Genomic DNA, 130,103 nt, shown 5'->3' with positions numbered 1-130,103 from the left:
AAATGCGTAAAGAATTTTTATTTTCGCTGGCAGAGTTAAGGCCATAAGGCCTTCTCTTCCACTCAACTAGCCTTAATCAATACAATAGTTACATACATATTTAAATTATGAATATTTACAAAACACTTAAAAGATTCTCCAGCACTATTCTTCAGTTAAGTTTTAAAGACTAGTACATGTTTATTTAAATTTGAGATAAAATCTATAAGAAAAAGTAATAACTTAATTTATGAGCTAATATAATTCAATTCAGTCTATATGCAATATGTAAAAAATTACAGTTAAGTTGAGATAGCTAGTTGGTTAAAAATGATGAGAATTCATTTAATATAAGTTTACAAGAACTATGTTATACGGAGAAAAATATAAATCTAAAGTAAGTTATATTGATATAATGAGAATATTAATGTAATGAGATTTTGCCATTAGAGGTTTTGTATTATATTTAGAGAAATTAATGGTAATATTAAGAATGGACAGATGTTAGTTTCATTATAAGTAACAAATATTAATCAGTAATTAATATGTTAAGTAAGAATTTATGTAATTTTGGCCTAAATGAAGTTATTGTCCAACAATCCCTTTCATTACTCGGAAGCGAGTTCCAATTCCTAGCCACTGAAACTGTATAGGATGAAGAATATAAAGATGTCTTGTGGTAAGGTATGAGTAAATTGTTATGATGAGACCTGGTACTTAGCTGATGATATGAGGATAAATTTTGAAAACGAGAAGCCATATAGATTGGGGTAGCGGTGCGCAGAATTTGAAATAAGAGAATCCAGGGCTCGTCGATCGCCTAGCCTTAGCCAAGACAGATTTTGGAAAAACGGGGAAACATGATCATACTTACGAATATTGCAAAAGTAACGGACGCACGCATTATGCACACGTTGTAACCTGCTGCTCAAATTTTCATTTAGGTTAGGTACTTAATACAATATCGCAGTAGTCGAAGTGTGGCATCACGGGTGTTTGTACAAGGATTAATTTTAGTTTATTAGGAAGAAAAGTGTTGGTTGGGAAACCTGAGGGGGAAAAAAAAACTTTTGGAGAGGCAGAGACGTAGATGAGAGGACAATATTGAAATGAATTTGAAGGAGGTGGGATATGATGCTAGGGACAGGATTAATCTTGCTCAAGATAGGAAACGATGGTGGCTTATGTAAGGGCAGCAATGAATCTCCGAGTTCTCTAAAAGCCTTTTGTAACTAAATGTTAAAAAAAATAACTAAGTGAATGGCCGCAACCCTACCACGAGAAAACCTATTCAATACTGAAATTCTTAACTAAATTCTAGTTGAACTCACAGAAACTTGAACCCGAGTTTTCGGCGATACTGTACGGCCCAATTGTATAAACCTCCCTGTCTAAAGATCGGAAAGTGAACTGAGTTCAGACACTTCTTATATTGTATAAAACTTTTCTGCGATCAAATTACCCTGGTTCAAATGCAATCTAAGTTCACGTGAAAAGGATATTTCAACATCGCATAAACAGGTGAAGTAAGTGATGCGCGCCATGTTGTACAAGTTTGTTCAGTGTTGCCAATTGAGTGACTTTAACTCTTTTTCAACGACAATTTCTTATAACTTTTATATTGCTTAAATAGGGATTTAGCGACCGTTTTAGCACCCCATAGTGATAAAACGTAATCTTTCTTTGTTGATAATGAGAAATCTAGCGACTTTCCATACATTCGGTTGGAGACACTGGTTTGTTTCGTGCATTGTAAATAATGGCGTACAATAACAAGAAGGTTTATTGTTCTCCAAATTGTTATCATGTTATGGTGTTTGATACTGCTAAACATAATAAAGCTTTATAAAACGACAATATTGGTTTAGTAATACGGTTAATTGAAAATTTATGAATGTACCTATCATATCCATTAATAATTAATGGTTGTTATAAACATAATATAATTATAGGTTATGTTATTTGATACTGCTGAACACGGTAAAGCCTTATAAAATATGTCTGTTTGTGTATGAAGGCAGGAAATCGAAAAAAAAATATATATATAAATGTAACTACCATATGTATTAATATTAATAAAATAACTGAACTTGGATCGTCTAACTTAATCGGAGAAATTTCTTCAGTCAAAGTTGACTTTAGTTTAAGACAAATTAATCTCAGATTAGACTTTATACAACACAAAATTCCAAGTTCAGCTAGAACGAGGATCAATTTAATCTCTGATCTAAGATTAAATGGTTTATACAATCGGCCCTACGTGAGTCAAAACAACAAAATTATAAGATAGCGTATTATTGTCCCAATAATGTCGCAATCTTTGCTTTGTTCTTTCTTTCACACAGGAGAAGAGCGTCATAATCTTGGAGCATTTCTTGAAACTTTCAACTCATGTGGAATTTAATTGGAAGTCTGAACAAACAAGCTGTACTCCCACGTACTGCGAGGGACATCTGGCGACCACACGCACAAGCCAGTGTTTTATTGGTGAAAAATTTATCAATGCTCTTAACTATGCTCAAAGAAGTTCTGGCATTCAGGAACGTATTAACACACACTCAAGAGGAACTGTGTGTTTATTTGCTACACAAGGTGAATGAAACTGCACTCACAGGCATGGTACTAAGAGAGCGGAATTAAACATTAAGAATTTTTATAATAATTTTAAAACATGTCTAGACTTTTTGTCGAGATACTAATCAGTGGCAGAATAAGATAAATTTGTCACTGTGACAGTTTGATAATAATGGCACAGTCACGAAGCTTGAGTTTAAGAGGGTACTAGGAAAAATAAACTGTGCAGGTACTATTTCACATTGTCTGTAATGAGGCGATAGTAGCGATCCTAGTGGTTAGCAACTATCTATGGATGCACATTTACTACGTATTGAGCTTCGTGATTGTATATACTATACTCTGTACGGTAATCGTAACAATAGAGCTGGATTATATGGAGGAAGAAGAGCAGGCGTACGTAATAATGAAAGAGAAAGGCAGAGTGAATATAAGATTCGTCTAGATTCAAAACCTTCTAAACGCAATTTTTGCACATTTTCATGTTTTTATACCATGGTATATATATTGAAGTTGAAAGCCAACCCAATCCGGCAGAAATAGAGTGATGAAAATTGGGTTTAGTTTCAAAATCCCCTGAAGAGCGTAAAATTTACAAAATTGTTAGATTCAAAATTCTCTATCAACAAAAGAGCCAATCGGTGATGAGGATCGGTCATGTGCCAGTATGGGGTCATGCATTCTGTTGTAGCTTAAATGAAGGGTTCAGAGCCATAGTGGGCCAAGCGCCATATATTAAAAACGAAGAAAACAAGGGCTAAAATTAAGTGATTACCATAATTTAATAAAAACATATAGCAAGTAATATAAAGTATGAACATTAAAACTAAATGGCATGTCAGTCTTCATTAAACTATTATATTCAGTTAACTTTAAACCTTGCTTTCTCCGTTTTAATAAATGACGCTTGGCCCACTATGGCTTTGAACCCTTCAAATACGGTCCTGTTGTGAAAACATAGTTGTGTTTTTCGTTGCAAATCACAATAAAACACGAGCGAATTTAGTGCACATGCTTCTCTTGTCCACCGTATAGATCCAGAAAGCAAACAAGACAAACAGGATGCTGGAAGAGAAACTGAATGGGCCAAGAAAGGTAATTAAATTTAGCCTTTTAACACAGCTTCCAAGTTTGTTTACGTATTATTTTTGCAGTCAACATCGATAGGGTAATTATTGGCATTTTAATTGTTACACACACATTTTCTAAATTAAGCACAAGACGAAAATATTCCGAAGTACAACATCACGAATGACTGATATGAGCCGTTCAGAGCAGAAGTGGTGTAAGTCAAAAATAGGTAATAAGGGTTAAAGTAAACATTCTGTAAAATACAGCCCAAAGTAGCAATTAATATTCAATTTATTTAAACTATTACTAGTCAGTGGATAGCAAGAAGGCTATATTAATTGCTAGTTTGCGCTGTATTTTACAGAATTTTTACTTTAAACCTCATTATCCAATTTTGACTTACACCACTTTTGCTCTGAACGGCTCATATAATGAAGTTCCGTAAGGTATTTTAGCAGTCTAAAGACAAAATACATCAGAATAATTTTATTCTACAACATTGCAAGTATTCTACAGTAAAGCAGTGGCGGCTCGCAACTCAAAAGTTGGTGAAGCTCTTTTATTAAGGGACATGATGTACGACTTACCTATTTTTTTGTAGATTAAGTTGATTCGTCTGTGTCTACGAATGGAGAATTTGTCACTGATGTCGTCATGAAATGGCTGCTTCTCATTCAGATCATGTAGCAAGTCCTTGTGAATGGAGATGCATGCCAATGATGTTAATCTCGCTTGTGTCATTGAATTGCGAAGATTTGTCTTTATGCGGTTGAGTGCACAAAAAAAAAAGCACAAAAACTTCGCTCCACTGCAACGCTTGTTGACTGTAATGTCACAATAAGGGAAAAGAGCCTATAGGTTTCTTCAATACGAATTTGTTTTCTCTTACAAGTTTTATTGCTTGTATCAGGGGAAATGTTCTGGTACTCATGATCTGCATAGAGAAGCTCTAGTTCTGTTTTCAAACGACTTACATTGAACAAATTTGGGAAAGTCTTTTGTAGAGCGGCAAGAGCATTAGAAGGAAAAATATTAGAATACTGAAGAAATTTTAAAGTACTGGCAAAAGAGCAAAACTGAAGCTGTCCAATATCTTGATATCTAGTGTTAACTTGCATAAATATGACGTCAAATATTTCAAAAATAATTGTTTGTACTTCTGAAAAAGTTCACCTTCTGATAGCTTAACATATTTCCGCCCAGAAAATTCACTCCTTCCTTTAGCCTCTTCAAAAAACTGACGAAAACGTAATCTGTTTTCACAAAATCCATCCGAGTTCCATGCCAAATTTTTTATTCCAGCTAACAAACAGGACCAAGAAAACAATTTTTCCAAATAAGAACTACCGCACAGCCACTGATATCACTGTACCACGCACTTTTAAAATGTTTGGTGTAAGATCTTGCACCTTTCCTTTTCAACTTTTTTGCCGATATATTAATAACAAGTGTTGGTTTCCCCGCCAACAATTTTTTTTATTTTAGTCGGTTATTTAACGACGCTGTATCAACTATGAGGTTATTTAGCGTCGATGAGATTGGTGAAAGCGAGGTGGTATTTGGCGAGATGATGCTGAGGATTCGCCACAGATTACCTGACTTTCACCTTACAGTTGGGGAAACCCTCGAAAAAACCTAACCAGGTAATCAGCCCAAGCGGGGATCGAACCCGTGCCCGAGCGCAACTTCAGACCGGCAGGCAAGCGCCTTAATCGACTGAGCCACGCCGGTGGTTTCCCCGCTAACAATACATCTCTTTCATGACCTTCAGTCCATCGCAAAAATGGTGTCTGTAACACGCTACACATTATATCCTTTATATGATACATTCCTTGTTGTTAAAAAAAATTATTTGAGTCACAACTTTTAAAAATAATTATAAAACTATCACTAAAAATAAATAACTGCTTAGTTAACTTAATCTTCTAATATATCGTTTTAGCAACAAGACATAACACAGTCACTCTATTCACACGTCTCACAAACTGAAATTAACAGGTACAAAGAAGTGTGAACACTGTGAAAGACAAGGAATTTTATCTCATTGTATTCGCGTGCCGTTATTTTCTTTTCAAAAGAGCCAAGCCAGGAAGCTATAAGGTGTTTGCAGCTACAAGAGAAATGTTTTGTCAGCGATTCAAGTACCTTCGCAGACAGGTTCTATAGAAATCTTACAAGGGTTCGTTGCCATGGTTACCCTTAAACAAATCCACAAATTGAGAAGCTCTACCTCTGAAAGAGGGATGTAGCTGCAATTGTCACCCTTCCCCACTCTGCGGCAAGACTATGGGACTGGTGTTCCATAATGCAGAATACCTAAGTGCAGAACATATCACAACGCAGAACGTAAAAGACAAAATTGATGTGAAATAAAATAGAAATATTAAAATACTTGTAAATAAGTGAAGTTACGCTTAGTAAACAGGTGAAGTGCCGCTTCACGAGCTTCACCCGAAAAACCGCCCCTGCAGTAAAGACTACTGCTGTACAAAATTCAAAGAGAGGATTAACATTTAAACGCAACATTCGTTGTTCGTATACACTATACAGGTTCCCTAATTCCTGTGTGTCGAAATTCTTTTCTTGGTGGTTTAGGTTTGAAAACAGAGTTCAAGATGTTTAAAATCATGTACCTTTAGGCCTATTTGATTAGAAGAATGCAACCCAGACACGTTTCAAAATTACAGCCAATTGACATTTCAAATTTCAACTCTAAAATTTTTTTTTTATAAATGCTGAACTAACACTCATGTTAATATCATACCGGTATGTACTGTATCATATGTATGATTCAGATTCTTTATCGAAAACTCATCCTGACACCTAATAATGTTCATAAACCGTTATTCTAGAAACAACTCGATTCTTTCATGGAACTATAAAACATTGAAATTCCTATAACATCATGTATGAGGATTATGGAGGGTTTTGAATCTAGACGACATCAACATCAATGCCTCTTTAATCTCTTTGGCTTAGGATTCCAGCAAGAACATGTCGAATTCGTGGTAGTTCAGATAGGCCTACATTATTCTGGAAGTGTTCCGCATTTCTCCTTAATTTACTATCATTTTTACAACCGGTATAGAAAGCAATAGGAAACAACAACTGCATCGTATCCTTTGTATTATATTTCCAAGAGAGCAACACTGCAAGATTCCCACAGAGAAATTCTTCCAGAAAATACAAACTCAGATAAACTGTAGCTTACGATGACGTTTTAATCATCAAATTTGATATTCATCAATCACTCAATTCGTCATCCACACAAGATATAAGATATGATATGATTTATTGTCACCCAAGTGTTTGGTCCTGCTGTCCCTTCACATTACTATATTCGGGCCAGCGTTCCCAATCTTACATTACTTACATCAATTTTAAACTTAGAAGCAAACGTTCTGATGGGGGCAGATAAAAAAGTTATTTTTTTTTCTTTCATCTTGTTAGAAAAGTGCTTATACAAATTTTGGCCACTCGACCGCAATTACGAGGGCCGTAAAAATAAGTCCGCCAGGGGCCGTTAACAGAAAGAAAACATAATTCCTATTGGAAAACTATCTTGAAACAGATACAGCAATGTTGAGCTATTTTTCAACATACGGGGCGTTCAGAGCACAAGGGAATCAAGTCCACTTTTGGTCAATTGGGATGTATTTCGTCTGTACATATCTTAGCTTAGATGGGAATACTTTCAGAGCATAAAAGAATCATGTCCTTACAATCTTTGCAATGGTGCAGATGTTTAAAATCACACTCACCTTTAATGGGTTATTAACTATACATAAAGACTTTGTCTAATTTTCTGAAAAGTTTATTTTTGTGACTTGATTCCCTTGTGCTCTGAACGCCCCATATTCCCCACCGGAATTGAGATATTTGTGATATCATGGGAGCGACAGAGAGTTGCAGACGGCTGTGAAACTCTGGTTCCGATCTCAGTAGTTAACTTCTACGACAAAAGGTTACAGAAATTGATCCCATGGTATGGCAAATGTCTCAGTTCCAGTGGGGGATATGTTGACAAATAGCGCAACAATTGCTGTATCTGTTTCAATAAATCTTTGCATGCAATTGTGCTTTTTTTTCTGTGAACGGCCAGAGAGAAAATCTCTTCTGGACGATCTTGTAATTCCGGTTGAGTGACCAGAATTTGTATACGCACTTCTTTTCACATTATTAACATGGTGGAAGGAAAAAAAAATTAACTTTTTTATCTGCCCCCATGAGAACGTTTGCTTGATAGTGGACGACTCATGCACTTATCTTTCTTTATTCAATACTGTGTCCTTCCGTGTTCATTCTCTTACTTATCACTTTATCTATTTCGCACTTTATTCATCAGTCGAAATGTAAGTGACGATACCTTGGTCAGTTCTCGAATGTGACAGAATTGAAGTTAATGTATCGAATTGCCACTCCTTTGTCAAGTTTGGTATAAATAAAATACCCATACGACAAAAGGTGAAGTTGAAGCAACTAAACTACAGGTAAATCATTACCAAAGGGACAAGGCTTCTAAATTCAACACGGACCATGAGACTTGTAAACAAATTAGTTGTGAATCAGATTTCCCTACGAGTACGTCACTAAAAATTTCTCACTCCACCATTAGGTCTACTTCATTGATGCAACACTGTCTCGTCTCTAATTGGTATCAGTAATTTAAGGGGGACGTCAAATATTGAATCGGTTACTTCGAAAAGGCCACTTCTCCATAAAATCAAATTTTATAGGAGAACAAAAAAACTGTATTTTTCAGAATTCACATTACCATACACAAATTGAGGTTACCAATATAAAGAGCGACTAATATGAATTATTTTTATGTGCCTAAATTATTTTTAAGTGTATAATCCAGGGTTACAGAACTGACAAGAGAGGAGTGGAAATGGTTCGTTCCCCGCCCACAGAACACTGGGGTTGAATGACGTCACTGCGCCCCTACGCAATCACATAACACAGACACTGAATACAAATCCCCTCCCCTACCAAGGCAATGACGCGGGGGTAGAAGGAAGGGATGCGTGACGTTTCCGATGAGTGATGACGCAACGCCACAATTGTCGCCCTATTCTGCAAACCTGGTATAACCTCTTAAATATATAAATATATGTATCTTGGAGATGTTGCCTTTTGGAACAAAATTGACATTGAGGACTACAAACAATGTTATCTGCTGGGACATAATGAGACAGAAATAATATTTTCATAAATAGATATTCAAATACATATATTATATTATACTAAAACCATAATAAATGTGACAATTAATACTTATAAGAAATAATAACATTTTTTTAACAAGTTATGATACTAGCCTAGGGAGCTCGTACTGAAGGGGAAACTCAATGGCAACCTCACTCCACTTTCTGTTCGTGTACACAACACTGAGTCGATGAACGGCCGCTCCACTTCAGCACAGTCACAGTCTGCATCAGTGGCGTAGCATTATTATCTGAAAAGTCAATGACATTAAATATGACTAATTGAGCAATATCTTTATTAACTGTACTTTCATTTAGTGCCACGGAGTACCACTTCATAGTTTGTATTTTATTCATTAATTGTACCCCTACATCAGAACTAAGTACCGCTGTTCTGCCCCAACTGTGTGAGGAGACAGACTGATGCACTTGAATTGTTAGGGCAAACATCTTCTGCAGCTAACACTAAAGTCTTTAACATTCTCCCCCATTGCGAATGGTTTCATTCTATCCTAAATATATTTTGAAATGCGGTAGCTGGCACGATTTTTTTCAGTAGTTTGCCTTTTCAGATTTGCTAACAACTACTTTCTCTCGTCCCCTATAATAGATAACAAATTCTAACGTTGATACAAAGTCGTGTAGAATTACACTAGTCTAATCGTTAAATTTATTAGTAAACAGTCATTTGACGCAGCTAAATATTAACTGATAAGTCAATTCAGTAATTTATTACTTGTTTATTTTATTAAATTTATAATAATTCTACAGAAATGTCATTCCGTAAATAATATCCTAAATTATACTTTTTCCATACTTCTTGGTATGCTTCGTATTGAACTGTCGTTTGATGTTAAAATGTGCAATAAAGCAAATTGGTACACAACATATCAAACAAAACACTTTTTCATTTTGTTCACCACAAAAATAATCTAATTCCTATTCCTTACGGAAAGAATATTTTCTCTTTGGTTGTGCCATATTCCTTAGGTAACGTAGTACATTCACAGTCACGAAGCTCAATATGTAGTAAATATGCATCCATAGAGAGTTGCTAACCACTAGGATCTCTACTATCACTTCATTACAGACAATGCGAAATAGTACCTGCACAGTCTTTTGTTCCTAGTACCCTCATAAACTCAAGCTTCGTGACTGTATATACCAGACTGTGGTACATAACTGACTGCTTCAAAACTATGTAATGTTGCGTAAACCGTGCGCGTAGCGGGGCGAGTGGTAGAAGGGGTAATGGAGGGGAAATACCTTATGCACTCATTGAGAGCCAGCTCGCAGTCGCTGTACTAGCCTATACGAATAATACTTACAAATACATTACTATTCATAAAGTATTTGTAAACGAATTATTCACTAACATTAATATAATGATCATATTAACACTACAGACAAATGAGTATGACAATATAAAGAGAGCTACAAACGGGATGTCGAATTTCTTACAGTTCCTTCTTATATTTTGTGAAGCCAGCAGTCAGTCAGTATTTTTTAACTTTCTAGTTTTTCACATCTAAAAGTCTTCTTCCGGTGATTCAACGTTAACAGTTGTTGGCCAAGATAAGGTATCTTCATAGAAATGCATTTGTTTCGCTGGGGATGTAACAAACCAATTTCATGCCGTTCATTTTTTGTAATAATTAATGGGGAGCTTTCCTGAGTATGCTATATGTTTGTCAATATTTTTTTTTTGTACTTTCAATTAGGCCTTTCACGTTTCCCTATTAATTTAGTTCAACGTAACTCCTAACTCTTGAAGTAGGTTTGCTGTTATTTCATAATTTCTCAAACATGATAGAACTTTCTCATTGAACATTCATCATATTAGTCTATTACATCTCAGTTTATCATGGTAGGCCTATTTAACAGACGTTTTGTGATAAGTAACATAACATCAGCTCTAACATTTCTCTTATCATATGTAACGAAGTCTTGCTTGTGGATTTACAACAATTCGTTTCATAAATTGAAATCGCACAATGTGTTACAATAAGATTTTTTTATATACAGATCTACAAAAGACCTTTCCGGTTTCGAACACATGTAATTTACGTTCTATGAATCTGAGATGCGTGAAATAGCACCAATGGAAAGAGAAACTCAGAAATATTATTTGTGTCAACATTGTTTTCCTAGTTGGTAACACTGTCTTATAATAGCTCATATAAACAAATTTATTCATTGTTGAGGCGAAATGGCTGCTACCACAGTTGCCAGATGTGGCTACTGTCGCCATTCTGGCGCCTTTTATGTTCCTTGTGGCGACGAAAATTTCCACTTGGCGACCTGGCTACTTTTCTGGAGTCTTTAATGTTAAAATTATAAAAATAATTTAATTAGAACATTTTTTTCACAAGAGTGACTGTGATCCCTTGTACGTAATATTCTTCAGAACGTAAATATTCGTCAGTTATTGCATTCCCCTTAATTTTCAAAAGATGGCAGACTAACGTTCAAGGTTGCATAGAAAGCTTCCCAGGCAATGACACGGGGATCTATGATTTACAACGATGTCTTTAATAACGGAATTAATGCTTATAAATGTATTACATTAATGGATTAAATAAGTGGATTTTATTACCGATTAAACTTTTAGTGTAAAATGCATGTAATCCATTTCTATGCTTAATTTCTAAACTTTGATAATTAATAAGATACGATGTTGAGCAGTAAGCCGTTAATTAATAATAGCGGGAAATCAGCAATTTACCTTGGACATATTAGCTGATTCTTTCACTTGGTTACTTTCTCTAACTGTGATAACGTTTATGTAGAAGATGCCGAAATATGAGAGGTGCAGAAAGTACAATGAGTGGGAGAAGCGGCCCTGGGCACCATTAGACTACAGACACACCTAATGCAGGAAATTAATATTTTCAGGCTGGCTTCAAGAAGCTACAGATTTTAAGAAAAATTCGAATGAAGCAATTTGTAAAGTATGTAATACCTGTAATCAAACAACAAAATGCAAGTAACAAGTATCATAGCTGAATAATGCCACTTAATGATCGTGAATCTTTGTATTAAATAATATTGACAATAAAATTATTACAAATTTATTAATGAATATGAATGGTTACCGTATGTTCATAATAATCCCTACCGACTACAGTTGCTGCTAGCAGAGACAGGCAAAATCTCATTCAGACCTCCCACAACTGTTTACCTTCGTGACTGGTGTCCGTGTGCACCATTCTCGATTAAAATTTGACCATGGTTAAGTCGGCACTTGACCATCTTCAACGCCAATTTGCGGAGTATCAATCTCGATCAAAGTTAAACAAGCGAGTTGATGATGATCAAATTTGATCACGGGTGTGGGACCGATTATCTTGAATTGAACATGGTCAAGTCGAGAAAACCAAAATGGCGGCACGATTTGACGTACTTGATGGAATTGAAGATGAAATGATGTATCTTGAACACGCAAATCACTGCGGAAATAACAGAATTGGTGTTATTGTAGAAAGAGTAAGTTTTTAGATGAATAATAAAAATGTTATTTTTTCTCAAACTAGACTAATGTTTTATATATGTTTCTGCTTTGGAAGATCGGGACTTTACTTGAGGACAAAATATTATTTAGGTCTAATTGTCCAATTTTGTTAACATAATAATAAAGTAGTTATTCTATGCCGGTAATGTTATAGCAAAACTAAATGACCATTTTGTAGAATGCGAGATTATCACTTATTAGCTATAGATTTGCCGTTTGAAACTATTAAGACCTACATGACGTTTTGGACAATTAGGCTATTTACGCTTGAATCAGTGGCGGTTCCTCGGGGGAGTGAAGGGAGGAACGTCCTCCTCACATTTTCTTCTTTTGAAAGCAAATACCAAAAAAAAAAAAATACGTGCCTTGAAATTCGAGGAAGATTCGATAATTTTTAAGTTCACAGCTATAAGAAAAACTCGGTTGATCGAGTTTTAAACGACGCGCGCTCATGTGCTGTAAAAAACTGCGAGAAAGATGCGAGATTGTCTGTGTAGAGGAAAGGCACTCCATTCCTCCTCTACTGCAGTTAACACACTGTGTAGAGGAAAGGCACTCCATTCCTCCTCTACTGCAGTTAACACACATAGACAACAGCGCACTAGCGGCCAGAGAAAGAAGCAGAGTTTTAAACCAAGTAAATGAACGGAGAGGGAGGAGATCGTTCTCTGAATCAGTCATGGACGGGAAATAGAAACCGACTGGTCGTGCAGCAAGTTCGCTACCGCTGCCACCTAACGATGTTGCATTCAACCGGACTATAACACGTCATCTAGGAGACACAACAGAAACAGTTTTAACGCAAAGTTATGAAAGACACCATGTAAACTTTTTTTTTTAAATTATAAATAAAAAATATTATTCATTGCACTTTATATAGGCTACTATTCATGGTTTGAAACTTTCGTGGATATTTGAAAGTTAAAATCGGGTTTATGTAAAACAAAGAGGAAGTAGTTTAGTAGTTGGCCCCTGAAATTCACTTCTATTCATTGTTTACTAGACAGGGCAACAGAAAAGTTGTCAGTTTTGTACAAATATATTTGAAACTGAAAGTAGGTACTCCAAACTACATCATTTTTAACATAAAAAATTAATCGGCCACCGGCAGCTTTGAACAATAATGATAGTATGACTTTACAAGAACTGACATTCTTCAAAAGTATGTGATACTGAACTTGTAAAATGTACATGTGGCAACACAGACCACGTGGGTGGGTGCAGTGTTCTCGCTTTCCTCAGATTATTTCCCATTCCCATTTCCGTAAAACGGTTCCGGTTACGAGTTAGTAGCTAGTCTCTTCCAACACGTGTGATGCTGTAGTGTGCTCGAAAAATGCTACGAGGTTGTGAATTTCCTTGTAATTGTTAATTTGTGCAATTATTCAATAATGAATGGAAGTGAAATCATAATATATTTTGGACAATTTAGGAAACTCAGTTTACAAGAACAGATTATTGCTATACAGAAGGGAAGACCAACCCCAACACTACCTGGTCTTACATGTATGCATGTAGGCTAATTTGTAGCATGTTTCATTCAAGAATGTGTCATTTAGTACTGTTAATTTCTTTCCTCCTCTTAAGAAATATGCAGGAGCCGCCACTGGCTTGAATTAAGAGAAATTACACGGATACCTTCCCTCCCCTCTTACTCCAAAATTCCAACCTTGTGAACACAAAATAAATGGATAAATTTCAGAACAAGGATACTTTCCTTTCCCTTTTACTCCAAAATTCCAACCTTGTGCACATAAAATAAATTGGCACTAAAAACTTCCTTTTCGTATGCATGATGATGCGTATTCGACATACACAAACGAATTTTTTTTTTTTTTTTTGTAATTTTAAAATAATTGTTAGCGAGGTATCCGTATACTGAAATTTTCCCAAATAAATTATTGGCACTGAAATGTGTCTTTTCGTAAGCAAGATGATGAGCATTCGACAAACACATAGCCTACATATCTGCTCTTTTTAGTAGCCTATTTCAAGATAATTGTCAGTGAGGTATCCGTATAATGAAATTTCCCATTATTGACACTGAAATGTGTCTTTTCGTAAGCAAGATGATGAGCATTCGACAAACACATACAAATCTGCTCTTTTTAGTAGCCTATTTCAAGATAATTGTCAGTGAGGTATCCGTATACTGAAATTTTCCCAATTATTATCAATAATATGAAATAACCACTGTATAAATTACGTTACAAATTATGTGGAATTATGTAAACATGTATAACTCATGTGAATTGTGAGGTTAAATCCAACCAGGTAGCCTGCTTTTCTCTTAGAGAACTTCCGTCAGTACTTTTATTCTGTAATATGGATGCATAATTGTTGACGAGTTCTAAAGGAATTCCCACTGCGAACTGTGAGAAGTTAGGTGCCCTTTTCTTTTTTTCTTCCATGATTATTGAAACTTGTTATTTGAAAACAGCGAGGATGTTTGAAAGCAGTCCGACAAACAAAAACGAAGCGATAATTGACAGGCTGCGTTCGTTCGCTGTTTTATACGCGGTAACCTAGCGCTCAGATGATTCTTCTCAAGCGAGCGTACCGTCAGCTGACGGTACTGAGTTGATCGAGGGAAAATGTCGGTGCACCGCATCTGTAACTTGATCACTGTCAAGAATTAACCATGTTTCCGTGATTGCTAATAAACGGGATAGATGATCGAGAATGGTGCACACGGCCATGGGTATCGCTCGCCTGCCGTCAACCTTTTCTCACAAGCAGGCAGGCTTGTGGTTGCACGTGACTCCCAAACAGTCCTAATAGCGACCAGAAAGGACGGTTTTGTTCCGCAGACCTGCGCCAGACTGTGTTGCTTTCAGGTGCAGGATAAATATCAACCAAGTCTCATCCAAACCCGACAGGAAGAATACAGATATAGACAAACTATTGAAAACTTAATTTATCGTCTTCTGAAACGTAATTAATATAAAGAAAACTATTTCTCGTCAGCATAATATACATTAAATGCCAACAGTTAGGCCTATTATAAATTACTTACACTTTCCTTTTCATCATAGTAATATAAATTTAATGCAAACTCTTCAAATTTTAAGTTTTATAAATAAAAAGAAATCTAATCCATAGAAGTTAAATAGCAAATGAATATTCCGAAGAACGAAAAACATTTTTACATTTTACAGGTCTTTATAAGGCTTATAATTGTTGATAAGGAAAAAGTTAAAATTGAATTTTTTTCCTGTAATAGATGTTGATATTCACAATAATTGTTACAATGTATTTTCAACTTCTTTTTTCCCTTCCCTTCCCTTCCCTTCCCTTCCCTTCCCTTCCCTTCCCTTTCCTCTCCTCTCCTTTCCTTTCCTTTCCTCTCCTTTTTTTAACTAGTCACAAGTTAAGAAATGTTACTATTTAGTTGAGTCAGATACACTTTGCAGGAAAATAAAATGTATAATATTTATCTTATTTTTTATTAAATTCTGTAATGAAACAAATTGTAAAACTATGTTACTTTAATAAAGAATTTTCTGCCGTATTTTACCAGAAAATACAGATTTCCGAAATGACTAAATAGCCAACGAACTTACATTTCAAACTAGTACTGTTTCATGGATATCTGAATGCAAGTCATCCTACAATACGACTACACAGGCAGGCTTTCACGGGTCCCGCCTGGACTTGGCTTTTAAACCCAGGGCTGAATAAGCCAGTCTAAATTCTAACCTGTTCTGCAGCTGCGCCGGAAGCCAAGCCTGACGCAGGCAGTTACGGGCGTGTGTTGTCTGGCTGCTAGCCCTAAAACCAGAGGACAAACTGCTACTGCATAAGTATGCAGACTTTAATTGAAAACGATGGAGAATTGATTCGTTCCGTGGTGATTTGGGACTAAGCCACTTTTCATCTTTCTGGTAAGGTGAACAGACATAACCTCAGGATCTGGGGATCGGAAAATCCGCGTACCTACGTAGAACACTTGACTAGAGACTGATGTGTGTCGTGTTATCAAGGGGGGACACATTTAACATCTTTAAGGTAAGAAAGTAAAGTTTTTGAGTTTCTCTTTCCATTGGCACTATTTTCAAGCACCTCAGATTTATAGAACATAAATTACATGTGTTCGAAAACGGAAAGATCTTTTGTAGGAGCCCTATATAATACAGTCCGATTATCCGGACTATACGGGCCGAGGGCAGGGTTGCCAGATGTCCCGATTTGGCGGGACATGTCCCGATTTTCGTTTAAAAATCTCGAGTCTTAAAGGGACGAAGGTAGGACCCAGTAATGTAGAAAGATGTTACTCACATGTAGGCCCACATAATAAAAGCGTTTTTATTCATAATAATACATTTATTACATAACACAGTAATACATTCCATTTTGATATATTCTTCCTTACGTTTTTTCATATTAACCATTTGTACTAAATGAGTTGCTTTCATTATATTCCAATGTATTTTACTTTCTTTTTTTTCTATTATGGTATTATTTTCATGTTGTTTAGTGTCGATTTTATTATGCTATTGTTTTTTTTTTTTGTAATATGTTAGTATTCTTTTCTTTAACCTTTTTTTTTAATTTTAACTGCTTGTATACTTTGTGACCTGTAAGAGAAGGCCCTATGGCCTTAACTCTGCCAGTATAAATAAAGAATTATTATTATTATTATTATTATTATTATTATTATTATTATTATTATTATTATTATTATTATTAAAAATACAGCATGTAATTAACTTAAAAAACTGTGTTTTTTTTTAGTGATGTATATAATGTACACTACTACAATTAAAAAAAAGTAATCCGGGTAAAAGGGAAGGCCGGATAATCGAAGTCCGAATAATTGGGACTCTAACGTAATCTCAAAATGATTCCTGAAACTATATTTTTATTCATGTTTAGCTTTTCGAAAAACAGCTTCAAATAAATAGACCAATATGGGGCAGAAACATGGATATTACGACGGAGAGGAGAGGAGAGGAGAGGAGAGGAGAGGAGAGGAGAGGAGAGGAGAGGAGAGGAGAGGAGAGGAGAGGAAGAGGAAGAGGAAGAGGAAGAGGAAGAGGAAGAGGAAGAGGAAGAGGAAGAGGGAGAGGGAGAGGGAGAGGGAGAGGGAGAGGGAGAGGGAGAGGGAGAGGGAGAGGGAGAGGGAGAGGGAGAAGCATTTGAATTGTGGATATAAAGAAGAATGGAGCGTGTGAAACAGACAGAATAAGAAATGAAGCTGTGTTGGAAGGAGTGGGTGAAGAAAGAATGATGCTGAAACTGATCAGGAAGAGAAAAATAAATTGTTTGGGTCACTGACTGAAAAGAAACTGCCTACTTAAGGATGAAATGGAAGGAATGGTGAAGTGGAGCAGATTTCCGGGCAGAAGAAGATATCAGATGATAGACGACATTAAGATAATATAAAAATAAAATGATGTCGCTGTATAAGAATATGCAAAACCGCAAAAAAGGTGAACGGAAGTAGCGTTTCGATCAATTAATTCATCGATATGTATAGTTTTTATTATGTTGTCAGCCAACCAATATTATTTGAAAATTAATTTGATCATAATCATGGCGGCAATTTCGAATGCTATAGGCCTAGTTAAATATAAAAAGGAGTGGCTCAAATTCTTCCTGATGGTTTAAAATGTAAGACTAGAAATGGAATTATAAATAGAACCTTTTTACTTACTTTATCCATAAATACAGATATGTTCTATGTTTTTTATGTAATTGTGTTTTACTTAGGAGTGAAATGTTCTGCGAAACATGTAATTCTGGGATGAGTTTGAAGAAATGTAAAAGTAAACGAGATGGACTCATGTGGTGATGTCATAGGAAAATACAAGGTATTAAATGATACACACAGGAACGCCGTATCGTAACACGTTGTGAAATCACTTGGATAACGGAGAAAATTAAACGAAACATCTCCAGTGAGGTCCAGTTAAATGCTAATTTTTACACCAATTTTTTGACCCAAGGAAAATACCAGTAAAAAAGTTTTTTTATGGAAGACTAGTATTTTCCCTGGACCAAAAATGCAGTATAAATAGAGTAAAATTAGTATTTTGTAATATTTTATAAAGATGACTAATATCAACTAAATTTCATTGTTGTATTAATACCAGCGTTGTATTATTTCAAAGTTTAATGTCACTGGTTTTTCAAGTTTAGTTTCGGTTTGTTTCTTTAACTTTATTTTGAATATAATATAATATATAACAAAGGTGACTAATATGAGCTTATTTCATAGTTGTTGGTTTTATTAAATCATACTTGTAGTATGTTTTTAGTTTTGTTAAGATGGCATACTTAATACAATAATCGAAAATATATAATATATTATAATCGATACTCGAGGTGGGGTCCTATAATGCATCTCTTCCAGTATCTCAATAAAGGAACCGTAACTTGATTCCTGTATTTTCTATGCAAGAGTTTTATTTGAGCATTTTTATTCCTTGAAATCCCATTTCCATCATACTGATGCCCAATAAGACGGATAGTTAATATCATCGTTAAATATAAATACAGAATATGTAATATAACATATTTAACTATTGCTTTTAATTATTGATGTAGGCACATGAAGTGCAGAGATACATTAAGATTACGATAGCGAAAACTAAGACCTATTTTCTGTGTATGAAATGTATGATTTTCAAACCAATAACTAGTCCAGGATGTCTCTATGCCAACATAGGAACCTCTTTACTTCAAAGGCGTCGTTAAATAAAATAAGCATCTCTAATGAGCCTAAATTTGGACTTTTTTGTCTGAAATTAAGCGGATAAATATTCAGGTTTCTTCGATAGGCCTATAGAGTAAGCATGACACTTGTCTAAAGTGCAGTACTTTTTTTTAGCTATTTTGTAGTAATGGTAATAAAAGTGGTTTTGTAGCGGTAATAGGCTAGCAGTAGTAGTAGCAGTGCTGATATAGGCATCCAACAAGGAAAACTCAGTGCGCAGAAACCAGTGGGCGTGACTGTCCCGCGCAGATGACGTATGCTCCCGTTCCCAGCATGCTCTCAAGCCTACTGAAGGGGCATGCGCGCCGCGAGGAGTTCGAGCTGAGTTTTGCTTGTAGGATTCCTGTAGCATTTGTGGTAACAGTAGGAATAGTAGTGCTAGTAGTAGTACAGGTATACACCTGGCAGCAAAAGAAATGCCGTTACGAAATTATATCGTTTCTCCGAGGACTTTAGCAAACATGGCGAGGTGGAAAGCTATTTTTCCTGAGATTAGTTTTATAAAAACATATAAATACGACTTCTGTAATATGTTCACGTTATTATTTAATATGGATTGATTTTAAATTATTCACATACAATAAAACCTCGTTAATCCGGACCATGATAAGCCGGACTTCGCTTAATCCGGTCAGGCAATAGTACATTATGCAACGAGCCTATAATGGTAGTAATTAAGACGCGAGGATGTTTATGAAACGAGCGCAAGCGAGTTTCATAATTTTTATACGAACGTTTTAATTACCATTATAGGCAAGTCTCATACGACTTTTATGCTCGACTATATTTCTAACTGGTTCTTCTGTATGGTTGTGAAACTTGGACTCTTACTCTGAGAGAGGAACATAGGTTCAGGGTGTTTGAGAATAAGGTGCTTAGGAAAATATTTGGGGCTAAGCGGGATGAAGTTACAGAAGAATGGAGAAAGTTACACAACACAGAACTGCACGCATTGTATTCTTCACCTGACATAATTAGGAACATTAAATCCAGACGTTTGAGATGGGCAGGGCATGTAGCACGTATGGGCGAATCCAGAAATGCATATAGAATGTTAGTTGGGAGACCGGAGGGAAAAAGACCTTTAGGGAGGCCGAGACGTAGATGGGAGGATAATATTAAAATGGATTTGAGGGAGGTTGGGTATGATGATAGAGACTGGATTAATCTTGCACAGGATAGGGACCGCTGGCGGGCTTATGTGAGGGCGGCAATGAACCTTCGGGTTCCTTAAAAGCCATTTGTAAGTAAGTAAGTATATTTCTAACTTGAAATTATTCATAAGTATTCATGTTATTGTCATGTGAGTGAGTGCAATAGCCTACCTCATGAATTGTGAGATGTGCGCAGACGCGAAAGTATTGATTTTTTCTGGGAAACGAATGTCGACAACCTTGATATAATCTAGAGAGTAAGATAAACGTTAAACTTGATATAACCTTGAATTCGACATTGAAAAACGAGATGACAAATTGAATTTATTTGAATATTATTTACAATTAACGCTAATTATTATAGTAACAGAACATAACCTTCTGCGACAGTATTGGATTTCCAGCCTTCGTGACGTTTCCCTAGTTGTCTTTCGATTGCATATCCGAGAATAATCGAAAACCTGAACTTTAATGAATAGGTGTACTTTAATGACATGTATTAAAGGACTGCTACCAGGTGTATAATTAGTACATTTCGGCATGGTCGAGCATAAAAAATTATGAGTTTGGAAGAATTAAAGAACCTTGTTTTAAGACTTTTATACATTAGAACTATGGACTTATAATCATTGCAATATTACTCCGATAGTATTAGAAATAAAGAAAATTCATCAAGTTTGCATTAACGTAATTAAACTATACAAATTAATATTATTATAGTTTACACAAACAAAGATTAAAAGTATAAGTAAGAGGCAAACGAGAAAACAATGTTTTAAATGTGGTTAAAAGTCAACAATCGCATTCGTCATATAGCTCCGTAACGGTCAAGAATATTTTCCTATTGCTGTGGACACTCAATGCAGTCAGTTTCTATTAGAGTCCGTAACAGGGTAGTACAAATTGCTTCTACTCTTGTAAGTATGGAGAAATAAAGTACAAATTTACAAGAAACCTTTGTGGAACACAATTCTATTAACACTATTATAGGTATCCTACAAACAAAATTCAGCTCAGACTCCTCGCGCCGCGCATGCTACACCCCTCTTACCCCCCTGCAGTAGGCGGGTTCTTTAATAAGCGGCTACTGGTATAGCTATAACGGCAACGGTTGCGGACATGTGCACTCAAAGATCAGCTGTTCCCACATCTTCCACCTCAACATCACAGCCGTCAACAATACAACCAGACTCCGCAGAAGAGAGTGACGAGAAAATTATATTTTTCTTCGCAAATGTATGTTTTTCTTATTTTTATTTAGTAATACTTATTATTAATTTTTAGCGATGTTTCTGGGGATTTTTTAACAAACTTTGGACAGATTTAGCTACTTTTTGTTGAAAAGTTAGCGAGATTGTAGGGCGATATGTTGGCAACAGTGGCCTATAGTTACAGCTCAATATTAGACCATACTTTTGTGAAATAGGGCCCTAGTGGCAGAGTTCTTGATACTGGTAATCATGACGGTAGTGATTGTATTATTATTATTATTATTATTATTATTATTATTATTATTATTGTTATTATTATTATTGCCACTGTTATTATTACTATTATTATTGCCACTATTATTATTACTATTATTATTGCCACTATTATTATTATTACTATTATTATTGTGATTATTACTGCTACTATTATTATTATTATTATTATTATTATTATTATTATTATTATTCAAATGTTCTACCCAAGAGAAGGTCTTTCAGTGCAAACCCAGCATTCTCCAGTATTTCATACGTTCCGCCTTCCTCTTAGTCTCCATATATTAATGAGCCACATATCTGAATGTTATCTACCATCTCATATCATCTATTGCCCCGAATTTTTATTCCGTTCACCATTCCTTCCAGTGCAGCCTTCAGTAAGCAATTTCTTCTTAGCCAGTGGCCTTTTTCTCTTCAGTTTCAGCACTACTCTTTCTTCGCTCACTCTTTTTAGCATAGTTTCAATTCTAATTCTGTCTGTCCATTTCACACGCTCTATTCTCCTCCAAATGCTTCTAGTCGCTTCTATTCACTTCGTCGTAATGTCCATGTTTCTGTCCCATACAATGCTACACTCCACACAAAGAACTTCACTAGTCTCTTCCTTAGATTTTTTCCAGAGAATAGCAGAAGACGCTCGTTTTTTCTTTTAAAAGCTTACTTTGCCAATGTTAACCTCCTTTTGACTTTCTGGCAGCTCATGTTACTACTTATAGCACACCCCAAGTATTTGAAGCTATTCATATCGTCCGCTACTTCGTTTCGAGTTCTTTAATTTTTCTATAACCATGATCTTCGTCTTGTTTGCATTTATGTTCATCCCACAGGCTACTGCTCATAGCTTCATGTACGTCCAGTAGCATGTAAGTATTTTTTACTAAACGACATATCATCAGAAAATCTAATGCACTTGTTTCTTCTTTCTACTATCACCCTTCTCATGTTCTGAAAACAGTTCTTCACTAAATCCTCCAAGTAGATGTTGAACAGAGTAGGTGATAAAGGGCATCCTTGTTTTACTCCTCTCCCTATTCCACTTCCCTTTGATATTTATTCTCCCATCCTGTTTCAGAAAGAGGTTACAGAATAGCTTTCTCTCTTTCCAATTAACATCTATTTTCAACTTTATTATTATTATTATTATTATTATTATTATTATTATTATTATTATTATTATTATTGTTATTATTATCCTATTTCTGTTACATGAAAGCCTCGATCTACACTAAAATGACTTTAAAATGTTCTACTGATATTAAAATTTCATATCGCAGAGCGCAGAAATACAGAAATAATCCAATTTACACCGGGGACAGAACAACTAGAGGCGTCAATGACGTCACTACAGAAGAGCCCACACAGCAGAATTGTTCGTTGCACTACAAACTGAAAACGTTAACCACCTACTTTCACTGATCCAGCTGCGATCTCTCAATACAAGCTTCCAAGCTTCTAGATGTTCTGTCCCCAGTGTAGAAACTAACCGTAGTTGAACACCTAATTTGCATAAGCGTTTTGACTGTTCCATGCAAGTAGGTAAATCTCTGTAGGAAAACCTCAAAGGTTTAGAATTAAATGGAAGGATGTCTCCTACTCTTAATACGCTACAGAAATATTTTTAAAGCACACTAGCTTACAACATTATTGGTCCCGTGCCATAGCGTAGTAGTGCAAGGCATCATTCCCAAGATTCGCCTTACGGAATGCGCGCTGGTTTCAGTCCTCGTGGGGAGAAATTTTCTCACGAAATTTCGGCCAGTGAATAAGACCGGTGCCCACCCAGTATCGTGATGAATTTGGGAAGATAGTATAAGTAGCGAAACGAGGTTTTGAAAACCACCTATAACTGCTGTAACACGTTACTCCCGTACTGGATGGATGATAGTTTACCTCTACTGAGACATGCAGACGTGGAGCCAGCAGCCGGCTGGTAGGCCACGAATGAAAAGAAATAAAATAGCAGAAATAATGGCTACAGCAGTGGTCGGCAAAGAGTGCAGTCCGTGATACACAGCAAAGGGGAAGTAGGAGGGGAGATACCCAGACTGCTTAACTGTGAATGAAGAAGTGATGGCTAAGGGAGGGGGATCATGTCTTACTCCTCCATCCTACTTGAGTATTAAGGGATTAACTGGCGAGTCAAGAAATACCGACCACTGGGCTCGGGTATTTGCTTTCCACCGGCTCAGATCAATGTAGACCTATGTGAATATTTAAAAAAAAAAATTTTTTTTTGAAAATTGCGTAGTTTTTTCTGATATATAGTTTATTTATTTATTTATTTATTTATTTATTTATTTATTTATTTATTTATTTATTTATTTAATTTAGGATTACAAATGCCTTTCATAGATTATGAAAAACTTTTGTCAAATTAAACAGAAAAATTATTAATTATGCTAAAAGAAAACGAGATCCCAAAGCAAATATTACAATCTATTTATAATATGTACACGAACAAAAAGATTGTTGTTAGAGTAAATAATCAACCAACAGATTTTAAAAATATTAACACAGCTGTACGACAGGGACGTCCTCTCTCGCCTCTGCTTTTTATAATCTACATGAACTCCATGATATGTAAATGGTGTTTCAAAACCATAGGCGGAGAGAGAACAGTTTCCTGGGGGGGGGGGCAAAGCAAAACCATAGAATCCCGATATAACGAGATTATGGGGGACATCATTTATCTCCTCCCTCCATTATAGCTTGGCCTTATTACAGTATATCGGAATATGATCATAATAAAGGTATTGTAAAATAAAGTAAAATTGTAACAAAATATACAGAGAATTTTACTTTTTTTCCCCTCTTGTACGGAGGAGGGACCCGAAGGCTTGCACTACAGCCTGATATTATTGTGCTTACCACTCCTATTCTGTGAATGATTGGATAGCCGAACGGCTGTGCTCTTGTACAAGTACAGCATGCCGCACCGTGAACTTAACACTGGCTATTGTATGGATGATGATGATGATGATGATGATGATGATGATGATGATGATGATGATATGTGAATTAATGATGGCGAAATGAGTCCGAGCTCCAACACCGAAAATTACTCAGCAATTCTGCTTCAATTGGTTGAGGGAAAATCCCAACCAAGTAACTTGTTCCAACCAGAATTTGAACCTGGGCCGCTCGTTTCATGGCCAGACGTGCTAGCCATGAGTCCACAGTGGAGGACCAATTTTACATTTAATATATATGTTCATTTAAAAAGCAATATATCGTAAGAAGTGTAAACTCTATTTTATTTAATTTCGTCTTTATGTTTACACATTATACCGGGATCACTTTTCTTTTTTCTGCATTGTTGTGCAGTACGTTATTCATATTTCTCTAAGTGACTGCTTGAACACCTGCAGAGTTCTAACACATCAGTACAGGCTGTTTGTTACAAAAAACATTGCAGTGCTTCCATCCCTCAAGTGAGGTATAGAAATTCTTATACATTCAGAAATGTAAAATAAATATTATAGACGAGCCACATGGTCTGAAGACATTAATTCGTCAATTTGAGCACAGAAACTTAATCATAAACAAAAGCAAGAAAAATGTTTTGAATTCAATATTTGCTAAAGTTAATAGAAAAATAGTTCGGCCAAGTTTGGGGCGCAGTCCCCCCCCCCCGTAACTCCGCCTAGGTCCGAAACCCAAACAGAGGCTATGTTTCTATAAATAGATACAATTTTCTTCGCAGACGATCAGGTTCTGTTGGCCACTTCAGAAGTCCATTTATTCATTGAACACAGTTGCAAAGGACTGCAATGTGACGACTTCTGTAGAAAAGTCAGAAGCAGTGGCGTTTAAAGGTAAATATCCAATAAGAAGTAAAAACAGAATTCTACAACAAGTGAACACATTTAAATATTTAGGGTACCGTCTTTCATATGAAATAGAAAAGGATATCGATTCTAAAATAACTAATTTTGTAAAAGTTACCGGCATTATCAATTCAATTTTTAAACCTAATTTAGTACAGAAACATACAAGATTAAAGATGTACAACATTTTAGCACGACCTATTTTAATCTAAGGATCAGGAGCCTGGACTTTGACAAAAAAATATGTACAACGTATAACTCCAACGGAATGAAATTCATGAGGAAAACGGCGCGATACACAATTTGGGATAGAAAACGAAATACAGAAATTTTGGAAGAATTGATCGTCCAACCTATATTAATTTTTTTTTAAATCTATAGAGTTAATTGGAAACAGCATGACGAGAAAATGCCAGCAGAAAGCTGGCCAAAGGCAGTGCTACATTACCGCCCTTCTGGACAACGATATATTGGAAGACTATTAAAAAGATGGCAAGAGACCATTGAGACCGCAACAGACCACTAGGCCTAGTGCTTGAAGTGGATGATGATTTATTTATTTATTTATTTATTTATTTATTTATCTATTTATTCATTCATTCATTCATTCATTCATTCATTCATTTATATGTACATGTTCTATCACAATACAAGTAAGGTAAGATATTCACTTTTAACTTTAAATTAAATTTCCCAAAAGTTGCAATTTTTCCACACATATTATTCCATAACTCCACAACCATTATTGATAGAATACTGAAATTTTGTACACTAATTTCACATCTATTTATGCAAAAAGCAGACTACAATAATGCTCACGCCTTTGAAAATAAAAAAAATGGGTCACAAAAAATTATGTAAACTTTAATATATCTCACATAGGGCACATAAAAATCCAATTGTATTAAAATTAACAACTCTACATGTCTGAGAGTAGTCCACTTTTTAGAAATAAGTGTTTATTACATAAAGTAAAAAATTAAATGTGTCAGAGAAACTCTAACATTGTTATGGTTAGCAAATGATATACGTAACTTCATCATTTTTTTTCATACTCTGATAAAACTGGCTTTTAAAAAATATTAGTAACTTTTTATTATACTTCTATCAGCTATTTAAGTTCTAATAAGTCTTTTTATGGTACCGGTACATTGTAATTTTTGTCCACTTGTGAGTTCATTTTCTTGTAAAATTTTAGAAATTTAGAGTTTGCACATTGTGATATTATTTGCGGTCGTTCACGTACATATACCCTTAAATAAAAGAAGATGCTTTCTATAACGATATGAAGTTCGATTATAGATGATATATTACCTAAATTTCCATCAGTTCTTTCCGCTTTTAGATGCTAAACATGTTTCAAAGTGCCGCATATTATAAAAGATCCTATACTTTACACATTTACGTGATGCACTCCTAATAAAACGACATAAGACAGCTTTATGTATCTTCCTATGTAGTTCCAATAATAGAGAAAGTGTATTACAATTTTTAACTAGATTTTCTCGAAGTACAGTACTTCCATTACTGCCAACAATTTCCAGCACGTCTGTATTATTCGTAATCATTCTTGCCACCATTACAGAAAGCCAAGCTACAACCCCTAATCATGTTTCAAATTGAACCGAATGAGAATCAGGTATATGACAAACGTTCACGAGATTTCTCCTATTGGTGCAGATGTCTGAGTTAACTGTTAAGGTTCGATGATTATGATGGCTATTATTATTATTATTATTATTATTATTATTATTATTATTATTATTATTATTATTATTATTACTATTATTATTATTATTATTATTATTATTATTATTATTATTATTGTAAGTACGTGTATACAGCAGGAAGGGCGGATGTTAATATAAATGGGAGAGTTATAGTTTAATACAATTTCTTTTTTACTTGAAGGCAAAATCTTCATATAAACCTTTGTCTTTTCGTGCCAAGTTAGAAGAATTATCATTGCGATTGAAAGTAAAAAAAAAAAATACACAAAATGTTGTCTTTCAACGAAGTAATTAAATGAATCAGGAAGAGAAGAAAATGATGGAGAAACCATGTATGCAGAATGGCCGAAATGGCTGAAGACGGGTTACCTAAATCGCCATCAAACACACCAAATACATCACGACCATTGCGGCGGCATCAAGGCGGTGGCAAGGAATATGGTCACCAGACACATAGTGAAGCAAAATGGAAAAATATAGGACACAGTCCTAATATATGAAGAAGAAGAAGAAGAAGAAGAAGAAGAAGAAGAAGAAGAAGAAGAAGTCTTTCAACGGCGACTTTGTTATTGTTCATTGGAACTCACTATCCTACCCCATTATCTCCTGGCCTAGTTGCTTCACGAGTGATGCCTTATTGGTGTTACTTATGAGGTTCAAACCTGTTTTCGGACAGTTGACTAAACAACAAACAATTGGTCTCGAACGTCCCCTTCTAGAAATAATACATCGAAACTATACCGCACTCTGCAGTCATAATAATGATCATAGTGTACAACAGAAAATGTATCTATATTGATGATGACTATGAATTATGATGATGATGATGATGATGATGATGATGATTATGTCGTAATGATAGATAAGGTAAGATAGAGAGATAAATAGAGAAATAATAAAAAGCTCGAAAGCTAGAAAGACAGACTAGACAGACAGAACAGACGAACCAGACAGACAGACCAGAACGCACAGACCAGACAGACAGACAGACCAAAAGAAACAAACCAGACAGACGAGAACAGACAGACCAGAACAGACAGATCAGACAAACCAGACAGACAGATCAGAACAGATAGACAGACAGACAGGCAGAGAGATAGATATTTTTGTTCACCAAACACTTTTATTCCACTCGGACTCTTTGCGATTTGAACCGGGTCTCCAACGTAGAAAGCCGCTAATCTAGCCGTTCGGCAAATACGATTCCATGCCATATCCAATATATGGTTAAAGATGTGCTCATTCCTTAATGTATGTTGACCAGCAAGTATTTTATGAAACATAAATGGTCTTGCTGGATCCCACGTCGATGTTTCCCTTTCACAGCAACGCGTTGGTGTGAACGCCGCTTCACCTAGACCTCGCAGCTTTCAAACACATGCGCCGCAGCAACTGCATTCGTTTTTTCTTTTCTTCCTAATAATATTATTTCCCGGAAACTCCTTTCAAGTCGGAGCAAAATAAAAGACGCTATTTGATGTACACAATAGAATAGATATAGCAGCATCAAAGAAAAAATATATAAATCACTGCAAAAAGAAAATAATTGTGAAGTGAATGTAAATACCCATTAGCAGTTTTACATTCTTCTATGGTGGACACAGTGAAGATGTGAACTCGTATCTCATTCAACTGCTTATAGGCATGCGGGAAGTTGTGCTCTGACTTCAGTCAACAGAGGGAAAAACCAGCTTCATATGCTTTGCACCGGGTGGGCGTTAAGTCCCAAAAATATGCAATGGCAATTAGAATTCAAACAGGAAAATACGTCATGATATTTCACACCCAAAATGGAGAACTGTCAATTCGATGCCAACATTGAACTCCGTAATGTACAGTACAACGAAACACAGACACGAGATCCATTTCGTAAAGTCAAAAATGTAGTGTCCACTTTCTTATGGCCATTAAATTATGACTAGAGCCCGAATTTTATGTAATTACATATTCTGGTCCTATAAGAAAAGCTAAAATGTCGGCGAATCACACCAAAGGAATCATTATTCCGAAGTTTTAAGTTACATATTTTGGTGCATAATAAATATTTTGGCATACATTACACATTTTATATATTTTGAAAGGATACACTTCTTTTTCACAAATTTTCCCTCGACTTAGCTCATAAGTTATACGTTTTAAAATTGTTTATAAAGCTTTTTCCTTCGTCTCTAGTGCATAAAAATAATTTAATAATTAAAAATGCATTCTGTCAAAAAATGGACATCCCTTTGCCATGTTAACATTTTATGTATCCCTTAGGAAGTAACGGTAAAGTAGGAACAAGTAAAAATGCGAGGGATGGGCCATTGTACTGCTACCGTTTGCCACAAACACCCCCAATCAGTTGCTCTGAAAGAAAACAGTACCCTTGAGAAGCTTATTCTGACATCAGGTGATAACAGCTAGCTAGTCTACTGCTATGGCGCCAGTCGCATCCAAGTTAAAAGATCGCAATTAAATTGACGATGCCTTTACTATAGTTCGGGTCAGCTTACTTCATACCCTAATGGTGAAACCTAACCACTTTTCCCCCTTTACTACATATGCTAGTGGATTGTGGTGACTTTCTAGTTTGCAGGTTGAATTTTCTTTTGCCAACTACGTTTCGAATTTCGATACTGACAAATACTACAAATGGCAGTGATTTTGTACCTAGTATATTGGAGTTCCATGAAATTGAAATTGTACTAGATTTCTGAGTCTGTTACTAGAAAGTAGTGAAATTTGAACATACTAATAATTAATTAATATCAGTATTAATATTAATGCATAATAGTTATTTTATGTGTTGCGTTGTGGTTATAATTCAAGACTATAGTCAGGTAAGTTTTCGGAGTTAATACTAATAATTTCATGTGGTCAAACAAAACACATTTTTAGGTTAGGTCTCGTAAGTGAATTGTTTAGTCAAACCAATGAATTTCGTATTGCCAACAAAATACTTGACATGTTGATCCCTTTCTCGCATAGTTTGCCTACGAAAATATGTTACAAATTATTGAATTATTTAGAATAACCTTCCAACGGTAAGTAAGCAAGTCATTTAGTACGAAGGATCGTCTGATATCTGGTAACAGTTGGCAACACTGACAAGACGGCAATATTTGCTGTTTAGGAAGTGTTCTTATGTGACCCTCACTATAGTGACGGCAAAATCGCGCCGTACAAAATCTTCATGTTACAAATAAGAAACGTGCTCCGTCGAAAAAACAAGTTCTTCTTACACAAGTAGTGCTGCAACCTTCTACCAGTGAATTTAATAAAGATTTGTGCATGGCAAAGGGGTATAAACTTGGAGTGCCAAAGTTTCAAGCACTCCTAAGCAAATACTGCAACTTCAATATTCCGGATGAAGCAACACTCCTTTGAACTCCTGCTACATTGACGCAATGGAAAAGATTAGAGCTTCACGCAATGAGTTACCGCAGAAATATTCAATTGTTAATTGCGTCTCTAAATGAGCTTCAATCACATGTGCGCCTGTAATTTTGCAAAATACGTGTATATCTAATAGAGCTTACATTTTAAGTTACATATTTTTTTTATTTATTACATATTTATCTAGATCTACATATTTTGCCATTTTTGGCTACAGATGTTGTATTTTCATATTATATAAAATCCAGGCTCTAATTATGACCATAAATATGTGTCCAACTAAGTACATGTTCACTTTATTTTTGTCTAAAACACAAATGTTGTGTCCACACTTGTACGTCCACTGCATGAATGTTCAATTAATTAAGTCCATCTACAAATTTTATGTCCACTTAATCAGTTACCCAGACGTCGTTTTCTGTTTTTTCATTTTGATATTACCTTCAAGATAACTAATAGCTTTAAGTTCGGATGTTCCTGTACAAATTGCAAAAGTACCTCTCTTTTCACATTTCCATTCTCCTGCCCATTCCTGCCGTATGAATTTGTACAATAACAAAGGTTTTCCTTTCTACGACTGGATAAATTTAGCGAGATAGGTATAACCTAATCGTTCTCACAGTCACAGTAAACAATGAAACAGAACATTGAGCATAATAAAATTGCAACGATGATGAAAACACTGTATTAATTTGTACAAATTTGCCTGGTGGTGTGTCTTACGGCCTTAATTGTAAATAATACGTATATGCATTTCTTATTCTGCACTACCATGACTACAGTAACCAAGGGCCGGATTTAGGTGTAGTGCCGCTCCTAGACAGTGCTAAAATTTACCGCCCCCAACTCCCACAAACAGTTTATGAGCAGCTATTATACAGGGACATCATTTTACTTTTACTAACATTTCTAATATTAATCTGGCTATACCTCTGGATTAACGGTTGAGAACCGAAAACACTATTTGCTACCCCTTTCCACGGAGTTCGATGATACTGGCGTAAAATACAAACAAATCATTTTACTAGGCACAGGAGGGAAGAAAAGTAGTTCATCCATTTACGTAAAGTAGGAAATATCGCGATTTTGAGTTTGATAATATTCATGAGGTTTTTCTTTAATCAAAATTCAGTACAGTATTAACAACAAGTGTTTTCACTCATGAACTGAGCTATCCATTCCGACGTATTCATTATGCAGTGTACATTATACTGTCTATTGTACATTCGCGTACAATATGGAGAATGAAGATAAATTCAAAAATAATCATAATATGGACATTTAAACATATTTTTGAAAATGGTGGCCGTTCATTTCGATACAGGCTTCAGTTCTTTTGTACATGTTATCGCACTATAGAATAGTGTACCTAATTTCAATTACCAGTTTCGTCCTTCGTACTAGTAACTGATGTTGGAATAATTCTGTACCTACTCTATAAAAGAGTACCTTACGTACTGTAAATACAATCTTCACTTCTACCGTTCACACCTGTGGAGTAACGGCTAGCGCGTTTAGCCACGAAACCAGGTGGCCCGGGTTCGATTCCCTGTCGGGGCAAGTTACCTGGTTGAGGTTTATTCCGGGGTTTTCCCTTAACCCAATATGAGCAAAGGCTGGGTAACTTTCAGTGGTGGACCCCGGACTCATTTCACCGGCATTATCACCTTCATCTCATTTAGATGCTAAATAATCTGATATGTTGATAAAGCGTCGTAAAATAACCTACTGTCTGTCTGTCTGTCTGTCTGTCTCACTTCTGCCCGATGCGAAAAGATAAAATTTCTCAGACAAGCTATCTACTGTCCGTCCAAGTGGTTTTGTCGCAGGGTCGTACAAAGGAGGGAAATCACATGACATTTAATTAACGAGGACCTTCTATTTAAATCATTTTAAACAGTTGTATAATATTACGTAGACGTCCATTTCCCAACAGAAATTAATGTTTTCAGAAAAGAGCTAAGACAGCCCAGCCACTAGACTTTACAGAGGGCCGAGCAGAAGCGGGTGGGAGAAACCGGGATGTGACGTATGCTAACGGACGATAGTACCTGTGCGAGAATATGATTCAATATTGAAAGCTCTTTCGTCACTGGAAAACGCGAACATATTTCTGGAACGTACTATACCCACTAACTCAGTACTGTTTGTGTTTACTATGACCGTAAGGCGACTTTGACTGCATACGCTTGGTTCTGTGTGAAGGACGGTTGCAAATTTACTAGTAGAGGGGTGGGGAGTGAAGTACATTCAAAAACTCAGGTTACAATAAAAATTGAAGTAAAAATAAAATGATGTCCCCGTATATGTCATGTTTAGTATAAATTAGTTTTAAATGAAATATTACAATTCAGAAAACAATAAATTATTGGAATCAAAATATATGCATCTTACTTATGAATTATAACGATTTCCTTCTCCCTTTCTTCCCAGAGAAAGCATTCATGACGTCATCAAAGTAGATCTGACGAAGCATATCAGACTCGAAGCAAAGAAATACGAATATATTCAAACCTAATCATTGTCGAAAAAAAATTAATTTGTGAAAGGCAAACTGTGGGTTTTGTCTGTGGTATAATAATTATTACGAGTATTTCTTGCTTCGATAGGAAGTATAAAGTAAATTGAAAAATTAACTCCATTCTTTTTGCGGAATAAACCTTTCATATCGAATTATATAGTGCAAATTCTGGAAAGTGGTTAAATAATATTGTTGACGATATATTATATTGGAAATGTAACTGAGGGTTCTAGTTACTATCCATAGCAATAATATAATAAACACATCCAATTTGATTTTCAACAATGCATTCTTGTTTATACAAGCAGTTAAATTTAAGCAATTTCGCAGTACAATAACGTGATACCGGCATTACAATATAATTATGCAACTGCACACTTTCCTTTTACTATCGCCACGACCACGACAATGCGATAACAAGACAATATCCAATTTCCACAAGGTGTTCAAGAACAAACTTCCGAAAAGATTTACCAACAAGCATTTTAAAAACAAATTTCACTTTAAAATGAAAAGGAAAAAAAAAAAAAAAAAAAAAGAGAGACAAAGAGAAAGAGGGAGAGAAAATGCCGCCCCTCTGGAAATTACAGCCCTAGGCAACTGCCTAGGTTGCCTAGGCGTAAATCCGACACTGCAGTAATCTAGACATATAGTCTATAAAAATGGACATATATGTGCAAGGACACGGTTCGTATGAACCTCGCAAATGTTACTTGAACGCAGTATGAATGGACGCAGTAGATCAGTTGGCCGTCGCCCGTCCGCAACGAATAGTCTAGTGATATGAGTTCTGCCGAAACGATTTCCTGACTTCAGATATAAGTGAATAATGTAGCATAAGCAGAAATTCCGTAGGCAAATATTTTTAATTAAATATGTTGTTATTTCAATGCCTTGGATCTAGCAACGAAGTCATTAGCATTCTTGCTCTCCAATACTTCTGGGCTACAGTGTCTTCTGCAGATAGTGCATTGCAATGGCTCTTGACTGTTGCACAGGGACACGATTTGTAATTCATGTAAGTGGCTTGCCATGCAATCAGCCCGAAGGCTACAACTGCAGTTTTCCGTGGTGCTTGTGGGATTACTTCTGGGTTCAAGATTAGGGTGTTCCATTTTTTTGTTTTCGGCATGTATTTTTGTTTCCTCAATATGAAAGTGTGAGAATTCAGAATTGATTAGGCGATTTACTGAAGCCATTGACAAATTTTGTCGTTTTCATTTGCTGTAGCCTATTGTTGTGCCTTTCTTGGCAAGAGTATCTGCCAGTTCGTTGCCCTCGATCCCACAGTGTGCCGGGACTGTGCCCACTGTATGTGAATTGTTTTGTTAAGATTGTGAAGTTGAACTAACATGTTGTAGCAATCCTGTATTTATTTTCAAATATAAGGTCATAATATTAGCAGTATATTTGCTAAATATGTTTAAAAAATTCAGAAAAAAGAAAAAGATGTGGAATGAAAAAAAGTAAAGGCTTTTGTCAGCCAGATTTTGCAAGACTTACTTATTTTATTTATTTATTTATTTATTTATTTATTTATTTATTTATTTATTTATTTACTCTGATAGAGTTAAGGCCATCAGGCCTTCTTTTCCACACCATCAAAAACTTATTAAACTGCTTCACGAAAAAGAAACATATGAGAGAAGTGAGAAGCCTTGAAATACAATTAGGTACCAGATATTAATTGAAAGAGGACACAAGTACACATAATCTAAAATTCCTTATGACAATAGTAGACAACAAGGTGTAACGTGTAATAGTTATGTAATTTTAAAAATGCTACATTTGCGGCTGTAAGCTCAAGGAAATGAATAATACTGTGAAAGAAGGATCATACTGTATTTATCTGCCATTACAGTTTCTTTATCTTGGACACATGTGCAAAGACTTCTTACACATTTGGCTAGAGTTGATATACGAAAGTAGCAAGTCAAGATAAAATGGAAAAAAGTGCATCAGAGAAGGAACTGATTAAATCATCAGCCCTCCAGTGAGGGTGACCACAAAGATCAGAATACAGAACAGTTATGTTTTTTTTAAATCGATTAATTAAAAAAATACTATTGATTTGAGATGCGCTTGATGCCAAAATGTCATATTGACAAAATTATCTTTCATAGATCATATTGAATGATATGTAAATAGTCCCTAAGAATTTGTAATAAAATGTTTCGTATTTCAAAGACTTGGAATTTTAATTTCACTAATAGCCTAGTTGTAGGTAGACTGTAGAAGGGAACCTCTCGCTCCAAATAACATACCTTTGACGACCCACTGATTCACAGGTATGTTATATTTAGAAGAGAGGAAAGGTAGGCATGGTTCATGTACTTCTTGTTTTTCCTTGTTGACCTCGTCCGCTTGTAAGAGGTTTCTCTCAAAGCGGATGGTTGGATCTAGTACCATGGCCTTATCCTTAACCCTGCCGATGGCTATGATGTCCGCGCGCCTGTTGGAATCTGCGGCCGAAATGCAGTGAACCTCTTCGTGAACCTCCCAACCAAGGTGTCTTAGGACTTCTGCAATACTTGTCCTCACTCTGTGATGTCTGTTGTTCCGTAGCAGCTCGCTTTTCCTGCAGAATCCCAATACATGACCGATAGTTTCTGTCTCGTTGCAGACAGTATGCCTACAGCGGGTTGTAGTAAAGGATCTGCCTGGAACGGATCTTACAGGAATAAGATTGCAAGCAAGCTTCACCGCATTCACGTATTCAGATGTTGAAAGAGGTTTTTTTGCTGGATTTTTAAGTAGGTTATTTTACAACGCTTTATCAACATCTTCGGTTATTTAGCGTCTGAATGAGATGAAGGTGATAATGCCGGTGAAATGAGTCCGAGGTCCAGCACCGAAAGTTACCCAGCATTTGCTCATATTGGGTTGAGGGAAAACCCCGGAAAAAACCTCAACCAGGTAACTTGCCCCGACCGGGAATCGAACCCGGGCCACCTGGTTTCGCGACCAGACGCGCTTGGACATCCATGAATTAGCTTTAGGGCACTCAGCATACATAATCACTCCTTTCCCTTTATGTGGCAGTTGACGCCAAGCCTGGAAAGGTCTCGTTCTTAGAATTTCTCTAAGTTCCCTCCCACTTGTCTTTGGAGAAAGAGACGATTTAGTAAAATTAAATTTTCCAAGGGTCGCATTTTTCTCTTCTTCAAGATTCCGTATGTGGTGTAAATGTGGATCATGAAGGGGCTGAAGAGGATTATAATATTAATATTAAATGCTGTATACTGGCTTCCCATTCCGCACACAGTATACCTAGTCCACGAACTTTTTAGACGAATATAACAACTAATTTGGAGTGTCGCCTGGCAACATCGTGATTTCTTTGACATCACTTCTATTTTGTCAAGATCTCTTAAGAAACCGGTGGATAATTGATTTAAAGGCGCACATTGTAAGGGATATATGAGACTAGGCCACACATATTCATTAATAATTTTTAAATTCTGCTCAGATTTAAGTAATTTTATTTGTACAAGGCCATTAAGATCAGATGCTAGATTTTTAAAAATTCTAATTTTGTGAATTGAAATTTCATCAGTAAAATCAATGCCAAGATATCTATTTTTATCTGTTATCGAATCAATTTTTCAACCTTGTAAGGTTGTAATTTTTCCCTGTGTTAAATTCCCTTTCCTTAGTTCTAAAGCTTTACTCTTTGAAGGATTAGTTGTTAACCCAACCCTGCAGACTGCCCTCTGCCACATTGAGCATTGTTGTTTACTGATCAAAGTTATGTTATCAGCAAAAGCTAATGCAGATAAAGACGGCAGATTTTCTGATAAATAATTTGTATCCATATTGTTCAGTGATTTCATGACCACGTATTAAGTCCACCAGTGAACGAAATTAAATTTGTTACTTTCTATTCCTTTATCTTTCATGTTGTGAAGTTTGATGGTTCCAAGTCGCCATATTTGTAAACTGTGAAACAAATTCTTAAAAATGGTTTTGTGTAGTGTATTGAAAACTTGTCCGGTTTACGAGTAATTCAGTTTTTCGTCATTCGTGTAAAGAAATTGTATGTTGGACGTACCTAATACGATTTGAAACGAAGCTCCTCGTTCAGCATCTAAGTACTCGCGAACTATCAAAGTTACCTCCAAGCAAAAATACGAATAATTAAAATATAAAATTCATTGTTCCACGTAACCTTTCTAGCTCTTATGGGTAATTACTTGCCAAAATGTTCTTAAGCAATAATTTGCATGTATATACACTGTAATACGTGTGGGCTGATTTGTAACATTAGTAGTCGCGTGGGGGTTAGAGTGACCCCCAATTAAAAACACGAATTAAAATACGAAATATCCTCGTTCTACTGTATGTAAATACTCTGACTCATATGCATCATTACTTGCCATAATCTTCTAGAGTAAGAGATTTCACTTATAGACTCACAAAAATAACACTATACTACTTGTGGACTAATTTATGATATTAGTAGTCGCGTGGGGTCAACAGAACCCCCAGCCTAGAAAATTTAAATTAACGCAACAAATGACAGTGATAAACTGGAAGTTATCATGTAGTCGTATTGCCGACACCTTTAAGGAAGGTACTGATAAGCTGGGCAACAGCGTAAAAATAATACAAACCAACATATAACACGCGACTACTTAAATTTTAATGTGCGACTGCAGTGTCAAAACACTCAATAGTGATTATAGTTACTCACATTATGGTAAGGGGCTGCACCAAGTGATGAGTCCGTGATCTTCAGAGCTGGAATCACCGGAATTGAGGGAGTTAATTACTTCCTCGACACACTCATCCAATATTCCCTCTTTCGTCCATGCCTCTTCTTTTGACGTCAGTCACTACTCCTGCCCAGTCTGCTGCAGTGACTTCCTGTTTTCATGGCAAAGAAGCACATGATGGTAATGGAGTAACACTCAACATATCTTAAATGGAACAAGTGTTGTGAAATTTAATCGTATACTACGCATAAGTAGGCAGTTCAGAATCGATTCTGAACCGTGCTGGAACAAACTTTATAAAATAATTACATAATAAAAATATGATAGGCCTAATTTGGTCCATGCAGCATCCGTCTTTGGGCAAGAATAAATCCTTCAACATGTTTCCGAATTTAACTTGTATATAAATAATAGAATATGATAATTTTAGTTCATGACGCATGCATTTGGTGCAAGAATAATCCCATTAACGTGTTTCTAAATCAGTCTTGGATACTACACTTAATAAATCAATCCAATCCAATTTCAATAGCGTGGATTGTGTAGACCTAACCTATGAAGATAATTCTTTGTGTTGGCCTAATTCTGCATCATTGTTTACGTTGTAAGCAAAAACAAATAAAAAATTAAGGTGGAATATAAATATTATTTTAAGAAACACAGGAGAAAAATGTGAGTAAATGATGAGCACAGAAACGCTATTGCTGGCACTTTGTTTTCTTAATCACTAGAATAACCTTAGGAATTAAAATGAACAGCTTCAGTAGGTCCACGGTAAAATAGTAATTTTTCCTTAATTTGTATTTTATTTTTTGGCCTAGGGAAAATACTCGTCCTTTACAACACTCGCAAAAATACAATTATTATTATTATTATTATTATTATTATTATTATTATTATTATTATTATTATTATTATTATTATTATTATTATTTGGGGCTAAGAGGGATGAAGTGAGAAGAAAATGGAGAAAGTTACACAACGCAGAACTGCACGCATTGCATTCTTCATCTGACATAATTAGGAACATTAAATCGAGACGTTTGAGATGGGCAGGGCATGTAGTACGTATGTGCGAATCCAGAAATGCATATACAGTGTTAGTTGGGAGACCGGAGGGAAAAATACCTTTGGGGAGGCCGAGACGTATATGGGAGGGTAATATTAAAATGGATTTGAGGGACGTTGGATATGATGATAGAGACTGAATTAATCTTGCACAGGATAAAGACCGATGGTGGACTTATGTGAGGGCGGCAATGAACCTCCGGGTTCCTTAAAAGCCATTTGTAAGTAAGTAATTGTTATTGTTATTGCTATTATTATTACATTGAAATTTTGTAAAAATTAGTATTTTAACTTATGTTGTACAAATAGAGATGAAAGCAAGTCTAGTGGTGGGGTTGCCACCTTTAGCCTCTGGACAGGCTGAGGACCATAGGTAAATGTGATGAACACCGAATCACTGCCAATGAAATGGAGTTTTTAAGAAGAACTGCTGACTATACTAGATTAGACAAGAAGAAAAATATGAAATGCAAATAAGACGAAGACCATGTCATAGAAAGAAAGGTAAAGAAGGGAAGCTTGCGAATTCTAATTGAGGCAGTAGAGCAAGTGGATATCTTCAAATACTTGGGGTGTACTATATAAGCAATAACATGAGCTGCTGCCACGAAGTGAGGAGGATAGCAATGGCCAAGGAAGCTTTTAATAGAAAAAGGAGGATCTTCTAGGACCTCTGAAAAAAAGAACTAAGGAAGAGACTAGTGAAGTGCTTTGTATGGAGTGTAACATTGCATGGGGCAGAAACATGGGCATTACGACGAAGTGAAGAGAAGCGAATAGAATCATTTGAAATGTGGATATGGAGAAGAATGGAACGTGTGAAGTGGACAAAGAGAATAAGAAATGAAGCTGTGTTGGAAAGAGTGGGTGAAGAAATAATGAAGCTGAAACTGATCAGGAAGAGTAAAAGGAATTAGTGGGTCACTGTCTGAGAAGAAACTGCCTACTGAAGGATGCACTGGAAGGAATGGTGAACGGGAGAAGAGACCGGGGTAGAAGAAGATCAGATGATAGACGACATTAAGATATATGGGTCATATGAGGAAACAAAGAGGAAGTAAGAAAATAGGAAAGTCTGGAGAAAGCTGGGTTTGCAGTGAAAGACCTGCCCTTGGGGAGAACACTAAACGAATGAATGAATGGTCAAAAACTCGCATTTTCAGTACAGTTAAAATGCACACTCGCTGTAATCAGTAAGCATACTATGAACTTTGTAAGATTTTTAAAAGAATAAAAAAGAAAATAATCCTCACTAGCTATATAAATGTTAATATGTTTTGATAGTATTTATTCACACACGTTATTATATAAAATCTAGTACTCAATTGAGGACTGAATATGACAAACGACGGAAAGTGTCGCAAATATCAATTTCCGCTTCTTCGCTTGGAACGATTGTAGCCTACGTGCCGTGCTTTGTATCCTGGTGAACGTGGAAAATGCTAGATCCATCTGGTTTAGTATAATTTTTGTGGTAAGACTTAGCTAATGATGAGGTGCAAATTATGGGAAATTGGCAAGATTCCCAAACTTTTCCTTCGCGGCACTTTCATCGGTCACCATATTCAGTCCTCAATTGTTTTGTGGGTGGGCAGAATAATTATGTTCCTTTTTAAAGGGTACACATTTTTTGTATAATTATCTGCTATCAGGGCGGAAAGCTGTAGCCTCATTTCTACTTCTACTAATTAAATATAATAATAATAAATAATTATTATTTATTTTGTAATATTGCGATTATATCATAATAGGCCTAATTATTATTGGTGGTGTCTCATGTTTTTATTGATTCGTATGTTCGTGACTTTGTATACATTTTGCAGTGTTCTCCAAATTTAAGATAGTATTTAAATATAATTTACCATTCACAGAATTCTGAACTTTCATAAGCATAGCATTATACGATTTTGTTTGTATTTATTGAGAAGGAAGGATGGTCATAAAACAACGTAATGTATTAAAACCGTAACACCTCATTGTCCTCAGTAATTTTTAAATTGCGTCGCGCGTTCGGTAGTGTTTTAAATGTGTCTAGTCGAATCTTAACTCTAAGCCCCCAGTACACACATTAAAATTATTCCTAGAATTGTCATAGACGCTATAAAACGTAAATGTTTTTATTCCCTACTTATTGTTGCAGTTTTCGAACAGAAATCTTACTATAACTGAGAAATCTTACCTCAATGGGAAGTGATTCATCCTAGTTGTCCCATGGGAATCGAACCGAGCTCCACAATACACATATTCTCCATAAAACGCTATCTTTGCTTGCTTTAATTGAAACCAAAAATCATAATGGCGGTCCAATATGTCACTTGCATTGTTGAAGACGGCACTGTTACGCGTTGAACGATGAACACGAATTCCATAGAGGATGAAAAAATGGAACTAGCGTCAGTGAATAGAAGCTGTATTAAGGAAACTAATAGTACTTGGGTTGAGAACTTTCGATCTGACTTTAAAATGTAGTCAACCGGTCGCAAGGGAATTTAAATTCTGTCGTTTTCATATTTTATATTTCTAACGTATTTTTAAGTTTTCTCAAGATTGATCTAACGTACATTTTATGATGCAATTATGTTGTTGTTGTTGTTTTCTAATGCCAGGCATTTGACAATAAAGTCATTTGACCTCTTGCACTCCAATATTTTTCAAAGATATTATCATGACTAGCCACTGAAGCACAGATGCAATTATGTACTGCATTCTTGTTACTTATCAGTATAAAAATCATAAATCTTTGCTTTTTCCGAGAATATTAATTTCAAAACTCTTTAGCTTAGAGATGTTCTTCCTATTCGTTTATTAATTTTGTATTTGAAACTTCATTCTTACTATGTTGGCTGCGTTTTCATAACAGTTAGGAGATGAAGCTTAATGTTGCGACGCACAGTGGTCCAAATCGCTTAAAACCCGGACAAAAGTAATAACTTCTTTTCTAGTAGCCATATTAACTTGAAATTCGGTACACTTATTACTAATAACATGTATCTAACGTGTACAAATTTTAATGTCATTTGGAAATGAATAACTACCCCTCTTGAGGGGTGAGATAATTATGCGTTCATAAGGGCCAAATTAGATATTTTAATCACACCGCTGTTATTTTATTGCAAAACTCGATAAATGCAATAATTATAGTCATTTTATGTACACGATTTCATCAGCAACCCCTAATATAAGGGTTGAAAAGTTACATAAGTTATGTAATCCACAAGTTTAAAATTATATATAGGCTTAACCTGTATAAGTTATAATCGAAATTCAATTAAGGATTGTATTTTTGTGGGTGAGTACATTCTTACATTTAGTAACATAAATAATCCGTTAATATTTTCATAGTTTTGTAGGGGTATCCAAAATGTTACGTACCATTTAATACTACTGGTAATATAACTTGTATGAACTTGCACACTTGTAAATTCCATTATATTATTGTGCGAAATTAGATTAGAATATCTACCTGTTTATACATTTTGTTATGAAGTTTATGGCTAAGAAGAAATAAAGTATGCATTTTGTTGCTTAAAGGTGTTGAGCATTTGCATCTGAGAAGTGTGCCTTAGATGCACTGACTAGTTTCATTGTTGTAAATGCAGACAAGTTGAAATGCAGAACTGTTTGAAGGTCGCAATTCAAACACCAATCAATCAGTCAATCTTCTTAATGTATCCAGCTGTTTGCTGACAACATAAAGTCCACAATAGTCCACTGTAGTCTTTTCAATTTTTGTTTTCGTGAGAAATGAGGGGCATTTGATCGTTGTTCATTGTAAATTTCTGTTGCTAGTAGCCAGAGTTGGGGTGTAGTCAATATATACTGCAAGGCTGTGTCTTCTGCAACTGGTACTGATGATTTTAATTTACTTCTTTTATGGTTTATGGATGGACAATATAGAAGAATGTGTTCCAGATCTTCGTCATGATTATTACACCAAGAGTGATTCGAATTTGAAAAAGTAAAGACAAAATATTCTACATGATAAAATAAAGAATTTCAAGAGGAACTTAGATCTCCAGCCTGTCACTCGTCCCCGCAAGCTGATGTTTCAAATTCGTCGTCTTCTTCCCCCTTCTCTTCTTCGGATATTACCAAAAGACCAAACACTTCCAAAGATATATTTAATTTTTATTTTCTTTTGGTGGTTTATTCAAACTGGAAATTAATGGGTCAGAAGTCAACATTAATCTGATAAAGAGGTCTAAATTGTCGTCTCGTTTTGAAATTCTTCGAATAAAACTTCTCGAAATGTTGTCACATCTTAGTTTTTAGATTCAGTGGCATCATCTAATAATTCTGCAACCGATAAAATAACTGAGCTGCCGGCACAATTACAGACCCATGCAGGCCTACTGACATTTTGAAAAATCCTGGTTGAGTGTAAGAGAAGGCCTTACGGCCTTAACTCTGCCAGGTTAAATAAAACCATTTTATTATTATTATTATTATTATTATTATTATTATTATTATTATTATTATTATTATTATTATACTTGCTATCATTGATAACACTTTTCAGAAGAATAAGAAGTAGAAGAAATGTCTGAAAATGGTAACTAACTTTCTTGTTATAATTAGTCTGAATTTTTACGAAGATACGTGGTTTCATTGCTGTGACTAATTTTGTTCTAACGCTGATAATATTGAAGAAAAAACCACATTCTTATTACACTTTCTAGTGACTTTGTGCTATGACTGTCCAAATTTAATTCACATTTATTCTTTATATATTACACAACATATTCTTTATGTTGCACAAGAATCTTATTACCCTTTTCTTTAATTTTCTTGTAAATTTCTTCGCAACTAACACAAATTCATTTTTACACACTACATTATGCACACATTATACAATGACCTGAAATCAACAAAAGTCCTCTGAATATGGAAAAAATTAAGGGCCTTTGTTGTTTACTTCCAACAAATCACTCCTCAGTCTTTTAAGTAATCAAACATAAGTCTCGGTAAGTGCGTACGGCGCGACACGTGTTGATGGACCAGGCGCACAGATATGATTCAGAGGTCATAATTCGCAGAGTTGCAGGGTTTTGCAGATGACCGTATGGAACGAAGACAACTACAATGGTTTGGACACGTGCAACGGATGTCAGACGAGAGGTGGCCCAAGAAAGTATTGAATTGGTCTCCACCTGGGAGAAGAAAAAGAGGACGGCCTAGATATATGTGGAGGGAGAGAATTATAGAAGCAATGAGAGCTAGAGGCCTGGAAGATGGATCCTTGAATAACAGAGAAGAATGGAAAAAGGGAATCCAAGGCAACCGCTTATAAAGTGGAGAAGCCTTAAAAAAAAAAACAACCTTCAGTGACACACTTATAAATGCCTACCAATATATATTATGTAAGTTTCACAGTGTACACTGGTGAACATTTTTTTAAAACACTAAAACAATTTTGTTTTTTGCCCAAAACAAGAGCAATAGAAACTTGATTTATTATCAGTACTTAGAAACAAAAAGTACTGAAAACTGTAATTGTTCCTAATACATAAGACCATAACACCTTCACAAAAAATATACTTAGCAATCTTAGCATTTTACTTTGCATAATTAAGGCATACACAATGTTCAGAAATCACTTATAAAAATGCAGAATTAATCAGGAAAGATTTATGTCACTTTTGCCCGTAAGTATTGACCAGAACCTTAGAAGTATTCTTCGAAAAACACTTGGTCTTATTAGAATGACTATTGAGGATTATTATTGAGGTAATTTTGTGTTTTTAATATGAAGTTCGAAAAATGACTTTTGTCCGGCTTTTTAGCGATCCGGACCACTGTGCGACGGTGCAGTTAAGAAAACACAGTTCTTCTCACATGTTCGACTGTGTATTTGGGTTTAAAAAAATTACATTTATTTTCTTTGGATGTGTCCCCATTTTCTCCGGAACAAGTGAAAGTAGACAGTTGAAATTTCACAAATTTTATCATACTACATTTAAGCAACGGTTTGTCTACTGTGATCTTCGCCGACGATCTTCGCTGGGATTCTGTCCCGTTGATTTGAATATGCATGGTTTCTTTACAGCCATGAACGTCAACGAACATCGCTGAGCTGGACGAACATCGTCGGAGTTTGCCTTCGAATAAAAAATTTGACGATCATCGCCGAGAAACCAATTGTAAAATTACAGTAGGTCATGAACTATATATATTAGTCAGTTTACAATGCCTTTTGACATTTTCTGACAGCCAAATATTAATTTACAGTCACTGATAAATGTGTCGCACTGCAAGGTACCACTCCCCTCTATCTCTCCATAGGTCTTCTCCTATGCCCTTTTCCATGTTGTCATAGGTCTTCCTCTTTTCCTCCTTCTTGATGGGGTCCAATCAAATGCCAACCTTGGTAATATTTCCGTATTCATTCGCATCATATGCTCATACCATATTAGTTGTTTTGTGAAAATATCCTCTACAATATCATTCTTAACTTGCATTTTGTCTCCAATTATATCATTCCTAATTCTATCTCTTCTTGCAATGCCTGCTGATCGTCTCCAATAATCCATTTCTAAGGCCAAAATCATGAACTAAATCATTTAATATCATGTGATCTACACATTATACATATCATAATGGCGATAAAACAGAAATATTTCTACACTTTCTCCACAAATGAAGACCAGATATTAATTGATTATGTTTCTAAACACAAATCCCTGTTCGACATGAGCCAAAAACAAGAACCAACGTAAAGAATAACAAATCTAGCCAACCTATTATTCATAATAACAAAACACTAATAGATAGTAGAGATATAGCAAACGCATTTAATAAACACTACTCAAACTCTCACAGATTACATCCCAATACCACAAAAACTGACAAATTTATCAAAAGAGAATTACATAAAAATAATAAAAACAATATTACTAGTACAAAACCTGAAATATTTCATCAAAATTTTACTTCCAAAGAATTAACTCTAGCTTTACAAAATTTAAAAACCAAGAAATCTCCTGGCCCCGATAACATTCATTCCGAATTTTTTAAACATCTGGGGGGAAAAAGCCAAGTCTGTACTTTTATCCATTTTCAATTTATCATGGAACACCTCAGTTCCTGCAGCTTGGAAAAAAGTAATCATTGTACCAATTCACAAAAAAGGGAAACCTGCTCATGATGTTAATAGTTATCGACCAACAGCACTATTAAGCATGATAGCAAAAACCATGGAGTCGATGATCTCCAACAGATTAACTTGGTATTTAGAATCCCAAAATCTTTTATCACCAAGACAAGCCGACTTTCGACAACTACACTCTACCAATGAACAAGTCATACGCCTCGGCCAAGAAATAAAAGACAGTTTTAACAAGAAAGAAAATACCTTGGCAATATTTATTGACTTCCAGTTAGCATATGACTCTGTTTGGAGAGATAAATTATTACTAAAACTCCAGAAATTAGGTATCTCGAGCAATATGTTCAGATGGATATCAGAATTCCTTAGTCAAAGATTCATTGCCACTAGTCACTTTCTAGTTACAGACAAACATATCGAGGTCTACCTCAGGGCGCTGTCCTCAGTACAACTTTATTCAATATTTATATAAATGACTTACCCTCCCTATTAGAGGAATCAAACATGAAAGCAGCACTATTTGCAGATGATATAGTTTTGTGGACTTTCGGATCTTACAGACATGGAGACAAAATTCAAAATTCTGCTCTTAAAGCTCTAAATCAACTACATGAATGGAATACATCAAATTTGATGACACTCAATTTAAGCAAAAGTAACTACCAAATATTTTCACTTGGTAAAAAAGAAAGAGAATTCAATATCCAATACAATGGCCAACACCTTCCTAGGACTTATGAATCCAAATATCTTGGAGTTATTTTCGATAGTAAGTTAACATGGAGCAACCATTTGAAATACATTTCTGAAAAAGCTCGTAAAAGATTCTCCCTTCTAAAAAGATTAGCAAGAAAGAAATGGGGATGCTCTAGGAATACTTTGAACACTACATACAAAATGTTTATACAGCCAGTGCTGACATACTGCGGAGAAATTTTAATTACTTCACCTTTCATAAACGAAATAGAATATGTTCAAAACCAAGCTCTCAGACTCATTACTGGTGGAATCAAAACAACTCCAATAGATTCTATGAGGTTCCTCACTAATATTAACAGCATCAAAATGACAATAGAAGAAAAAGCACTGATTCAATATGGAAAACTTATTAGATTACCAGGAAACAATTGGCATTCATACAGTCCTCTCTGTAGATTGAAAACTCAGAAAAGTTCCATATCCATTGTTCAAGAATTAAAACAGAAAATCAATATCCAGAATTTAAAAGAAAACCTACAAATTAAACCAAACCCTTTAACTCTATTAAATATGGAATATAATCTAAATTTAACAGAAGAAATACTGAAATCAGAAGTAAACACTAGAATACTAAAACAATTGTCTTCAGAGACAATTAATATTAGATACCCTCCACAAAACTGGCTTCATTTATACACTGACGGATCCTTGATCTCCAGGGAAGAAGGTGCCGGTGCAGGTGTTACGTGCTGTCTCTTCTCACTTTATAGATCTCTTGGGTATGGAACAACAAGTTTTGATGGAGAAATCATTGCAATAAGTGAAAGTCTCAGGAATCTTCTATACCACATCAATCAATTTTAAAATGCAGTTATATTGTCAGACTCCAAAGCAGCTATTCTATCAATAGTCTCTAAACACACACCTTCATATCAAACAGCAGAAATAACTAAAATGCTCTATCAATTAATATCACTCAATAAAAGAATTGTATTCCGATGGATACCATCCCATTGTGGAATCCTGGGAAACGAGAATGCAGATGCTTTAGCAAAGAAGGGTAGCACTGCTACTTACAGACCTGTTACTAAATCTACGTATTACTCTGTGAAAAGATTTATTAAATCTACATAATTAGACTTCAACAAACAAAATTTGATAACACAATCCCAAGGGAAAAAATGGAACTCTGTGCATCAAAATCCACAGTTAATTCCCGATTTACCACGAAAATCGTCTGTAGCTGCATTTAGATTGGCAACAGGCCATGATTGTTTGGCCAAACACCTGCATAGAATTGGAATATATCAGTCCCCTAACTGTCCATTGTGCAACTCAAACCAAGAAATGGATTCGGAACACCTCAAAATCAGTGCTTAGTGGCTGGTCATGATAATATCTTTGAAAAATATTGGAGTGCAAGAGGTCAAATGACTTTATTGTCAAACGCCTGGCATTAGAAAACAACAACAACATATTTTGCAACAACCAGAACTGTTAATACAATTGAGTAAAATGATTCATAATTGAAGGACACACACCATGCGGCAGATTTAGCTAGGTACTGAAGCAAAAGTTTGAGTGTAAAATAGTGAGTGAAGTGGAATGCCGTGCAAAGGGGCGAAGTGCAACAACCTCCTTCTCACATTATTTTTTATCGGAGATAAAATTGGTCATTTCTTACTAATTTTGGGGTGCTAAAAACAAAAATTACGTTCAATTTTGTGGATTAGTTCTCATTTCGATTTTGCATAGTATTTTTGCTCGAATTTCTCGATTTTTCTCGAGATGATATTTTATTTACATTTTATATATTATTTATATTTATATGTATGTCGATAAACACATAGTGTAAGGACACAGTAAGAAATATATACATATATAGTGTAATGGGCAAAAAGAGTGAGTTAAAAGACTTTAATATTAGCATCGATAGTGACTTTGATTATGAAGTGAGATGCAGGAGGAAAGTGTTAGTGCCTGTTTTGAAAGCGGCAAGGGCAAACGGTCACTACGCGAGGCTAGTGAAGGACAAGTTAAAAATTAATGACGAGACTTTCGACGTAAAGTTATGTTTGGACAGCCTAAATGAATCTGGAATAAGTGAAAATATAAGCGAAGAAAAAAGGAAAATGCTTAAGGATAAAGTAATGGGGATAGTGAAAGAAAACTCATTTAGTACGAGGAACGAAGGCGTGAAGAGCAAGAAACCTGACATGCTAGAGAGTGCTGAAGTCCGAGTTTTGTCGAGGACAGCATATTCCGATCGAGAAGCATGCGGCAGAACCGTTGCTTACGGGATTACACAAGCTGGCGCATAGCACGATCGAGAGTAGGTCTCTGTGAGTCATGACAATTTCTGCCGCTAGGTTCGCCTCTCTGCCCTATGAAATGATGAATAGTACCATTACAAAGCATTGTGCATCGTGAAAATAGTTCGATTAGTTGTGCATTACTGATTGAGTACGAATATTATAAATATGCCAAGCATATTACAGTGTTATTTGAAGTTTGTTCAGCTAAGTTATATTCGAAAATTGTCTGTGTTTTGCTATGTGAAGAACTCGGTACCAACAGGTCGTATCTTTATAGGTTAAGGTAAATGTCAAAGTTCTCTCATATAACAAGCAATGCTATGTTAAAAGTGGCGAATTGCATTTTCCGACTCTCGAATGATGTGACCCGAAATGTAAAATAATTTCATGCATTGTTTCACTTACCAAGCATTACTGATATAGGCCTAATGAAAATGTGAACGACGTGATGTAAACATTGAAGATAATGTTGTTACTGTTTTCCCTTTCTCTTTTAGAAAATACCGACAAAAGTAATGAATTATCTTCATGCTGTACTTATTAGGTAATTAATGTGTATTTGTCTGTATTTTAGACCTGTGTATTGTTACGTAATTTTCAGTGAATTAGGTTAGAGAACTTAACAAGGTTAGTATGAGATTGGGTAATGCACCTCAAACTGTAACTAATAATGGCTGCTGCCGAAATAGGCTGAGGTGGTTATCGTGTGAAACAAATTATATCTGGAATATCTAGTTTTATTATATACGGATACGTAAAGTTTTTTTTTTGTTTTTGTTTTAGCATGTGTTTGTAATTTTGTGAGGTTCTGTCTAGCCTAATTTCTTTTTATTCTTGTATCATTATCAACACATTAATTTATTTTATATTCATTTCAGGTGTTACATCTATGGTGGCAACTCTACTTATGTTAGGATATGAAGTAACAATATATAGGCTATTCATCTTCATCATTTGCTAAAAATTAAAGAAAACTGTATGTGTTCGACTCATTCCACCGTCATTTCTTCTTATGTATGTGAACCACGTTCGTTCTAAAAGTGCTACAATAAATGAACACTATAGACAACGTGATGGAACAATTTACAAGTTACTGTTAAAATGCTCAACATTTTCAAGTGGTGCTATACCCATTGTTTCAAAATGTACATACATATTTTTACATTTCTATAAGTGGTGTCATAAATTATTTCAGCATATTTGTAAATTCTTCAAAATTAATTCTTCTAATTAATACCATAAAGTAATGAAATAATGTAGCCTAGGCCTATATGTGATTTTATACTACCGGTATTGATGTTGATCTTGGTAAATTAATCCAATTTCACAGTGTTGTCTTTTGTATTGTGGTTCATAACAATTATAACAGTATGTACGTGGAAATGTTTTTAAAATAATAAATTCTAGCTCATGATTTTAAGTGGTCGTTTCAATGGGAGGTTATATTGGAAAGATGATCACAAATGGATAATTTACTGCAAGATACAAGAACTGAATATAAGTGAGTGTTCCGTTGAAAGTGAAAGTGAAAATTTCGTTTTACAAGAGCTAAGTAGGCGTACACGCACTAAAATACTACAGCGTTTACTATTACTATGCTCAATAGATTAATCAGTAGGCCTATAGAAATGTTTTCACCACTGCAAGAAAAAAATCGCGCAATAATTATACTTCTCAGTTATTGTGACGTCCGTATTTTTTTTTTAAAGAGAGGGAAAAGTTAGGCCTTCTTGCAAATGCGTAATTATGAATTCAAGGAAATTAAAGATAATGCAGTACCTTAATTAGTTGCAATATCTTATTTAATAACAATATTAATAATATTAGGTGAAAAGGGTAGGCTATAGTGCGTATATGTAAGATGTCAAGTTAATTTATTTCCGGAAATGTTTGGTGTATGAACTGAAGTACAGAGCAGACAGTCCCTCAGTTTATATGTAATATGTTTTAATATCAAGAATGACAGCCTTTTATTGTAATATAATTGAGGAGTAGAAGTTTGCAAATTACGTCTATTGTCCATAAAATATTGTACGAAGCATTTAATAAGCAATGGTGAGTCCTTTAAATGTCCCAAATGTCAGTGTCTTTTAAGTGTTCTGCTATGAATATATAGGGCAGAACAGCGCTCCGAGCGGCGGAATTGGCATTACGAGGGAACCACTTCAGACTCGTTTTTCAAGCTCTATGCGCCAGCTTGTATAATCTCGTAAGCAACGGGCAGAACCATGGTGGAAACATAGTAGAGGTGTGGGACAAGCTGTGCGTGTTTTCGTTCAGTCTGCGCATGACGTCACCTTCACTGCAGGCCGCACTCGAAATGGCAGTGTGGCTCTGACCACGGTAGAGTAAGGTTGAATGGTGTACGCTCGAGTTGCTGACTGAGTACAGTGCCGAGTCGTTTGGTCGCGTAATAAACAACAGTGCACATCAGTGTATTTGTTCTTACATATACAGTGTTTTTGCGTTCATATATTTATTTTGTAAGTTTTTTTTTTCTTTGTGTGTTTTATTTTTCCGAGTGTTATAAAGACATTGCAACAAACAATTTGAACAGAACATGGCTACTATACGTCGTATTAACACAATTAAAGTTCAATTTGAAGCAAGTGCCCCGCGCCCTACGGCGATGGAGTTACACGTGTGGATACAACAAACTCTGAACATAAAAACAGATCAAGTAGATATGTTGCAGCTGAACATGCAAGAAAAATCGTTGTATATAAAAGTGATATCGCCAACTGTGTATGAGAAAATAGTGCAAAAACATGAGGGTGAAACAAAGTTTAAATACGGCAACGGTGAACAAACGCAAATTAAAATTAGTAAAGCGGATTCTCCTGCTATAACAGTTAGAGTATTTAATCTTCCTCCCGAGGTGCCGAACTCAATGGTGACGACAGCTTTGACTAGGTATGGTGTTATCCATTCAGTGAGAAACGAACAATGGAGCACAGCATTCCCATTTCCTGTTAATAACGGTATCCGTGCTTTAAAGATGGAAGTGAAACAAAATATTCCAGGCTCAGTGCCGATAGCGGGCTATAATGCACATGTCACATACATTGGTCAACCGATTTTATGTTTTGTGTGCCATGAGCCTGATCACAAAAAAGAAGAGTGCCCACGAAGGAAAACAACTTTACCAGTGAGTGTTCAGTCACGGAAATTGTTATTGAGTGACATTGTTATGGGAAGATCTTCACAAGGACCATCGACATCAAAAGAAGAACGAACGATGACACGGCCCGTGGAGCGAGATGCACCGGTGGAGGACGATACAGATACATCTCCCGAGACAGCAGAGGTCACAAACGTAGTGACCGACAGGACGGAGCAGCCTACGTTGGAGACAACAGACCGGACAGAGGATACAACAGCAGAGGTGGTCAACACAGACGGACGAAATGCAGCTCCGGAGTTAATGGAAACAACAGTAATCCCGCCAGAATCGAAGTCACCCTCGCAGTTCGGAGAGGCATCACTCGAGGTAAGCCGTACTTTACAAGTAGAAGCACCAATGGAAACTCCATCGAAAAAACTAAAACCCACAACACAACAGGAAAATTCAAGGGACCCTCGTTTGCGAAGTCGAGACGCGGGGCCCAGTAATGCAGCCACAGATAAAAACTCGCCACATGTAAACCCGAGTAGTAAAACAAAGAATAGTCCAACAAGACCACATCCATATGCTATATATGGACGTACCAAAGAGAGCAACAAGAAAGAGGGTGCTGAAGGGAAATCGACTCAGAAGGGGAATATAAACAATACCACCACTGTCGAGGGTATTACTGACTTGGACATGTTAGATGTGTAGCATGTATGTACGTCCGCGGCCCTGTTGCTTTATGTTTACAGCATTCTGTATTTTCCATTCTATGGTAATACTACGTAAATACGCTACCTTAAATGTCAACTATACTCAAGGGAAACATAAACAACAGTCAGTCAAAGAGAGCAACCAGAAAGAGGGTGTAGAAGCAAAATCGATTCAGAAAGGACATATAAACATTACTACCACTGTTGAGGTATACAGACGTGGACATGTTAAATATGTAGGGTGTATGAACGTCCGCGGTCTTGTGTGTTTGTTTATGTTGCCAGATTGCTAGATTCCCATGCGATGGTAATAGTACGCAAATACGTTACTTTAAATATCGATTGTATGCAAGGAAAACACAAACAACAGCTACTCAAAGACAGCAACAAGAAAGACGGTGCTGAAGCAAAATCGACTCAGAAAGGGCTTTATAAACTTTACCACCACTGTTGAGGTTATTACAGACTTGGACATGTTAAATATGTACGATGTATGTACGTCCGTGGTCTAGTTTGTTTATTCCTACAGCCTTCTGGACTTTCTATTCGATGGTAATATTACGCAAATATGCCACCTTAAATGTCAATTGTATACAAGGGAAACACAAACAACAGTTACTTAATGCTTTTATTAGGCAAAATGATATCGATGTGCTTTTATTGCAAGAAGTAAACAATGATAATTTCGATTTTTTGGGTCCGCAACATGAATATGTTGTAAACACCGGCGAGAATAATCGTGGCACTGCAATTATTTATCGTGCGGGAATAAATGTTGAGCAAGTGGAAACACATCCTAGTGGCAGAGTCATTTCCATGAATATTAACAATACACAATTTATAAATGTTTACCTGCCTTCGGGAACGAACTATCGTCAGGAGAGAGAGAATTTTATTAGTAAAGAAATTCCTTTCTACCTTCGCCACCGATACAATCGATTACTTATAGGTGGAGATTGGAATTGTGTATTACACGCAAAAGACCAGACAGGCAAATATAACCCATCGCCAGCATTAGAAAATTTAACAAGAGAACTACAATTAATGGATACCTGGGAACTCTTTCATGGTAATGATGTAGAATATACTTTCCGTCGACAGAATGTTTCGTCCAGATTAGATCGATTTTATATCACGCGACCGCATTCAACAGACGTATATCGAATACAAGTGAAACCGACACCCTTTTCGGATCACGATTATGTCTGTCTTTCCATGCAGACAGATACACAACTTCCCCTCTTTGGGAAAAGCTATTGGAAACTGAACGACTCTTTATTGTTTATACCGGAGTATAGAGACCAATTTGTTCAATATTTCGAAACATTAAACAGAAGGGTCAGAAATTCAAAATTCAATATAATGGAAAAATGGATAAAAATAATAAAGCCAGGTTTCAAATCCTTTTATCAGGCCGCAGGGATCCAGCGAGCTCAGGAAACGAGAGCAACTTTGAATTTTTACTACCAGATGTTAGCGGAACTGTATGAGACACAAAAAACGGAGGGAAATAAATGGAAAGACATCGTGGAAACTAAGTTGAAAATCTGTGAGATCCACAAAAAACTGATGCATGGCGTGATGGTTAGGGCCCGTGTACCGACGATACACGAAGAAGAGCGCTGTGCGCTATACCACCTGGTAAAAGAAAAACGGAAGAGCAGAACCAAATATATAGAACAGCTCCGCACTGCCGAAGGGAAGATTGCGAATACTTCGAAAGAGTGCATCAAAGAAGTTGAAGAATTTTTTACCTCACTCTATGCTGCGTCTCCAACATCACAGAAGGCAACTGCAGATATCCTGAAAAGTGTGAACAGACATCTAAGTCTGCAACAACAGCAGGATCTCCAGTCACCAATAACTGAAGAAGAAATTCGTTTAGCATTAGAAGGTGCGCCCAAGAATACTGCTCCTGGTCCTGATGGATTAACTTATCAAGTATACAAGAACCATTGGCGCTTAATTAAAGAATATTTGATAGAGCTGATGAATTATATTTTAGATACTGGTTCAGTTATCGATGGTTTCAGTGATGGTGTAGTGACTCTAATTCCAAAAACGACTCACCCAACTACAGTGTCGGAGTATCGACCTATTACCTTGCTCAACACAGACTACAAGCTATTCATGAAGGTACTAGCAAATAGATTGAAACCAGCATTTCGGAATATATTTGAAATTGGTCAAACATGCGGTGTTCCAGAAAAGTCCATTATCCATAATCTTGCCACAATTAGCGACACGGTGCTGTATTTTGAAGAACATCATGACGATAAGGGAGCATTACTTTCAGTGGACTTTAATAAGGCGTTTGATCGGGTCAATCATCTGTACTTACAACGTGTCATGGAATGTTTCTGCATACCAGACAAAATCATTAGCGTCATCAAAAACATATACAGAACTGCGCATTCCAGGATCCAAGTTAATGGATTCTTTACGCAACGAATACCCATTCAAGCGTCCGTACGCCAAGGATGTCCGTTGTCGATGTTTTTGTTCGCACTTAGTGTGGAACCCCTTATTCGTATGGTACATCAGAACTTAAATTCTGAACAACGAACAACGTGTCCATTATTCACGAGCAGAGTGTACGCGGATGATGTACTCTTTCTTCTTCGTGATGCAGATGATTGCGTGACACTGCCACATATATTGGAAACATACAGTGCGGCCTCCTGTGCACAATTGAACACACAGAAGTCATTCTTGATACCCTTGGGTAGCTGGCCTGACGGACTTACCTTTAACGAGATCACCACGGTACGGCAAGCGAAGATGCTAGGGATGACAGTTTGTAATTCCTTCGAGGAGATGGTGGAAATCAACTGGACAAAGACAACGGCCCTCACAAGAGTGACACTGTTCCAACAGATACACAGAAACCTAAATCTTTTTGAAAGGGTGTGGCATGTTAATATTTTTTGTTTGTCCAAACTGTGGTACTTAGCACAAATTCTTCCACTTCCAGTTAAATATGCTACGGTCCTTGAACGAGCAGTCAGCTTTTATATTTGGAAAGGTTACCTTTATAAATTAAAGAAAGCACAATTGGTCTTACCAAAAGACAAAGGAGGATTGCAATTGATAGCAGTGAAGGAAAAATGTCAAGCACTGATAACACGGAACATTATACGTGGACATCGAGGAGAAAGTGATCCCATGGATAACGAATTCTGGAAACGACACATTCCGCTATTGTGTAGCAGAAAATCCCCGCTACCACAAGCGATACAAAGTTTATGGAAGATAATAGAATCATATCCTCCAGACCTCATTACAGTGGACACAAAACAACAAACAAAACTGATTTATAAATACATCATGAAGGACAGTATTCATTCTCCACGTATTGTGGAACAATTTCCGAATCAACGCTGGCATAAAATCTGGCACAACATACATCGGGCTAATATTCCTACGGCATGGCAGACAACAGTTTATTGTTATATCAATCAAATCACACCGATGGAAGAAAGGAAACACCGACACCATCTGACGGACTCGCCTGCATGCAAAATATGCGGTTTCATAGACACATTGAAACACCGTATAACTAATTGTGGAACTGCAAAAACGACTTGGAATGGAGCAAAAAACCTATTGCAGCAATTATGGCCTACGTCAAAACTGAATGACCGGCACCAAACCTTACTGTTAATGGATCCTCCAACAGAGAATGCGGTATTCGTAAAAGCTTGGCTTGCCGCAGGTTTTTTGCATTACCAACTCACGGCTTCATCCCATACGATGGAGGAATTTGTAAAAATACTAACAACAGAAAGAAAAAATTTTGAGCAAAAGTGCAGCGGCAGATATTCCCAGAATTGTCAAGAACTACAACCATTGCACCTCTAAAATATGGATATATGTTACGAACTGTTGATTGTGTGTGTCATATGTTGTTCCTAGTGTAAGTCAATACATGAGGTCATTGAATAAGTAAAGTCTTGTCTGACTAGAAAACGAAATGATCAAGTTATACTCATTTGGGTGATGTCTAGGAATACAGTTTTCGGTTCGTATCTGTGGTGTTATGGAGAAGTGTTTACATATATCGTAAAGTATCTTGGTTCAACGACTTTGGTCTAGAAACAGTGACAAGTCTAGGTGTGAACGTGTATAATAAATATATGTATATTTCCACATATTGGCAACAAACTGGTATTTTTTAAACTGATGAGATGACGACTACATTATCAAAGAGAGGCTGTATTTAATAGGTTTAAAAAAAGGGTATTTGTTTACCATTGCACTATAATTTTACCAAAATAGAAATATATGTGAGTTTATTTTTCACAAAAAGGGTCGGTTAAGATTAAAAAAAAATAATAATAATAATAATAATAATAATAATAATAATAATAATAATGATAATAATGATACTAATAATAATAATAAAATAAAATTAAAAAAAAATAATAACAGAGGATACAGTTAATTTACAAATTATGATAAAACTGACCAAAAAATGTATTAGTTGTGATATTTGTAATACAACGTAAATAATATTGAAAAAAAAAGATCTTGTAGCATAATATATATTAAAAAAAATTGTCATTTTATATCTAACAAAGCTATGGAATAATTTATTTCACACTCTACTGTAAATTTTAGCCTTTCGTGTAATTTATTAAACAAGTGTACAATTGTATTATCTATTAATTTATTTTCATAAATTATAAGTGTGTCATCTACAAATCAAAAAAAAAAAAAAAGAGATGGCCATAAACAGAACAAAGATATACTGTGAAACATTTCATTGCAGTAGTTTTAAGATATTAAAAAAGTTGGTGGGTTGTTCGAAAATAAACGTATTTAGTGTTATGAACTAAATTGCAAAAATTAATGAAATCAATGAGCATATGGCACTGATACTTTTAAAATATTATTTACAAAAACAAAAACCAATCATTTTTACATTCAAACATATTAAATGCCTGCATAAAATAATATAGTCGAAATCAATTCTTCAGTATAAAGTCCTAAATTTTTAACCTAAACAAAACAGATAAACAAATAAAAAATAAATAAATACATAAATAAATAAATAAATAAATAAGTAAATAAACAAACAAATAAAATAAATAAATAAATACATAAATAAATAAATAAATAAATAAGTAAATATACAAACAAATAAATAAACAAATAAAGAAATAAACAAAAATAAATCAATCAATCAATAAATAAACAAATAAATAAACAAGCAAATAAATAAATAAATAAACAAATAAATAAATATACAAATAAACAAATAAACAAATAAATAAATAAACAAAGAAATAAATTAACTAATAAAAAATAAATAAATAAACAAATAATAAATAAATATAAAAATATTAATTATATTTATGAACCGCTCACTCAGTTGTAAACTTTTTAACATAAAAATTACAACCATATGGTAATTAGGCTAATATTAAATAGCTTTGAAAATGAAAATTTTTGACGGTCCAAAGTGTCATTTTCATTTTCAGATTATTCTTTTCCTTTTTACTGTTCACTGTTAATTTGTTTATTTTTCATTGTCATGGTTTCGTCTTCACTTTCCTTCACACATCTTCTGTGACTAGAAATTGTGCGTTCAAAATCAGGTGTTATGTCGGTTACATCATTACGCAGTTGTGCAAGAAATTATTTAGAGCTTACCTTCTAATTTTGCATGTACAGAATTTAATGTCGCCCTATATTAATTTTCTATATTCCACGTATAATTTTAGAACAAATAAGGCATTGCCTGTTGTCCTCATGCTGGTGTCTAAAAAAAAGTCTCTTCCCACTCGGAAATAAATTTCCTTTATTTTGGACATCGGACCAGAAGAACACGCCTTCGACACAGACATTGCTAACAACAGTAAGCTAAATGCCATCACTGTCTCGAGAAGCCTACTCACCCACCACTATGCGGAGGGGGTGGAAGGAAGAACGTAGTACATCAGTTTTAATGTAGTATAATCCAAGTTAGAAAATAAAAAAAAAAAAAAAATGACACAGTCAACATAACAGATTTGTTGATGGTTAGATCTGCGTCCATAGATTTAAATGAATAAATAAAACTCATGGTTTGTGTATTCAGTAAATATTTACAGTATATATAATAGGGTCTACCTTGAAGTGATAACATTATAAAATAGTGAACAATAAATTAAATTCAAGAGTCAAGAAATAATGTAATATGGTAGTGCAACGTTAATAATAAAATTGCTTTCTGTAATATACACGTACTTTTATAATAATTGTAATATATTATGCTACAAATATGCACAAAATTATGCCCATATAACACACACATTACATTACACATGAATTCAAGTACAATAGGGACTACCTTGAAATTATAACGTAATAAAATTATGATCTATTATATATTAAACCAAGTTTCAAGAAACAATGTGATATGGCAGTGTGTTATTAATACTTGCCTTCTGTAATATACACATGCTTTTATAATAATTACAATACACTGTGCAATAAATATTTACGTATTTAGATCTATACAGTTATTTATAACATAGTACATTATTTTAGACATGAATTCAAATACTTTTGAACCTTCATTAACGCATATGTAGTCTATATGCATTTCTTGGAATAATTTGTCATTATATAGTAAACAAATATTTTTATATATTTAGGCTATTGGAGATATAATATATTATATTCTACTACATTATTTACCTTACTCTTCCACTCACGACATAATATAATTTCACTATTCTAAATCCCACTCTGTTAAGTAAATACTTATTCTTATGCAATCTTTTTAATTTTCTTTATAATATTTCTCTTTGAAATTCCAGACATTTTTATTGTTTTATTAAGTTCTTTAATTCTAATAAATATTCTTGTTCTAACCAATGTCGTAATTACTTCTGGCGGAAGAGGAGAACTGATTTCTGCTTCGTTTTTCATGGCAGAATTAACCAAATTTACAGTCTTTTTATTATATATATTTCTCATGAGAAACGGAATATCTCCGTGTACATCTGAGAAATGAGCGCTGTTTACTTTAAAGAGCATTTCTCCCGAGCGGTGTGACATAGAGAATACCACACATAAAATTATTATTATTATTATTATTATTATTATTATTATTATTATTATTATTATCCTCATTCGAAGTCCCGCGCCGTGGTGTCGTGGTCTAAGGCATCCTGCATAGGACTCGCGTTACGGAATGCGCGCTGGTTCGAGTCCTCATGGGGGAAGACATTTTCTCATGAAATTTCGGCCATTGTATGGGACCGGTGCCCACCCAGCATCGTGATGAACTTGGGGAGCTACGATAGGTAGCGAAATGCGGTTACGCAAACCAGCTATAACGGCTGGGGGGGGCACATCGTATTAACCACACGATACCTTCATTCTGGTTGGGTGATCGTCCACCTCTGCTTCGGCATGTGGCCGGCTGGTCAACGTTTGGTCGCGCTGAGTTGCTTGTCTTGCATCTTGATCATAATAATAATAATAATAATAATAATAATAATAATAATAATAATAATAATAATAATAATAATACCCATGAACAGGCTTAAGATAAGATGTGTAATTCCTAAGTTATTGATTGTTGTCAGCTTGCCAGTGATGGTAATACATCAATATCATTTTCTTTGCTTACTTTATACTGTAGTTTACAAAGTACACTCGTATTAAAACAATTATATTTTGTGAGGGGGGATAGAAGTTATCCCTGCAGGAATGTTAATATGAATTTATGAGAGGGGGATAACTTTCCAACAGGGGAGGGGGAAATCCCCCCCATCCCCCCGTTAATTCGCACCCTGCTGTCAGGATGTCTTCATGTCTTTCGATGTATATTTAGAAATCCATCCCATCATTAGGTCTACTTTATTTATATTGTATATATTGATGGCTCAGAACCAGACTGTTCCAAGTCTATTTTACTATTTTTTTCAGGAGAGCTATTTTAAGCTCCTGACATTCATAGCTTCATGAAACAATTTGAAATAGCTTCAAAACAACCTTATGGAGAGGAATATTTATAATTTTGTTCATTTCACACATCCAGGCAAGAACTGGAACACAATGAAACACAGATTTCTTTCTTATAAAAACATGGACTTAGAACAGTCTAGTTCTCAGCCATCGATATACCAACATGCGAACCTCTTTACTTCAAAGTTGTTGTTAAGTAAAATATGGGTCTCTAATTAGCCTAAATTTGGAATTTTTTTGTCTGAAATTAAGCGGATAAACAGTCAGGTTTCTTCGATACGCCCATAGAGTAGAGCATGGCACCGGTACTTTTTTTAGCTATTTTGTAGTAATGGTAATAAAAGTGGTTTAGTAGTAGTGGTGGTGGTAGTGGTGGTGGTAGTGGTAGTGGGAATAGTAGTAAGAGTAGTAGTAGTATTAGTAGTAGCAGCAGTAGTAGTAGTAGCAGTAGCAGCAGTAGCATTAGTAGTAGTAGTAGTAGTAGTAGTAGTAGCAGCAGCAGTAGTAGCAGCAGCAGTAGTAGTAGCAGCAGTAGTAGTAGCAGCAGCAGTAGTAGCAGCAGCAGTGGTAGTAGTAGCAGCAGTAGCAGTAGCAGCAGCAGTGGTAGCAGTAGCAGCAGTAGTAGTAGTAGTAGCAGTAGTAGCAGCAGTAGTAGTAGTAGTAGCAGCAGTGGTAGCAGCAGTAGCACCAGCAGTGGTAGCAGTAGCAGCAGTAGTAGTAGTAGTGGTAATAGTAGTAAGAGTAGTAGTAGTAGTAGTAGCAGCAGTAGTAGTAGTAGTAGTAGTAGTAGCAGTAGTAGTAGTGGTAATAGTAGTAAGAGTAGTAGCAGTAGTATTAGTAGTAGTAGTAGTAGCAGCAGCAGTGGTAGCAGTAGTAGTAGTAGTAGTAGTAGTAGTAGTAGTAGTAGTAGTAGTAGTAGTGGTAATAGTAGTAAGAGTAGTAGTAGTAGTGGTAATAGTAGTAAGAGTAGTAGTAGTAGTGGTAATAGTAGTAAGAGTAGTAGTAGTAGTGGTAATAGTAGTAAGAGTAGTAGTAGTAGTAGTAGTAGTGGTAGCAGTAGTAGTAGTAGTGGTAGCAGTAGTAGTAGTAGTAGCAGTAGTATTAGTAGTAGTAGTAGTAGTAGTAGTAGTAGTAGTAGTAGTAGTAGTAGCAGCAGTGGTAGCAGTAGCAGCAGTGGTAGTAGTAGTAGTAGTAGTAGTAGTGGTAATAGTGGTAAGAGTAGTAGTAGTAGTGGTAATAGTAGTAAGAGTAGTAGTAGTGGTAATAGTAGTAAGAGTAGTAGTGGTAGCAGTAGTAGTAGTAGTGGTAATAGTAGTAAGAGTAGTAGTAGTAGCAGTAGTATTAGTAGTAGTAGTAGTAGCAGCAGCAGTGGTAGCAGTAGCAGCAGCAGTAGTAGTAGTAGTGGTAATAGTAGTAAGAGTAGTAGTAGTAGTAGCAGTAGTAGTAGTAGTAGCAGCAGCAGTAGTAGTAGTAGTAGTAGTAGTAGTAGTAGTAGCAGTATTAGTAGTAGCAGTAGCAGTAGTAGTAGTAGTAGTAGTAGTAGCAGCATTATCAGTAGTAGTAGTAGTAGTAGTAGTAGTAGTAGTAGTAGTAGTAGCTGCAGTATCAGTAGTAGTAGGAGTATCAGTAGTAGTAGTAGTAGTAGCAGTAGTACTGATAACTTTAATTTGTGGTAACAGTATGAATAGTAATGCTAGTAGTACAGTACACTTGGCTGCAAAAGAAATGCCGATAAGAAATTATATCGTTTTCGAAGACTTCAGCAAACACGGCGAGGTGGAAATCTATTTTCCTGAGGTTAGTTTTTTAAAACATACTAATACGACTTTTATAACATGTTCACGTTATTATTTAATATTGATTGATTTTAAATTATTCATATAGGCCCTACAATAAAACCTCTTTAATCCGGACCCCGATAAGCTGGACTTCGCTTAAACCGGTCAGGCAAAAAAAGAAAAACGATGGGTTTGTAAAAATTAAAGAACTTTTACAGGTCTACATTAGAACTATGGAATTACAATAATTATTACAATATTACACCGATATTATTAAAAATAAAGAAAATCCATCAAGTTTGCATTAAAATAATTAAACTATACAAACAAATTATGGTTGTGAAACTTGGACTCTCACTTTGAGAGAGGAACATGGGTTAAGGGTGTTTGAGAATAAGGTGCTTAGGAAAATATTTGGGGCTAAGAGGGATGACGTTACAGGAGAATGGAGAAAGTTACACAACACAGAACTGCACGCATTGTATTCTTCACCTGACGTAATTAGGAACATTAAATCCAGACGTTTGAGATGGGCAGGGCATGTAGCACGTATGGGCGAATCCAGAAATGCATATAGAGTGTTAGTTGGGAGGCCGGAGGGAAAAAGACCTTTAGGGAGGCCGAGACGTAGATGGGAAGATAATATTAAAATGGATTTGAGGGAGGTGGGATATGATGATAGAGAATGGATTAATCTTGCTCAGGATAGGGACCAATGAGGGGGCTTATGTGAGGGCGGCAATGAACCTCCGGGTTCCTTAAAAGCCAGCCAGTAAGTAAGGAAGTAAGTAAGTATACAAACAAATTATTATTATCGATTACACTTAAACAAAGGTTAAAAGTATAAGTAAAGTAATATGCAAAGCAATAAAACAATGTTCTAAATGTGGCTAAAAGTCAACAATCGCATTCGTTCGTCACATAGCTCCGTAACGTAGGCTCCGTAACGGCCAAGAATATTTTTCCATTGTTGTGGACACTCAATGCTAGCAGTTTCTATTAGAGTCCGGAACGCGGCAGTAGAAATCGCTGCTACTGTTTTAAGTAGGGAGAAATAAAGTACAAATGTACAAGAAACCTTTGCGGAACACATTTCTATTAGTAACTATTAGTTACAGCTCAATACACTTCTAATGTATTAGACCATACTTATGTGGAATAGAGCAGAGTTCTTGATACGGTAATCATGACGGTATTATTATTATTATTATTATTATTATTATTATTATTATTATTATTATTATTCAGACCACAGACAGACCAGAACAGACAGACTAGAACAAACAGATAGACCAGAACAGACAGATAGACAAGAAAAGACAGATCAGAAAGACAGACCTAAACAGACAGACAGGCAGAGAAGTAGATATTTTTGTTCACCAAACAATTTTATTTCACTCGGACTCTTTCCGATTTGAACCGGGTCTCCAAAGCCGCTAACCTAGCAGTTCGGCAAATAATGCTTCCATCCAATGTGCAATATATCGTAAGAAATGTGCCCTTTCCTTACTGTCTGTCTGTCTGTCTGTCTATCTATCTATCTATCTATCTATGTTGATCAGCAAGTATTTTATGAAGCATAAATGGTCTTGCTGCATCCCACGCCGATGTTCCCCTTACACAGCAACGAGTTGATGTGAACGCCACTTCACTTCTTTCCTTCTTTCCTTCTTTCTTTCTTTCTTTCTTTCTTTCTTTCTTTCTTTCTTTCTTTCTTTCTTTCTTTCTTTCCTTCCTAATAATATTATTTCCCGGAAACTTCTTTCAAGTCGGAGCAAAATAAAAGACACTATTTAATGTACACAATAGAATAGATACAGCAGCATCAAAGAAAAAATATATAAATCGCTGCAAAAAGAAAATAATTCTGAAGTGAATGTAAATACCCATTAGCAGATTTACATTCTTCTATGGTGGACACAGTGAAGATGTGAATTCGTATCTCATTCAACTGGTTATAGGCTTGCTGAAAGCTGTGCTCTGACTTCAGTCAACAGAGGGGAAAACCAGCTTCACATGCTTTGCACTGGGTGGGAGTTAAAGTCATAATGCAGTCCCAAAAATATCCAATGGCAATTAGAGTTCAAACAAGAAAGTAGGTACATGATATTCCACATTTATGGCTATATAAAATGGAAAACTATCAATTCTATGCCAACATTGAACTCCATAATGTACAGTACAATGAACACAGACACGAGATCCATTTCGTAAATTTCGTAAATTTCGTAACATCCAAAATGTAGTGTCCATTTTCTTATAGTCATTACATAAAATGTCCATTAAATTATGACTAGAGCCGGATTTTATGCAATTACACATTCTGTTCCTATATATGTAGCTATAAGGAAAGCTAAAATGTCGGGGAATCACACCAAAGGAATCATTATTCCGAAGTTTTAAGTTACATATTTTTACATATTCTGGTGCATAATAAATATTTTGGCATAGCTACATTACACGTGTTATAAATTTTGAAGGACATTGCATATTTTGAAAGAATACACTTCTTTTTCACCAATTTTCCCTCGACTTAGCTTAAAATTGTTTATAAAGGTTGTACCTTCATCTCTAGTGCATAAAAATAATTTAATAATTAAAAATAAAAACGTATTCTGTCAAAAAAATGGACATCCCTTTGTCATGTTAACGTTTTGAGTATCCCTTAAGAAGTAACGGTAAAGTAGCAACAAATAATGCGAAGGGTGGGTCATTGTACAGCCTTCGCGGGTATGATCGTTTGGCACAAAGAAAACAGGCATTTCAGTTTTCTTGAGAAGCTTCTTCTAACATCAGGTGATAACAACTAGCTAGTCTACTGCTATGGCGCCAGTAGCATCCAAGTTAAAAGATTGGATTTAAATTGACGATGCCACGGCAAAATCGTGCTGTACAAAAACTTCATAAAATAACGTGCTCAGTCGAAACACAAGTGGTGCTGTAACCTTCCTCGTCTTCTACCAGTATATGCTTGGAGTGCCAAAGTTTCACGCATTCCTACGCAAATAGCCTACTGAAACTTCAATATTCCGGCAGTGGCGGCTGATTGACTGAGGCAAGTGAGGCCGGGCCTCAGTCACTTGGCTTAACTGAAATCAAATTTTGTTTTTATGTAATATATTAGTTATTTTAATGAAGCATATATCGCTGTAGAAGCATTTGAAAACTTTGTGATGTAGATAGACCTGTTTTTGCAGTAAAATTTGTTCCTGAAGCCAGGATCGCTCGTGCCGGGTCTGGCTTGTGATGTATATAGACCTGTTTTGCAGTAAAATTTGTTCATGAGGCCAGGATTGCTCGTGCCGGGTCTGCTTCTGGATTTTCGTTTGTCTTCGCGGGCTTTTGACGTTGCGCTTTAAACGTTGTAACTGAGGCACAATTCGTCTGGCCTGGTCAGATTTCACTCCTCTCAACCATGGGCCGGCCTCAAAGGTAGAGTGGGGTGGGAATAGGGTGACTTGTCTTCCTAAATAGGCCATAAATAACAAACATTCCAGCTCTTTGGCAGGCAGAGACCCACACTATTCTCTCCTCTTATGTCTTAGTTTATGACTTAAACGAGGGTGTTGTACTATTGTACTTCGTAGTACAGTAGTGAATCTGGGCCAATGTTGTTATGTATTTCGGGAAAATATAAAGAGAAAGAAATGCGAGAAATAATGCTTGTGTAGTTAATTCATTGTTAGAGTGTCCTTTTTCGAGAAGAAATAATATTGAAAGAAGGGAAGTTTTAAATAAAGAGAGGGCCGACCGAGATATCTACGACATCGCTGACAATTTTTCTGACAGATAATCTTAAAACGCGAGTTTCTATTGCATCCTGGTATGGGCAACATAAATGGTTAAGTCGTAATGTGGAGCAAAATAAACTTCTCGGTTGGCCTTGTTCGTTGCTGTCAAAGAAAAAAAATAAAAAGAAAAGAAAGAAAGAAAGGGGAATTTCAACACATAATATGGGTTGCTTCATCACACTGAAACAATCACTGAAACTTGCAGCATAACAACTTATTTGGTGAGTGAAATTATTATTTTTCATTAGCAGTAATAATAATAGACTAATAATAATAATAATAATAATAATAATAGTAATAATAATACAGTAATAATGATATTAATAATATAACAACAATAATAATTAATATAAATAAACATTTTCTATCGGAGGCACTTAAACTAGTTGCATCTGGCCTCACCGAGGATTTGGATCACCGGCCGCTACTGTATTCCGGATGAATGAACACTACGGAAAAATTATTTGAAATCCTGCTACATTGCCACAATGGAAGCGAATAGAGCTTAACTTCGCGATTCCTACGTATTGGTTGCCGTTCACGAGAAATTCAATGACCGCAGAAAATATGGAAAAAATATTTAATTGTTAATTGCGTCTCAAACAATAATTAAAAGAGCTTCAATGACATGTGAACCTGTAATTCTTTTTCCGTGTGCAAAATATATCTAATAAAGCTTAGATTTTAGGTTACATATGTTTTCATTTATTACATATTTAAAATGACACTCGGAAGGAAATTAAACGCAGAATAAATATGGGAAATGCCTGTTATTATTCGGTTGAGAAGCTTTGTCATCTAGTCTGCTGTCAAAAAATCTTAAAGTTAGAATTTATAAAACAGTTATATTACCGCTTGTTCTGTATGGTTGTGAAACTTAGATTCTCACTTTGAGAGAGGAACAGAGATTAAGGGGTGTTTGAGAATAAGGTGCTTAGGAAAATATTTGGAGCTAAGAGGGATGAAGTTACAGGAGAATGGATAAAGTTACACAACGCAGAACTGCACGCATTGTATTCTTCACCTGGCATAATTAGGAACATTACATCCAGATGTTTGAGATGGGCAGGGCATGTAGCACGTATGGGCGAATCCAGAAATGCATATAGTGTGTTAGTTGGGAGGCCGGAGGAAAAAATATCTTTGGGGAGGCCGAGGCGCAGATGGGAGGATAATATTAAATGGATTTGAGGGAGGTGGGATATGATGATAGAGACTGGATTAATCTTGCACAGGATAGGGACCGATGGCGGCTTTATGTGAGGGCGGCAATGAACCTGCGGGTTCCTTAAAAGTCATTTGTATGTAAGTAAGTACATATTTTGCCATTTTTGGCTACGTATGTTGTATTTTTATATTGTATAAAATCCGGCTCTAATTATGACCATAAATATGAACCGCTCAGAGCAGAAGTGGTGTAAGTCAAAAATGGGTAATGAGTGTTACAGTAAACATTCTGTAAAATACAGCGCAAAGTAGCAATAAATATTCAATTTATTTAAACTATTAGTAGTCAGTTCTTAGCACGAAGAACATATTAATTGCTACTTTGCGCTGTGTTTTACAAAATTTTTACTTTAAACCTCATTACCCAATTTTGACTTACACCACTTCTTCTGAACGGCTCATATAATGACCAACAAAGTACATGTTCACATTATTTTTGTCCCAAACACAAATGCTGTGTTCACATTTGTAAGTCCACTGCATGAATGTCCAATTAAGTCCATCTACAAATTTTATGTCCACTTAATCAATTACGTACTCGTCGTCTTCTGTTTCTTCATTTTCATATTACCTTCAAAGATAACTAATAGCTTTAACATAAGTTCGGATGTTCCTGTACAAATTGCATTACAAGCAGTGGCGGTTCCTCCATGGAACAGAGGGAACAGGCTGTTCCCTTCCTCCCTGCCCCCTTAACTGAGATTGTGAGATATACTTCATTCTAAAGGATTGGCTACTTGCAGTTTTCGAAAAGTTAAATCAGCTATCGTTAACAGGCTTATTGCAGTGAAGTGAAAACAACTCGAGCCCTTCTCGTCTGCTGTGCGTGATGATGTGAGTGGGAGTCTCAAGCAATGTTTCCTCCGAAGCAGGCTCGAGCGGACACGAACTTACCCGAGTATCGCTGGAAGCTGTAGAGTTACCTCTTCCCTCGCGGAGTATTGAGAAGTATGGAATATACTCTTTCATCAAGCTAGTTTATTTATATAGTGACAATTCGGAAAGCAATTAAGTTCGAAGAGTTTTTCGTATGACATAATATTGTGTGTGAAATTATACAATAGTTCTTAAAAAATCCGTACGATTTACGCATTCACGGCCTGAGTTAAATCTGACGAAATAATGGCAATGGAACAGGTGACTCCTGCCTGTTCCAACTTCAACTAGACGGAGCGCGAGCGCCCTGATGCGAACCAAGACAGAGCGTTTAGTTCGATCAATGTTGCTGAGAAAAGCGCGGTTATTTTGAATGGCAAACCTACTCCTCTCCTTACATAACTTAAAACTAAAACAAAGTCTTATACAAAACATAGGCATCCCAAGACATTTTCAAAGTAGTTACTATAATTCTGTGAAATGGTTAACTGGGTGCTCCTCAAGCGGTAAATTGTAGGTTTAATTGAGGTTTATTTATTTTTAGTTAACTGTATTATATATTTAGGCCTAATATCATTAATATCATTAATTTGTTTTACATTAACACATTCTTTTTTTGATTAAGTTGTAAATGAAGTAAAAAAAAAGAATTGGTAATGTTGCTAAATCATAATACAGATTATTATTATTATTATTATTATTATTATTATTATTATTATTATTATTATTCTTACAAATGGCTTTTAAGGAACCCGCAGGTTCATTGCCGCCCTCACATAAGCCCGCCATCGATCCCTATCCTGAGCAAGATTAATCCAGTCACTATGATCATGTCCCACCTCAAATCAATTTTAATATTATCCTCCCTATATGTCTCTGCCTCCCCAAAGGCCTTTTTCCCTCCGGCCTCCCAACTAACACTCTACATGCATTAACAGATTATTATTATTATTATTATTATTATTAGTATTATTATTATTATTATTATTATTATTATTATTATTATTAGTGTTGTTTCTGACCTGTTCCCCATCGACAAATAGCACCGCACGCCAGTGATTACAAGTATCTCTCTTCTCACATTTCCATTCTTTTGCTTATTCCTGCTATAGCAATTTGTACAATAACAAAGGTTTTACTTTCTTCGACTGGATAAATTTAGCTTCATCCATGACTGGCACACGAGATAGGTATAACCTAGTCGTTCCCACAGTCACAGTAAACAATGAAACAGAACATTGAGCATAATAAAATTGCAACAATTATGAAAACACTGTATTAATTTGTACAAATTTGCCCGGTGGAGTGTCTTATGGCCTTAAGTATAAATAATACGTATATGCATTTCTTATTCTGCACTACCATGACTACAGTAACCAAGGGCCGGATTTAGGTGTAGTGCCGCCCCTAGGCAGTGCTAAAATTTACCGCCCCCAACTCTCACAAACAGTTTATGAGCAGCTATTATACGGGTCATGTTTAGTTTAAATTAGTTTTAAATGAAATGTTACAATTCAGAAAACAATAAATTACTGGAATCAAAATACATGCTTCTATAGTCTTGTTATTCCCGGCCTGACTCCTCCTCGTTGCTTACGTCTTAGGAAGTGAAGGCTCTATAAAGCCTAGGTAGGTAGTATCGTTCGCCATTTTTGTTCTTTCGTTGCCGAGCTACCATACGAGGAATCTATTTGCCACACCGTTAAACATTATCATGTCGTAGCTCCTATGATAATAAATCAAACGCACTGTAATTGAGCAAATAATTGAGCGGCAAATAACGTCTTCGTGTGCTTTCTGCGAACGCCAACGAAAGAGCCAAAATGGCGGGCGATTATATTAAGCATTTATCGAGCCTTAAGAAATGAATAACGTCTTCATAAGCGAATACAAGACGCACACGTTTAAATGTAGCCGACTTGCAACGCGATTGGCTGCCGGAAATTAGAGCGACGGGACTATAACATGTCAATTATAAAGATTTTCTTCTCACTTTCTTCACGGAGAAAGCATTCATGATGTCATCAAAGTAGATCTGACGCAGTATATCAGACTCGATGCAAAGAAATACGAATATATTCAAACCTAATCATTATTGAAATAAAATTGATTTATGAAAGGCAAGCTGTGCTTTATTTTTAAGCATTGCTTTGTTGGTGGTATAATAATAATTATTACGAATATTTCTTACTTCGTTTGGAAGTATAAAGTAAACTGAAAAATAAACTCCAACTTATTGCGGAATAAATCTTTCATATCGAATTATACTGTGCACATAAGCTGCTGACTCTCTCGACCGGCCTCCGTGGAATGTTAAGCGACGTTGGATGGCTTCTGCAATGGCACCCGAGGCGAACCTACTCGGGGTAGGAGTTTCGCCTCGGACCGACAGGGGGGCCTTGGGGGAATCTGCCGAAGCAGGAATGGTATATGGATTCTGTTGGCTGAAGGGACCGGTTATTAAGAGAGTCATGTGGTTAAGGCGGTGTGCTTAGGGGATCTGTGGCACGCAACTCATTCCATATCGAAGGTTAGCGCAATAGATCTCAACAGGTCGCAGTGCTGGACCATCCGTGCCCCTCTGAGTTAAATTCAATTCCATACCATTCCATATAATGCACATGCTGGAAAGTGGTTAAATAATATTGTTCAAATGTAACTGAGAGTCCTGGTTACTATTCATAGCGATAATATAATAAACACACATCCAATTTGATTTTCAACAATGCATTCTTGTTTATACAAGCAGTTAAATTTAAGCAGTTTCATAGTATAATAACGTGATACCGGCATTAGGGGAGAGTCGGGTAGTATCGGACATCGGGTAATATCGGACAGTGAGTTTCTTTCATCTACCACACGATGATAGTACCTGATTGACATGGTTACGTTTCTGTGATGTCGCATAGAGAAACGTAACCATGTCATTCAGGTACTACCATATGGTGGTAGATGAAAGAAACGCACTGTCCGATACTACCCGCTGTCCGATACTACCCGACTCTCCCCTACAATATAATTATGTAGCTGCACACTTTGCTTTTACTTTCGCCACGATCACGACAATGCGATAACAAGACAATATCCGATTTACACAAGGTGTTCAAGAACAAACTTCCGGAAAGATTTACCAACAAGTAGCCTATTTTAAAAACAAATTTCACTCTAAAATGAAAATGAAAAAAGAGAGAAAGAGAAAATGCCGTCACCCTGGAAATTGCCGCCCTAGGCAACTGGCTGTGTAAGGACACAGTTCATATGAATCTCGCAAAGGTTACATAAACAAGTATCAATGGACGTATCGTCCTGGAAGCAGTACGATCAGTTGGCCGTCGTCCGTCCGCAATGAACAGTGATAGGAAATCGTTTCGGCAGAACTCCTGACTTCAGATATGAATAAATAATGTAGCATAAGCAGAAATTACGTAGGCAAATATTTCTAATTAAATATAAGATCATAATATTAGCAGGACATTAGGAAATATGTTAAAGAAATTTAGAAAAAAAGAAAAAGATGTGCAATGAAAAAAGTAAAGGCTTTAGTCAGTCAGAGTTTGCAACGCTTACTTATTTTATTAATTAATTAATTAATTTATTTATTTATTTACTCTGGTGGAGTTAAGGCCATCAGGCCTTCTCTTCCACACCACCAGAAACTTATTAAACTGCTTCACGTAAAAGAAACATACGAGAGAAGTGAAAAGCCTTGAAATACAATTAGGTACCATATTAAGCGACTGAATTGGCGGATGACACAAGTATACATACATCTAAAATTCCTTATGATAATAATAGACAACAAGGTGAAACGTAATAGTTATGTAATTTCAAAAATCCCACATTTGCGGCTGTAATCCCAAGGAAATGAATAATCTTGGGAAAGAGGGATCATTTTTGTCTGCCATTACAGTTTATTTATCTTACACACATGTGCAAAGGCTTTTTACTCATTTCGCTAGAGTTCATACACGGAAATAGCCAGTCAAGATGAAATGGAAAAAATATGTATCATAATTACTAAGTAAACTGCGATGAAGTACCTTTAATCACAAAGGGCTAAATAATTATATACCGAAATAAATGAATTCGTAAACAAGTAATATGGATTTAAATTTGTATTTGCAGGAACGAAACCACACTTCAAATTTTGACTGTTTGCGAGCAAGACAAAGAGCCTGAACAATGAAAGAATAAAGTTAAAATATCCGACATATTTAATATTTAAATAACATTGTTGTAAAACCGATACACGAACATAGATAATCTACAAGACCTTTCAATACCAAAAAAATATAAAAAAACATAAACATTAAAAAGTTGCGCGGAAGACCTCATGTAAGTTACTGATTAATTATGTATTTTCTAAGGAAGCAATTTTACTTTTACTTTTAACAATTGAAATATGAATACATCAAGCAACTCTGACACATTTAAAATATCATTTATATAAGAATCGTTTCAAAACGTATTAAGTCCATCAATGGAAGAAATTAAATTTGTTACTTTCTATTCCTCTACTTTCATGCCGTGAACTGACCCCCAAGCAAAAATAAGAATTAAAATATAAAATTCATAGTTCCACGTAAACTTTCTAGCTCATATGGGTCACTGCTTGCCAAAATGTTCTTAAGTAATACTTTGCATGTACATACATCACAAAAGTAACACTGTAATACTTTTGGACTGATTTGTAACATTTGTAGTCGCATGGGGTCAACAGAACCCCCAGCCTAGAAAATTTAAATTAACACAACAAATGACAGTGATAAACTGGAAGTTATCATGTAGTAGTCGTATTGCCGACACCCTTTCAGGAAGGCACTGATAAGCTGGGCAATGTAGGCAACAGCGTAAAAAAATACAAATCAACATATAACACTGGGGATCAACACGCGACTACTTAAATGTTAATGTGCGACAGGTGTCGAAACGATCCACCCACAGAATGTTAACAATAATAGTGATTTAATTACTCACATTTATAGTAAGGCGCCTGCACCAAGTGATGAGTCCGTGGTCTCTCCTTCATCTTCAGAGCTGGAATCACCGGAATTGGGGGAGTGATTTACTTCCTCGACACATTCACCCAATATTCCCTGTTTCGCCCATGCCTCTTCTTTTGACGTCAGTCACTGTTTCTGCTCAGTCTGTTGCAGTGACTTCCTGACAAAGAAGCACATAATATTAATGGAGTAACACTCAACATATGGCAACATAATATCTTAAATGGAAGAAGTGTTGTGAAATACCAAGAAGATTTTTTAATATCATAAAAGAATCTAATATCAATGTGAAAAAAAAAAATTTGTGGACAAAAACTACATTAACCTGACTGAAGACAGAAGGTACTTTCAAAAGGTTATACCAATTAGTGGGGCATCTTGTTTTAGATGTCTTTAGAAACACTAGAGAATTTTCACCACAACATGTTTTATCACTCACTGAAACAAATCAGTCCACATCAAGGAATGTAGCACGTTGCAGTATCGCGAATTGTCAATGAAAGGTTTGGAGATTGGTGTACTGTAACCTATGTTGACATCAAATGAGCCGTTCAGAGCAGAAGTGGTGTACGTCAAAATTGGGTAATGAGGTTTAAAGTAAAAATTCTGTAAAATGCAGCGCAAAGTAACAATTAATATGTCCTTCGTGCTGTCCACTGACTACTAATAGTTTAAATAAACTGGGCGAATCCAGAAATGCATATAGAGTGTTAGCTAGGAGGCCAGAGGGGAAAAAGATTTTTGGGGAGGCCGAGACATAGATGAGAGGATAATATTAAAATGGATTGAGGGAGGTGGGATATGATGAAACTTCGAAAGCCTCTCATACCACACATGGAACTGTTATCTGATTTGCGTTCCGTTAATTCATAATCAAATGAAAGTGAGAAATGTATTAATATTACAAATGTATAGCGCACGTTACAAAGTACCTAAGTTCAAATTTATGCTTTTCAGGACAGCAAAGAAACTTATTTTCATGAAAAGGCTAAATACAAGTGTACCAATTCCATACTATAAAATATCAACTTGGCGTTAGAGATACAGGGAAAGGTTTGACCACAGTCTATTATGCATATACAGTCACGAAGGTCAATACGTAGTAAATATGCATCCATAGATAGTTGCTAACCACTAGAATCGCAGCTATCGCCTCATTACATTCAATGCGAAATAGTACCTGCACAGTCTATTGTTCCTAGTACACTCATAAACTCGAACTTCGTGACTGTATATACTAGACTAGACTGTGGTTTGACTAAGTTTCTTTCTTTGCAAATCAGTACTTCAGGGAAGTATTAATCATTTCATCAGTAAAAAAAATTGCAAATTTTGATTTAGTGTCTTTCTAAAAAGTGCGATTCAAATGTACAAGTAATACATAATGATTATAGGGTAAGGTACACTTATTTTATCATATGATTACATATTTGGGTGAGAAGTTTCATTATTATTATTATTATTATTATTATTATTATTATTATTATTATTATTATTACACATTTATTGAAGTTGGTAAAACTGTAGAATTGAAACTATGTTAATAATGCTTGCATATTTAATTTAGTTTAAAGTGTATATTCGCTATAATCACTAGGGCTACTATGAACTTTGTAAGATCTTTGAAATAATGATAAAAAAATAATCCTCACTATACAAATGTTAATATAATTTGATAATATTTAATCATTCACACACGTTATTATATAAAATATAGTCCTTAATTGAGAATTGAATATTGCAAACGACGAAGTGCCACAAATCTCAATTTCCGCTTCTTTGCTTGGAACGATAGTACGTGCCGTGCTTTGTAACCTGGTAAACGTGGAAAATGCTAGATCCATCTGGTTTAGTAAAATTTTTGTGGTAAGGCTTAGCTAATAATGAGGTACAAATTGTGGGAAATTGGCAAGATTCCCAAACTTTTCTTTCGCGGCACTTTCATCGGTTACATATTCAGTCCTCAATTGTTTTGTTGGGTGGGCTGAATAATTATGATCCTTTCTAAAGGGTACATATTTTTTGTACAATTATCTGCTTTTAGGGTGGAAAGCTGTAGCCTCATTTCTACTTCTGCATTTAGCCTATTTCGTTAATCTGTTTTCATGGATAAATACGCAAAGAATCCAGATATGAAACTGATAAATATTGTTATTTTTTAGGTCTTTAATGGTATTAATGATATTAATCATCATCATCATCATCATCATCATCATCATCATCATCAGCCACATGGTTTAAGCCTTGTTTGGCTCGTTCCGGTCTCATGAAGTATATACATTTTAAAATTGTTGAAGCCATCTTTTCCTGGGTCTACCTATGTTTCGTTTACCAGTTGGTCTGTAGTCGAATATACATTTAAGAATACGGTCTTGAGTCATTCTTTCAACGTGTTGCTTCCATTTATTCCTATATTCTGTGAGTTTTTCAATTAAATTGAATATATTCAGTTCTAGTCTGATGTCTTCATTTCGTTTCTTATCTAAGAGAGTATAACCTGCTATACTCCCCAAAAATCTCATTTCTATCACCTCGATTCTTTTTTCTTCGGATATTAATAATAATAAAATACAATTATTAATATTTATTTTGCAATATTACGATTATATCATGAAAATAATTATTGATTATGTTTCATGCTTTTTAGATCTTTAATAGTATTAATGATATTAATAATAATTAAATATAATAATTATTATTTATTTAATATTACGATTATATCATAATAGGGCTAATTATTATTGGTGGTGTCTCATGTTTTTATTGATTGGTATGTTCGTGACTTTGTATACACTTTGCAGTATTCTTCAAATTTAAGATGGTATTTAAATACAATTTACCATTCACAGAATTCCAAACTTTCATAAGCATAGCATTATATGATTTATTTCGTTTGTATTTATTGAGAAGGAAGGATGGTCATAAAACAACGTAATGTATTAAAACCGTAACACCTCATTGTCCTCAGTAATTTTTAAATTGCGTCGCGCGTTCGGTAGTGTTTTAAATGTACCTGTCTAGTCGAATCTTAACTCTAAGCCCCCAATACACACATTAAATTTATTCCTAGAATTATCATAGACGCTACAAAACGTAAAAGGTTTTATTCCCCACTTATTGTTGCAGTTTTCAAACAGAAATCTTACTATAATTAAGAAATCTTACCTCAGTGGGAAGTGGTTCATCCTAATTGTCCATGGGAATCGAACCGAGCTCCACAATACACATATTCTCCATAAAACGCTATCTTTGCTTGCTTTAATTCAAACGAAAAATCATAATGGCGGTCCAATATGTCATTTGTATTGTTGAAGACGGCTTTGTTACGCATTGAGCGATGAACGCGAATTCCATAGAGAATGAAAAAATGGAACTATCGTCAGTGAATAGAAGCTGTAGATAAGGAAACTGGTACCTGTAGTACTTCAGTTGAGAACTTTCGATCTGATTTTAAAATGTAGTCAACCGGCAGCAAGGGAATTTAAATTCTGTCGTTTTCATATGTTATATTTCAAACGTATTTTTAAGTTTTCTGAAGATTGATCTAACGCACATTTTATGATGCAATTACGTACTGCATTCTTGTTACTTATTAGTATAAAAATCACAAATCTTTACTTTTTCCGAGAATATTAATTTCAAAACTCTTTAGCTTAGAGATCTTCTTCCTGTTCTTTTATTAATTTTGTATCTGAAACTTCATTCTATACTATGTTGGCTGCGTTTTCATGAGACGAAGCTTAATGTAGCGACGGTGCAGTTAAGAAAACACAGTTCTTCTCACATGTTCGACTGTGTATTTGGTTTTAAAAAAATTACATTTATTTTCTTTGCATGTGTCCCCATTTTCTCCGGAACAAGTGAAAGTAGACAGTTGAAATTTCACAGTTTTTTTTATCATACTACATTTAAGCTATGGTTTGTCTACTGTGATCTTCGCTGACGATCATCGCTGGCGATCTTCGCTGGGATTCTGTCCCATTGATTTGAATGTGCATGGTTTCTTTACAGCGTCAACGAACATCACTGGCCTCGACGAACATCGTCGGAGTTTGCCTTCGAGGCAAAAAGCTGACGTTCATTGCCGAGAAACCAATTGTAAAATTACAGTAGATCATGAACTAAATCATTTAATTATAATCTAATGAATATTTACTGAACCGCAAATATGTTAGACATTAACATTTTTGTTAATAAAATAACTAGTATATATTTAAAATTATTGTAGTTTGTAGATAATTTAATTTAATTTAATTTAATTTCTTCCTGTAACCACTACAGGTTGCCGTCGACAAAGAGTACCATGATACAATAGAGTAAAAGCCTTGAGGCTTAGTGATAAATTGTTGTTAGAGTGAAAAAGAAAGAATTTGAATTATATTGAAACACATGATGTTAAACGAAGTAACGTCAAGGAGATGCGAATTAGTCATGGTCCATATGTATGATGCCTGAAAATAGCTATTGAGCCTTTGAGTGCTGCAATTGTTAGATCTCTTAAAATACTTTTATGCAGGCCAAAGGATTTACAGAAGTCGACTAGGAACCGGGTTATGGTCCCATGGGTTCCTATCATTAGTCCCGTAATGACGATGGATTCCAAATGGTATTTGTCCTTATAAAAACTGATGGAAGGTTCATATATATTCCTTTTTTCCTCGTGTACTTCTTCTGGCTGGTGTTCGTGCGATTCGAATCTCTCAGTAGGGTCTATGATGTAACCTTCAAAAGAGGGGGGTTTAAATGCAATTATGTCAATTCTTCGATTACTGCCCTCACTGGATATGCCGTGTACTTCTTCATATACTGAATAACCTTTGTTCCTTAAGGCAGTTGCTATTATAGATCTTACTGTATGATGCCGCGTATTTCGTAGAAGTTCACCGTGTGGACAGACCCCCAGGACATGGGCAAGGGTTTCAACCTCCCTGTCGCAACGTCGACAGAGGTTACTGCCCGAAGACCTGCCAGGTACACTACGAGCTGACACGTTCGCATTCATCTTGATTGCTTCCCTCCACTCACTACAGGAAAGACCCTTGTGATTCTGGATCCACTTATTGGCCGGGGTATAGTGTTGGTATAAGAGCACGCCTTTGCCTTTATGTTTTTTCTGGCTCCAGTTCTCAAACGCTTTTTCTCTTAATACTTGCCGTACCTTTCGCGTATCTACTTGTCCAAAATATTTGCTAATTCGTTGAAAAATATAAATATAAAATAAACTTATATTGTTTTAAGCAAAATTAATCATTTAATAACATGTGATCTACACATTATACATATCATAATGGAGGTAAAACAGAAATCTTTCTGCACTTTTTCCACAAATGAAGACCAGATATTAAGTGATTATATTTCTAAACACAAATCCCTGTTCGACATGAGCCAAAAAGAAGAACCAACGTAAACAATAGCTAATCTATAATTTGCAACAACCAGAACTATTAATACAAATGAGTAAAATGATTCATAATTGAAGGACACACACACGATGCGGCAGATTTAGCTAGGTACTGAAGCAAAAGTTTGAGTGTAAAATAGTGAGTGAAGTGGAATGCCGTGCAAAGGAGAGAAGTGCAACAACCTCCTTCTCACATTATTTTTATTTGTAACATTACACTGCTCAACAGCCAAAATGTATCGGAGATAAAATTGGTCATTTCTTACTAATTTTGGGGTGCTAAAATCGAAAATGACCTCCATTTTTGTGGATTAGCTATCATTTCGTTTTTGCATAGTGTTTTTGCTCGAATTTCTCGATTTTTCTCGAGATGATATTTTATTTATATTTTATATATTATTTATATTTATATGTATGTGGATAAACACATAGTGTAATGATACAGTAAGAAATATATACATATATAGTATACACATTTGTACATCAGTTATCACACAATTACAAAATTTACTAATAGGGGGAAAGGTACAATTATTGGCAGGGTTAAGGATGATTTTTTAGTCAATTAAAAATTGAGTAGATATTTTAAGTTCAATCGTAAAAATGAAACTTCTATGGGACAAAGTGATATTTTTTACATATATGCACATATATCAAGTTACCTTTTAAATTTAAATAATAATATTTTTTCATGTGAAAAGAATAAGTTCTGAAAAATACAATTCTTGGCAGGGTTGTTACAATATTTGGCAGGTATTGATACATTTCTCGGCATACTCGTTTTTTCAACAGTGTATAACAAAATTGAAATCAACACACGTTCCATTTATTCATTATCACTTTCAGTATTTAAAAACAAGTCTTCACTATCACTTTCATCAACATTGTAGCACAAATGACAAAGGAAATCATCGCAGTCTGTGTTGTTGGGAATATGCTGTTGTTGATTTTTAGATACACATTTCTCGTGGAATAACTTATTGCACAGTGAACATTGCAGGCTTCCATTTTCTGTTTTAATATTACGAACACAAACATAACACATGCCTTGTTTGAAAAATGACATTAATTCAGTTATATCAGTACCCTTACCCACGTTAGTAATTCGCTCTTTCTTTTTCTTAGGCATTTGTTTTGTATTTAGAGTTTTTCTTCTCTCTTTCTCTTGCTTTGTTCTTTCTTCTCTTGTTCTACCTGTTTTTTGTGTTTTTTCTGCCTGAATCTTTTCCAAATTTTGCTTGTTATCTATCGTTTTATATTCTGAAATAATTGGCTTAATTATAGAATTAAAACAGTGCTTTGTCTTTTCATTTTTTCATTATCTTTGGTTGCACACCTTTACGAAACACTTCGTTCCACATCCTGAAGAGAATATAAAATTCATTATTGTGTTCTACTTCAGTCTCACTCTTAATGTCTTTGAACTTTTCTATTAATTCTTCAGGCACCAGTAATTTGAAATGTTCATAATCTAATTTTGGCAATAGTTCACTGTATGACTGAGTTGATGTCTCATTTATTACTTTGCTTCCAAGACATTTTGAGTAATTAATGGAATCAGGATTCCAAGGAAATAGCCCATATGCTCAGAAACCACTTTGGAGCATTTTAACTTTAACATACTTCTCTAGGCTGCTTCTAAGACGGGACAGAAATGTTCCTTTTTCAGGTCTTCATGAGGGTGATCTTTGTGCGCAAATTAAGTACTCCTTTCGTCCGGCCTTCTTTTATGGGTCTAAATGCTGCTACGTCGGCTGGTTGAAGAATTCGCGTTGCGTTGGAATACAACGCGATTAATACAACACCAAGTTCTGTGCAGAGTTGAATAATATGGCATAATATGTGGCTTTCATGCCCATCTTCAAATAGAATTACAGGTGTTTAGATATTTTTCTCTTTTAGAAATGACACAAAAACATTTCCAACATACTCATAGAAGACTTCAGTTTTCATCCAGCCTCTATCGCTGTGACCAATTCCCCAGGAATTTGGAACTGAGTGCCCAATTTCTGCTGGAATCCTCTTGTACAGAAAAACTACCATTGGTGGTACCACCAAGGCACTAGCTAAAAAGATGAACATTACAGTTATGGAGGTTTTGGCATTTCCTTGATCCACCTCATAAATATTTCTAGCTGCTTTTGGGCCTAAAACTTTTCAATTTACAGGATTCAACATGAAACTTGTCTCGTCAGCATTGAATATCCTGTCAGGTTTATTAAGAACATCAATGTTCTGTTCTTCCGTTAGACATTCAGATATTTTGACAAACTAGTTTCGAATGTCTTTTTCGCTGACGCAGCTGCTTGCTGAAGTGACAGCTTCACTAGTCCGAGTCGCAATATCTGGATGTCTTTTCAGAAAAGCCTAATACCAACCTATACCTGGTGTATTGTCTATGAATTGATTTGGCCGGTTGTGGAGAAATTCTTTGACACTTGCAATCACATCTGCCTTATGACAAGGGAATCCTTTTCTACAACTATCAATGATCCATTTTTTGAGAGTGATTTCCTCTTCATCAGTCAAAATTGTGTTGGGGTCAGGGCGACTTTTAACAAAATTTTGCTTTAAATGAAACTGAATTGCTGCCCGAGGAACGTTATGTTTCTTCGCAGCTGCATTTTTTGGAAGTCCACTTTTGATATGATTAATAGCAGCTTCTAAATCCTGAGATGTGTATCTTTACTTTTTTGACGACATTTCTGACACTCTGTGCAGGGGGGAAAAGTTTTCTATAATGTCGCAATACTGCCAACAACAATCACACTTTTTCGTTTCAAAATTATAGTTTATTGGCACCCCTGCCAAGAACTGTAACCAAGTATCAGAAGTGAGTCGAAAATATACATAATAGAACTAAATTAGAACGTGATTCAAAATCTATACTTATATCACTAATGCACAATAATATAGTTGTTGGCAGGGGGTGCCAATAATTATAATATGTAGAAAAAAATGATATAGATGTTGGCACCCAAATTATTTTAAGTAAAATTAGGTTATGAGATTGAATGAATTTAATTACATAACCAGCAGAACATACAGATCAAGTATAACTGTATTTTAAATATGTAATGTAAAACATAGACAAGTACTCACAGAATATGTCACTCCTGTGTTCTTATTTTTTTCTTTATAATTCAACACTAGATATGCAGTTCAGAAAATTTACACACAGCATGAAGACTCAAAGAAAAATGGAGAGAAAACATTCACATAATAATGTGACCAACATTATAAGCAATGTTTTTCCCTAAGTAGATTTGTCTGTGGGAAAAAATTAAACTTATTATTATTAACTATGTTCAACACCTGCCAAGAACTGTCACACTGCCAACAATTGTACCGTACACCCTATGCCCTATTTAGCAACCTGGCAACCAACGAGAGATATTTCCTATAAACGTAATGACTCAAATTGAATAATTGATTAAATGGCGATCTTACTCGTGTTAATTGTGTAAGCATGTGCGGCTTACAGCTGTTTCGGTGCTTCTTCACACCATCCTCAGAGCCTAGTAGATCTCGGAGTCATCTCGTACTTCGCTGTCTGTTGTGTGGGTGCGTTCGATTGTTGAAAAGTGTTGAAATGTGGTGTCAAATAATGAGTGTTCTGAAATTGATCTGCATGTTGAGAATTTGATCAGGGTGTGTTTTAGTGTGTCTGTATATTTCATATTGTTCTAGTGTGTTGAGTTTTTGGTTTTTGGGTTGTATGTGTAGGATTTCCATGTCTGTATTTATGTTATTGTATGTGTGGTTAGCTCTGAGGATGGTGTGAAGAAGCACCGAAACAGCTGTAAGCCGCACATGCTTACACAATTAACACAAGTAAGATCGCCATTTAATCAATTATTTATATTCAAGTATTAAAAGTAGTGTACGAAAGATTCAACTCAAATTGAACGAAATGATCTCGTTATGGACTTAGAACTGACTAAAAACAAGGCTGAGTTACTAGGGTCACGACTTAAGCAGTTGAATTTAATTATCTTGAAAAAAAAAATGTTAAAATTACCGAATTTCGAGTTTGCCAGCATCCCCTCGAAAGATTTTTTTTTTTCTGTGCAGGATAATCTTGTATTCTGTAATGATGTTGATGGATTCATGGATGCTATGGGGATTCAATACATCGCAGATGAGTGGCGCCTTTTTATAAACTCACTCAAAGCCAGTCTTAAAGCAGTATTACTGCATAATGGCAATAAATTACCAAGTATTCCAGGCGGACATTCAGTATCCGTGAAGTCCACACCTATGGAGTAACAGTTAGCGCGTCTGGCCGCGAAACCAGGTGGCCCGGGTTCGAATCCCGGTCAGGGAAAGTTACCTGGGTGAGTTTTTTCCGGAGTTTTCCTCAACCCAATTTGAGCAAATGCTGGGTAACTTTCGGTGCTAGACCCCGGACTCATTTCACCGGCATTATCGCTTTCATCTCATTCTGACGCTAAATAATCTGAGATGTTGATACAGCGTCGTAAAATAACCTACTAAATAAGTATCCATGAAAGAGACATCTGCTAACATTAACTGTTTGAATTATAATAAATACAAGAGGTGTGTATTCAGATTTGAAGGTAGATGTGTTAATATTAGGTCTTCAGCAGGGTTATACAAAATACTGTTGCTTTTTGTGTAAGTGGGATAGTCCTGCAAAAGATAAACACTATCAACTAAGTTGTGGCCCCTTAGGCAAAAGTTAGAACCAGGCATTAAAGATATTATTCGTATGCCACTGATAAATGAGACCAAAGTAATATTACAGGCGTTGTGTATTAAACTGGGCCTTATGAAAAACTATGTAAAGGGCATGAAAAGAGCTTTTAGGTAACTCTTTCACGAATTTCCACGACTCAATGATTCTAAAATCAAAGAGGTCCACAAATTAGAAAGTTAATGCTTGATGAACATTTTCATGAATTTCTAACAGGCAAGGAGAAAATCGTTTGGGAATCATTCCACTTGTACATAAATTTCTTGGAAACAACAAAGTGACAAATTACAGGGAATTAGTGGACAATATGCCGATCGCATGCAATAGAATGGAGTGCATCATGTCTCTTAAAATACATTTCCTCCACTCCACTTGGACCTCTTCCCTGACAATCTCGGAAAAGTAAATCATTAACATGAAGCACTACGATGATTGCTTGTCAGTAATAATTAAAATACAGAAGAAAGGCTAAAAAAAACCACGTCTGCGTCTGTAATGTACGAAATTAATATGACATAATATTTCAAATTTCTAGACTTCTGGTTTTTATTGAATATATTTTCTTGAATATCTTTTGAACAAGACCCGGTAGAAAAAATGCAATGACATTTTCAATCAGCACATCAATTTCCGTAAGAATCAGCTACCTTGACCTCGAAGGTATAAAAAATATACTTTTTATTTGTTGGCGAATGAGAAAATTATTTATAACATGTTTTAAGTTCAAAATATCTTAAAAACAAGAACCAACTAAGCATTTTCGTTATCACTTTCGAATTTTGGAGGTCAAATTACACTGTAATTTATTGATTGGTTTTACTTCCGATACATACAACTTCTTAAAATTTGTTGACCAGTGTTATTTCCTAAATAAATGCTCTTAAATTAAAAAAAATGACTTTGTAAAAAGTTATAATAAAATGTTTATGTCATTGGTTTTTACCTTAAAGTTACTGCTTATCTTTCAGCTGGGCTCATTAGTTTGTGAATAAATTTTGTGAATAATGTTACAATATCATTATTTTTCAATTGAACTTAAAACAAAATGAAATTGTTCGGGAGAGAGTCTGAAATGTTCCTTAAAATTGGTGGGATCATTTTCAAGATGTCTCAATATCAATGAATTAAAAGAGCCCTCTGTATATCTATTTCTCATTCATACAGTCCTCTCTGTAGATTGAAAACTCAAAAAAGTTTCATATCCATTGTTTAAGAATTAAAACAGAAAATCAATATCCCGAATTTAAAAGAAAACCGACAAATTAAACCAAACACTTTAACTCTATTAAATATGGAATATAATCTAAATTTAACAGAAGAAATACTGAAATCATAAGTAAACACTGAAATACTAAAACAATTGTCTTTAGAGACAATTAATATTAGATACCCTCCACAAAACTGGCTTCATTTATACACTGACGGATCCTTGATCTACAGAGAACAAGGTTCCAGTGCAGGTGCTACGTGCTGTCTCTTCTCACTTTATAGATCTCTTGGGTATGGAACAACAAGTTTTGATGGAGAAATCATTGCAATAAGTGAAAGTCTCAGGAATCTTCTATGCCACATCAATCAATTTTAAAATGCAGTTATATTGTCAGACTCCAAAGCAGCTATTCTGTCAATAGTCTCTAAACACACACACCTTCATCTCAAACAGCAGAAATAACTAAAATGCTCTCTCAATTAATATCACTCAATAAAAGAATTGAATTCCAATGGATACCATCCCATTGTGGAATCCTGGGAAACGAGAATGCGGATGCTTTAGCAAAGAAGGGCAGCACTGCTACTTACAGACCTGTTACTAAATCTACGTATTACTATGTGACAAGATTTATTAAATCTACATACTTAGACTTCAACAAACAAAATTTGATAACACAATCTCAAGGGAAAAAATGGAACTCTGTGCATCAAAATCCACAGTTAATTCCCGATTTACCACGAAAATCGTCTGTAGCTGCATTTAGATTGGCAACAGGCCATGATTGTTTGGCCAAACACCTGCATAGAATTGGAATATATCAGTCCCCTAATTGCCCATTGTGCAACTCAAACCAAGAAATGGATTCGGAACACCTCAAAATCTGTTCTTCAGTGGCTGGCCATGATAATATCTTTGAAAAATATTGGAGTGCAAGAGGTCAAATGACTTTATTGTCAAACGCCTGGCATTAGAAAACAACAACAACATATCTATTTCTAATCATGACATTAGCTACTTCAAAGGAACATACTTGTTTTCCAAGGCAAAACTTATAACGTTCTCATATTATCATCCACTTATCAGTTGAACAGGCATGGTCAACTATATAAAACAAATTACTATCCACCTACGAAGTTCGCTGGTAAAGAAACCACTCTGACGATGAACACTGGCAAACCATAGCTTTGTACCGGTTAGCACACACATCATGTTCTATGACTAGAATCCTGCATTTGAGAGTACAAGCAAATGCCTTACTATAATAATACCGGACAGCTGTTCAGTAGCGGCTGGTGACTTAAAAACACTATATCTAGCTGGAAAATCGCTGCATTGGCAACACACACAACGACGAAATGAAACATGGTTGCTCCGAAAGGATCGAGGTCAACTACATTCCAGTGCCAACCTCCTCCCTTAAGGCTGCGCGATGGGAGATGCGAGTATCGTTACTTAATTGCCACACCTCTTACACTTAAAAATCACTATTACTACTACTACATGGAAGAGAACATGGGGAATTTGAAGAGAAGAAGGTGTTTACGGGAAGAATAGGTAGAATGCGAGGAGAATAGGGAAACAACAAAATAGGTTCAAGAAAATAACCACACTTCTTCTTCTTCTTCTTCTTCTTCTTCTTCTTCTTCTTCGTCTCTTTCTCTGCTCTGAGTTCCTGCTCTGCTTCGTAGTCCACAAACGTATTTCTGCAAATATCAAAATGAACTTGATCGTTTACATGCATTCACTAGCTTGCATTGAATGTCATATTAATAGGCAGAGGATTCGTAAGCTAGTCATGCAAAAACATTTTGTACATGTTTGAACGTCTGCAGTCATGAATAAAAGTTACTCGTGCATATGTTTGCAGATTTCAGGCGCTCTTCTATATAAACTGGATTCCTATGCAATAGTTTCTTCAGTGTTAAATACACGGCTTCACCCATGGTACTTGTTCCTGTAGACACCAATTACATCTTCAGTTGTAGCGACGAAGATTCCAAGTACTCAGTATATTTTTGGAAGGTCACTGAAATGTGCCTTGAGGAAAGCAAGGGAGCCATAGACGTTGTCGCAGCTAAGTACAGATTCTGCCTTAGGATTGAGGCAGCCTCCTCCATTTCGAGGGTGTTCTCTCTCTCTCTCTCTCTCTCTCTCTCTCTCTCTCTCTCTCAATATATTGATATTTCTCTCAAAATTGAAAAAAAGTCAATATAAAACGCAGTAAATGCAAGATAATGCTTATCAACAATGACTTAGGTTATCTTAGGTACTAAAAGTCTCCTACTTTCATGATTCGGAAAAGTATTAGAAATTAGGAGTTGAGAAGTAAGGAAAAAAAAAGGTAAAACCTACAAATCCGGTCCCTATAAAGTGCTCAATAGTCCATTTTGTAGTTGGAAGTCCATTTATAATTTTTAATTATGTTTTTGAATCACTTACTACGTTTCACTGTTGTGTATGCGGTTTATCTTTGAAAGTATAGGTGTAAACGACAGCCAAAATAAGCAGAAGTGTTTTTCAAGGCCACAGGCATAACAGGCTATCATATTTCTGTCCTCACTGCCTGGACACTTGGATAGAAAATGTAATAATAAATATCATTCGTTTCTAGTTGCATTTTGTCGTTTATTTTAGCATTATATTTACTACCATATTAAAAGCTAGAGAATTGCGTATTAAATTAATGTTCTTCCTTTCTGTAAAGAACTCAGTTCAAATATTTAACAGCAGGTTCTACGAACTGCCACAAATTTAACAAGCGGTTTGGGCCAACTGGCTGAATGGCACTACTCGATAAATCTGCTCTTCGCTACCAGCAATGGAACATGTGCGCAGCTGAAAGCGCCACCACTTCAGGATCTAACAGTAAAATTACTGTAGCCTACCTTCTTTACTGCTCAAAGTGATAGTGCTTGCTTTTCTGCCCATATGGTGATCGCTCGACGTCGGGTTGACTTCATACATGAGCACCTTGTGAATCCGTTTTGACATATCTGAAATGCAACATAATTCTGATTTTAAATCGTTGTAATAAATTTATTGTTAGCTAATGTAATACTTACTTACTTACTTATTTACTTACTTACTTACTTACTTACTTACTTACTTACTTACTTACTTACTTACTTACTGGCTTTTAAGGAACCCGGAGGTTCATTGCCGCCCTCACATAAGCTCGCCATTGGTCCCTATCCTGAGCTAGATTAATCCATTCTCTATCATCATGTCCCACCTCCCTCAAATCCATTTTAATATTATCTTCCCATTGGCCTCCCTAAAGGTCTTTTTCCCTCCGGTCTCCCAACTAACACTCTATATGCATTTCTGGATTCGCCCATACGTGCTACATGCCCTGCCCATCTCAAACGTCTGGATTTTATGTTCCTAATTATGTCAGGTGAAGACTACAATGCGTGCAGTTCTGTGTTGTGTAACTTTCTCCATTCTCCTGTAACTTCATCCCTCTTAGCCCCAAATATTTTCATAAGCACCTTATTCTCAAACACCCTTAACCTATGTTCCTCTCTCAAAGTGAGAGTCCAAGTTTCACAACCATAAAGAACAACCGATAATATAATTGTTTTATAAATTCTAACTTTCAGATTTTTTGACAGCAGACTAGATGATAAAAGCTTATCAACCGAGTAATAACAGGCATTTCCCATATTTATTCTGTGTTTAATTTCCTCCCGAGTATCATTTATATGTGTCACTGTTGCTCCAAGATACTTGAACTTCTCCACCTCTTCAAAAGATAAATTTCCCATTTTTTATATTTCCATTTCGTACAATATTCCCGTCACGAGACATAATCATATACTTTGTCTTTTCGGGATTTACTTCCAAACTTATCTCTTTACTTGCTTCAAGTAAAATTCCCGTGTTTTCCCTAATCGTTTGTGGATTTTCTCCTAACATATTCACGTCATCTGCATAGACAAGAAGCTGATATAACCCGTTCAATTCCAAAGCCTGTCATTCTGAACTTTCCTAATGGCATATTCTAGAGCGAAGTTAAAAAGTAAAGGTGATAGTGCATCTCCTTGCTTTAGCCCACAGTGAATGGGAAACGCATCTGACAGAAACTGATCTATACGAACTCTGCTGTACGTTTCACTGAGACACATTTTAATTAATCGAACTAGTTTTTTGGGAATACAAAATTCAATAAGAATATCACATAAAACTTCTCTCTTAACCGAGTCATATGCCTTTTTGAAATTTATGAATAACTGATGCACTGTACCCTTATACTCCTATTTTTTCTCCAATATCTGTCGAATACAAAATATCTGATCAATAGTTGATCTATTAGCCCTAAAACCACACTGATGAACCCCAATAATTTCATCTACATATGGAGTTAATCTTCTCAAAAGAATATTGGACAAAATATTGTACGACGTCAACAAAAGTTACTACAGTTAGTCTTGTCCCCCTTCTTAAAAATAGGTACGATTATGGACTCCTTCCATTGTTCTGGTACAATTTACTTTTCCCAAATAGCAAGTACAAGCTTATAAATTTCGTTAGATAATGTGCTTCCACCCTCTTGTATTAATTCTGCAGGAATTTGATCGGTACGTGGAGACATAATTTTTCAGATTTTCTAGCCAATGTAGCTAATGTAATGAACAGGATAAATAGGTAGCATATTAAGTAGACAGTATGTACGTTATCTAACTTTTACAATAAGTAAATCATAAAAGTGAAGCTGGAAAAGGAATAAAAAGTTGAAGCGCGTAGTCAAGTTACTTCTAACGCACATATAGCCTTAAAGAAAAATTAAATGAAATAAATGTATGAATATTTTTTAAATTTCGTTTAAAAATTGAAAATAATTTATCCTTATTCTTTTATTTGCAGTAAAAATCCAAGTTGTTCGTAGATGATAGCACCAACACTTCAGGATGTAAACAATTACTGTACCTTCATAGCGACTGGTGTTGCTCCACGATGTGAATATCCTTGATGTTCTCTTGTCCTTGTCGTGGCTGCTCGACGTCTAGCTGTCTTCGTGTCCACCTAAAACGCAACATAATTCTGAGTTTAAATCGTCGTAATAAACTGATTGTTAGCTAATGTGATGAACAGGATAAATAGGAGCAGGCTATATTAAGTAAGTAGACAATATGTACGTCATCAAACTATTAACAGTAAGTAAATCATAAAAGTAAAGTTTGAAAGGGAATCAAAAGTTAAGCACGTAGTAAAGTTATTTCTAACGCACATATAGCCTTCAACTCAGTACAATATAAAAAAATATTATTCCGGACATGTTATGTCCTCGAAATAATAAACAAGTCATTTACGAAGCGAACAGAACAGAGCGATCATTAAAAATGTTTTTTATTTTCATTTTACTTCTAAACGAACTTTAAAAATGCTCTCCGGTAAAATTTACAAAATAGTAGATAGAACCTTGTTAGTCTGAGCACTCGATTGTTCGGCTTGCTTAAGTGGTAATTATTTTACTGCCAAACTTTCAGTTTAGAAAAAAATATTTCGAACATTTCATCATGTTTCCTTATTGTTGTTGTTGTTGTTGTTGTTGTTGTTGTTGTTGTTGTTGTTGTTGTTGTTGCTTTCTAATGCCAGGCGTTTGACCATAAAGTCATTTGACCTCTTGCACTCCAATATTTTTCAAAGATATTATCATGACCAGCCACTGAAGCACAGATTTTGAGGTGTTCCGAATCCATTTCTTGGTTTGAGTTGCAAAATGGACAGTTAGGGGACTGATATATTCCAATTCTATGCAGGTGTTTGGCCAAACAATCATGGCCTGTTGCCAATCTAAATGCAGCTACAGACGATTTTCGTGGTAAATCGGGAATTAACTGTGGATTTTGATGCACAGAGTTCCATTTTTTCCCTTGAGATTGTGTTATCAAATTTTGTTTGTTGAAGTCTAAGTATGTAGATTTAATAAATCTTTTCACAGAGTAATACGTAGATTTAGTAACAGGTCTGTAAGTAGCAGTGCTGCCCTTCTTTGCTAAAGCATCCGCATTCTTGTTTCCCAGGATTCCACAATGGGATGGTATCCATTGGAATTCAATTCTTTTATTGAGTGATATTAATTGAGAGAGCATTTTAGTTATTTCTGCTGTTTGAGATGAAGGTGTGTGTTTAGAGACTATTGATAGAATAGCTGCTTTGGAGTCTGACAATATAACTGCATTTTAAAATTGATTGATGTGGCATAGAAGATTCCTGAGACTTTCACTTATTGCAATGATTTATCCATCAAAACTTGTTGTTCCATACCCAAGAGATCTATAAAGTGAGAAGAGACAGCACGTAACACCTGCACCGGCACCTTGTTCTCTGTAGATCAAGGATCCGTCAGTGTATAAATGAAGCCAGTTTTGTGGAGGGTACCTGATATTAATTGTCTCTAAAGACAATATTGTTTTAGTATTTCAGTGTTTACTTCTGATTTCAGTATTTCTTCTGTTAAATTTAGATTATATTCTATATTTAATAGAGGTAAAGGGTTTGGTTTAATTTATAGGTTTTCTTTTAAATTCGAGATATTGATTTTCTGTTTTAATTCTTGAACAATGGATATGAAACTTTTCTGAGTTTTCAATCTACAGAGAGGACTGTATGAATGCAATTGTTTCCTGGTAATCTAATAAGTTTTCCATATTGAATGAGTGCTTTTTCTTCTATTGTCATTTTGATGCTGTTAATATTAGTGAGGAATCTCAAAGAATCTATTGGAGTTGTTTTGATTCCACCAGTAATGAGTCTGAGAGCTTGGTTTTGAACATATTCTATTTCGTTTATGAAAGGTGAAGTACGGTAATTAAAATTTCTCCGCAGTATGTCAGCACTGGCTGTATAAACATTTTGTATGTAGTGTTCAAAGTATTCCTAGAGCATCCCCATTTCTTTCTTGCTAGTCTTTTTAGAAGGGAGAATCATTTACGAGCTTTTTCAGAAATGTATTTCAAATGGTTGCTCCATGTTAACTTACTATCGAAAATAACTCCAAGATATTTGGATTCATAAGTCCTAGGAAGGTGTTGGCCATTCAGTGGCGGTGAGTCAATAAGAGCACAAGAGCATGTGAACACCTTGTTTCCATTAATGCACGACTAGTTTTATTATTGATACCGTATTGACGTAGTGGGGATGTATAATATCAGACTCGAGTATTTTAAACTTCCCGCATCTTGCATAAACTTCTTATGTAAACTTGGCAACATCCGTTCACGTACAAGCCGTGCTCTTTTCGAGATGGTTACAGGAATTTCACGCATGCGCGGGAGAAAATTGTCTTTTAGCTGGCCTCTTATGACTCGTCAAGAGCACAAAGCGTTAAGTGAACATGATGAGTATCTATCCTACAGATGTCAGGTGCATCGGTGCCTATCGTTCACGTGCTATATCTCGAGGAAATTTAAAAGCCTGTAGATGTCAGCATCTGACTATAGGAACGCTTACTTTACGTAGATGTGTGTGTACAGTGCTGGTACGAGAGTGTAGTTTGTGAATTACTATACTTCAGTGTCGGCATAATAGCATAGTTTGACTTTCAAACACGTGCTGGCTGACTGTGGTGGTGATATGAATTTAAGTATCTGTATGGTAGTGTATAATATTTAAGAATAATATTTACTGGCATGTATTTATGGCAATCAATCTATGCGAATGGGATTACAGTACTGGTATAGGCCATAGTGTATCAGTGTGTCTTCTTCTTCTTCTTCTTCTGCTTCAAGCTGTAGGCTTTAAGCCCATTGCGGCTCCTTTATTTCTTGTATCCATCTTTTTGCTGGTCTGCCGATACTTCTTTTTCCGGTGGGTACATAGTCAGCGATTATTTTCGGGGTTCTATCTTGGCTCATCCATTGTACGTGTTCCCACCATTTCTGTTTATACTCATCTACAGTTTCTAACAGACTGTTAACTTTTAGATTGTTTCTTATTTCCTCATTCCTGATGTGATCCAGTCGAGTTACTCCTACTACACTTCGAAGAAATCGCATTTCAGCTGCCTGTAGTCGACTTCTATCTTTCTCTTTTAACGTCCAAGTTTCACTCGTATATAAGCCCGTTGGTATTGCCATAACTTTATATAGTTTAATCTGTGTATCTTTCCTAGTTTTATTACGGAGTGTTCTTCTAATGGTCCCACATATATTGTTAAATTTGGCAATTTTATAATCAATATCTTTTTCATGAGTATATGATAGATGGCAGCCAAGGAAGTTAAAAGTATTAACTTGTTCTATGATATAGTCTTCCACTACTACCTTTGATCTCACCACCCTTTTGCCCATAAATGCCATTACTTTTGTTTTTTCTTTCGAAATAGTTAGATTCATATCTTTCGTAATTTTATATAATTCAAATAGCCCCCTTTGTAACGTATCCTCGTCACTAGCTAATATAACTTGATCATCAGCAAAGAGGAGGTTTTTTTAAGAATTTTTTATTTTTAACGTTTTCTGATATGTTGAACTTCTGCATTTGCAACTTAAATTTCCTCATTGCTTCGTCAATATAAAGATTAAAAAGTGTTGGCGACAAACTGCAGCCCTGTCTTACTCCTAAATTTACTGTCTCATAATACAGTTTTCCTTCTTTTGATTTGTAGCATATGGTGGAGTTTTCATATATACTTTTTACTATGTCTATTAAATGTTTAGGAATACCTCTCAATTCCATAATTTCCCAGAGTTTATCTCTTTTTATATTATCAAATGGCTTCTGATAGTCTATAAACAATAAATGGAGCTCTTTATTAAATTCTTTGGATTTTTCCATTATTTGTTTTATTGTGAATATGTTATCAATACATGATCTTCCTTTTCGGAATCCTGACTGTTCTTCCAAGAGGATGGTTTCGGTAATAACTTGTAATCGTTTTGTTATTATTTTTGCATATATTTTATATGCTTCATTTAATAAGCTAATTCCTCTGTAGTTAGTGCATTTACTTCGATCTCCTTTTTTGAATATAGGAATAATATTTGCTACTGTCCATTCTTCTGGGATTTTCTTCTGGATCCAACATTGATTTAGGAGTTTCAAAAATCTCGCTTTCCACTCAGCTGGAGCGTATTTTATTAATTCTATTTGAACACCATCAATGCCTGGTGATTTTCCATGTTTTGATCTCTCTAGAGCTTCTTCTAATTCCTTTAATTCAATATTATCAACTTCTGTAAAATCTGTTGATATATCCTGGTGTTTTATTCCATTATATATTTTTGATTTATCTGTCCACTGTTCCTTAAAATAAAGGATCCATTCTTCTCCCGATTACATTTATGTCTGCTTTATCTCTTTCTTGTTTGGACAGATGTTTTATTATTTTATATGCATTTACTTGTCGTCCGTGTATATCGTGTTCAATATTCGCGACGTATCTATCCCAACTTTCTTTATGTGCCATTCTTACTTTCTTTTTTGTTTGAGCTGCAATCGCTTTATATGCTAATAAGTCTTTTTCCTGTTTTGTCTGTAACCATTTCAGATATAGTAATTTCTTTTCCTCTATCAAAGTTTTAAGGTCATCATTCCATATGTAGAGTCCTTTTTTATCTTTCTTTTTATTTCTAGTCCCTAAACATTCATTTGCAGCCTTTTCTATGATTTTCTTGATATTTGTCCATTCTTCAGTAATATCATCTCGTTCTTCATTTTCTTTAGTATATAGGGATAGTCTTTTAGAGTATAGATCTCGAATGGATGGTTCTTTTAGCAAATAAGTTTTCCAACATTTCTCCAGGGATTTTTTCTTGTCACTACCTTTAGCCCATCTTGCTTTGAGTTTTACCTTAGCTAATACTAAGTAATGATCAGTGCTAATATCTGCTCCTCTATAAACTCTTACATCATCAAATAGTGTATCAGTGTGTTGTGAATCAAAATATATTACTGAACACACGCGTTTGTAAATAACGGGACTGTGGTATGTATTCATTATTAACAAACGTAAACAATGAACTCTGTTCAATGAAATTTGGAACAGTAAAGAACTGGGTAAACTACCTTACCAGGAAAATTTGGAAATAGAAAGACTGAGTTTCATTATTATTACTCATTATTATTATTATTATTATTATTATTATTATTATTATTATTATTATTATTATATGACGTTTTGAATTTATATACGGTTTTTTTCGATAGTGAAACATTGGAATCATGACATTTCATATTAGACTAAACGTACAATTTCAAATTCTCTTCGATTTTGGAACCACAAAATTGTGAACACACATAATATTTTATCACGAGCCGCCACTGTGGCCATTGTATTGGATATTGAATTCTCTTTCTTTTTTACCAAGTGAAAATATTTGGTAGTTACTTTTGCTTAAATTGAGTATCATCAAATTTGATGTATTCCATTCATGTAGTTGATTTAGAACTTTAAGAGCAGAATTTTGAATTTTGTCTCTATGTCTGTAAGATCCGGAAGTCCACAAAACTATATCATCTGCAAATAGCGCTGTTTTCATGTTTGATTCCTCTAATAGGGAGGGTAAGTCATTTATATAAATATTGAATAAAGTTGTGCTGAGGACAGCGCCCTGAGGTAGACCTCGATATATTTGTCTGTAACTAGAAAGTGAGTTGTTGAATTTAGTGGCAATGAATCTTTGACTAAGGAATTCTAATATCCATCTGAACATATTGCTGGAGATACCTAATTTCTGTAGTTTTAGTAATAATTTATTTCTCCAAACAGAGTCATATGCTAACTGAAAGTCAACAAATATTGCCAAGGTATCTTTTTGGCACTAAAATCGTCCTCCAGTGGCTTAAGGAGGGGAAGCTGGTGATCAACAAGATCTCCCAGCTAGGTCGACCAAAAGCAGGTGTGGTCCTCCAGACATTCTGGGGGTTGTGTGTGAATGAAGTAGCCACCAAAACGTTAAAATATGGTGTTCACTTAAATCGGCTACAACTTGCCATTTAACCACTCCAATATGAAATGTTTCCTTATTAAACGGCAAGCTAGGACAGAGTTGTTAATCTAGTTTCACACAAAGTACCACATAATGTTTAAAAATTCTAGAACACTCGTAATTACTAACTGCATTGAAGAAAACAAAGCAAATGCATTAGCTTAGCATGCAGAAAATCTTTTGCCATTCACACATTAATTTCAGTGCACTGTAGTGGCAGCAAGAAAATAGATATTTCTTGGGACGGAAGTGTGAAAAAAATACGAACCAAGAAAAAACGTACAATCCTTTCCTGTTGCATGGCCATAAAAATGATTAATTCATAATATTACAGCTCCAAACATTTCTAGGCGTGATGTGCCTATCGGGATACAAGAGTTAAATGGAAAATGCGACCACACGCGCTTAATTATCGCCACATTGAGTGGAGCCAAGGGACGGAGCGTGAGATTCAGACATATTTTTAGCACGTGAAGAAAAAGGCCGCCAAACAAATCGAAAGTTTTAATGGTTGGTAACATTAAGGACTGCACATAATGTACTATTACTGCAACAGAATTGCTTCAAGTGGGGAAGGAAACACAGAAACACGCAGAACGATCTATCTGAAACTGGCTCTGTGACATAGGCCTACAATTTGTAACTACTTACGTCTAAAAAGACGACGAAACCTACGAAATACATTCTTTAAACAGGGACAGCAGTCACAGTTCGCACTTCTCTTATCTTCTTCTTTGACGAATGATAGTGCAAACATGGAATCTTCCTCGTTTTCTTTTTTTTTTCTTCTTCTTCTTCTTCTTCTTCTTCTTTTTCGAATGATGGTGCTGGTATGGGACCTATGGATGCTGCCATGGGAGCTCGAAAGGCCTCTGGGTATTTGGCGACAAGAAGCAAAAAAACTTGATCGTTAAGCATGTGTCATTGCAATCACTGGCTTTCAGTGAATGGCATATTAATAAAGGAAGGATTCGTATGCAACTGTATATTTTTTGCTGTCCATTTGCAAGTCATACAAAATATTTTTTTTATATATGTTTTGAACGACTGTAATGACGAATAGTCAAAATTAATTGTACCTACATATTTTTGCATATTTCAGGCGTTCCTGTATATAACGGACTATTCAGCATGCAATGTAGCATATTTTCAGTGTTTGTGTCATAAGGCCCCAAATTAGCATATCGATGGCCTAGATCTAGTATCACGTTTGTGATTTTTCCAAAATGTTCAGGAGAGACATAAAACTATTGTTATATATAATACTGTATCTATTTGAACCACTGAAAATCACAATAATCAGTAAGAATAATATGTACATCTGTAATTCAAAACTTCATGTTGCTGTGAAAATTCCAATTAACACACTCTAATGTGAAACTTACGGAATATATAACACATGATTTAAATTTGGATTTAGTTCAGTGATCCTTGGAATCTTCACAGCTACTTAAAACTTCAGAATGCAGGTTTCTCAAAACTTTAAATGTTGAGTTGTTTCACTTTCGAACTCAGCCGTCGATATTGTATTCCTGTTTTGTCTGTCTGCACACTTGGATAAGAAACAACTATTTAATAATATGATATTATTATGTTTACTGTCATATTCGTGTTAAAATGTTAAATTAATGTTCTTCGCCTCTGTCAAGAACCTAATTTGTTTAACTTCAAACAATTAAGAACAGATTCTACAAATTAAATATAAAAGTATACTAATTTATGAATAGATCAAATGTAAAACTGAAAAAAAAAAATTAACGCATTCTTCATCAAGTCATAAGTGGCATTCGTGTCGGCAGCAGACCCACTAGCTTCATAATACAGTGGTGGAAATCAGTATAAAGGCACTTGAGTTTTGCAGTATAACACGTACGTATGTATTCATATATCCCATTTCTGATAACTATGATGTAGTTTACTTAGGGATATCACATTGCACTAATGTTCCCACACCTCATGTGAAAACATTGGATAGAAACAAACAGAACGCTGTTGTGGGGGTGGAAATTGGTATAACTGCACTTGTGCTGCCACCTCAGATGAGCAGTAATGTAAGACTGGTGTAAACAAATCACTGCAGTTATATTAGAGAGACGTGACCGTAGCATCTTTCGCCTATACTCGCTACAATCCCACGTGGAAAGCCTCTATCAGATGAAAAAAAGCAAGCATTATGCTTACAAAAGTTGAAGCTCTCCAATCGGCAAATTTCCAAGAAATTAGGCGTTCAAGTTGTGTTATTGATAATTTTGTGAAATTGGGCACACAGTATGGACAAAATGGAAGGTATGGTCGGATAAGGAAGCTTTCCGAGTGCCCTAAACGACTTATCCTGTGCACAGCAAAGGTAAAAGAACATGTTTGTTTCTCAAATAGTTACTGATTTTAAGTTACCGATCACTGCCAGACGTGTGAGACAAATTCTGGCAGGAGACAATAACCTAGTCTTTAAGAAACGACTTAGTAAACCACCTCTAAAGGATGACCACAAGAAGGCCAGAATGTCTTTTGCTGAAGAAGACATGTCCTGGACCTCATAGTGGAGTCAAGTGATATTTAGCGACGAGAAGAAATTTAATTTGGATGGACCAGATGGATTTCGGTATTACTGGCACGACCTCCGTACAGAGGACCAAGTTCGAATGAGTAGAAATTTTGGTGGCGGAAGTGTGATGATCTGGGCAGCATTCTGTGCTCAAGGTACCTCAAACTTGGCATGGGTGCACACCAGGATGAATTCTGACACCTACACAGAGATGCTGGAATCGGAGTTGGTTCGGATGTATGAAGAATTCGGTGACAACCTGATTTTTCAGCAAAATAATGCTGCAATTCATGTCTCTACCAAATCGAAGAAGTGGTTTCTCGAGAAACGAATCACACTTCTGAACTGGCCATCAACAAGTCCAGATTTAAAACCCATAGAAAACCTATGGGGATCCTAGCAAGGCGTGTGTATCACAACGGAAGACAGTTTGAGACTGTGCCTCAACTAAAGAATGTGATTCGGGCAGAGTGGGCTTCAATTTCTATGGACCAATTAAACACACTCATTAAATCAATGCCAAAGAGAATTTTTCAAGTTATTAAGAACAATGGTAGTTCAACCAAGTACTAGAACTCTGGTCTAATGTGTTTTGTTATTGTTTCTTTATTTTATTATCTACAATAGAAAGATGCCTTTATATTAATTTCCACCACTAAGACAGTGGGTTTTCACTCTTCATGTATTATGTGTAGAGCAAAATGATGAATTTAGTTTGGTATGGTTTCTTTATAAGTTGTTAATAAATATCTATCAAGATAAGGCGGAAGTGTACAAGAAATCAACAAAATAAACGTAATTGCCACAAAACTCATAATGTCTTTATATTAATTTCCACTGCTGTATTATGATAGTAACTGTAAACTTGAATTGCTACTTATCAAAGTGCTTTCTTAATGTTGGGCCTGTAAGTGTTCCTAACGTATGCATAATCTCTGTTCCACAGCCTCACGGATTACAAATTCTGAGTGTAAATCTTCTTAATGCATAGGATAAATAGGTACTGCTCCGCCGAAAGATTATGTTGCATCCCGCTTTGCCCCACTTTTCTCTGTAAGGGCTAGTGCCGGCACTGGCTGAAATGTGCAAAGGGTACGCGGTGCCGTCCCGTGGGCACTGTCGTACAGCAGGAAGAAGTAGAGAGCATACCCGCTAGCAGCTACTAGTGCACCATGGTGCACTGTGTTTTCCGCGGGTAAGAGACGCTAGCCCTAGGATGCTCTGCGCTGAGGACCGCTGGACTAGTGGATGAACAGTTAGGCTCTTCTCTGCAAATATTTGCTGTACGGAATTGGAAGTTTGCATAGTATTATACAACTGTTTAAAATAATTTAAAGAGAAGGGCCGCCTTAAGAAGTAACTGTCATGTGATTTCCCTGCAACATAACCACTCGGACGGACAGTAGCATGACAACATGTACGTCACCAAACTATTAACAATAACTGAATCGTAAAAGTAAAGTCTGAAAATCAATAAAAAGATGAAGCACGTAGTAACGGTTACTTCGAATATAGATACAACCCCAAGCATTTGTTCTCTGTGGGCAGTATTTAGTTACTTCTTACCTACTTTGAAATATTACTGATGTAAACAATTACTGTACCTTCAGATTCCATTGTTTGTGTGGATGCCCGCGTCAACACAATATCTCGCAATAACTACAGGCTCCAGTACAAGTTCTGGCAGCTGGTCTGAGTGGCTGCTTCTGTCATTGTCTCTGCCGGTCCAGCTGAACAGCCTCCATCGTCTTCATCTAAGTTGGTACCGGTACTGCTGTAGTTGCTGGTTGCCTTCGCTAGAGCCGTCCGGATGGCAATCGGGCTCTTGGTCTCCATAGAATCTATTAAGTAAAGCAAAATCAACATAACATTGAACAACATAACTAAATTGCATACTTTGATGTTTGTTTTCCTCAAATATTTTACTTTGTTCGCATTACTGTGTTCTAATTTAACATTTTAAAATCCAGGAGTACAAGGGGAACAAGTTCAAAGCAAAGTAAGCTTGTTGAATACAAGGAGAACAGCGTGAATACAAACAGAAAAAGGGCAATACATGTAGAGAACGGCGTATACAAAGAGAACAAGGGCAATTGAAGAAAGACATAGAATATTCAAGGAGAAAAAGTGGACTGGAAGAATAGTATTATATATCATATATATCGTGTGATGTCATGTATCATATATGAATAGTACAGGGGAAGAACCTGATAAGTCACGTTTTACTGTTTTCACAGCATAGCAAGTTAAAGTTTCAAAATCCATTATATTCTGTTATCTTTGGGTGCGTGAGTGAGTTGTTGAAATTTATTAAGGAAGATAAACTAGAGGCGGCCTACTCTGCAGTTGGAAAAAAAGTTTGTGAACGTACACTAACAAATCCTGCCACAACTCCCTCTCTATTCTAAAGAGGGTAAAGGCATTTATGAGAAACTCTTAGGCCAAGAGCAAATGTTAGAGTCGGCAGTTCTGAAACTGAAAAATCTTTTATTAAGGAACTGTCACAATAATTTCGATTTTACAATGTAATCATAGACGAGTTTAACAAACAAAACGGGAAAATCGTTCTGCAGTTTAAATTACAGATGAGTTAGTAATTTATTTTCTAAATATTTATTGTATTCAGTTACTGCTTCCCTACTTTGAAATATTACTACAGCCATTGATGTAAACAAGTACTGTACCTCCAGAAATGCTGTCTGTGTGCTGTGTCCGTCGATCTTCTTTCTTCCTGTAAGTTGGCTTGGGCCATGATGTGTCCTTCCCAGTATCTCCCTCCCGGATGGACAGACAGACAGACAGACAGATAGATAGATAGATATTTATTAGCCTTAGGAAATACAATGATTTCATGGCATCGTCAGAGTGAATACATAATAAATATGCGGTTACATACATGTTATTCCGACATACAAGATGTCTACAATAATATACAAATAATATACAATCAACACATTCTGTAATGAAGTCAGTTCTCCACAGTTTTCTTCAGACCATTATTTGTACAAAGTTCTTGGTTTCCTTATCTTCTTGGGCAGTCTCACCCCAGACATGAATCAGACAGAAAAGAAGAGCAGTAAACACAAAAGGAGATACTAACTACTGTAAGCTAAATTTGGAGTGCTAAACTAAGATACTCATTGACAGTAAAAGGCATGTGGAAAAGTAAAATATGTTTCACTGACTTTTTAAATCTAGCATAGTTAAGGGCTTTAGTTTCAACAGGGAGTTTGTTGTAAAGTCTTATCTCTGTATGTGATAAGCTATTGAGACTCTTGGATAACCTATGATGATTAAAATGTAAATTATTGCATGTTCTTGTGCTGTAGCTGTGATAATCAGAGTTTATTTTAAAACTATCATAATTTTGGTGGATGAAACAGACTGTTTCAAGAATGTAAATACAAGGTAGGGGCAAAATATCAAACTCTTTGAATATTTTTTTACTATCTGAGCGAATAGGTACTTTCTTTATAATTTTCAATATTCTCTTTTGCAGTCTAAACACTTGTGCAAGTTTTGATGACGACCCCCAGATAATTATCCCATATGATAATACAGAGTGAACATAGCCAAAGTAAACCGCTCTAAGTAGTTCCTTGGGAGTTATATTGGTTAGGACACGGAAAGCATAACACAAACGACTTAGTTTATCAGTTAAGAATTGAATATGACTTTCCCACGTGACGTTGGAATCAATCCACATCCCTAAAAATTTTGTACAATCGACGCCCTTTATTCCAGTATTATTAAGTAGTATTTCAATGGACTCAATGGATATCCGAATGGGGGGATAGTTCACGTCCGGAATCTTTTACAGGGAAAGACTCATTATGCCATTTGTTTTAATCAAGTCTTCTTGGGATAGATAAATGCTGTAGCTTCCCATTGCTGTCCGCACACCACTCTCTCTTTCGCATCTTAAAAGATCCCAGGGGGCCCCAGCGTGGACTTCCCGAAATTCACCGCAAGGGTTAAATACTAGTTCCATCAGGTTTTTTGTTCCGATCAGAGACCAGGAAATCCCAATTAGCCTTTGCCGCCCTTTTTGAGTCTAAAGCATTATTAAGGTCATCCATGTGAAAAGACCAACTAAGATCCTTATCGAACATGACACCAAGAAATTTAGTCTTGCAGGATAATTTAAGCACTGTATTGTGGGTCTCTGTCACCACGGCATGGCGCGTCCTCAGGTTGCGGATAGAGGAGACGGCCTCCAGATATAATAATAATAATACTAATAATAATAATAATAATAATAATGACTTTATTTAACCTGGCAGAGTTAAGGCCATAAGGCCTTCTCTTACACTCAACCAGGATTAAAACTTGCTTACACAGTTGAACATAAAACTGGATCGGAATTAAGTAATTACATACTGATACAATTTAGGTACATAATGAGATCAAAAGAGCTAGTTACATAAAATTTACCTCATAAAATAAAAATAAACATAGTGAAATACATATTAATGTTGTTAGAATCAAATACGAGGGTAGCTGCGAATATATGGAATAAGCAGTGGTGGACAGCCGATAAGGGGTGGTCCTCCAGACTGGGGGTTGGACGAAGGGCTAACAACCCATCACCGTAAAGAAAAAAACAGCTTCTTACGAATCCATACAATAAGCCTCGGAATGGGACTGATTCTCTGGCACGATCACAGCAAAGTGTTGTACAGGATAGGGACTGTTGGTGGGCTTATATGAGGGCGGCAATGAACCTGCGCGTTCCTTAAAGGCCAGTAAGTAAGTAAGTAAGTAAGGATGAATTAAGATTAAAATCATGTCATTGAAAATCTCGATACCTGTAAAATTAACATTATTACTAAAGAATAAACTCGATGTTCTGTCTACATTAATAACATTGGCAGAACGACATCATTTTTAATTCATAAATACCATTAATTAATATTCAGTTTGCGCAATATCTAGATGCGAAACAAGAACAAGACGAAATTAAACTTCTATAAAGATTAACCTAACTAACACTTCAATATTATTAATTTATGCAGTGATAAAAAATTTGTGAAACAATACAAATGAAAAATCGTGACCTGAACATAATTGATTAAAGTAATAATTATATGATTGATATAATTTTGAAGAAAAAAAGTTTTAACTCAATTTTTATATTCATGTGAGTGGGGGGGCACACAGGTAGGCATGGGGTAATTTTGATTGTGCTATGAAAGCCCCTTAGGTCTTGGTGTCCCTGAGTGAAAATGTGTCCAGCAGAGCTCACATTTGACGGAAACGCCATTTTGTGGCACTCCGTTTTCTTAACCATTAGGATAACCTAGAGCAGCGGTCCTCAGCACAGTGCACCCTCGGTCTAGCGTCCCTTACTCACGGATAAGAGACTGCACTATGCCTGCTCGCAGATATGCCCTCTTCCTCTTCCTGCTGCACGACGGGGCATATTACGATGCACTGCATACCCGTTATCCATTGCAGCGAGTGCTGACGACCACTGACCCACAGTGTGCAAAAACGCAAATCTAGCTGGACAAAATTAGTAACTTCTCTGCACTTTAAGTGATTGTTATGAAACTTTGTACAGACCTTATCGGTAACACATATTTTTTGTGTACATACTCTGATTAGGAATGTGTAAGAGGAACTACCCCTCTATAAGGCGCAATTTTAAACAAAATTAAGAACTTCTCTCCTATCAAACAGTTTTTTATTAAACATTGTACTAAAGTTACAGCTAGCATATATTTTTTTGTGTACAAACTATATTTACGGTTCCATAAGAGGAACTACCCATTTATAGGGGGTACATTTACAGAAAATTAACTTCTCTCCTATATAACAGATTTTTATGAGATTTGTACAGGAATAATTACAAATAACATAATGTTTTGTGTACAAACTCTGGTTACATCTATATGATACCTGTAGGCTAATTGTTGTACGAAATTTCATTAAAAAATATATTATATAGAAGAGGAGTTATTAATTTTGTATAAATGCGCCATTCCTAAATGGACAGTTTTTCTCATAAAAACATAATCAAACTTTGTAGACAAAAATATATTCTACCTCTAACTTCCGTATGTTTAATAAAAATGTTATTTAATAACCTAATATACGTAAATATATAAAATATAGTACTTAATAGTTCTGTTGAGATAGGTGATGTTTCATGTTTTACTGATTCGTATTTTCGTGAAATTGTACACATTTACAATATTCTCTAAATTCAAAATACTATTTAAACACAAATTACGATTCACAGAATTCCGAACTAATATGCCTGTCCAATCGAGGCTTAATTATCAGCCTCCAATATACACATTTAATCTTAGAATCGCCATTGACACCACAAAACGTAAATGTTTTTATTCCCTGCTTATTGTTGCAATTTTCAAGCATAATTCGTAATATAAGGTAGAAAGCTTACCTCAGTTGGAAGAGGTTTATCCTAGTTGTCCTATGAGAATCGAACCGAGCTCCTCAATGCACTTACTCTCCATAAGGCGCTATCTTTGCTTGCTTTAACTGAAATCGAAACTCATAATGGCGGTCCAATATGTTATTTACATTGTTGAAGACGGCGTTGTTACGCGTTGAGAAATGAACGTGAATTCCATAGAGAATAAAAAAATGGAACTAGCATCAATGAGTTGCTTGTCTATGCGGATGACGTGAATATGTTAGGAGAAAATCCACAAACGATTAGGGAAAACACGGGAATTTTACTGGAAGCAAGTAAAGAGATAGGTTTGGAAGTAAATCCCGAAAAGACAAAGTATATGATTATGTCTCGTGACCAGAATATTGTACGAAATGGAAATATAAAAATTGGAAATTTATCTTTTGAAGAAGTGGAAAAGTTCAAATATCTGGGAGCAACAGTAACAAATATACATGATACTCGGGAGGAAATTAAACACAGAATAAATATGTGAATTGCCTGTTATTATTCGATTGAGAAACTTTTATCATCCAGTCTGCTGTCGAAAAATCTGAAAGTTAGAATTTATAAAACAGTTATATTACCGGTTGTTCTGTATGGTTGTGAAACTTGGACTCTCACTTTGAGAGAGGAACAGAGACTACGGGTGTTTGAGAATAAGATTCTTCGGAAAATATTTGGGGCTAAGAGGGCTGAAGTTACAGGAGAATGGAGAAAGTTACACAACACAGAACTGAATGCATTGTATTCTTCACCTGACATAATTAGGAACATTAAATCCAGACGTTTGAGATGGGCAGGGCATGTAGCACGTATGGGCGAATCCAGAAATGCATATAGAATGTTAGTTGGGAGGCCGGAGGGAAAAAGACCTTTAGGGAGGCCGAGACGTAGATGGGAAGATAATATTAAAATGGATTTGAGGGAGGTGGGATATGTTGATAGAGAATGGATTAATTTTGCTCAGGATAGGGACAAATGGCGGGCTTATGTGAGGGCGGCAATGAACCTCCGGGTTCCTTGAAAGCCAGTAAGTAAGTAAGTAAGTAAGCGTCAATGAGTAGAAGCTGTATAACAGCTGTAGATAAGAAAATTGATAGTACTTGGGTTGAGAACTTTCGATCTGATTTTAAATGTAGTCAACCGGCGCAAGAGAATTTAAATATTGTCGTTTTCATTTGTTATATTTAAATCATATTTTTTAAGTTTTCTGAAGAAATTTATGTAACTTAAATTTTTATCTGTATAAAAACCACAAATCTGTACTTTTTCTGACAATATTAATTTCAAAACTCTTTGGCTTAGAGACCTTCTTTTTCTTCTTCCATTATTAAATTTGTAACTGAAACTTCATTCTAAACTATGTTGGATGCGTTTTCGTAATAGGAGATGAGCCTTAATGTTGCGACTGTGCAGTTAAAGGAACGTAGTTCTTCCCACGTTCGTGTGTCTATTTGCCTTTTAAAAATAACATTTCTTTGCATGTGTCTCCATTTTCTCTGCAGTAAGTGAAAGCAGACAATTGAAATTTCACCATTTTTTTAACTTACTACATTTTGTCAGTCATGTGGTACCGTACTGATAGAAAATATAAATTAGAAACTTCTGTAGAAGTCAGAACTTTTTCAATATTAATGCAATACAAATAGGTTAATTCGGTATTGGATAATTCGAATGGATGTTTATTACTACAACTGCAACTGCATTACTACAAAAATATAGATTTCCAGTTTGAATAAAACTGTATATTTTTGCATACTTGACAGAAGGTATTGGTTTTTGAACGAACAGTTATCTCTGTCTTTCTTTCTTTCTTTCTTTCTGTTTGTGAATAGGCAATTCGTACATGTTATTGAACGAATACTGTTACTCAGTATACAGTTTATATGCAAGACCACCTTGAACAGTGCATTATAAGATGAACACAGATTGGATTTTTTCGAATGCTGACCAAAATATACAACACGTCTTTTCGAAGGTTAGATCTGCCTTGCTTCCTGCGATGGCTGCGTAATATAGACCATCAGTCTGTCGTGCAGGCAGTCTTGGTTTGAGTCTAGGTAATTCTGAGATTTTTCATTCAAAAATGCATAGTGACACTTGAGGCGGGCAAGGTCGCAATTAGGATTCTTCTCGAAATTCTTCCGCTTCCCTGTGTTAGACATTATTATTTTCTGGCCGCCCTCTATTCCGTTATCATATTCATCACACTTCTCTGATCACTGACATATAGAGAAGGCCGGCTGGACTGCGGACGTGAAACCAGTATGTCTATATGCAGCTAACCTTAGCGTAGTCAACTGGTCTTGTTGAAAATGCGCCTCGCCAGAGACTGGCGTAATAGTTCACTATGATGTAGATTTATGTGTTTTCAAGTGAATTATGTTAGGAGAAGAAGTAGACTAGATACATGAATTTATTCAGCAATACAGGGTGATTCAAATGTCACGCGACATAGACAAACGCCGTTTTTAGTGCAGATAGTGAAAAATGGACAGAAGGGAAACTTGTTAGTCCAGTCTAATGTGCTTGAATTTTGAACGTAGAATACACTGTTCAGGCTGTGCACTAGTACGACACACCCTGCAGTCCAAATGTTGCGAAATTAGTGGATTTTCCGCTATTTTTTACCGGATTTTAGATACGTAGCGTATAGGGTAAATTACGAAATTATGACGATGATTGGCAATGTTACCAATACACGTTGAGGGAAAACCGCCAGGCAAAAATGAAATTTCTCTGAATTCTTATCCTATCAATGTAAAGAAATCACAGTCTAGTATATATAGCCACGAAGTTTGAGGTGAAGAGAGTACTAGGAACAATAGACTGTGCCGGTGCTATTTCACATTGTCTGTAACGAGGCGACAGTAGCGATCCTAGTGGTTAGCAACTATCTATGGATGCATATTCCCTTCGTATTGAGCTTTGTTACTGTATATACTAGACTGTGAAGATGTCATTCTTTGCATTGTGAGAAGTTAAATAACTGCTAAATTATGCATGTCAACTATTCTTTTCCGTTAAATAATACATGCAGTATTTAAAATCGCGTAGAACTAGCCGAAAAGTGACTAATAATGCAGCATTGGAACTGGCAGGTGTATCATACTAATGTACAGCCTCAACGGTGCATTCTGCGCTGAAAATTCAAGCATATCAGATTCAAAAACTACTTATTTCCAACAAGTTTCTCCTGCTCATTCAACTCTAGGACTGAAAAATAGCCTAGTTGTTCCTCTTCACCAATACAGGTCTCAGAGGGTCAACTTTCCTCAAAATGCTCTCCCATTCATAGTGCTGAGATGCCAGCTCTTACTTTGTTAATATTTTGAGCAAATCTCGCCATTAATTCAGGGTGATCACAGAGAAAACTTTTGATCCAATTAGAGGCTGGGGTATTATTCTTGAATTAAGGCACACTTACACTTTTGCCTGGCATATAATATCGCACAGATATTTTAAAATCAGTTTCATCCACAAGAAACCCAAAGGGCGCGCTTCCAAACAGGGGCAGCAGCATTTCCTCTAAGGTTAGAGCTCAGTTTAGGTGTGTGTGTATTAATTGAAAATTGGGGACTAGAAAGTATTGAGAATAGGACGCATGTTTATATGACATTTTTTTTTCGATTAATACACACCTAAACTGGGCTCTAACCTTAGGGGAAATGCCGCTGCCCCTATTCGGAAGCGCACCCAACCCAAACTCTGATAACTTTATAAGATGGTCAACAAATGATTGCTCCTCCCTATCGTTGGAAAATCTTTCCCCCCCCCCCCACCCCAGTGTTTTTGTGTGCCTGTTTTTTTTTTTTCAGTATGTTCTTCAGAGTTGTAATAGGAATTCCATAATTTATGGCCGCTTTTCTTTGCCTTAATCGCTTCATTAAGACATCATCTACAGCTTTCTTCAGAGTTTCTTCATTGTAGTTTTTGTAGGGCAGGCTACCTACTGAGGACATACACATGTGTGGTATGATGGATCAATACGTACCTAGGCGTACCTATATGAAAAAAAAAAAAAAAAAAAAAAAGCAATTACCAATATTTGTTAGTATTTATGTATAGCTATAAATGCAAATCAAAAATACCTAAATTCATTTTCAATGCAAAACATGAGCAAACTTTGATGAGACAAAGTCACCCCAAATCGCTGTTAGAAATGTCACATTTCCCTATACTCAACACAGTAACCTAAAGTGTTGGCTCAATAATTGTAACTTTCAAGTAGACAGTCCACACCTGTGGAGTAACGGTCAGCGTGTCTGGCCGCGAAATCAGGTGGCCCGGGTTCGAATCCTGGTTGGGGCAAGTTACCTGGTTGAGGTTTTTTTCCAGAGTTTTCCCTCAACCCAATACAAGCAAATGCTGGGTAACTTTTGGTGCTGGACCCCGGACTCATTTCACCGGCATTATCACTTCATTTCATTCAGACACTGAATAACCTAGATGTTGATACAGCGTCGTAAAATAACCCAATAAAATAAAAAATCAAGTAGACATAGTATAGAATAAAAACAAATACTTACCAGCTTACTGAAGTAAGTTCAGACACCTGTTGCAATAGAAAGTTTTCTGCACAAGAAATTCACTGAAAAATGTAAACAACACAATAGCTCCAGTACAACCAACTGTGGAACCACAAAGTCCAGTCTGAAATTTCCATACTGAAACTGTTCTGTCATATATCGGAATCAGACATTAGTAACCTGTTTCATTGGAACAAATGTGAGATTGCGCCACTTATATTTTTCCGTGATATGAGACAAAATCACTCCAACTGACGGTAGTCTATGTAAAGGGAACACAGAAAAATGTGGTCAATTAAAGAAATAGACCTTTCATTTGTTTTAAATACTACTAAATGTTGACATTGGTACTCATTAACTTAAAAATGTGGATATTGTTATGTATAACATGGTGAATATGAACTATCCTCCTGTGTAAAATTGTCCCATAAAGCCGGTGTTAAGGATCCTTTTACATAAACAGCCTAAATTTAGTAGCCCTACAATAGTAATAACTGGCCAATTAAATTAGACGAATGCATCTTACAGTAACGTTTCTAAAGTTTTGAAGAGCTTTGATATGAATACCCCCCCTCCACGTTTTTTTAAGAACTTCGAAGTCAGTTTTAAATGCATTTCACACAGTTTGCAAAATGTACCACCCCGAGCACAATCGAAATACAAGAAATGATATTTATTTTTCCCATCATTTTTTATACTTTGATTTCACTCCACCCGTTTTATTCATTGACTTACCCAACAGCACTACATGAAGGTAACACAGATGGAATTACCAGTTCACACATTTCGCTTTCACTTAAAGTAAATTGAGAATTAACTTCATTAAATGCAACAGGTCCTATTTCCATTCACTTCTCAAAACATCTTTTCATTTTAAGAAAAGTAAAGAGTGTCTCTTATTTTGCCATCATACACCGAAATATTTATATTTACTTTATATGCTAGAACTATTTCAGTAAACAAAATTATTATGTTTGCTAAACAAAACTAAGACTGAAAATTACGCTAATAAAAACACAGCACACCGACTTCTTAACTGTAATAAACAAGACTGAAAATTGAGATGGTTTAAATGTCCACCAGTCAAGACCGGGTGGCACCACCAACCTTTAAGGAAACAGCTGTCTGAGAAACTACATAACACAATAATTAGTTTCAGTTACTGTAAAGTCATATCAAATTGAAATATAATAAGTTACTCTATAAATTATATTTTTCTACTTTTAAAAATTCTGAAATCTCCAGTGGGAACATCGTGGAATCCAGGGGAGGATGTCCTTCCCCAGCAGGAGCAGCACCCTTTTCACGACCAATCTCTATACAAAAAGAATTACACTTTAATTTTGTATCGTAAGGATTCGTTTCAACCAAATGAAAGAACAACTTAAGTATTTTTATTATTTCAGGATTAATGGAGAAGCATGATGTAATTATATATATATTACATTGTTTTATAACATTATGGAATGCTGACAAGGTGATGTATTGAATCAAAATTACACAATTTTAATATTTCGACTTTTGCCTCAGGACTTCGACAAAGGACAGGTTGCAAATAACTTTATTTTATTTTTTTATGATACAAATTTAACATAAATCACAGTTAAGCAACAACAAAAATACACAACGAACAATCAACTGTATTATTTTCTGTATAACAGAACACTTATTTTATTTTTCTGAAAAACACAAAGTGATGTAATCTTGTAAATATCAGTAGAAAAGGGGGGGGAATTAAAATTAGAATAAAAAATATATTACATTGTACACAGAGTGAAGATTAATACTGCATAAATAACATTGTACCGGTATCTAAAAATATGACATCAGGCTTTGAAACAGAAATGTTGAAAATAAGCCAAACTTTCAGTGCAATCTATCTCAAGGATCTGGCAAGTTTTGAAGCAAAATACGACCCTCACAGAATTCTTTGCTTTTGAAGGTACAGAAATCTAACTATATCATATTTTGTGAAAAAAAAAAAAAAAAAAAAAATAATAATAATAATAATAATAATAATGGTACTGATACAAGACATCTCATTATCAGACACTTTCACTTTCCTCTGAATTAATGGTGGCCTCTGATGTGCCTGTCCTGCTGCAAGTTGTTGCGCAAAATGTTAACCCTCATGGCATGGATGTCACAGAGGTTGGTGTATCCGAAGAGACCAACGAAATAAGCTTCACTGACTTCTTGGAACACCACGATAGCTAATCCCTGGAAGTGAAACTCTGTCTTTAAGTCCTACACAACAGAAAAAACACAACTTGGAAATTATCAATGATGAGATCGTCTAGCATCCTTGTATTTGAATGTACAGCAATCTATCTGTAGGCATATCATATTTTGTTAAAAAAAATTGAGGGTTTTGATATGAAATGTCTGATCATCAGAGATATTTTCACTTTTCTTAAATTAGCGGTGGCCTCTGATGCACCTGTCCTGCTGTATGTCGTGCAAAATGGTAACCCTCATGGCATGGATGGTGTATTTGAAGACCAGCCTCCTATGGCACACCTTGGGCAATGATTGTGTTGATAAATTGGTCTACACAACTCGCTTCATATGGCTGAATGACAAACAGTCAATTAGCCACCATTAGAAAAAAAAATTACTTATGGATTACTTACATTATTAGAGAATTAGGCCTACCTTTTCAAGTGTCGTTTATTCCTGTTTGCATTGTCTGGCAGTGGTACTCCATTCTGTCTCAGCCATGTCCACAAGTTCACATTTAAACATAAATAATGCAACTTAACATCACAGTTCATACTCGGATTCTATAGAAATTATATTTACCATTAACTGATCTCGTCTCCTTTCCACCCACTTCTGGAATGTATTCATGGCACCATAGTAATCTTGGCCAGTCTTCAAATTGGATGCAAAAAGTTAAATCTGCATCTATAAGACAGACAAGATATTTAGTTTCTAGAGAGAACACATAATAAAAATTACTACACTATATAGGTATAGTACCGGTATTGTAGTTACATACTAGGTTCCAGCTTGCACAATGACCAGTCTTCCACCCACAGCAGGTCGATGCATGCATGACTCCTTCAACCTTACCACCAACGATACTGGTTTGCTCCATGAATGTGTGCAGAGTCTATGAAATATACATAGAATTAATAATGTTATAACATTCATCCCCTTTATTATCCTAAAATATTGTAATAAAGCCTGTCTCTCACTTTGAGAGAGGAACATAGGTTAAGGGTGTTTGAGAATAAGGTGCTAAAGGAAAATATTTGGGGCTAAGAGGGATGAAGTTACAGGAGAATGGAGAAAGTTGCACAACACAGAACTGCATGCATTGTATTCTTCACCTGACATAATTAGGAACATTAAATCCAGACGCTTGAGATGGGCAGGGCATGTAGCACATATGGGCGAATCCAGAAATACATATAGAGTGTTAGTTGGGAGGCCGGAGGGAAAAAGACCTTTAGGGAGGCCGAGACGTAGATGGGAAGATAATATTAAAATGGATTTGAGGGAGGTGGGTTATGATGATAGAGAATGGATTAATCTAGCTCAGGATAGGAACCGGTGGCGGGCTTATGTGAGGGCGGCAATGAACCTCCGGGTTCCTTAAAAGCCAGTAAGTTAAGTAAGTAAGCCTGCCATTCATAAAAATCCAGATTTCACCGAGAAAAACAACAGATTTTGGACCCTCACTTTCCATATTTCTCACATATTCTCTTAAAATTAATATTTTTACTTTCTCTGAGATTGCCCTCTTTTTTTTAATTTAAACCACATTTCCTTCAAAATTGTCCTTAATAACGAACGTGATCCTTCAAATGAAGTATGTATCGTAGTTTCCTGTTACATGGCCTAGCACCAGCATGGCTGTTACTCTTTTTCCTGAACAGAGATGAAAATAGTAGCGGTAGCAATAAATAAGAAGTACTTATAAATGTAAAGTCTACAGTCTTTTGACTTATAAAAATTAATAACAAAATGTCACTGCCATAATTTTCTTCATCTCGATTCAGTCTATCGCATACAAATCTTGCAATGACTTCCTTGGAAAAATCATCTGATGCTGGTTACAGGTTGTGGATATTTCTTGTTTTTCCCTGGTGTAGACAGCGCATGCCTCTTTTCAGATTTGGTAATAATTATTGCTACTGCATTCTATGAATGCTGTAATAAAAGTATGGAGATTATATATTTTATTTACTTACAAAATGGCTTTCAAGGAACCCAGAGGTTCATTGCTGTCCTCACATAAGCCCACCATTCGTCCCTATCCTGAGCAATATTAATCCAGTCCCTAGCATCATATTTCACCTCCCTTAAAATATTATCCTCCCATCTACGTCTCGGCCTCTCCAAAGGTCTTCCAACTAACTCTATATGCATTTATGGACTCACCCATTCGTGGTACATACCCTGCCCACATCAAACATCCGGATTTAATTATGTCAGGTGAAGAATACAATGCTTGCTGTTGTGCGTTGTGTAACTTTCTCCATTTTCCTGTAACTTCATCCCTCTTAGTCCCAAGTATTTTCCTAAGAACCTTACACTCTAACACCCTTAACCTCTGTTCCCCTCTCAAAGTGAGAGTGCAATTTAATGCTTCTTATACACACATGCCTGTGGTGTAACAATATCTGGAACAAGTAAACATATAATATGCTCCTTTTTAATTATTCCTATAGCCTTAAAGATTATGGTAATAAGCTTACAGTGAAGTACTTGGGACAATAATAAATATATTTTTCTGCGTTACTGAATACCGTACGTATTTTTTTTTAATTAAATACTATTATAGTCACAATCATGCCATGGTATGAAAGAAAAATTTCACAACCTCGAGCGGGAATCGAACCTGCGACTTCCTGGTCTCCAGACAGGCGCTCTACCACTGAGCTACCGAGTACGTCTCATGCCAAAGGCTCGGAATTATCCTTTCATACTGGCGACTCTGTTATAGAGTACTGTCCATAGCGTCTGATCTTAGTCAGCACTGCTTATGGCTGGAAAGAAACTTTACAAATGTAATCTTCATCTTACGATTTTTTTTTACTTAATTTCTAACAATAATATTTTTATACATACCAAAGTTTGTCAATGATGGGACTTTACTTTCTTTCGGACTTCTATTTCTAAGTAAGCTTAAAATTTTTCAAAATTCAGTTGCATGTAAACTCAACAACATGCATTAGTTTGTAATGAAGTTGCATTAGATTAGGTTACAGAAAAGTCTTCATATGTTAAATTATGTGTAAATATTCTTTAACTCACTATCATGGATGCATCCTTATGGAATAAGATCTGTACTGATCCTGTCAAATAATATCTATGAAAACAGGTAGGTGTACTTACAAGAGATTTGCAATTCTTGTCATTAGAGCCGCTTTGGTTTGACAGATATCTTCCTATTCTGCTTCAGCCTTTAATTGTCTGTACATATTAACCATTGCTTATTGTAAGCTGGTCTGTAACGAAAACCTTTTCTTTGTTCATGTAGGCCTATAAGTTCTTCAGACTCTTTCCTTCTGGACATGTTATAACCTTAAAATAAAATGTTATTGCATTTTAAAATATGAACTACACATTAACCTAACTTCAACCTTGATTTTATTCACTTTCATTTAGACTAAATATTTGTAAGGTTATGTAATAGTAATATGCGTTACAAGAGCGGTATGTTGAAGTTTTCGTGTTCGAGGAAAAAGTTTGGGTTAAATCCAATGCATGGATATAAATATATAATAGGATGCGAAACTGCGGTCAGCACGATCTAGATGCGGTATTCTGAAATAAGGTGATCAGCGCCCGACGTCGTAGGTGGTAAATCATAGAACTATGTGAGAACCAGCGTTCTCCACTTTCCAATATGAAGTAGTCAGAACGTTGGCCGATGACCAGCCAACAGCGTTATGAAGGCAAGATGGATGCCAGAAAAATGCAAAAGATTCGAGGAAGATGCTCAGCGCCTGGATGCAAGACTGTTAATACTGTGGGAGGGAAGCATTTTTTCTATTTTCCTCAGGAACCTATGAGGTAAGCTTTAGTATTATTATTGTGTCCTGTGTAGCCTAAACCTTACACTTGAAAACAATGTACTTTTTGGTGAAGTAGGTTAGACGAGCTGTGCATTGCTTTCTGCTAATTTATTTAGGATTATAGTAGGAGTATAAATTTAGATGGTTCCGAAATTCAGTCAAACTGTAACGAAATGTGAAATATTGACGAAAAAGAGCAAGAAGGCTGAAAATGAAACCTCGTAAACCTGAATTGTAGCATTAGGCTGCAAACTAAAACCACGTGGTTTTTAGTATAAACATATCACAGTTATGGAAAATAAAATTATGCCTTCTTTGATGTAGTTAGCCATTCTGGAGAAATTCTCAATCATGTGTAATAATAATAATAATAATGATAATAATAATAATAATAATAATAATAATAATAATAATAATAATAATAATAATAATGATAATGATAATAATAAGCTTAGGCCTAATATATAATTTAGTTTGTACCCAATATCTGTTGCTGCTACCAGTTTTCCTACGGTCACTCACCACCTAGTGATGCGCATTAGACATCTCTTAAAATAACACAAATGCAGCAGATAAGTTATTATTTTTTTCCCCAATTTTTTGCATGATTTCTATTCAATATTTCTTCTACTTTATCTCATTAGTAATTGTAATCCATTGCTTTAGGTGTTGGAAGTGGCTCCGATTTTGTGGGCTAGAGGACTGGTATCAAGTTGCTGCAGATGCCACACACAGGTTGAGAATCTGCATGGACCACTTCATTGAGTCTGACTATTATAGCTCTTCACAAAAAGTGATACTTAAGCAAACTGCAGTGCCCACTGTTCATGCTAATGGATTAGTGGTGCCATCAAACCCTAAAATCCGGAGCCCACCATCTAGCCCAGTTATGCCTCGAGCGACCTTATCACCGGGGTCTACCCCAACTTTCAGACATCACAAGACTTTGCGGACGTATGCTAGGAGGGCGAAGATTGATTCTGCAGCTGCTGAAGGTAATTAGTACATTAGCAATGTTTTTATGTCATTCATGTTTAAAATTTCCGATTTCATTACTCTTTTCTTTATTTTCAGGTACGCGTAGTCTCATAGGTTTACAAGCTGCAACTGAGCAGGCTGCAGGCTTGGCAGCTATGCCTCAAACAATTCCTGCTCCTATGAGTACTCCAGCTTCAAAGATTACTGCTTCGACGGCATATGCCGGGATGAATAAAGATGCATGCCAACAAGGTAATTATTCCACTTAGTCAAGTTTATGGATTTCAAGGAATGCCTTAGTTTCTCATCAGCCGTTCTTACATTACATGTTTCAAAATACATAATTAATTATGTTTCGTTTTTTTTTTGTGATTATTACAGGGAACAGTATGATTGGTGAACAGCTGAGAGGCTATCAGCAACCATCGCTTCTATTCAATGTGGTTCCCACAGCTGAAGGTAAGCGATACTGTCTTGTGAGCCTGGTAACATGCTAGTAATCATTTAAGTTAATTGCCCCCTGCCATATGTCTGCAGTACAGTAGCGAATAATAACAAATCCTCTTAACTACAGGGCAGGGTGTTTATCTTGTTATATATCGATCGTCCAGTTCAAAAGTGCGACAACTCAAAAATTGCCATTTTTTAGTTATTTATACTACTGAAAGCCCCTTTCGGAGCTTTTTCCGATTCAATATTGAGATAAGTCATATTTACAACCAAAATGAATAAAAACGAAATAAACCGCTTTAGAAGTAATTATAACTATGGACTTTATTAATTCATTATTACTACATTTCGAAATCTATTAATAATGAACTGGAAGATCGTGACATACTCGTCCTGAATACTGACTCATTTCTAATTGTCGTGGTTATGAACCACAAATCTGTCCCTTTTTAGGGGATTTATTTGAAACTTTCAACTGAAGATATCTCAAAACTTGTTTTTTTGAGTTGTCGCACTTTTGAACCAGACGATCGATATTGCAACTGATATCCTGACAAGTCTCCCTGGCACGAAGTACACCATCATTCCCTCTTACTGACTTCTCTTTAATATCCCAACACCTCTGCTGATTATCCCTTTCTGTTAGTGTCAGTTGTCCTCTATGGCCCAGCCTATTAGCAAAAAAATATTTTATATTACATTACAATGAACAATTCAGATTAACACAATCAAATTTGTTGCAGCATTAAACTTTTGGATTGTTACTATTACTTAACATTTATATGAGTTATAATTTGTACAGGTAAGAGCAGTTTGAAATGAATGGAGCACAAAGTCTGTTCAATTCTTGCTTCAATTTAATTTATCATTTATTTCCTTAGATACTGACATGAATAAATCCAAGATGGAACAGTTTCCTTCAGCTTCAGCTACACCTCCTTCCAAACTTGGTAAATATTGATCACATTTTGATGTATTGTCAATTTTGTAGTATGTTATGTAGCCTATCCATAGCTTGCATGCCTTTTGTTAGGCCTACATTAACTTAACAAGGCTAAAGGTGTTGTCACGTTTCATTTTTTATTTAAAATAGTTCCCAGTAATTAGATTAATCTGAAGTTAATTTCGTAATCTTTAGGTCCTGGTGTTGCAAAACGAAAACTTTTCTCCAGTCCTCACTTCTCATCTTCACCCAGGAGCAACAAACTAAAAATGGCAGCTCTGAAAGCAAAGGTGAAGAGACTGGAGAAAAAATTGCAACAAGTCGAAGAAGACAGAATTTCGGATCAAGTTGGAAGGAGAAGGGAGCCAATGGCCACATCATCTCAACTGCCAACAATTGTTCAAAAGATATACGAGGCACAGGTGCAGATGAGAAAAATTCATAAACATGGATATAGATGGAGTGACGTCATGAAAGATTTTTCTTTGTCATTATTTTATCACAGTCCTAAAGGGTATAATTTTATGAAAAAACTTTTCCTATTGCCCAGTATCAAGACACTTCAAAGTTATCAGAACAAAATAGACATTGAGCCAGGTCTTATGCAGCCTGTTTTGACAACTCTTAAGTCACTTGCTGCAGGGCCTCTGTCTGACAGATCAGAGAATGTATGTTCTCTGATCATTGATGAAATTGCCATACGTCAGCAGTTGCATTATGACTCTAAATCTGATATGATTAAGGGTTTTGCTGACGATGGAATAGCAAGATATCCCATGAAAATAGGTAACCATTGTTTGATGGCAATGGTTAAAGGGATTAAGAAGGGGTGGAAACAGGTAATAGGTTATTGGATATCTGATGGTCCTATATCTGCTACATCTCTCTTGAACATTGTCAATTTGTGTGTTTGTGAACTTCACAAAATCGGGTTCCATATTAAGGTTTTAATATGTGATCAAGGTACAAATAATCAAAGTTTGGCATCTAAATTGGGGGTTTCAGCAGTAAGACCGTATTTTGAAGTCAATGGGAATAAAATTCATTTCATGTATGATCCACCACACCTTTTGAAGTCCATTAGGAACAACTTATTGCGATATGATTTGCATTACATGGAAAAACCTGTATCTTGGTCACATATTAGAACTATCTATGATATGCATGATGATGTGTTAAAACTTAAGTTAGTTCCTAAACTGACAAAGGACCATGTTTTCCCTAAAATGTTTTCTCGTATGAAGGTTAAGCTGGCAACACAGGTGTTTTCCTATTCTGTACATACTGCAATTCATGCATATGTTGGAATGGGAAAGCTACCTATCAGTGCTCTGCATACTGCCGACTTCATTGAGATGATGGACAAGCTGTTTGACACTTTCAACAGCACGAAACTGAAAACAGATAAATTTAAATATAGATTTGCCATAACTCCTGACTCTGTTCACATAGAATTTTTGAAAAAAAAAACTTTGAATGACATTCAGTCCTTGGAATTCGTGGGTTGCAAGCATCAGCCAGCTTGTCTTGAAGGTTGGAGAATTAGTATTCAGAGCTTGCTGAATTTGTTCGATGAGCTTAGTTCTGAGTACAACATTCCTAAATTAAGGACTCGATTTCTGAGTCAGGATGCATTGGAGAATACATTTGCTACCATAAGACAACAGCACGGGTGCAATGTAAATCCATCTGTCCAACAACTTGAAAGTGGTCTTCGACACATACTCATTACATCTCTTTCCAAGTTATCACACAGAAGTAACTGCGAAAAAGATGTTGAGTATGTGTTGACGAAATTGAATAGTATTTCTGTTAGTGACAAGGCTGTTCAGGAGTCGTCATCTGTTACAGATGTAAACTGTATCAGTGATTGTACTCCTGATACTATAGTCGAAATGGATGTGGAGTGTGATACTGGAAGTATCGAGGATGATAATGCTGTGTACTACATTGCAGGGTACATTTGCTCAAGGTTCCTCAAAAAACAAATGCAGTCACTGTAAAAATACTCTAACTCTGGGAGAAAGCCAGAGAGAACTGAGTGAAAGCCATCAAATATTTACTTACTTCAAGGCATTTGATGACTATTTTGGAAGTCTTTCATTGCCCAGAAACAAAGTTTTCACTTAGTTCCGAGAATGGGAGAATTCATTCTGCAGACATTTCAAAGCAAACTGTCATTGTAAAAATTTGAGGACTGCGATGAAAAAATATGTGTTGAATGATTGTAATTTTTCTCTTTGTAGTCAGGACCAATTCAATAATTTGTTTAATATGTATATAGTATCTAGGATTAATTGGTCGACTCGGTTTTTGAACCAGTCACATTGTTTTGGTCCTGACTTCAAGAGAAAACTAAGGATATTAAATAATTGTTGAGTCTCTTCTGAGAAGAAAGTAGGTACAGTGTTGATAGCATCACATGTACACTGGCGTTCAAAGATATCCGGCCTATGATTATATGACCATGTAAGCAAACTTTCCAATCACGGAATAAGTCAGAACCAAAGACATTAAAAATTGACAAAAATTGGAAGAATTCCACTAGTTCTCAATAAGTGGTACCATTATTTGAGCAGTTAAAAATGTGTCAGGAAAAATTACTATGTAGATTGAGCATAAATTATTCTCGTAATTGACAATATCAGTGGTTTCCCGCTAAATTCAGTGTTGCTTCACAATCAGCAGTGTGGGATGAAAAATTGAATTCTATAATGCGGGTATATTTATGTATGATTGGCAACACTGACTATTATCATCACCATGTATTCATACAAGTAATAACTAAATAAGCCATACTTAAGCCAAAAAAAAAATATCGATTAGTAGGGCCAGATATTTTGAACGTCAGTGTACAGTAGTGGCAAGAAAACCCGGACCGACAGAATAATCAAAGTCCCCAAAATCAGCCACTGCACATGCCACACCCGCATTCACAAGATAGCGAGTAATCTATTGAAATTGTTGTAGTCTCGACTGCTGACGTAGCCCATTTTGAAAGCCATTAGAAAATAAGATGGTAAAATTCATGTTCTGGGAATAATAAGTTAATTAAGTAGTATAATATCGCTGCAGTCAGAAAGTATTGGGAATAAATTTGAATAAGGAACAAAAAAAAGGTTCCTTTCCAGGCAGGATTCGAACCACGAAAGTCTTAGTTACCAGTCTATTGTGTTCTGGAGTGAACAAGGCTCTGAAATCAGCTACAAGGGTCGGTCCGTTTTCTTTTTGCCACTGCTGTACATCATTGTGCATCTATCTTCTTGGATTGCAGCTACCTAGAGTAGTGACCCACCCATCTCTCATCTGCATACTGTGAACTCGGCAGTGTCTTTAAAGTAGTGTAAATAGCTCATATTGTGTGTAACAAAAAGGTATAATATCATATTGGTGGAAAGTTCATAGCTTTTTTTATTATTTTTTTTTTAATTTTTATTTATTTATTTTTTTTGCCCCAGAAAAAAATGTTTTTAGCAAATGTTAAATATATTGTGTAATTGTAGGGAGCAAAGTTACAGTATGTGGTACATGTGTGTGTATGTTAGAGAGATATTTGACTTTGGAAGTTGGGGTTAACATACCTTCAGTTCACCTAGTAAACTTTTTTGCCCAACATAATGCAAATAAGTGATGCAGCTCATGTATTTCACTCTGACCCTCAGTACATACAACATTTTGGTATACGTTACCGTTATGTGTATGCCAAACAACAATGTCTAAGAACCTTAGATGTGATCCTAGAAAAGTGTTCTAAAATGTGTTGCAAAATAGTAGATAGTAATATGACAGTTTCAATTATCAAACATTTTTTTGTAGTATCTGAAATCTGATTAATGTAATATGTATCTAGTCAGCGATGTATGCAACGGAGGGGAGAAAGGAATTGGCCACTCTTACTCATTACCTCCTGCTCTGATTGCCCCATGAGTGTTACTTGTAGGGTCCAAACCTGTTTTTGGACAGTTGACTAAACAATAGTTGATGGGTCCAGGCAGACAATGGGACAAACCATAAATTTCGATACGTAGGATGTCTCATTGGAATGTGAAGAAATATGTTCTGACTAAACTATATGACAACACATTATTCAAATGGTATCATTTACATCTGTAAACGAGCACAGATGGCAGAGCATTCCAAAATATAAATATATAGATGTGGCTTTTTCTCTTATCCGACTGGGCCCCACAATTTCAATTATTCAATTTGTTGTATAGACTTTACCAATGTACTGCACACTAAATATGTAAGTGTATCTGTGTGTATAGGATTACCAGATGTTCTGGATTTCGCTTGACATGTCCTGCGTCCTGCCAGGGTTCGTAAAAATCAGAAATTGTCCTGCTTTTCTTTCTTGCCAATTCCCAATGGACAAAAGAGAGTAACTATTGAGTTGGGGTCCATTAGAGGAATTATGTTTGTAAAATCCTTGCTCAAACAAGTCGAGTCACCAGAGAAGTATTAACAATCCGAAAATTAAATAAGGTAAAAGCTAATTTAGAATCCGTATACTTCAATTCTATTCATGATAATAGTTTTGTATCGGTTTTATTGTACAAAGACAAACAAATTACCTAATTATATAACAGAATGTAAAAAGACGTCATGTCAAGTATCAAGTTAGTCTATTAATGTCCTGCTTTTCTATGGAAAATTCTTTTTCATTTAAAATGACCTGCTTTTAAATTGTTACAATCTGGTAACCCTAGTGCACATGTAGTGTATGTTAAACAGTGATATGATGGACCTTGTCAAAATTGCGTTGTTAAATGTATTGTAAAATAGTATACTGTAATATAATAATTTCAATTATGTAACTAGTTTTTGCAGACTTAAAGTGCACTATACACTATTACCTAAAGAATAAAATCCCAATTATCTAACCTTGTTTTCTTTTATTTTCTGTCCCTGTTTGGCTGTATTTTAATTAGTTACATTATAAGGTAGTGTAAAATAGACCGTCTCTTCCAACTATTTGCTCCAATAACAATTTTCAGTGAAAGATGATGTGAGGAATAAAAATTTTAAAGTTTTACTTTAAATTGAGGGGTTTGGGTCGGGGGGGGGAGGAGGAGGAATATTTACTGCATATAGTTCAACTTTTCGCCGCCAGGCGCGCTGCTAGATGCGCGGAGTAATTAGTTATTATTTTCGCTACGTGGGTGCGCTGCTGGATGCACGGAGTAGTTACTCTTTTCGCTACTTGGTGCGCTGCTAGATGTAATAACGCCTCTAACCGCATATAGATGGCAGCACGATCAATTCTACAACAGCGCCTCTAGTATGTGTTACGGGAAACTCAGTAAGTTTCGCATCCTATTATATATTTATCCATGTCCAATGCTAGGTTTCCAAGTGTCATGACGAACGAGCGCAAGGCTACTACGTCATTCAAAATTATGCATTGCAGCCAACACTACACTATTTAGCGATGAGAGAAAGCCTGCAATCATGTATTTGAAAAGCCAATTAAGTTGTAACTATGAAATCGTCGACGTAGTTTATAGATACAACACCAGAGTCGCATTGATACGATGCCTCCAGCACAGTAAACCCGTGCGGTACACGAGCCCCTACCACGCCGTAGCGGAGAAGTGAGAAATATGTTCCCAAATTGAAGCAGCAGAAATCCGCCATTTGTTTGGTAGAAAACGCGCGAGATCTCGAAACCGCTATTTGAATACGTGTATTGCGTATCGTAAAGCTAAATGTTTTTCTGTAAAGGAACCATACTTCCTTTGCGAGATACCTTTAATACCGCCCACACCTGTGGAGTAACGGTTAGAGCGTCTAGCCGCGAAACCAGGTGGCCCGGGTTCGATTCCCGGTTGGGGCAAGTTACCTGGTTGAGGTTTTTTCCGGGGTTTTCCCTCAACTCAATATGAGCAAATGCTGGGTAACTTTCGGTGTTGGACCCCGGACTCATTTCACCGGCATTATCACCTTCATCTCATTCAGACGCTAAATAACCTCAGCTGTTGATAAAGCGTCGTAAAATAACCTACTTAAAAAAAACCTTTAATACCGTGTTTCTGCTGTCAGCAGAGTTGCTAGGTTTTCTGAGAGGGAAATCGGGATATCAGAAGCTAACCTAAGTCTAAGACTAAGACTTTACCATAGCAGTTTTCTGCAAATTAGTGTTTGCGTGCTTTTTAATGCAATAGGCCTATTCGCCTCTGTGATAAACACTAAAGTACAAAGGACACACAGTACAGTGAACACTATATTTTTTCTTTTATTAATCACGAATATGTTTTAACCATTTGCTACTAAATTAACTTTGCAACCGGTATTGCAACAGTTTCACTATCTGACGATGAATCCATGTTTAAACACAGTTCACTAAATTTTTTAACACAGCAATTGTATGCGTCTGTTGTTAGTGTAAAATAAGATATTAAAAAGCTATATTTTTTGCCATTCAATGCACTCAAAGTACACAATATTTAATAATTGTGAGAGCAGCGACCAGGGACCGAAACGGATTAATCAACAATGCGGTAGAACTAGGAGAAGTAGGTATTAGTTTGCAAGTTTAGTTGCCTTACGGCAATCAGCTGGGCTACCTCACAGACTTACTAAATATCCGTGTTACTTCTATGTTTACAATGTTACCATTTGAATAAATTTATAGGCCTAAATAAAAATATCGAATAATAGGAAATACCGACATAATTTGTTTAAATAATAAACTGTAAAATCGGGATTTTTGTCAATCCCGACTCGCTTTAATCGGGACTCAACCAGGAAATTGGGAGAATCCCGCCTAAATTGGGATACCCGGAAACCCTGGCTGTCAGACTTGTATCATTTTCGTAGGAACTCTGAATGTGAATATTCATAACCACGATTAATAAAAGAATTAATGTCAACTTTATAATTCAATCTATAGGTTGAACTGCTGCATGAAGTCAAAAAGCATTAATATTGTTATTATTATTATTATTATTATTATTAGTAGTAGTAGTAGTAGTAGTAGTAGTAGTAGTAGTAGTAGTAGTAGTAGTAGTAGTAGCATAAGAAAATGTTTCATTAATTCGTAACTAAGATAAGAACTACTTTCAATCAGTTATATTAAAAAGAAATTATAACTTATGCAGTTTCTGTAGCTTTAAATTCGGTGAATAATTATTCATATATGCACTGAAAAAAGAACTGTTTGAAGAAAATGAATGATATGAAGTGGATGAAGAACAATAACAATGTATATGGTAATAGCATAGTTTGAAAGGTAAAAACTATCTTCGAAATGAGTTGAACGCACTGAATGATTCATTGTAGGGTAGAAAATCTCTCTGCGAATTGCACCTATCCACTTTCGGTTAAGAAAATCTTTACTCTGAGGAAACTTGAAGCATAAAGAGTCACATGACAAGTATAATAATTTGTCTTCTATAACATAATATGGAGAAAAAATCGTCTTAGAAATGAAGGATTAACTAATCAGTGAAATATAACATTCCTTCCTACTTTATCTTTACATCCGTGTGCATTGCTGCAATTAAAGCAGCGCACGAAAGAACTGCGCTTATTCAGCTCTAACAAACAAATGGCCGCCCGCCGGGTGTTCAATTTGGGAGCATAACACTAGCGCCAGTGAGCGGTCTAGTGGTTATTTAGTAAGTCTATGGCGGTACAGCAAGTGTTGACCCAACATATTAATACCCGGGATCGATTCCAGTATAGAAGTAATTCTTTGGGAAATGTATGAGAGAATTGCAAATTATCGTAAAATTAGGAACTTATACATCCAATGACAGGACAGGGAAAGGACTGACAAGACGGAGACTGGACTGAGAGAACATAGAGTGCACTGAGAAGATATAGAGTAGACTGAGAGAAAATAGAGTGGACTGAAAGGACATAGATTGGACTGAGAATATATAGAGTGGACTGAGAGTTCATAGAGTGTACTGAGAGGACATAGAGTGGACTGACAAGATATAGAGAAGACTGAGAGGAGATAGAGTCTACTGAGAGGACATAGAGTGGACTGAGTGGACATAGAGTGAACTGAGAGGACAAAGAGTGGACTGAGAAGACATAGAGTGGACTGAGAGGACATACAGTGGACTGAGAAGATATAGAGTAGACTGACAGGAGATAGAGTGGACTGAGAAGATATAGAGTGGACTGAGAGGACATAAAGTGGAATGAGAAGATATAGAGTGGACTGAAAGAACATAGAGTGGACTGAGAGGATGTAGAGTGGATTGAGAGGACATAGAGTGGACTGAGAGGACACAGAGTGTAATGAGAGGACGTAGAATGGACTGAGAGGAGATAGAGTGGACTGAGATGACAGAAAGTGAACTGATAGGACAAAGAGTGTACTGAGAGGACGTAGAATGGACTGAAAGGAGATAGAGTGTACTGACAGGACAGAAAGTCGACTGAGAGGACACAAAGTGTACTGAGAGGACATAGAGTGGACTGAAAGAACATAGAGTGGACTGACAGGACAGAAAGTGGACTGAGAGTACACAGAGAGTACTAAAAGGACAAAGAGTAGACTGAGAATATATAGAGTGGACTGAGAGGATATAAAGAGGACTGAGAGGATATGGAGTGGACTGAGAGAACATAGAGTGGACTGAGAGGATGTAGAGCGGACTGAGAGGATATAGAGTTGACTGAGGGGACATAAAGTGGACTGAGAATATATATAGAGTGGACTGAGAGAACATAGAGTAGACTGAGAGGACATAAAGTGTACTGAGAAGATATAGAGTGGACTGAGAGGAGAGAAGGTGGACTGAGAGGATACAGAATGTACTGAGACGACATTGTGTGGACTGAGAGGACAGAAACTGGACTGAAGGGACACAGAGTGTACTGAGAGGACGTAGAATGGACTGAGAGGAGATAGAGTGGACTGAGAGGAAAGAAAGTGGACTGAGAGGACACAGAGTGTACAGAGAGGACATAGAGTGGACTGACATAACATAAAGTGGACTGAGAGGACAGAAAGTGGACTGAGAGGACACAGAGAGTACTGAGAGGACATAGAGTGGACTGAGAAGATATAGAGTGGACTGAGGGGACATACAGTGGACTGAGAAGATATAGAGTGGACTGAGAGGACGTACAGTGGACTGAGAGGACAGAAGGTGGACTGAGAGGCTACAGAGTGTACTGAGAGGACATAGAGTGGACTGAGAGGAGATACAGTGGACTGAGAGGACAGAAAGTGGACTGAGAGGACTCAGAGTGTACTGAGAGGACGTAGAACGGACTGTGAAGAGATAGAGTGGACTGAGAGGACAGAAAGTGGACTGAGAGGACACAGAGTGTACTGAGAGGACATAGAGTAGACTGAGAGAACATAGAGTGGACTGAGAGGACAGAAAGTGGACTGAGAGGACTCAGAGTGTACTGAGAGGAGATACAGTGGACTGAGAAGAGATAGAGAGGACTGAGAGGACAGAAAGTGGACTGAGGGGACACAGAGTATACTGAGAGAACATAGTGTGGACTGAGAGGACATAGAGTGGACTGAGAGAATAGAAAGTGCACTGAGAGGACATACAGTGGACTAAGAGGACACAGAGTGAACTGTGAGAAGATAGAGTGGACTGAGAGGAGATAGAGTGGACTGAGAGGACAGAAAGTGGACTGAGAGGACACAGAGTGTACTGAGAGGACATAGAGTGGACTGAGATGTCACAGAGTGGACTGAGAGGACATACAGTGGACTGAGAGGACTATAAGTGGACTGAGAGGACACAGAGTGTACTGAGAGGACATAGAGTGGACTGAGAAGATATAGAGTGGACTGAGAGGACATAAAGTGGACTGAGGGACAAAAAGTGGACTGAGAGGTAACAGAGAGTACGGAGAGGACATAGACTGGACTCATAAGATATAGAGTGGACTGAGAGGATATAGATTGGACTGAGAAGATATAGAGTGGACTGAGAGAACATAGAGTGGGCTGAGAGAATGTAGAGTGGACTGAGAGGACAGAAGGTGGACTGCGAGGATACAGTGTGTAATGAGAGGACATATAGTGGACTGAGAGGAGATAGAGTGGACTGAGAGGACAGAAAGTGGACTGAGAGGACACAGAGAGAACTGAGAGGAAATAGAGTGGACTGAGAAGATACAGTGTGGACTGAGAGGACATAAAGTGGACTGAGAAAATATAAAGTGGACTGGGAGAACATAGAGTGGATTGGAAAAACATAGATTGGACTGAGAGGACGGAAGGTGGACTGAGAGGATACAGAATGTACTGAGAAGACACTTAGTGGACTGAGAGGCGACAGAGTGGACTGAGAGGAGAGAAAGTGGACTGAGGGGACACAGAGTGTACTGAGAGGACGTAGAATGGACTGAGAGGAGATAGAGTAGACTGAGAGGACAGAAAGTGGACTGTGAGGACACAGAGTGTACTGAGAGGACATAGAGTGGACTGAGAGATCATAGAGTGGACTGAGAGGACAGAAAGTGGACTGAGAGGACACAGAGAGTACTGAGAGGACATAGAGTGGACTGAGAAGATATAGAGTGGACTGAGAGGACATAAAGTGGACTGAGAAGATTTAGAGTGGACTGAGAGGGCATAAAGTGGACTGAGAAGATATAGAGTGGACTGAGAAAACATAGAGTGGACTGAGAGTAAAGAAGGTGGACTGAGAGGCTACAGAGTGTACTGAGAGGACATAGAGTGGACTGAGAGCAGATAGAGGTGACTGAGAGGACAGAAAGTGGACTGAGAGGACACAGAGTGTACTGAGAGGACGTAGAATGGACTGAGAGGAGATAGAGTGGACTGAGAAGACAGAAAGTGGACTGAAAGGACACAGAGTGTACTGAGAGGACATAGAGTGGACTGAGAGAACATAGAGTGGACTGAGAGGACAAAATGTGGACTGAGAGGACAGAGAGTATTGAGAGGACTTAGAGTGGACTGAGAGGAGATAGAGTGGACTGAAAGGATAGAAAGTGGACTGAGACGACTCAAAGTGTACTGAGAGGAGATAGAGTGGACTGAGAGAACATAGAGTGGGCTGAGAGAATTTAGAGTGGACTGAGAGGACAGAAGGTGGACTGAGAGAATACAGTGTGTAATGAGAGGACATATAGTGGACTGAGAGGAGATAGAGTTGACTGCGTACTTTATGACTTTGTAGAATGTTTATAAAACAGAATTAGTCAACTAATGGTGAAATAAACCATAAAGCGGGAATGAATATTACAGATTATTAAATACTTACTATAACATTACAGATGATTGGCCAGTCTTACAAATGTTGATATTAAAGTTCGCGCCACCGCAAGGATTTCAATTTCCACGCGCCCCCCTCCAACCACGTGAGAGTTTCAAGTACCAACTTCATCCAACGAAGTTCCAAGTATAACATAAAGAACAACGAGAACAGTGTAACTGCAGCTGTCGTTGGTTCATCGGAACAAGCTCCGACGTTCCGACTGTTATCTCGGAGTCGGAACATACCTTGTGCAACGCGGTACTGCGAGCCCGCAACAGCTGGGCAAGTGAGCAGCTCGGAGTCGGAACACTGTTATTTCGGAACAGGAGGTTCCGACCTACTGTTCATTTTTGCAACAGTTCCGAGGGAGTCGGAACATACCTTGTGCAACGCGGTACTGCGAGCCCGCAACAGCTGGGCAAGTGAGCAGCTCGGAGTCGGAACACTGTTATTTCGGAACAGTTCCAAAATAACTGTTGTGTTATTTTTTACCCATCTCTAGAGGCTGCAGTAAGTCAACATATTGCATACTGTTGAGCCTGACGTAATTGAAAGCTCTGCGTGGCTGTGCAGTGTCGTGCCTCAACAAGATCGAAGTTATGTTTCGGTGATTAGTCAATGATCACTACACTCATACTTTACAGTCTACGTATCACGTTCATCATTTGATATTACACGAACTCAACATGCCGTATTATATTTATTGAACATTATAATGATTTTTTTAAATATTGAGTTTCAAATATGAGCAGTCCCTACTTTTTACGGCACACTGCTTTCAAAATATATCACTTATCAGTCAGATATTTCTGTATGTAGCTCAGTTGGTAGAGCAGCTGACTACGGACTGGAAAGTCCGGGATTCGATCCCAGGTGGTGACAAAATTTTTTCTCGTTGCCAAACTTTCAGAACGGCCCCAAGGTTCACTCAGCCTCCTATACAATTGAGTACCGGGTCTTTCCCCGGGGTAAAAGATGGTCAGAGCGTGGTGCCGACCACACCACCTCATTCTAGTGCCGAGGTCATGGAAAGCATGTGGTTCTACCTCCATGCCCCCCAAGTGCCTTCATGGCATGTTACGGGGATACCTTTACATTTTTACTGTACATAACTCTCCCCTCGCTTAGAAAGGAATGGTTTTGTATAGTGGCCTGCGGTATAGTCGGAGGCACCGATTTTGGCAGATGACCTCGATGACATTTCCAGTA

The 130,103-nt window shown here is 36.0% G+C and overlaps 2 long non-coding RNA genes across 2 annotated transcripts; both read right to left on the bottom strand.

Moving 5' to 3' along the window:
• Window positions 1–8,773: 8,773 nt before the first annotated feature.
• LOC138692643 (uncharacterized) lies at window positions 8,774–101,095 on the bottom strand. The gene is made up of 6 exons (XR_011330094.1): window positions 99,933–101,095; window positions 89,779–89,874; window positions 87,735–87,842; window positions 73,493–73,678; window positions 37,851–38,023; window positions 8,774–9,082 (listed from the first exon to the last, which is right to left on the bottom strand). It is a non-coding gene; the product is annotated as an uncharacterized lncRNA (long non-coding RNA).
• A 9,734-nt stretch (window positions 101,096–110,829) lies between these two features.
• Window positions 110,830–114,963, bottom strand: LOC138693229 (uncharacterized). The gene is made up of 4 exons (XR_011330259.1): window positions 114,628–114,963; window positions 112,283–112,396; window positions 112,084–112,188; window positions 110,830–111,528 (listed from the first exon to the last, which is right to left on the bottom strand). It is a non-coding gene; the product is annotated as an uncharacterized lncRNA (long non-coding RNA).
• Between the last annotated feature and the right edge of the window lie 15,140 nt (window positions 114,964–130,103).

The sequence above is a fragment of the Periplaneta americana genome, chromosome 17 (assembly GCF_040183065.1).
Source record: "Periplaneta americana isolate PAMFEO1 chromosome 17, P.americana_PAMFEO1_priV1, whole genome shotgun sequence".
Lineage (NCBI taxonomy): Eukaryota > Metazoa > Arthropoda > Insecta > Blattodea > Blattidae > Periplaneta > Periplaneta americana.
This window is presented reverse-complemented; position numbering and strand designations above follow the sequence as displayed.